At 41.6% G+C, this 144,179-nt stretch overlaps 4 protein-coding genes across 7 annotated transcripts; all 4 read right to left on the reverse strand.

The window, feature by feature from the left end:
* Positions 1–980: 980 nt before the first annotated feature.
* ASB9 (ankyrin repeat and SOCS box containing 9) lies at positions 981–16,403 on the reverse strand. Of its 2 annotated transcripts, XM_056484224.1 has the most exons (8): positions 16,089–16,403; positions 11,450–11,529; positions 10,204–10,311; positions 9,160–9,310; positions 8,457–8,591; positions 6,909–7,100; positions 3,716–3,882; positions 981–2,551 (listed from the first exon to the last, which is right to left on the reverse strand). In XM_056484224.1, exons 1-7 carry the CDS (start codon positions 16,171–16,173, stop codon positions 3,758–3,760), a joined length of 876 nt encoding a protein of 291 aa, XP_056340199.1. In that variant the 5' UTR covers positions 16,174–16,403; the 3' UTR covers positions 981–2,551; positions 3,716–3,757. The 2 variants fall into 2 exon arrangements, with proteins under 2 accessions (XP_056340199.1, XP_056340208.1); XM_056484233.1 differs by lacking the exon at positions 6,909–7,100 and having other exon boundaries at positions 16,089–16,384.
* An 18,165-nt stretch (positions 16,404–34,568) lies between these two features.
* On the reverse strand, positions 34,569–52,221 carry ASB11 (ankyrin repeat and SOCS box containing 11). 3 transcript variants are annotated; one of them, XM_056484210.1, is made up of 8 exons: positions 50,898–51,255; positions 50,689–50,821; positions 48,972–49,051; positions 45,957–46,064; positions 43,745–43,895; positions 43,404–43,538; positions 42,305–42,496; positions 34,569–38,775 (listed from the first exon to the last, which is right to left on the reverse strand). In XM_056484210.1, exons 2-8 carry the CDS (start codon positions 50,756–50,758, stop codon positions 38,651–38,653), a joined length of 861 nt encoding a protein of 286 aa, XP_056340185.1. In that variant the 5' UTR covers positions 50,759–50,821; positions 50,898–51,255; the 3' UTR covers positions 34,569–38,650. The 3 variants fall into 3 exon arrangements, with proteins under 3 accessions (XP_056340185.1, XP_056340176.1, XP_056340167.1); XM_056484201.1 differs by having other exon boundaries at positions 48,972–49,101; XM_056484192.1 differs by lacking the exons at positions 50,689–50,821; positions 50,898–51,255 and adding an exon at positions 52,042–52,221.
* Positions 52,222–57,089: 4,868 nt separating this feature from the next.
* PIGA (phosphatidylinositol glycan anchor biosynthesis class A) lies at positions 57,090–64,926 on the reverse strand. Its single transcript, XM_056484171.1, has 6 exons — positions 64,801–64,926; positions 63,920–64,578; positions 63,236–63,368; positions 62,093–62,225; positions 60,685–60,891; positions 57,090–59,070 (listed from the first exon to the last, which is right to left on the reverse strand). Exons 1-6 carry the CDS (start codon positions 64,839–64,841, stop codon positions 58,768–58,770), a joined length of 1,476 nt encoding a protein of 491 aa, XP_056340146.1. The 5' UTR covers positions 64,842–64,926; the 3' UTR covers positions 57,090–58,767.
* A 10,534-nt stretch (positions 64,927–75,460) lies between these two features.
* VEGFD (vascular endothelial growth factor D) lies at positions 75,461–105,499 on the reverse strand. Its single transcript, XM_056484182.1, has 7 exons — positions 104,862–105,499; positions 88,224–88,434; positions 84,112–84,302; positions 81,571–81,719; positions 80,241–80,338; positions 77,656–77,851; positions 75,461–76,129 (listed from the first exon to the last, which is right to left on the reverse strand). Exons 1-7 carry the CDS (start codon positions 104,949–104,951, stop codon positions 76,003–76,005), a joined length of 1,062 nt encoding a protein of 353 aa, XP_056340157.1. The 5' UTR covers positions 104,952–105,499; the 3' UTR covers positions 75,461–76,002.
* Positions 105,500–144,179: the final 38,680 nt, after the last annotated feature.

The following is a 144,179-nucleotide window of genomic DNA, read 5'->3' on the forward strand; positions in this document are numbered from 1 at the left end:
AGATAAGAGAAAATCTAAAACAACAAGAAATGGACAAGACAGCTGTGGACCTTTTCACACAACTGCAGAAAGAAGAGCTGTGTCCTGGAATGGTGTGATCCCACCTAGCAACTGCAAAGATTTATTGCATCAGATATATTTCAGTAAAATAAAAGATCCTTGTCTTGCTTAAATCCATTGTTTCCCTTTGTTGAGGTGGTTTCAGTTCCACAGTTTCCATAAGCAGCTCTTTATCCATCAGAAAAAACACCTTGTAAAGCAATTTGCTGGCACTGCCCTCGCTCTCTGAGCTGGTCTTTGTGGGCAGGGACTCCCAGAGATGCATCTAATGGAGAGGGAATGACAGCCCTTCCACATCTCCCCAGTGCATCTAATGGAGAGGGAATGACAGCCCTTCCACATCTCCCCAGTGCATTTAATGGAGAGGGAATGACAGCCCTTCCACATCTCCCAAGCCCAACAGTGTACCCAAGGGCACTGACAGACCCTCCTGGACTTCACAGGCACCTCCACACTCTCACTGCCACCAAAGGGCTCCTGCTGTACAAACACACAACAGCACCAGACCATTGCATGTGCCTTTTGCTTGGCTGGCAGGAGAAATGAATTTATGCAAATCAGTAAAAAAAAAAAAAAATTTAAAAAAAATAAAAAGGCAAAACCAATCTGAAGACAGTGACCATCTAAATTGACATCTTTTCCTGCTTTGTGGAATCTCTGTCTCCTTTTCACTAATACTCAAGTGAGCAAAGAAGGAATTTCAGGAGTCCAGTTCTACATTGAAACATCAACAAAAGGGAAGATTCACGCAGTATGTTTATTTTAGTCTCATCTTTGCTACAGTTTTATTTGGAGGAAATCTTCTGTTCACTACCTGCCTGTGGGTAGGATTGCAAGAAATTAGAATTCAAAACTCCAAATCAGTCAATCCACAAAATTAGGGCTACCATTAAAAACTGAATGAAAACAAACTAACAAGCAAAAGAATAAGAACTATTTATTTCTGAAAAAATATTCTACAAAATTGTGGCTTAACTACCATTAAACTGTTAATATAAAAATATGAATGAATTTGATAAAATATATTCCTGACAATCATTTAAGTTCTGCATTACATTTTGAATGGTTTCAAATATAGAAAAAAATTCCAAACCTCACCTATAATGAGCTTATTCAGTTTGCATCTTGTACTTTTACTGTTTATATCTGGATAAGTGTTGATGCATAAAGCTGTAATTCACCAGTGTTGACCACAATTTTTATGAAAATAAATAAGTAAATACACTGAGATGATACGAGCTGAGCATACAGAATTCATCCTAATTACACTTGGACAGAGAAATTCAAGTAAACAGTCATACCATTAAATTTTCATAAGAAAAGCAAACTAGAAGCAACACTCTCACCTGGTTCTCAGAGCAATTTCCTCCTGGTATTATCATTACTTATAAACTCATCAGTTGAAGTTACAAAATAAGATGCCTAAAGGCAAAAGTAAAATTAGCATGTATAAAAATGTTCTTCATCATCTACAATTTAATGAGATGTATCTCCAGTTTGCCACTGTCACCAAAGCAGAGATTCTTCACACTTTAATGTCCAAAAGTTAAGCACTAGGTTCATTGTCCATTCCTTGCCTGCCCAATGCAGATTCAGCTTAACCAAGACACTGATTTTAGAATATATCTTCCCATCCCAGATACCTGCTTTTATTTGAGCTCTGCAAAGACAGATGTCTACTTTTCTTCTTGGGCATGAGGGAAACCATCTAGAAGTCCATCTTAAACCAGCCAGTTAATTTTTACACGGCTCAAATGTGTGTGATGAATTGGATCAGATAAGTGACACATTCCCAAGTGTCTCTATCACCAGAGGAGTAAGAGACCTAGCTGTGTTTGTAATTCTGTAATTCTGTCCCATTACAATGTAGTGTCCCACAGAACTCTGCTGTGTTTGGTCAGCACAAAGCAGACAAACTATCACACTGGATACCTACAGCCAGCAGTCATGTTGTGCAGACAAGGATTTGAGTTGTGATTTATATCAAATACCAGCATCCAGGTAGCATTTGATCTCCCCTCTCTAACCTTCCACTTGCACACAGCAGGCAGGGATGGCTCACACTGGTGAACACCAAAATCAGCTTCCATAGATTTGAAGGCTGCCAGTCTCTCCACTTGTGAGAGGAAGGCTCTGTATCTCTCACTGCTGGTGTCAGTGATGTCAGCAGCTTCTGCACTCCCAGCCCACTCTCATGGAGTCTCCACAGCCAAGTGAGAAATGATCTCCAAAAGCACAGAAGTGCATGGGGTGACAAGACACCTTCAGCTCAGGCGACACAGCAGCCCCTCAGGGAGAGGGGATGCTGCTGCTCCCAGGGATGAGATCACTTTGGTTTAGAGCTCAGAAGGAAACAGGGCAAGTGGAAGAAGAGCTGGAGCCTCAGCATCCTTGCTCCCACATGAACCAGGCAGCTGATCTCCCCTGGGGAGCACCCAAGGGAGCAGAGTGGTCACAAATGCACTTTGGTTTGTGGCAGCAGGACCCATTTCTGAAAGGGAAAGAAAAATGCCCAGTGTTAATGTTTAGCTAGAAATATTTGTTCTTAAGTGGAATAAGAACTATATACAGTTATACACTGGATCAACTGCTCAGCAACTGAGCAGGGGGCAGTAATTGTCCACTGTTTTTAAAATTTGGAATGGACTTTGATTTCATTGTTCATTTTATGACCACACATTAGAGGCATTATTATTACCACTCCCATGGAGAATGCTATGAATGAGTTAGCAACTCTCCCAGGAAAAAATATTATCTCTACTCTTAATATCTTTTTTTGGGTGGAGAAGGGGTGGAGAAGGTGTTGTTTTTCTGATGCATGCTGAAAAACGCTTAGGAAATATCCCTAATTTTCAGGTCAGAAAAGGAGAACACTCAATCCCTGCTATTGGTAGCCTGTGTCCTTGAAAAACAACATGATACAAGGAGAAAATGGGTAGTTCTGACGTGTAACTCTTCTATGCCTCAAAGTACCAAGAGTAATTGCCTTTAATGGATGATTAAAAACTTTTGCCCCACTGTTATTACCCTGTAGGGAGCTGCCATCAGCAGTGACCTATTTGCTGTCATGGCAGAAAGGCTTGTTTCAGATGCTGGCCCAAAGGCAAATGATTGTTGGGTGGTGCTTATCTGTCTGCAGTGTGGTACCCTTAGAAAATAAATAACTTCTGCCAGAGGCCCTTCCTTGCTTGGCAGGTGGGCTCAGTTGGGTTCCCTCCCATCACCCGTGGTGGGGTGGGCACAGCCCCACAAACGACAGGCAGTGAGCACTGCTTTCAGAGAAAGCTCTCTGTATCCTCCTGGTGTGCCTGATGTTCACATGGAATGCTCTTACTGCTGGGCTGGGATGTGTGCTTTCTTTGTAAGGGGCTGTCAACCTCTGAAACTGTGCCAGAGAATCAAGAGATCTATTTTTAAATGTTACACTAATTTTCTGTGCTTTCAAGGGGGTTCTCACATCACATTTCCAAGCTTCACCATGCAACCACACAGGATTGTTTCTTTCCAAAAGGATTTGGTGGGGGTGATGCAGTGAGGGCTGAGCAAGTTTGTCAGTCCTGTGCTTCTCATATCCAGGCTTTACTGGAGTCCAAAAATTGCCATAAATTATCACAGCAAACACTGGCAACACTAGTGATGAAAAATGCCAACAAACCTTGCTGTGTTATTAAAGGCACTGTTTTGAGCATGAAAAGGCTCAGATGTGTAGAAGGAAATGTTTCAGCTCATCTGGGAGGAGAAGTCCAGTTATTTTTTGGTGCTGCTTGTATCCAAAGCACCTCCTGATGCACAGGCGGCACAGCTGCATCAAGGACAGTGGCCCTGGAGAAAGATCCAGGGAACAGGTTACACACATGGCTTTAGAATGCCAAGACTACAAACCTGAAACAGCAGCTGTGCAACCCACCCCTGCAAACCCAGCTCTCACCAGGTTTTCACACTCAGCATGGAAAGTCAAACCTGCATCCCCCAAAGGACAGGTGCCCACCTGCAATCCAGCCCATGCCTAGTCACTCTGTCATTACTCAGCTTAGCAGCATCAGCCTTTCCCTTTCAAGCTTTACAAATGTTTGTACTGCCTGAGAAGAGCTCATTGGTGCTACTTTAAAAGCCCTTCCCTCCTCTCACTCCCCCAGTGAGATGAAAGATTTCAGTCCACTGCTCTCTTGAGGCTATTTCATAACAGTGATGAACACAAAGCAAAAGAAACACTATATAGTTCTTTATTTAAACCTTCCAGGTTAACTGGTCCCATACTGATAGATGGGAGATGTGTTGGAGAATCTTTGTCACTTTATTAAAAATGTAAATATAACAGCATTATACTCTTGTTTGGGTCACTTATCCCTTTCAGGAAGAGGAAGATCCTCTGTGGAGTTTCACCTGCAGCACCTGCCAGTGTTCAGCCCTCCAGGGCATGTTTGCACAGCAGTGATGAGTGTGCAGGGTGGCAGGGGCTGTGGGAGGGCAGCTCAGAAGAGGGGGTTGGATGCAGGGAATGGGGAGACATGAGAAGGGACACTGCAGAAGGTGAGAGGGAGGTGAGTGAGCTGGGAAGGGACAGTTCAAGTGCCCTCCTCCCTGCAGAGCGAGGGAAGGAAGGGAGCCAGCAACAAAAATGCAGTGAGGTGGCAGCTTTGACCAGCTTTTGAGACTCCCCTCAGGCAGGACACCACATTTCCAGCAGCTCTGCAAGGCTGAAAGCTGCTGTGCTATCACAAGGGCCATGCAAAGGGCTGCACCCTCCTGCTAGGAGCCAGCATATGGGCTGCTACCCTGTTCTTGGCTACAAAACAAGGCAAGCTAGTTAAACCATTGCACTATCACACTGCACTTGTGCTTGACTCTGACCCCACAGATAAATGCTCTGCCTGAAAACATCTCACTAAAAAAACAAAAGCTTCCATTAAAAGAAAAAACAACCAAACCCAAAACATGAAGACTTATCAAAACACAAGCAGTGACACTACACTGGAAAATATTTTGCAAACACAAGTACACTCTTCAAAAACACAGCACATTTTTGGAGCATTCTCTAAGTCTCCCACCCACACAGGACTGTCCCTGAGATGCAAGCAGGGTATGGATGCTCCAGCAGCACAGTGAACTGCCAGGAAGGGAACCACCACACACTACAGCTGCTCTGGGCTGGTCCTGGCAGGTGACTGGGTCAGCATGCTCAAAAACTCATCTTGGTGGCCAAACACACTCCCTGCAGCCTGCCTGGCCATGGGCTGCAGGGCTCCAGCAGCTGGGGCTGGGGGACAGCAGCCTTGCATGGCAGCAGCTCTTGCACCACTCTCAGATCACAGGTGCTCAGCCAGCCAAAGAGCCAGACAGCAGCTTCCACAGGCAGAGAAGGGCACATTGGAGAGCACCAGAAAAACCACTATTCCACAGGAAAATTCCCTTCAGGCATTTCTTGTTTCTGATTTTGATTGCTGGATTTCACTTAGAACAGCTCCTCACTGCCCATGCTGTCAGCTCAGCCTGAGCACTGTTTCCAGGGCAGCTCCACAGGGCGTGCCTGAAATGTTTTCCTATCTCAAATAAACAGGACACATGCAGTGCCACAGGAGTCAAGTGCAGCAGGGACTGGAACTCAAAAAGATCATTGCTCTGTGTGCCACAGATTAGGCTGGGAAACCAAATATCTCTTCCAGGTGTTTCCATGCTAGTTTCATGTTTGAAGAAGAGCCTAATTCATCATTTTGTCATTCCAATTTTACCTGAGTATAAATATTTCTATGGCAACAATCTCATTAACTGGCATGGACTCCACCATCACCACCTTGTTTAAAACAATGAAAATTCAGATTATTTAGTAATGTTTATAGCTTGCTGGCTGAATGAGAAAGTCTAAGGAAGAAGACAAGTACAAAAATGAGTAGACACTAGAGACCTTATTCTAATTTCCCTCAATAATAATACAAAAACATTTTTCTCCATATTTATTGAAGATTTCATAATCAACAAAATAAAATAAAATTACCTGGATCTATTAAATTTAAAAGTGCAAAATGGACTTTTCCTAAAATTTAAGCTTATAGATTGGTACTTTGGCACTGTTATTATTCAGTATATAAAGTTGTCTTTAGAGAAATCTAATGTATAAATGAATATAAATATATAATTCCATATATCATTCCTATGCAATTTTCCCTAATATCCAAAAAAAAAAAACCATCACGTAGTCTTTCATTTTAAAGATACTTTTGCATCTATGTAAAGCTTATGTAAAGGCCCAAGAAAAAAAGTAAAGGGCAAGGAATGAGAAAACAAGTTATTCAATGCACTTTTTTTTAGTTGTACATGCATTAAAATTTTCAGGGTTGCATTTATGCATTTGTGCTGAGATGCACAAACCTGGCCATCTACTGTATAACCAGAGATCCCAAACCTCATCCTCACTACCTAGCCTCAATTCCCATCAGAGGTGATTTACTGCCTGTATTTGTCAGCACACTCTACAGAACACTCCTGGGTCTGCTGCTGTTGACACAAGGGAACTGAGAGATTCAACTAAATTCAAGGTTTTAGACACTGAAAAAAAGCTATCATTAATTTCTAAGGAGTCTTTTGCTTGTCTATTCACCCTAACTCTATTTTGTATTTTATGGCAAGCTCCATATGATTGCTTCCTGATGCAGTAAATTCACAATCTGGAGGTTCAGGATGGGTTATTTTTCTTACCATTATCACTGTTAGTTCACCACTCTATTCTGGCACTCGAACAATGTCCCTATGCCAGCAAATGGAGGTAAGCTCAGTTATTCCCAGTTTTCTAGGATAGCACAGCCTTGTGCAAGGCTGTGTGGGCTTTCCCTAAGACAAGCTCTAAGGGGCACCTTCTCTCTGCAGGAACAGCTGGCCCACAGGGCAGCCAGGTGGGACCAGCTCCACTGGCCTCTTGTTCTCAGCATTCTTCACCCAAACATCTGCTCCAAAGTCCATCAGCAGCTTCACCAGCTCCACACTGCAGCTCCTGGCAGCTGTGTGCAGAGGGGAGTCCGAGCCCTTGCCACTGTTCACACTCGCTCCTGAACAACAAGAGGGGCAAAAGCAATGAAAGGAAAATGACTGTACAGTAGCCTGATTTCATTCACTCTACTAGCTGCTATTTCTCTGAATAACACACAGATGCTGTAGCCTGCACTCAGAGCTGGACTCCTTTGCACTGGGGCTTGGTGCCACAATTTGCACAAGCACAGCTCTTGCTGGCTGAGGAGTGGGGCTGTGACTCTGAAAATTATCTCAGAGGAATGGTGCATGAGTAATTCCTTCCCTCACAGCCCAGCCCATGGATATCTTGAAGCAGGACAAAGGTGTAGTTCCACCTATGGCCCACCTCTGCTTCCCATCTCTGAACTAAACACAGGATTTCAGCATGCTTTGTACTGGGGGCTTAAACTGGTGGCACTTCCAATACCAAAGTATCAGTTAGGGAAAAAAAGCAAGGATGGGAAAGTTCTAGATGTCCTTGGTAGAAGAGGGCATAGGCATCCCTGATGAGAGCTCCTCCATTCATTACCCTGCATTAATGGCTCCTAAAACACCCTAAGAAAGGTGAGCTCCAAAACTAATTCAAAACTATAATGTTTTTATAGTACACATTCCCATATACAGGAGGCAGTAGAAAAAAATTAGCAGAAAAAAGAAAATAGTTGCCAAATATTTAATATTTAGATTAATTTTTATTTGACTTTTTCCCAAAAGAAGTCATTGTGCTAAACAGTAACCTACCAAAAGGTGATATATATGATTTTTGCTTGTTTTTCTAAAGTAGCTTTGTTGGTCCATCATTTTTGTACCAGCTATGTGGCTACTTTAGGTAATATGGCCCCTTTGGCTAGAAGACCTGTACTACTGTAGATAACAGGAAATGGTTTTGTGTAATTATCCAAGCATTTAGACTTACTAGATTAGCTTACTTAGCTAGATTTGTGTGATGCAAAGGATTTAGTGCTGAACCTTCTTTTGTGTTGGAAATGTCTCAAACTTTTAATTTCATTGGAAATTAAAAAACATGTTTGCAGAAATACTATGAAAAAGTGACGAGTCATTTGTTTTGGGTAAAGAGGAGGTTAAAAAAAAAATAAAATGAAATTTCTTCCTGTCCACTTCAAATAACTGCAGCATCACATGCACTGGAAAGGATAGCTTGCTCCAGGCACAATCAGCCATCCAGAATCACCCATCATTTTGTTGGGAGCTATCAGGCTGAATTCTTGGGTCAAGAAGACCCTGATCACCCTGCTACCACATTTAGCCAGGGCTGCCATCAGGAGTGAAACATCTCCTGCTCCCAAAGCTCCTCTAAATCTTTCACTCAAAGATAATCCAAAGATAGATATTGCAGGAAACAAAAGCACACCATTCTTTATTTTGGTTTTTACCTGACTCAAGCAGCTTCTTGGCACAGTTCAGCTGCTGGTTCTCACATGCCACATAAAGAGGAGTCCCCAGGTGCTTGATGTTGTGATCTATATTTGCCCCACGGGATGCAAGGAGCTCGACACATTGCACATGACCTTAAAAGGGATGAAGGAACAGTCAACTCACAAAGATCAGGTCTTTTTTTCAGCAAATTCTCTGTTGCAGCAGTGTAGTTTGGCAAAGAGTCAATGTTTTATCAAGAGGTGGTAGTGTAATACTTTCATCCACTCCCATGGATCCAGCCAGCAAAACAGGAGCTGAAAAGCCACGTTCAGCAAAACAGGCTAAAGCCTTTCAGGCTAAAGCCCTCACAATTTATCTGACTCATTTCAGATGTCTACTGAAGAAGAGATGAATCACTCCATGTTTCTCTCCACTCCTTTAGAAAACAGCCAGATGTTTGCCTCAAATGTTCACATTGTAGGCAGCTGACTTGGGCAATGCATTCCCTTCCAGGTGTCAGGACATGAGCTAGAGGATCTGACAGCTGAGCTGACCTGCCCTTGATGAGCAACAGGGGTGGGAAGAACTGCATCCCTCAGGATGAGACCAAGTAGCAAGGCATTTTCCATGACCCAAACCGTGAAAATCATCTCCTTTATCTCTCTCCCCCACTCAACAGGCTGCTAGGGACAGGGAAAGGAGGCTGATGCCTGGGGTTACCTCTCTTAGCAGCTTCGTGGATGGGGGAGGCCAGGTCACAGGCTGGGTGTAGGCTGGCTCCATGCTCCAGCAGCAAATTCAGGCAAGCCACACTGCCACTGACACAGGTGTTGAACAGTGGTGTGTGCCAGTCAACAGTCACTCCATTCACCTGGGGGAAAATAACACAATCCAGCAAGCTTTTTGTCTTCTTGGTAATTCAGAATTGATGACAACTAACCAGTTTCTCAGCAGAAAACAGGGTTTTAGGTATTTCTTATTGAATAATTCCATGCCAAAACACCCCAGTGCTTCTAAAGACTACAACTTTTCATTAAAATTATCATTAAAAAAGTCTTTTTAAAATTGTCCTAAGTCTCTCCTACTGGGAAAAAAAAAAATATCAGGTTTACTTCAGGGTCTCTCAGAAGTTAACAAGTTAAATGTATGATTATTTCTCAGTTGTCTTAGCTGAAATACACCTACCCATAACCCTCTCCTGAAACAGTCCATTTTTGTCTGAAAGTGTGCAGCCTTTCCTTATTTTTTATTCTATTTTATTTTAAACTGAAAGTTAATATCTGATAAGGTAATGTATGCAGAAATTAATTTTCTTATTCATTTTTATTTTGACATTAGCTTGAAAAGTAGAGGCTGTGAGACACCATTTCACCATTTTACTTGCATCTTGTTTCCTTTTTCTTCCCATTTTATTGTCAGTTGATCCAAACGTTCCTATGCCTGTACTTAAGACTCTGCATATTGATACAATAAGATTAATGTGTGCATAAAATAAAACACCCTTAACTGCTGCAGCATTATAAACACTTTGCAAGATGAACTGCCCCTTGTTCTTGTGAAAGATGAGAACATTTCATCCCTATCTAAAGAACAATAATAACTGCTTATATCTGTGCTTTTGGGATTGCTTTATTAGGAAGTGCATTTCATAAGGACCTTAAGCAGAGCTAAGTGGAGTGTAAATCACAGAGATACTGTGCCATAACATCACATAGCATTAAAATATGTTAATACAACATATTGGTCTGTCCACCATGTACCCACCTGAGCACCATGTTTTAGCAGGACACTGGCACAGGCAGTGTGACCCCCCAGGCAGGCTTCATGGAGAGGAGACACCTGGTCTGCTGTTACAAGATTGACATCATTCCCCTGATAGGATAATGGAAAATACCATTACAACCAACTACTAAAACCTCCATACAAAAACCAACAATAAAAAAAATAACAACCTTCTTTAAAAGCTTTATGTAACTAGACCTTCCTCAACTGCCTGGAGCTATCTATTCATCTCAAAAAGTGAGCAGATGAAGGGGATGAAGAGGCTGTGATGTTTTGGCTGGAGTGGACACTGGCACAGTGCACCCCAGGTCATGCCTTGCACACAATGAAAACCAGCACAGCAAGCTTAGTGGACTGTGCAGTGGGACAATACATCCTGTCAGGAACTCAGTGTGATTTGGTTTCTACTACACTGTGAATAGTAAAACCTGAAATAAAAGAAAATTATGAAAGTTGCTACTAGAGTTTTTTGGCATGTTTACAGCTGCTGCCTATTTCTGTCACTGCTCAAGCCTTCTGACCTTCTGCCCACTCAATCTGTGACTGTTTGACTGGGTCCAGCCCTGAAATGCTCTTGAAATATTTTCTGCTGAAGGAAAGAAATGTATTAGAAATATTGGTTGGGTTCTACAAGATCTTTTGGTTTTAGATCTTGGTGCTCTAGAAGACTAAGCTGGAAGAGTCTCCATTGCTCCTTCCCTTTCCATCAACTCCTTCACAGGTTAAACCCAGGGATTTTGAAGAAATAGAGTGGTGAGGTTCAGAAATCACTTCTACCTATTCCTGACCTTCTGTAGCAGGACCAGAGCCCTGGGATATGCTCAGGCACTTCAGACACAAATGTCTGGGTGACTGAATTGAAGCTTCAACCAGACCCATGTCTGGGTCCAGAGCTGGCTCTCAGCTGGCACCAAAAGCTGCTCACAGGCACACACAGGAGCTGCAGAGGAGCTGCCCCTGGCCATCCAGAGATCCCAGTGGTCAGGGTCCCATTACCTCTGCCACAGTTTACATCACCCAGGAGTGATGTACATCATCAAATTAGTGCACAAAGCTTGTGCTGGGCAAGGAATTGATTGTATGAAAAAAGAAAGCCTGTTGCATGCAGACTTCACTGTGGCCTGGTTAACACAACTTTCTCACCCTGGAAGTTTCACAGTAAAGCACAGACTGCATCCACCCACTGAACAAAGCCTGCAGGGAGCACATGGAGCCAGTGGAGAGGTACCTGCTCAATGAGCTTCTTCAGAGAAAGCAGGCGCCCGTGGATGGAGGCTTCATGTAGAGGAGACCAGTCTGACACAAAGTCTGTATGAAACAAAGACAGGGAAAAGGCTAAAAATCCTATTTCACTAGCATACTTTACTTCAACTGTGTGACCTCCCTTCTGCTTTATTTGAGCTGCCAAGATTTCTTTGGCACAGATGTGAGGGAGACAGACAAGAAGATGGTTTCTCTCTGGGTGCACTTTTAACTCACCCCATGTTTGCACTGCACAGCTGTGCTCCCCTTCAGAGGGCAGGAGAGGGATTTGCAGAGCATCACCTGGCTCTGGCTGAGCTTGTCCCTCTCTCTCTCAGTTATTTCCAGGGCCTTTTTTCCCCTCACAAACCTATTACATTTTACCAATTACCTCAAAAGGAATATGTTTTGAAGAGGATTTGGCTGATCAGTCATTTACCCCTGCTCAGAGCTGGAATAGAGTCAACAACACTTGGCAAGAGAAGGGACCAAAGTACAAGGAGGCAAATTGTGCTACCTGTTGACCCAGTCTCAGTTTGCAGTTTGGTGGAGGGGTGCATTTCAAGTTATAGCTGTGTTCTTTGCTGAAACCACAAAGTGAGGTACAGCACGTATATACTGTGCAAGTATTAATAGAGGGAGATCTTCAGTGTTACAGATTTTATGGCTCAGAGCCAACTGACAGCAATAATCCCTCTGGGAGATATTTACATCCCAGCATTCAAAACCCAGTGTCTGCTCTATGTCAATGTCCCAGGTTCCCCTGGGAAGGAAGGGAAGCCTTTACAGAGGGCACTTCACACAACTTCCCATGGAAAGACATTTTACTGCTCTCTGGAGATTTCCCTCTCTCTTCCACTGACTAAGAGAATACTCCAGTGACCAAGTTCTGCCTGAGCTGCTGAGGTTCTCAGGAGTTATAACACACCACATGCATGGAATGGAATCCTTAACAGCAGGAAGTCTGCCTTCAGAAAAAAACCCTAATAAGCCACTATCATTCTTTAAAAGAATGTTTACACACAAGCAGATGATTGTAAAGGTTTTAAATGAAAAGAAGGTATAAAAATGAGGTGGTGAAATAATGGAACAGGTGTCCTAGAGAGGTGGTAAATGTCCCACTCCTGCAAAGATTTAAGGTCAAGTTGGATGGGGCTTTGAGCAACCTGGTCCAGTGGAAGGTGTTCCTGCTCATTGCAAGGGTGTTGGACTGGAAAACATTTAAAGGTCCCTTGCAATGTAAACCTGGCTATGAGTCTATGAGTTAGCTTTTAAAGAAATTTGTATTCTTTGTTATCAGCAGTATTTGAGCTCAGCCTGCCTCCTTCTATGTTCCATGGGCTGCATCCCACAACAGTTACAGTCTCATTACATTCCCAAATATCCTTCAGCTTTAGCAAATGGACAGGACAGCCAATTCTGGAAGCTCTGGTTCTGGCTCATGAGGATAGCAAAAATAGGCTAAACTATTAAAGCACAGAATTATTAACTGACTAAAACAGCTTTGCTCTAAGTGATGTGTGTCAAATTGATGCTTATCTGACTGTGCTGTTGTTCCTGCTGATCCTGCTTGTCTTACAGTCAGTTGTGTTTCCAGGGTATGTAAAAAGTTTTTCCCCATTTAGAAACCAATGCCATTGCTTAAATTGCAAGAGCTGTAAGGGAAGTATGTTTATAGAAATTCTATATCTAGATTGAAGTACAAGTTTTTCAAGTTGCAACTTGAACTTTTTTTGGCCACACAGCTATTAGCAGGCATTTGTGCCTGTACCAACCTGTGCATTGCACCAACTTGTTAAATCATCATGTCAGAATTCTGGTTACTAGGAGGGACATATCCATGTGTGGATTTTATCCATTCAGTCCTCCCTTGAGAAAAGACAGGTTTCTACTGAAACTCTAAAAAGAGCCAGACCAGCCATCAGTGAACTGGCCATTAGCTTGTAATTTTCCAGTGTTAACAATTAATGAAAAGATTGACCATATCAGCATCAAAAATAAATGTCAGTGAAAAATAAAAGAGATATGTGTTAACACATAATCTATCTGGGAGTTCTGTAACTGTGAGAAACTGAGGGTTTTATCCTAGGTGGAAATGAGTTCTTTGGGGCCCTATGGAGTCTATCACACCAGCCTTGGATACCTTGGGAAGAGCAGTACTAAAGGCCTGACTGATGACTAATTGCAATGGCATAATTCCAGTTCTGCTGCCATGAACTGCACAGCCCCAGGCTGATGTCTCTCCTGCCCTTTCTCCATCTGCAGCAAACACCTCTAACCTGAAAAAATGCCAGGGAGGCAAGACCTCTGGAAGGGATGGCAGATTTCCCCAGTTTCTTCACCTAGAGCATCACCTTCTGGCAAATAATATTTCTATTTTCTGCCTGCTCTAGGCTGGAACTTGTGTTTCTTGCCTGGAAGAGGAGAAAGGCAGCAGTGGATTTCCATGTCTCACTGCCCTCTTTTACACTTCACAGGAGGCACAATGTCAGAACATGAAATATCTATATTGCATTTGACTAAGGCCTAAGCAAATGTCAGTTCCAGCTGACCATGGGCTTTCAAAATCCTGAACTTTTGTGGATGTGCTCAAAACACTGTGCCCACCAGAGCTACACATGAAATAGCAAGGCTGGTGTATGTGGGGGACACAGCTGTGTTCATTGTGTGTACCACCACTGCAACAAGGATTCCTGATTGTCAAAAATATGTACTACTGCTCTTTCACAAACAAACAAGATAATTTGTCCAAATTTGAAATCTACCACAGGGAGGCTGCGTCAGACCCCAGCAGTTCAGCACCTGGACATCCAAATCCCACTGGCTTTGGGTCACCCAGCTCCCCTTCCACTGCAGAAAACTCCAGCCAGCTCAGAGGTTACAAATTAAACCTCTGGTCATATTTGACTGCACGGCCATCACTCAGGCACATGACACTTCAGGGTGCTGTGTACAGAGGGAGCCTCACAGCCATAACCATGCACACATGCAAATTCTGACTGCTCCCTGTGCACAACACAGCTCTCTCAGGACCTTTCTAGAGCACTGGTTTTTGTGGTGATGGCTGAAGCAACTTTTTCCAACCTCTGGCCATGTGAGAGCATTGCACCCTCCATGCCTGTCCCCAGGCTGGTTTCCTTCCATGCCTCTCATGCACAGAGCAGCTTGAAAGGGGCTCTGAAGTTCTTCCAGTGAAGGTATGCTCTTGCATTCATATTTGCAGATACAAAATCCTAAGGCATTATATAGAACAGTATTACAAATGGTATTTTTCATACTCAAAGGCTGTCCCTTAAAGTTTGTGATATATTCCCACTGGAAATTGCCAGCAGAGCTTATTGACTCTGCTAAGGAACAGAGAGACACAAAAGGAACAGGTTAAATTTTGATTTTCAAAGGACCAATTGGTCTTTGTCCAGCATTGTGCCCTGTGGGATTCTCTCCTTCCACCTCCATTTTTCTGGAGCTCATCTCCAGTGTGGATGGTTCTATTCACACTGTTAATGATATCACTGTGCCTTCCCTCTCACCCCAGCCCCAGGCTGTGCATACGTGACACACACAAGGACAGGCAGACTACACTGCAGATAGACTGGTCAGCCTTGCTTTATGGTCTTAATTTTCAATTTGGTATTAAAGGAAACATCCTGAACAGCTCAGGAAAGGAGTAAGAACAGCATAAAGTCACATTTTTTGAATTGACCTCATTCCCTCTGCACTCACCATTAGATGAAGGAGTAACTTCACAGGAACATGGAACACATCCAGCTAAGGATATGAAGTTAAATTACTTGTCTTTTTAAACTATGTCGTATTTTTAATGGCTCTGGGCCAGACACAGAGCAGACTAAGGCCATTTGTCTGAGTCACTGCTCACTATTATGTATCCACAACTGCACTGGTCACAACAATGCCATTGCAGAAGAACCCAGTAGGCTCAGCCCAAATAACACTTAGTTCTGTTCATCTTAAAGACAAGGGAAAAGGATAAAAGAGAAAGGAAAAAAGTAAAAAGAAGAAGAAAGGGAAGACAAAAATGAAAAGCAAAAATTAAAATAATCAAAAGAAAGGAGAAAAGAAAGAAGGAAAGTAAGGAGACAGGGAGTGAAAAGGAAGAAAAATAAGAAAAAAAAGAAAAGGAAGAAGGAAGAAGGAAGAAGGAAGAAGGAGAAAGAAGGAGAAAAAGAAGAAGAAGAAGAAAAAAAGAAAGAAAAAGAAAAAGAAAAAGAAAAAGAAAAAGAAAAAGAAAAAGAAAAAGAAAAAGAAAAAGAAAAAGAGCAATAAAAAAGAAAAAGAAAAATTTAAAAAAAAAAAAAAAAAAAAAAAAAAGAAAAAGAGGAATTGAGCCAGTGCTGAGCTTCCTGCTGGCACTAATTTAAATCAAACATGCCACATTTAAACTTATTTTTCAGTGTGCTGCGGTCCGAGTGCTGCATTTGTTTGTGCCTTCACAAAGTGCAGTACAAAATCAACCACTCTTTTCTACGGCACCAAAGAAAAACAACCCAAATTCCAGTATCAAACAGAAACAGCTTTTCTAAGTGCCCTGGGAAGTGGAAAGGCACGGGGATGTTTTGGGACCGGCTGAGGTTGTGCTGCAGCCGGTCCCGGGGGGCGGCACTTACCCCTCACCAGCGGGGTCCGCGGCGGCGCCTGGCCTCCCGCTCCCTGCCATTTGCTGGCATTTTCATCCGTTCTCTCATCGCCCATCTCAGCCTGTGTGCCCAGCCGCTGGCTTTCACTCTGTGGCTGGTTGCCAGAGTTCAAACTCCACGGTCCCCGCAGAGCCCGCAGCGCTCTCCGGCGCCGGCATCGCCCCGCGGAGCCTGCACCGGGCGGCAGCTCCGGGCACGAACCCAGCCCTGGCTGGGCTTTGACCAAACGCTCCCGGGCTGCCCTGCCCGGCGAGCAGCGATCCGGCCAAGCGAGAGATGTGCCTGATGTCACATCCTCCCCAGCGCGACGCCCAATCGGGGCGCCCGCCGCTCTTTTTTATCAGGAAGGAAATTCTCAGTTTGCCAAAAAAACGGGACAGAAACAGCCAGTTCAACTAGTTGGGCAAACTCTGCCTGCAGGGGATGGGCAGAGAGAGCCGCAGAGCCACGAGCAGGGACAGCTGTGCTCCGCTCCCCGAGCAGGGGGATGGGATGGGATGGGATGGGATGGGATGGGATGGGATGGGATGGGATGGGATGGGATGGGATGGGATGGGATGGGATGATGGGATGGGATGGGATGGGATGGGATGGGATGGGAGGCAGGAAAGGAAAGTGGGATGGGATGGGATGATGGGATGGGATGGGATGGGATGGGATGGGATGGGATGGGATGGGATACAGGGATGGGATGGGATGGGATGGGATGGGAGTATGGGATGGGATGGGATGGGATGGGATGATGGGATGGGATGGGATGGGATGGGATGGGATGGGATGGGATGGGATGGGATGGGATGGGATGGGATGGGATGGGATGGGATGGGATGGGATGGGATGGGATGGGATGGGATGGGATGGGATGGGATGGGGCACGGCGAGGCAGAGGTGCTGCTCCTGCCGGCTCTCAGCATTGCTGCTGCTCCTGCCCAGCTCTGGGCGCTGCCCGTCCCGCACATTCCGCATCTCTGCGGAGCCTGGAGAGGAAACGGCAGCGGGACCCTGCTCAGCTGAGTTCAATGAGTCACTATCACACCAGCAGTTTTCTACCAAAACAGTGTGCTTATATTTTAAAACCATTTCTCAGGTTAAATGAACAATCACAAACCAAACAGTACGGGGAAGAAGAAAAAAAAAAAAAAAGAGGGGGGAAAAGCATCATTACTTTTTCAAAGGTGGACCTCTACCTCATTTCTCCGGGTCTGTTTTGCAAAAGTTCTATTCTCACAGATCACTTCTATTTCCACTACTTTCCTTCCCAATTTAGCATAATTTACAAGCACAAAATCCTTTCTCTGTTGCTGAATATTTGCCCATCTGTGTACAAAAGCAAGTAGGCAGAACTTCCATGAAAATTCTAAATCATGTAATGTTTTTGTTTTATGGTTTTTTTTTTCTTCTGTACGGCTATTAGAGCAAAATTTGTACTTGTGTATTTGGGGATTCAAAGTTGTTAATACTAGTCTAATTCTGATCCTAACTCAGCTGATCCTAAGAAACTTGATTTTAATTTTGTTTCTTTCCGAAATGGATGAAAGAGCTCTGGAATTATATTTAGTGTTTCTTTGTCCATATCTTTAAAAATAATAATTTATAGTGAAAGATGCAAACAGCAGTTGAACATCATCCACAAACCTTGCCAGCAGGGAATCTGTGACAGCAGCCTGGGCACAGGTGAGGGCAGGGCCAGTCCTTTCCATGGCTCTCCCTGCTGAATGCAGCCTGGCCTCCCATGCTGGATTCAAGCTGACACTTTGATCTGCTTGGAAATTACATTTGTGTCTTAGCCATTTCCACAATAAAACTGTTGTGGGAAAAATGTGTAAACAGAGAAAGTGGTGTATGTAGGTATGGCTTCTGAGGATTAACATGTAAAAAGAATGAAAAAACAATTTTCCCCCTGTAGTGTTTCTTGAGTTTAGAGGTTAGGTTGCCACTTTTCATGTATGATCATATCTCCAGCAGATCTAGTATTAATAACCATGTAGGAGAATGTTTTGTAAGGATAGTGCAGGAGGCAATCTCTCCCAATGAATTACAGCTGTACTGATTACCAAGGAGTGGAAACAGCCTTGCCTGCCCAATGGGGCTGGGTGTTATAAAAGAGTGGGGCAGCTGGCCATAAATTACAGATGGAGTTGGAGATCCAGAGTGTGCTGCAGTTTGGGATGGAGGCTGCTGGCTGTACTGCGAGCAGGTAAGGGACATGTGGTTGTGCAAGGGACAGACAGGGTTGGGTGGCTGGATAAGGGACAGGTTGGGGTTTAGCCAGTCATGTAGAAGGAAGAAAGAAACTTGCAGAGAGGGGAGAAGGAGTCAGTGCTGTGTGGAGCTGCCTATAAGGAAAGGAGTCAGAGTTTTCTGAGAGAAATTCATTGACAGAAGGCATGAAAAGTTTTAAATAAAAGACTGGTGATAGTGCCAGTTGTGTCCATCTTGACATAATTACATACAATTGTGTCAACAGTTCCATCACCAAAAGGAATCAGCGTATGCATCCAAATGTGCAAGCTCAGAGCTATGTTTTCATCTTCTCTAATGACCAAGAAGATAAATACATTAATGACTGTTGGGATGGACAGATATTTGACAAGAAAGTCTCACAGATATGTATCAGAAAGATCTTTGAATGTAGAAGCTGAAGAAGGAATAGAAATAAAAGCAAGTTTTGATATAGAAGAAAAGAATTGCTGAGCCAGTTTACTGGATAACTAGAAAGCAAAAGCTTTGTTAGTGCGTGAGTTGGAAGGGGTTTTTATAGCTCAGAGCAAAGGATAAATCCACCTCAAACAGAAGATGTTTCTACCAAGCAAAAAGTTTTGCACAGGCAAACAAGGAAGCCAATGTTGCAAGTAGAAAAAAGGTCTCGGAATTTTCCACTGCAAGAAAACTGAGAAACGACTTCTAGCTTAAACTGTAACATGCTAACTTTTTGTGATTGGAAAGTAGTAACATGAATATGGTAATGTTATTAGTTATGATAGGCTATAGGTAATAGTAAAGGTATTGATTGGTTGTCATGTATTAGAATGTTCAGCAAAGTAAAGTATATAATGTATTGTAACCAGAACTAGATACTAGTGAGGCTGACCAGCTGTGGGCTTGGCTCTTGTCATCCATGACCCGTGAACTGCTGTTTCATCTGGATACAATACACAGCATTTTAAAGTGCCAGTCTGGAGTCCTGCATCACATCCTTGATTTCAGCTCTTACAAATGACCAGCAAGACTGAGTGCCTCAGGAAGTTTGCAGATGACACGAATCTGAATGGTGCAGTTGGCACTCCCTAAGGACAGGATGCAATCCTGGGGACCTGGACAAGCTCGAGGAGTGAGCCTGCAGGAACCTCATGAGATTCAATGAGTGCAAGGTGCTGCACCTGGGTCAGGGCAATCCCAGACATGAGCACAGACTGGGAGAAGTCACAGAGAGCAGCCCTGCAGAGAAGGGCTTGGGGGTTCCGTGGGTGAAATCTGGACATGAAGCCAGCAGTGTGTGCTTACAGCCCATGATACCCTGGGCTGCATCAAAAGCAGTGTAGCCAGCAAGTCGAGGGAGGGGATTCTCCCTCTCTACTTTGCCCTCATGAGACACCACCAGGAGTGCTGCATCCAGCTCTGGGGTCCTCAGCACCAGAAAACCATGGACTTGGTAGAGCAGGTCCAAAAGAGGACCAGAAAGATGGTCAGTGTTATAAATGAGCGCAATGGGCCATAAAAGATCAAATAACAATTTAAAAGATTTATTGGTTACAGAAAGCAAAAGCAAATTCAGCGCGCTGGACAGCAGGGGAATCTCCACTCCACCACCTGCTGCGCCCACCTCCCCTTAGTCTGTTCCTTTTAAGCTGTTAGGTTTTTGGGTGACGTGCTCCTCCTTTAGTAATTCTGCGCATGCTCCTCCAGTTGCTAGGGGGTCTTTTTCTGCCTTCTGGTGGTCGGGGGATGAGGGCGAGTAGTCTTCCTCAGCCACTGACTCCTTTTTTGGCACTTAAAACAATATGTAATTATGCAAGCAAAGCAAAACACATTCTGGCTTTTTACTTTAAGGCCTATCAAGCAGAGCAAAGCAATTAACAAGTTCTAGCGATATCTTTTTCAAGGTCTGTCTGTCAGAGGATCAAAGCAGAACAACCCCCATTCTGACCTCACAAATCTTGGTGATATTCCTCCAAGGTCTAAAGTCTGTCAGGCGAACAAAAGGCCTCTTATTTATTACAAGTCCCCCCTTTTTCTATATTATTACTTTTGTTCGCTAAATCTTTGTAATTCCCTCTTAAAATTCTAAAATCCCCCCTTGTTCAAGCATGGGTGCGTTTGGGTTAAGTCACAAAGGTAGCAGTTAAACGAGGGGGTTCCTGAAGTCACCACTGTACTAAGTACTTTCTGGTCCTCCCACCTTATTAATGACCATTTAAAAGGTTCATGGCTTGCAAACGCAAATTTCAAAAGCATTATATATAGGATTCCTAATTGGAGGTGGTAGCTTCCCCATTTTCCACAACTGCTCTTTTTATTTTCCTCCCAATTTACCTCAGACTTTTCCCTTTCCCTGGACTCTCGACACCTCTGGGTACCTGTTCCTCGTTTTCCCCTTTTGCTCGGGCTCCCCCCTCCACTGCTCTCGTCTCCTCTGCCTTGCCCATCAACTCGGTTGCCACGAGCTATGGGGAGTTTCATCTTCTCGGCAGCAGGAGTATTCTTCAGGAGGGGTGTTTGACCCATGCTTTTTAATACATTTTATGTATTTATACCACTTGCAGTTCTTAATTGGAGGGGTGTAACAACTGAGTTCAGGTACCCACCGTCTGCACAGGGTGGCTACTATCCTAGCCACAAATGGGGCAGGTTCATTAGAGTGATAACAATAGAACTGGGGGTTTATCCCCTTTGTAAAAATTTTCCACCACTCTTCAGACCCTCTTAAAAGTTCTCTGGCAGCCACTTTGGTAGCCAGGACCTGAGAGGTGAGTAGCCTTTGGTCCGAATAACAATTTTTACACACTCCCCTTGGAGGGTAACTGTTGCTGCAATGGGTCCACCACTCCTCCTTACAAACTAAACAAATAAAGCATACAAAAGGGTTACAATTTCCCCAGCAATTTTCAGCATTACATCTTATTTTCACTGCTGCATTCAGCAGATCTTCCCCCCCCTCACTGGTGCTCCTGTTGCTCGGAGCTCTGCCAGGAAGGAATAGTATGTTGGATCCCACAGTCTATCTCTCATGTGGAAAAAGTCTCATACCTGTGGTGGGGTGGGAATAATGTAGCCTGTCTGTTTAATTAGAGCTTACTCGCTTCTTAAGTGTCAGTTTCAGGCTCCCAGGTGTGCCCTTCACTTCCCACCCGGGGTCGTTGGTGAATTTAGACAGATCTACTGGTCCCTTGATTCGGCTTGCGTGAGCCCACCCTTTTTCCACAGTGTGTACTGCTGTGTCTGTTGTAAGCAACACCTGGTAAGGTCCTTCCCACTTGGGTGTTATCGGATTTTCCTTCCAACTTCGGACCAGTACCCAGTCCCCAGGCTGAACCTGATGTAATACAAGATCTAATGGTGGTCTCTGAACCAACATTCCTTTTTCCCATAGCTGTTTTTTGAATTTCATCAAAGCTATTAAATACTCGTTAATGTATTGTTCACTAACATTTGGGTTTGTCTGTGCCTTTTCTAAACTATAGGGCATGCCATATAACATCTCGAATGGGGAAATTCCCAAATCCACCCGGGGTTGAGTCCGAATGTTCAGCAAGGCTAGGGGAATGCATTTAACCCATGATAATTTTGTTTCTAGTACCAATTTAGTAAGTTTTTTTTTATTTATTTTTTTATTTCTCCATTCATCCTTTCTACCCGGCCTGAACTTTGAGGGGGCCAAGGAGTATGTTGTTCCCATTTTATTCCTAATGCTGCTGCCAGCTCCTGAGTTACCTTTGATGTAAAGTGCGGCCCCTTGTCAGAGTCAATTGTTTCTGGTACACCATACCTGGGGACTATCTCCTCCAGCAGGGTTTCTACTACTGTTCGTGCGGTTTCCCTTGATGTCGGGAAGGCTTCCACATAGTGAGTAAGATGATCTACTACTACTAAAAGATATTTAATCCTCCCCACCTTTGGCAATTCGGTAAAATCCACTTGAATATTTGCAAAGGGTTGTTTTGCTAGAGGCCTTCCCCCATAGGGTAATTTTCTGAGGTTACTTCGATTTACCCGCAAACAGGTAGGACATCCCTTTGTGATATGTTTAGCTATATCGTGGAGCCCGATGCTCATGTACCTAGTGGCAAAGTGATCCACCAGCCCCTGGGCTCCCCAATGAGTTTTCTGATGTAACTTATACAATACCCTTTGAGCTATTGCCTTTGGTAGCACTTCCCGGCCGTCTGCTAATATCCACTTTCCTGCTTCCTCTGTAACACCCATTCTTCTAAGTCTCTCTTTCTCCTCATTCGTAAAAATTGTGTCAGTGTTTTCACCGTCCTTGACTCCATCTTTTCCCCTTTGCCCCGCTTTTTCTTTTAGGACCATTTCCTTTAGGGCTGCCCGTTTTGCCTCCTGATCTACAGCATTATTCCCCCTGCTTTTTAAATCTATTCCTTGTTGGTGTCCCTTTAAATGAACCACTGCTAACCTTGTCGGCCCTCTCAGAGCTTTTAGTATCTCAACTATAAGTTTCTGGTGTATCAAATCCTTCCCCTGTGAGTTAATAAGGCCCCTTTCTTTCCATAGCTTTCCAAATGTATGGACTACTCCAAATCCATATCTAGAATCAGTATATATTGTCCCCTCCTTCCCCTCAAGAAGTTTCAAGGCCCTTAATATTGCATATAATTCACATGCCTGGGCAGACCATGATCTATCTAATGCACCCGACTCTACCACCTGTAAGTTCGGACCCTGCACTATTGCATACCCTGATTTTCTTTTCCCTTCTATTACCCTGGAGGATCCATCCACGAAAAGTCTTTCACCACTTTCTAATTCCTCTTCTTTTAAATCTGGTCTAATCTTCGTCTGCTCCTCTATTGTAGCTATACAGTCATGGGTCAAAGACTCATGCTCCAGTCCCCCGTATAAAAATGCGGCCGGGTTCTGTAGTGCAGTGGTTTCTAACGTCAAATTGGGTGCCTCTACCAAAATTCCTTCATACTTTAAAAGCCTAGCATCCGAAATCCATTTTTCTGCTTTTTGCTGTAATACACTCCGGATGTTGTGAGGGGACATTACTTTGAGATTACCATTAAAAGTAATTTTTCTAGCTTCTTCCACCAATAGGGCACATCCGGCCACTATTTGTAAACAGGTTGGCCAGCCCCTACTCACAGGATCTAAAATTTTTGATAAATATGCAACAGGCTTCTTTTTCCCTGCCCAATCCTGGGTAAGTACCCCAAATGCAATACCCTCTTCTATGTTTACAAATAATAAAAAAAAAAAATGGTGTCCTCACATCCGGGAGGCTTAAGACTGGGACATAGACCAAATTTTCCTTTAATTACTGAAGTTTCTCTGTGTCTTCTTGACTCCATTTCATTAGCCCTTCCTGTGTTAATTTATGGTAAAAAAATCTAGCTTTACTGCTATAATTTTCAATCCACTGCCTGCAGTACCCGGTAAGTCCTAAAATTTGACGAACTTGTCTCTTGTTTTTTTTGGAATAGGTAGTGACATAATTGCTTGGATCCTTTCAGGGTCTATTCTTTTCTCTCCCTTCTTTAAATAGTGCCCCAAATATTTTACCTCCTTCTCTACAAACGGAAGTTTAGTCTTAGAAACTTTTAACCCCTTAAGTCCCAGAAAATTCAACAGCCTTATACTTTCTTTCCTTACATCCTCCTCATGTTCCCCTGCCAGAAGCAGATCATCTACATATTGTATCAGGGTTACTCCCGGTCCTGTTTGGTAATCTTGCAAAATTTGTTCCAATGCCTGTCTAAACAAATTTGGAGATTCTGTGAACCCCTGGGGTAACACTGTCCACCTCAGCTGTTGCCTCCTCCCTGTATCGGGGTCCTCCCATTCAAATGCAAAGTAATCCCGGCTTGCCCCCTCGAGAGGGCAAGCCCAAAAGGCATCCTTTAAATCTATGACACTATACCATAAGTTATTAGGCCCCAATTTACTTAAGAGTGTATATGGATTTGCCACCACGGGGAACCGAGCCACTGTGAGTTTATTAATTTCCCTTAAGTCGTGCACTAACCGATAAATGCCATCTGATTTGCGCACAGGGAGTATCGGTGACATGCATGGTTCTAGCAGCCCCTTGCTCAACAATCTATCTACCTCAGGTTTTAATCCCCATCGACCCTCAGGGGATATGGGATATTGCTTTATTTTTACCGGGACTTCCGGATTTCTAATAATCACCGAAAATGGGGCTATTTTTAGCTGCCCCACGTTTCCTGGATTATACCATACTTCAGGGTTTATCTTTTCTTCGTCCTCCACTCTGAGAGGACAAAGTTTAATTTGCAGTTCCTTCTCTACTACTTCTATCCTAATTCCTAGTTCTACAATCATGTCTCTCCCCAATAAGTTATATTCAGATTCTGATACTAACAAAAAGTCTCCCAACCCGATTCTTGATTCTGATTCAACTGTCACCCTTTTAATAACCCCCACCTCAAAGGGTTCTCCCTTTGCTCCTACTACCGTGGCAGTCTCTTTAGATAGACTACATCCTTTTGGCAAAAACTGAATAGTTGATCTTTCAGCTCCTGTGTCAACCAGAAAAACTATTTCCTGGCCATGAGGACCCACCTTCAGTTTTATCAAGGGCTCCTTATGATGTTTCCATGTCCCCAAGAGATAGAGCCCCTGACCCCTCTAATCTGTCTTGAACTCCTTTTCATCCCGAATCCTGACCCTACACTCTTTCTTGAAATGTCCTTTTTCCCACAATAAAAACACACCTTAATGTCCTGTCTCTCCCTTGAATTCCTAGACTCCTTAAGCTCTCTTACTGGCCGCCTCTGTATCTCTCTCTGACCCTGTTTCTTACTTTCTCGTACCATCATTCTAACTTGCCGTTTCTGACTTTCCTCTTCCCTTTTTCTTATTTTTGTTATTCCCTTTTTCGGTCAGTTTAAAGATATAAACCTCAGGACGGGCTATCCAGATTTTTGCATACTCACTTTCCTCCAAACAAACAGGTTTTTTATTTTTTTTTTTATTTTTTTTTTTATATTTACCCAAATATTTAATCTCTGTTTTATCCAATCCTCTGTTGACCCAAATATTGGCCAGAACACGTCTCTTGAAATCTCCTTCCCACCCCAAACTTCTACACAGTAATATATCATTTTTGCCTTATCCTTCCCTTCCATTCCAGGGAAATGGTCCCAATTTTCTAGTAAAAATACTAAGGGACTATCTCTAGGTATGGGTTTAACACTTGCAGGAGGTTTACTCTTCCCCTGCCCCATTTCCTCTGGAGTACCTTCACTCACACCAAAAATCACTTTCGCTTCCCCTGTTTCATGGCCCACGCCCTCGCGGGTCAATGGGAACCGCACTACTAAGGGTCCGCACTCGCTTGGGGAATCTGGCTGCCAGTCCCCCTCTCACACACACACCACACGTTGTACTCCGGGATCCCGACCCCGCCCGAACGGATCCCTTATACTTACGCGTCCTGCGTCTTCGTCCGGACTTTGTGCACAAAATTTAAGGGGTCAATTGGGCCCTCCTACCTTTGCTTTTGCTTTCTTAATTTTAGGTTCGTCGGTCGAGGTTGGGATAGGACTCCCGTCCCCGGGGCCACCAAAATGGTGGGGCGCGCCTCCCCGCAGGCAGAGAGCCCCTCCAAAATCTCGATCCGAGTACGGCACCAAATTTGTTATAAATGAGCGCAATGGGCCATAAAAGATCAAATAACAATTTAAAAGATTTATTGGTTACAGAAAGCAAAAGCAAATTCAGCGCGCTGGACAGCAGGGGAGTCTCCACTCCACCACCTGCTGCGCCCACCTCCCCTTAGTCTGTTCCTTTTAAGCTGTTAGGTTTTTGGGTGACGTGCTCCTCCTTTAGTAATTCTGCGCATGCTCCTCCAGTTGCTAGGGGGTCTTTTTCTGCCTTCTGGTGGTCGGGGGATGAGGGCGAGTAGTCTTCCTCAGCCACTGACTCCTTTTTTGGCACTTAAAACAATATGTAATTATACAAGCAAAGCAAAACACATTCTGGCTTTTTACTTTAAGGCCTATCAAGCAGAGCAAAGCAATTAACAAGTTCTAGCGATATCTTTTTCAAGGTCTGTCTGTCAGAGGATCAAAGCAGAACAACCCCCATTCTGACCTCACAAATCTTGGTGATATTCCTCCAAGGTCTAAAGTCTGTCAGGCGAACAAAAGGCCTCTTATTTATTACAAGAGGGCTGGAGCACCTCTCCCATGAAGGCAGGCTGAGAGAGCTGGAGTTGATCAGCCTGGAGAAGAGGAGGCTCTGGGAGGGCTTCCAGTATCTTAAAGTCCTTATAAAAAGGAGGGAGAGGGACATGTTATATGGGCAGATAGTGCCAGATGAAATGTCAATGGGTTTAGATTGCAAGAGGGCAGGTTTATATTAGATGTTAGGAAGAAATTCTTTGCTCAGAGATAGGTGAGGTGCTGGAAATGTTGCTCTGGGAGGCTGTGAATGCCCCATCCCTGGAAGTGTTCAAGGCCAGAGCAAAACAACTCGGAACCCTAAGGTTCCCCAAACAAACTTAAAAAATTACAATCTACAAAAGCTCTTAGCACCAAACCCAGATGCTAAACAGAATACCCTTTTATTTGGTCACTCATGTGTCTTTGTTCCCAGGATTCTTGGCTCTGGACCTCTGCTGGACCTTTCCAGAACTGCTGGCAGGGCTTCAGTCCAGGGGTTTTCCAGATGTCTGGCTTGTCAGAAACTGACACCTCGAGGAGCTGGAACAGAGGCTAGACAGAGTTCAGAGCAATAAAGTGGGTATTTATTGAAGAGCCTTCAAAAGCCACACCCTGGCAGCACCAGTGCCAGTCGTGGCCTTGCCCAGATGGCTCCAAGATGGAAGCAAAAGAGGGCTTGGTCATGAGATCTCACACTTTTATAGGTTTTACTCTATTTGCATACAGAAGTCAACTGTCCAATTAACAGCCTCAAATCATGAAGTTTTATCCTTCTTGCTTGCTGCTTGCCCACCCTCCTCTTTTCATGTTGTTTATGCTTAAGGCCTGAAGTTTGAAAAGATTGTCCTTGAGTCCACAGCTGGAATAGGACTGTCTTGTCTTCATCACCTTGTGAAAAGATCCTAGAAACTCTTCATGTAAAACTAGAAGCTGCACACTAGAGCAAAACAGAAAAACTTGAAACTTAAGGCATCAATTTCCCCCTTTTAGAGGCTTGACAAAGCCTTTACCTTGTTGAGTCTACAGTAAATATTCACTGGCAATAGGTATTTAATGACAGATAAGTGTCTAACAATAATAAATATCTAACATTAGATAAATACCTAATAGTAAATGCATACTTAATGATAAACATAAACCTAATAACAATAAACACCTAACAAGAATATCTTACACAATCAAGTATCATATGAAAAAGAATAGTAATTGGACACAGAAGAGGAATAATTTAAAATATATTATCATTTGCATCAGTCTTTGTTGTTACAATTGTTCAGAAGCAGAAGCTTTCTTAATTCTGGAGTAGTGAATCCAGGGTACCTCTGCCAGCATCTTTGACCACAGTGAGGGTTGTCAGCAGGGCTTTAAATGGTCCTTTCCTTGGCTTGCAGAGGATCACTGCCCCACCACTTCACATGGACCCAGTCTCCAGGCTGGAATGGATGTGCAGGTGTGTCCATCCTATGGGTCTGGAAAGCACCATGTAACTCTGGAGCTTCTGCAAAGTGGAACTTAAAGCTGTTAAATAACTCTGCAAATCATGTTTCCCCTTTGTGTGAATTTCACCTGGAATATGTGGGATTTGATATGGCTGCCATACAATATTTCATGGGGACTGATGTTATCCCTCTCTCTGGGTTGTATGCCACTTCTCAGTAAAGCTACAGGTAAGGCCTGAACCTGTGTTGTGGATGTTTCCTGACAAATTTTACTAATTTGTGTTTTGAGAGTCCCATTCATACTTTCAACTCTACCACTCTCCTGGGGTCTTTAGGGTGTGTGCAGATCCCAGGTAATTCCCAAAATCACTGTAGCAACAAAGAGTGGTCCCCTATCTGATGGTATCCCCAGGGGAACCCCAAACCTCAGAATAATGTGATTAAATTTCACCCCTCCCTTGGCAGTGTGGTGGAACAGGGATAAGTCTCTGGCCATCCACTGCAGGTGTCAGCAATACCAGTATGTACCAGCATCCCTCTCTGTGTGGTAACTCCACAAAATCTATTTAGCAGTAATTCCAGGAAGATCCCCTGCTTTTGTTACTCCTAACACAACTCTCTTTCTTATGTCAGGGTTGTTTTTACAGCAGATTTCACATTTAGTCACTACTGATTGTATAATATCAGTCATTCCCTTTCAGTCCTATTCCAGCTGGGGACTCAAGGATAATCTCTTCAAACTTCAGGCCCTAAGCTCAACAATGTGAAAAGAGGAGGGTGGGCAAGCAAGCAAGGAGGATGAAACAATAAATAACCACTTTATTGCTCTGAACTCAGTCTAGCCTCTGTTCCAGCTCCTCTAGGAGCCTCAGCTTTGGGGTGTCTGTATCTGAGAGAGCAGGTTTTTGACAGACAGTTCAGATAGATTTATCTGCACTGATCTAAGCTGTTGCTCCCTGCCTGGCTCCTGACCCTCAGCAGAGATTACCCAACACAAGGGATGACAGCACTGGCCACAAGCTGATGCCACAAGTGTCTCACTCAGTATGTGGTCCATTGTGTCAGCTCAAAAACCTGTAAAAGCAGTTTTCTTACCAGCCCTGAGACCCTAGCACACGCCCCATCCTCCTCTAAGGCAGTAATTTCCAGTCAGTAAGCAAGGCAAAAACATCTGGGACATCTGTGTTTTAGATCACAGCAGTAAAATCTGCCAGAGCTTGCAGGAGTACTAAAGCACTGGCATCATTTCCAGAGGTACCTGGGTTTTCTTTGGAAACTTGCTGTGAAATCCTAGAGCTGACACAAAGTGGAGAAGTTCTTCCTTGCAGAAATTAATAATACTCTCTGGTTCTTGTATCCTTAATTTCCTGTCCTCAAATCAAGCCTCTCCTCCAGAGGCTTTCCATCTTCTACAGTTTTTCTGGCATGAAATGTTTTCATTTTCCTTCCTCTCATCCTCAAGGAAACTTCCCTTTGCAAACATCCCATCAGTCTGGCTGGGGACCAGACAAACTTCTGCAAGTAACTGTTCCCTTCTGCAGGATGGCCAATTTACTTAGCAAGAGAGACTCTAAATCAAAACAAACAAAAAAACCCTGAAGAAAGCATCAAACACATCTTGGTTACATCAGCAGCACCTGGATCTGTGCTTTAATTCATTGCAGATGTGCAGAGGCACAAAGATTTTCCAAGGAGCAGGACAAACTTTGCATGAGAGCTTGCAAACAAGGTTATTGTATTTTTATTGTGGTCAAAAAGAGGATGAGGGGCATTCTCCTCACAGAGAGAAAAGCAACAAAAATCCATTTTTCACCACCTGGTGCCAGTTGTCTCTCAGTGAACATCTGTGTAAGCATCTTCATATGTTACAAAATGTATCTTGACATTGCTTTCTGAACTGGATTTAAAATATATGTTTGTACTCCTGATCAGGAAAAAAGAATCCAAACCCTGAAAGATGGTGGGTTTAAATTAGATTTGGGTTTTGGTGGGTTTTTGTGGTTTTTTTTCTTTCCCAAATCATTGTCATTTCTGTCATTCCTGAGATGGTTTTTGTCCTCTCTCATGGGCTGCAATCATGGTTTGCCCACAGTGCCAGGTGAATGGTGTGGTGAAACACCTCATGTGACAAGTACACATCAGCAAGCAGACAGTAGGTGTAACAACAGCTGAAATGATAACCCAGTCCTTGAGAGCTGTGAGGGTTTTCCAGCAGAGTCTGCCAGCATCTGGCAAACTGTAAAGCAGTCTTTCTTGTCCAATACCAACTTTTAAGTGAAACCCAAATCCAGGCATAGAGCAATTTCTTTCTTCCCCTTTTTTAACTGTTCATTATTAGTTTTGAAAAACAGTGGGAATTCTTTGGTTTGCTGGCAAATCTCTTTGGTTCCCAAACTTTCCAGTGTAAAACAGCCATTTCTGAAGAGAGACAAATTGCTTCCTCAAAGATACTAATTTTGTCAGAAACTTCACATTAAAAAAAAAAAAGTTAGAGTTTTCTACTAATTCAGTGTGGAGAAAACCCAAATGCAGCACAAACAAGCTCAGAGCCACAGAGCCCAGCTGGGTTGGCCCTGCTAAGCAGCACTCACAGGGCAGGTCCCACACAGAGCATGTTCCCTGCAGGGTGGGTCTTCCCAAACAAAACAACTTTCCATGCCTTTCCCTAGTCTCTGTCTCTTCCCACTGCTTATCAGAACCAGGAGGCAGCAGCAGTGACAGCTAGGGAGGACTGGAAGGGCAGATGGAATGGTGAAAAGAGGGTCATGGGATGGAGGTGCCTAAAGGAGAGAGAGCCTCCCCTGCCTGGTGCTTCTCTTCCCCAGTTCACTGGGGTTAGGTGTGCACATTACATTTCAATAAGCTCTTCCACCCACACTCACAGGCTGCTTCCCAGACCTTGGAGCTCACCTCTAGGAATTTCCCCCATCTGGCACATCTTTTCACACCTCTGTGTGTGATGGGAATAGCCAGCATGTTCCAGCTGTTCTCACAGCGTGACCGAGCAGGAGCTCTCCTTGGGGAAAGCTGCCAGCACATCATCACTTCTACAAAATGCAGTGTGTGGACTTACACAAAAGTTACTCCATGATCTCCTAAACCCTTGTCCATTATCTCCTTGTCCCTTGGCTTCTAAAAATAGGCTTCAGAAAGCAACATTGCCAGCTCACCTGCTTGAGCAATAATGGCATCCAAAGAAAATGTCCCCAGACCCTGCATCTGGGTCTGTTCCCTCCAGCATCCCAGGCATTGCAGGTGTTCCCATTCTCTTTTGGTGAGGGTTGTTAGCATTTACCAAGGTGGGTGAAATTACTCATCTTCCCTGAACAACACACTTGTCTCCCTGCCCTGCTCCTGGCAGATGGCATTTGGTGCAGTGGAGAAGAGGGTGTGTGGAATGCTCAAGCCCATAGGATCTGAACTGTTCTCAACATTATCTTTGGTTCTAAGAAATCCTCTTACCTGGTGTTGGACAGATTAGCTGCTTGAACAAGGAGCTATCCATATTTTCTTTGTTGAAAATGCAAAGTTGGGGCTGCAGCAAGCAGCCAGCTACAGCAGTAGTGTGCCTTGGTAGAAGTTTCCTTTGCTTCCCTGAACACAGCCTGGCTTTTGATTTCCATGAGGCTGGAAATCCTCTGAAACAGCCAATGGATGCTGATTTACAATGCTGATGCTGTAAAAATAAGAGTTTCCCTCCCTAAAGGATTATGAGCTGAGCACAGTGACAAGTATACAAGATTTGTCTTAGTACTGCATCCAGCTTGGCCACTCATCTGAATACCTGATGTTGCTGCAGAAGGAAAAGCTCCTCTGGGAACTGATGACCAGGGCTTACCTGAGGCATAAAGATGGGAATGTGTGGCAGGGCTGCCTGAGCCTCCCCTCTCCTTGCTCGAGCTGTGGGACATGCCTGGTGCACTGCAGGAAACCTCCCCTGAGGCTGCACCTGCCCTGCTGTGGGCACTCCCAGCATCACCCATGTCCCCAACAGGAGTGACAGAGCCTCCCCAGGACCCCCACAGCCCTTTGGGGCTGGTGGCAGCCAGCTCTTGCCCTGCAGGGAGGCAGTGAGGGTCAGACCCATGGGCTCCTGCATCCTCAGAGCCCACACATCCCCCTGACTGCTTGGGGCACCAGTTCTCCACACACCTGCTCTCTTCAGAGCAGAGCTGGGAGCTGTCTGCACATGCAGACCACAGAACAAGAGCTCTCTAATTAATTTTTCTACTTGAAAAGGTGGTTATTATTTTCTCATCACCTGTTCTTGTGACAGCATTGGGGCAGGCATATGAAGATCTGGAACAAGCCCCTCACTCATGTTACCATTTCTTCTGATGACTAAATTTGAGATTTGTACCAGCAAAGAGAATTATCTGTTGAAATGTACCAAGGATAAGCGTTTTTAGTCACATGCCTGAGACATATTAAAAAAAAACAAAAAGAAAAAAAAATCCCCTAATGAGTAATTTCATGGTCAGTGGCAAAACTATATTTTTTTTCCCAAGCTGCTGCAAGCATGAAAAGCCCAGGTATTTCTCAGCCATTGACAATGGATAAATAGCTGACAGGGACATTTTCTGCACAGTAAAACAAAGACTTTCATAAATATCAAAAAAGGTGCCATCCTGCCAGACACCCAGCAGAGCAGCTGTGGTGCCCTGAAATAGTGGCTGCTCACAGTGAGTGGGTTTTGGGGGTAAAACTTAAAGGAAAAAAAGCAGTGTCAGCTCAGGGGGAAATGTCTGGCCCTCTCTACACCAACAGCCTGTAGGAACCTGCCTGTGGAAACGAGCTGGAATTACTTTTCCTTGTTGGCATTGATTTAGGGAAAGTTTTCATTGAAGTCTTGGAAATTCCCAACCCAAAAATGTGTTCAATTACAGTCACTGTAATTATTCAGGATGCCATGTTTAATATATATGCCTTGATGTAAATCTGTAGTGAGCCTGAAAGCAAAAGTAGCAAAGAAAAATTATCACATTCATTAGTTAGTAGCTACTCTGGGATATTTGAGGATAAGTGGTCTTCAACAGGTACTCAGTAATGAAAGGCACAAAGCTGCTGGGACAAAGTCAAAGTATTTTTATACACACCAGCTCCAGGCAGCACAGCAGGAACTCCCCCTCTGAAACAGTTAAGAGCATTATCTTCCTGTAGGATAATGAGATAAAAATAATATGCAAAGAATGACCCTCTGGGCCAATGTCCTTAAAAATATTTTAATTTACTTACTTGTGATAGAGACAGAATAAAGTTTCTCGTTTCTACATAGTTTTATGAGTACACTTTTCTTTCTTTTTGATGCAGAACACATAAAAAAAAAAAGAAAGCCTTGTTTTGACTGTTAGTAAACCCTATCACCCCCATGGGGATTGGTAAACCAGCCTTCCAAGAAATTCAGGGTTACTGCCACTGCCCATAACAATTTGTTCATTGTGATCAGAGTAAAATAGGTATTTAGTGAGCATCTAATGCATTACCTTGTCCCTCCCCCACAAAAAAAAAAAAAAAAAATATTAGCATGTTTGTGAAGCTGCTGGAGAATTATATGGGTAACATAAAATGAGTAAGTCTGTGGACTGTGTAATTATTCTCTCTCTAAGACAAAAACTCCCACATTTCACTCACATTCCTAGGACAAAAAAATCAAAGTTAGAACAGTTTTCTCTAGAAATCTCTACATCTCCTTCCCTTCCCATTCTGTCTAATTTCTACTCTGTTAGGGCATGTTAACCTCTATAGTCAGCAGGTAGATCTGGCAAAAAATGAACCATTCACCACAAAAGGGTACTGCTAGCAAGTCCTTGGTAAGAAACAGATAAAAATATGGCAGGATGCTGCAAAATTCACAGAATCATAGAATGGTTTGGGTTGCAAGGGACCTTACATATGATCTAGTTCCAAACTCCCTGCCATGTGCAGGGACATCTTCCATCAGACAGGTTGCTCCATCCAGCCTGGCCTTCAGCAATTCCAGGTGCCCTAAGGAACTCCAGCATCCCATGGTTACTGCAGCCAAGGCTTCCCTTGAGCTTCACCTTCCCCACAGCATCTCCTTGCTGGGAAGATCAAAGTTCAGCACAGCACTCTCCTCATTGGAGAAGGAAGATTTAATAAATGCATTCCAGGAAATTCCTGGTTTGCCTATGCCCCAGTGTCCTGGCCTTCCAGCAAATACTGGGGTAGCAGAAGCTCCCCATGAGGACAGGGTTTGTGCATGCCAGGCTGTCTGAAAGGGCCTCATGCCCTCAGTCTTGCTGGCCAGTGCCTGTAGCAGACCCCACCATAATGTCCCTATCCCCCTTTAGCCCTGACCCCAAAGAACTCATCCATACCTATGATGGGATGAGATCCATGCACCCTGGTCATGGACAGAGGGAGGCAGCTCCTCCACAGCCCTGCCTGCCCTTCCCCAAGATCCTGTATCCTCCATTCCAACATTGCAGTCACAGGAGCCATCCCACATCTCCATGATGACAGTGAGATCATAGCCCTGCAGGCAGGACATGATTCATCTGCCTCCCCCCTCCAGATGTTGCTCTCAACTGAATATGCAGATTATGCTTTATTCTGCAACTCCTGATACCCTTTATTGAAGATTTTCCAATTTTAAACCTGGCACGGTTTTTCATTTGCTGCAATGTACATAGTTTCTACGAATAGTATAAAATTTAAGAATAAAGGAACTTTCAAGAAATAAAAATCAAATTAGGTAGAAATTCTGTGTGGAATAATCTGTATTTGACAATAATATACATCTCACTCAGAACATTAAAAGAAAAAAAAAAGTGAGGAGCAATTGGCATGTGGGAAATGCTAATTTCTGAAAAAATAATTACACAAAGGCATTAAGAACCATCACTCCAGGTCAGAGAGATTTTTCAGCTAAGAGTCAGTGAATATATTTCATTTTCATTTTTATCAGACTTGCCCTAATGCCATGCTGGGACACAGCACTAATATTTTCAAACCAATAAAGGCTGGAGGGTGTTAAATGCTGACAGCAGGATTGTGCTGCAGGAGAAGGTCAGGATTGGGAGAGAAAGGTGCTGGGCAGCCCCTGTGCCCTGTCCTGCAGAGTGTCACCAAGGGGACACTGACCTTGTTTTCAGGGGTTTGCACAGGGAAAACACAACATTTATTTCTAGCATGTGTGGAGAGAAGAAATCTCAGTGCCTTGAGGAGGACTTTGGCCAGGCTCAAGTGCCCTGGGGGAAGACAGAGTCAGGAGGAGAAAATCCTCCTGTCCCACTGCCCAAAGTGGCACAGGCAAGTCCCATCACAAAAAGAGAGAGCACACAGGTGGACAGACAGACAGACAGACAGCCTCCCTCACAGCCTGCATCTGCCTGGGAAGGTGGGTGTTGGCACCTCAAGGCAGACAAGGGGAATTTCAGCTCCTACAGTACAGCAACAAGTTTCAGCAGTCTGGCATGTCCCTACACTTTTAAATTTCACTCTCTGAATGGCAGATTTAACTGGGCATGCTGGACAGACAGAAATTCAGGGACTGGCAGATGTGCTGTGAGAAGTTGAGTCCTGGAGAGGATGGAGGATTGTTTAATGCCAATAGCAGAGTTGCACTGTAGGAACAGAGGTCACCTTGAACACAACAGGCTGGGCAGGAGGTCTAAACAGAGATCTTTTTGGAGCCAAATCAGAATGAAACTTCTTTTCCTAGCTACCTTAAGAAGTATTGTTTATTAAGCCCTCCCAAAATGTGTTGGTCTATTTATACCCAGTGTTGTATGTCCCTGAGGACATGGCCCATTGACCAGAATGCTGCAGAGAAAACTGGGAAAAATTAACCTCAAGCTACAGGGAAACCTGTGGAGCCAGATTTTGGCAAGAGACTGAGAGAGCACTGTATAGCAGTGGAATTGCAGCACATAAAAATGTCTGTATCCCCAGGAAAGCCATACCTTACCCAAATAACTGATTTCAGTCAATGAACATGGAATGACAGAGAAGACACCACTTGTTCTAAAGGAGACCTTGTGAGATTAGTTGCTCTTCCCTCACCTTCAGAAAAGCAGCTGACAGATGTTTTCCAAACTCATTTTGAAAAATCACTCAGAGTCAATAACCTCATAGAAAACTGCCCCAGTCTTTCCTTATCCTCACATGAGATGGCATTTTTGAAAAAAAAATGAAATACTTCCTCCAGCTATTTCCTCAGTATTTCCATGCATTGTTATGACACAAAGCACAGTCCATGAGAATTAAATGGAAGACTTCACATTTTGAAGTAAGAGCAAGGAAGTCTAGGTAAAGTTTCTAATTAAATTTCTTAATCTCAGGACTTCTGAACTTCTCCTCTGATTTATTAAGGCTGTCAGACACTCTGATTTACAGAATTTCAGAGAGAATGATGTCTCCAGGAAGAAAAGGTAAGGTGATTTTTTTTCATAGCAAGCTAATATCAGGAATAAATATAGGGCACTTTCTCCTGCTTCTTGAGATAAAACTTTCTGAGAGGCTGAAAAGACTGCATTTTCTTAATGGAGATATATTTTTTCAATTTAAAATCCTATGCAAGTGAAATACTGCTTTCATTGATGATTGCAGAAGGAAATCAATTCAGCATTACACATTCTGAAATAGATCCCATAAATTGCCTTAGTCCCTTGATTGCAGTGCAAGTCTGGCAGCTCACACATCTGAGGCTGTCTCTCCATTCAGAGAGCAGGGGGTATTCTCACTGCCACCCTCTTAGCAGAGCAGGTGAGTTTGCAGTAAAGATAGAACTGAGAGAGATCTGCTGACATCAGATTAATACAGACATTTCTTTCTTGATAGTATTTGATTTTCAAAGGCTCTTGAGAATTTAGTGTTCAAATCTCTGAGACTCATGAAGTTTTATACCATACAAGGTCATTGATGTCACTGACAACTTTATGGGTAATATCTCTTGCCATCAGATAACATTCAATGTGTGCAAACAGAGGCTGAAAACTGCATCCATTTTTGGCTGTAATGTTGAAGGTCCAGTCTCATGAGCTGCTGAGAGCTCAATTTATCTTACTAGTGCTGGATTAATCATAAAGAAGTATGGGAAACATTGGACCTTTGTCTCAGAGAACTGTCATGGTGACATTAAGGGATTAGCACTGAACCAGAGACTGCTGCTGCTGGAGCAGGGGCAGGAGCTTCACTGCTGCTGGAAGCCAGTCCTGTGTCCAGGCTCCAGCAGCCCAATTCCCTCTGAATTAAGATGTATGGGCAGTGAAAATTGGTGCCAGTATGCCTAACTCATAAAGAAACCACTACATTTCACAGCCTGAAAATGTGTCAGCAGCCTCTAGAACCTGTGAAGTTGAGCAAAATGGAGACAGACTGCTTTTAATTCTGCTTCTCAGTCTACTACAGCTAATGAAACACTACTGCCTGTCTCACGGCAGAAGTTTACCAAAACCTGGCTCTGAAGAAATGTTTTGTCCCCTGGAAGAATCTCCCCAGGAAAAACAAAATAAACTTTTATGAATTCAAACAGGAACAGCAACTATCACTGGATCCCACATTTCTTAAGTCAAAAAGGTGTCTGCTTTCAGCCCTGCTGTTTCCAAGCTACTAATCCCCACATTATTTAAACTAATAGACAATGGACAAGTTTATAACACTCTAAAAAAATCCTTTGTCCTAGGGAGGTAATTAAAACCTCTAGAATAGGGAGTGAGGGAGCAGACAAGCCTGCAAACCACTCCTGGTGAGGAAAATCCAACATTTACCCATTAACAATCCAATCCCAAAAGGACAACATTCGGGTGATGCACAATTGTCTTTAGTGGCCTTGCTTCTCTCCAGCTCCACAATCCAAGGACTTACCTTGAGAAATGTCAAGCATGCAAAGCCAAAAGAAGGAGAACTCCTCTGCTTTTCTTTAAACTTTGCAAAGGATGGACATTGAAATATCACCTACTATGCCTAGAAAAATCTTTGCAGTTCTGTCATGAAATTAAGCTAAGAGAAAATGTTCATGTAATGAATGCAGCCAGATCTCAGGTGATAAAACTTTGGAGGGATTTTTTTTCTAGAAGAGACAAAAGGGTTTTTTAAGACTTTGACACATTTTTGTGGGTTTACTTGAAAACCCTGCACTTGCTTTCATAACACCACTTGTACCTCCAAGGACAAGATGTGTTACCACTGGGAACAGCTGTGCTCAGGGATGTACAGTGGCTGGGCAGCCAGAGACTGCTGGAAATTGATAGACAATAGGAAGGAGATGAAAGGATGCAAAATCAAAGCTGATAGAAGACATGCAGTACATTGTGTATGTCTGATGTTCCTCACTGAAAGCTTTCATTTTCACATACTAATGGAAGAAAAACACCCACTGCCTTGAATTTGGCATTGAGATTGGATAGACAAAGGGAAGAAAGATGCTGCACAGATAGTGCACAAATAAACATTGCCCTAAATGCAGAGGAAATCTCTGTGTGTGTGTGGGTGAGTGGACATGTGCATATGCATCTACAGACGTGTCAAGTGAGCTGTTTATGGGACTTCCCAGGCTGGTGTCAGTCGATGTGGCAATAGATTGTGAGGGCACTGTATCCAGAGTACCATCCACTGCCTGTGAAGAGGAGTTTTCAATTTTCACAGTCACACAGCAGCCAATGACAGTTAATGACGCCTTTGAATGTTTTTCTTTGCTACAATGATCTTGGAGTAAGCAGCCATTTGTTGCAGTTTCCTTTGCAGTCTGAGGGCAGCCAGAGCCCTACCTGTAGAGGAGGAAGTCCTGCAGCGGCTCGGGCAGGCGCAGCCTGTGCACTGCGGAGAGGCAGGAGCGACCCAGGCGCCGCCTGATGCACAAGCGGCACAGCTGGGCCAGGCTGGCCGGACCTGGGGAGAGACACAGCAGTGGGCACCTCAAACCCACCACAGGCAGGAGTGAGCACCTGAAACCCACCACAGGCAGGAGTGAGCACCTCAAACCTCCACAGGCAGCAGTGGGCACCTCAAACCTCCACAGGCAGCAGTGGGCACCTCAAACCCGCCACAGGCAGGAGTGAGCACCTCAAACCCACCACAGGCAGGAGTGAGCACCTCAAACCTCCACAGGCAGCAGTGGGCACCTCAAACCCACCACAGCAGCAGTGGGCACCTCAAACCCACCACAGGCAGGAGTGAGCACCTCAAACCCACCACAGGCAGGAGAGAGCACCTCAAACCCACCACAGGCAGCAGTGAGCACCTCAAACCCACCCACAGCAGCAGTGGGCACCTCAAACCCACCACAGGCAGGAGTGAGCACCTCAAACCTCCACAGGCAGGAGAGAGCACCTCAAACCCACCACAGGCAGCAGAAAAACCACCACAGGCAGGAGAGAGCACCTCAAACCCACCACAGGCAGGAGTGAGCACCTCAAACCTCCACAGGCAGCAGTGAGCACCTCAAACCCACCACAGGCAGCAGTGAGCACCTCAAACCCACCACAGGCAGCAGTGAGCACCTCAAACCTCCACAGGCAGGAGAGAGCACCTCAAACCCACCACAGGCAGCAGTGGGCACCTCAAACCCACCCACAGCAGCAGTGGGCACCTCAAACCCACCACAGGCAGGAGTGGGCACCTCAAACCCACCACAGCAGCAGTGGGCACCTCAAACCCACCACAGCAGCAGTGGGCACCTCAAACCCACCACAGGCAGGAGTGGGCACCTCAAACCCACCAGCAGAGCCAGCCAAAGCAGCCAGCAAGATCTGCCACCCACACCAAGCACTGCACAGCACTTGCTGCAGTCAGGGAGAGTTAGAGACGTTATTGTTTGTATTCAAGGTTGTTAGAGTTGGTCCAGCTATTTGAAAACTGTACACACTGAACTGCTTTTTCTGTATGCACAGCTAGGCTGTTTGGTATCTTTTCTTGAGCAAACACCTAAAATACCATAAAGTGTCTGCACTGGAGAGAGAGCTCTGGAATGCATAGCCCTTGCTCAGGATATAGGACAAGGAAAAAGGATAAGTACAGTTAATAGTTCATACACACAGAACACACTTTTTCCAACTGGCATCTCAGCAGATACCTGCACAAGTAGTCACTGCAACTTAGCCTTTTTACATGACCAGAATATTTCTATTTCTATTTCTATTTCTATTTCTATTTCTATTTCTATTTCTATTTCTATTTCTATTTCTATTTCTATTTCTATTTCTATTTCATTTATATTTATATTTATATTTATATTTATATTTATATTTATATTTATATTTATATTTATATTTATATTTATATTTATATTTATATTTATATTTATATTTATATTTATATTTATATTTATGTCTCAGAATATATCTATTTGTCAGTCAGCCCACCAGCGCTCCTCAAAACATTTCTGACTGTGTCATCTAATTTTAGCTAAGTCTGACTGAAGGGAAAACTTTTGAGGAAAGGTCTCAAAGATAGAAAGTCTTTAAATTTTTTTTCAAAAAGAGATTGAGGATGAAAAATAATAAAAATAAAAGAAAATATAAGAAAGAAAAGAAGCAACAACAAAAAAGCAAGACGAGAAGATGAAAAGCCTTTTTGCCCTTCCCTTGTTGCCTGTGAGAACTCCTGTTAAACATCAGAGGTCGAGTGGCTGGAAAGCTGCCAGAGGACTCCTCCTGGGCAGTGGCTGGCACAGTGCTGCCCACAGGGCTGCTGCCCTGGTGTTTTCCCCTAAAGGCCTGTACTTGTACCTTACAGGTAAGCTACATAATCTGTGCTTTTACTATGGGAAAATTTAGGAGCTCAAACAGGGTGATAATATCCCCTCTGAGAAGAAATTAATAGAAAAATATGGGATCTATAAAAAAGAACATTTGTAGTACTGTCACTGGAAGTGAAGTAAGGAACTACCATCTCCTAAAGCACTTGGGAAAACAGACACATTTTATATTTCACATCACTTAATAGCTAGGGAGAGGAGCAATTAAAGGGACCCATCTAAGTAACCTCAGCAGAGAAGTTAGGGTTAGAGAAACTCTTTAGCCTAGGGTTCTTATTTCATACAGAAGGACCTCAGAAAACACAGAAGTAGGGGAAAAGAGTAGTTGCATGTTAAGCATAGCAAAATATCTGAAAGTGGAACCAAATGTGAGGAAACTGAGAAAACTTCATGCCTAAAAAACAGAGTCAGCAAGATCTGAAATGCCTTTAGAACCTTTCTGACTTTATGGGAGAAGAGGGTGACAAGCTGAGAGTGGAAATCAGAAGGAAAGTTTGAGAAGAGAAAATTATTTATATTAAGGATATTTCTTTATTGCCTGGTTCATGCAGGGCAATGGTAGCAGGACAGCCTCATGACACTGAGACCTGGGCAACTCAGGTATGGGGACAGAAGTCACACAAGGTGAGAAGCATTAAAACAAAATTCCTCCCAGAAGGTTTTAGATATGACAAATTAAAGCTCTGCATGAAAAGTCATGGAGAAAGGGAACAGGACAGAAGGGTATCAAGCCAATGTTTCATTTCCACCATAAAGCCCACCTGTGTTCAGAGGGCTGGCACACAGCCTATGTGCACCACTGGCATTTATTAATTTACCATGCAAGAGCTGTTTGTAAGTGTTTTTTTGTGCACAGCACACTTTGGTCCTTGGTGGTTGTGAGCAGGCTCAGGAAGGTGAGAGGCTGCCTTGCATGGGGGGAGCAAAATTCACTCTCTGAGTCAGAGGAGCCTCAGGGGGACACAGACCAGCTAACAGAGTACCAGTGAGCTGGGAATCACAGAGATTAGAGGAGAGGGGAACTAATTCAGCAAGCCCATAGCACAGGGATATTGCTCTTGGATGCATCAAGTTCTAGCCAGCAGGTGAAAATGGCACAAGGGGATCCTGATTAATTTCTGCTCAGAGGTTTCTTCCAGTAAACTGGAAAGATAATTAATTGCAGGAAGGCTGGAGATAACAGCAAAGTTCTGATCTGTGCTGGGATTGCAGCCCCAGGAGCCACATGGAAGAGCTGTGAAGCTGAAGAGTTGTCTGGCAAAGAGCTCTGCTTTCTCCTGGCAGCAGGGGACACACTCGCTCATTGAGCTGTGGTGCAAGGCTGAGCACTGGATGGTGGTACTAAAATATTGTCTATTAATAAACTTTCATGGTGTTTTTTAACCCTAGGAGTCCCACTAGGTAAATACATATGATTTTCCTTCAGTAGACAGGAAAAGAAAGCACAGAATAACTGACTGATTTACCTGCTAAAACCATAGCACCAGGTGGCTGCTCTAGCAACAAAACAGATTTCTGTGTCATGTGTTGGAAGTTTGAAGGCAGCAGAGAAAGTAAAAATTTATATAAAGCACTACCTATAAAAGCAGTTACGCAAACCTACTTAGGTAAAGGATAGAAATACTGCCTTACTTAAAAAAGGAGAAGAAAGGAACCCATTACCTTCCCGCTGCAGAAGCGCCTGCTCCACTTTGCTGTGGGGTGTGGCAAGATCCAGGGCACATTTGAGGTCAGCATTTCTTAATTTTGGGTTAGCACCATAGTCTGCCAGCAGGACAACTATCTCCACACTGGATTTCCTGGCTGCTGCATGCAGGGGGGTGTCCAGTCTCTTCCCCACGTTCACACTGGCTCCTTGGGGAACAAGAGCTCATGGTTAGATCTGGTGGGCAGCAGGGGCTGTCTGAGCCTGCACCACGCTGGTTTCCACCAGGAGCCTCAGCAAATGAAGGGGTGGGTGGCACACAGGACTTCCCCATCTCCCAGCTGTGCAGAGCTCACCAGGTCAGACACTGCTCTGTAAGAGTGCTCTGGGCCACCAAACCCTGTCTGCAGTGCTCAGCATTGAGCAGCTTGACCTTCAACCCATTACATGTTCAAAGCCTACCATGCGCTCTTTCAAATTGCTAATGGCATAAAATCTAACATTTCAATTTCCAGGGGGGAAAAAACCCAACAAAATCTTTCAGTATTTCATTGTAATAACTCTGGAAGCACAGCAAGCAAAATGTTTGCCCCAGGCTGGCTGGGCACAGCAGGGCCACACTTTGAGCAGGTTTAAGTCAACTAATGCACTCTAACAGCAAAAATTCATGCTAGTTCATAGCCTGTGCCTGGACCTGCAGTGATTATTCTTCCAAGCAGCTTTACTGCTGCCCTCATCATCCATTGAGGAGGAGGTGAAGCTAATGGTTCTGATAAACTACTATGTTAAGCAAGAGTTTATTTTGGTCAGTAATATTAGCCAGTATTTTCTGTGCTTCCTGTTACTATGTTGGAAAACTAAAAGAATTCTGTTTTCACATTCAGATAGCCTCAGGAAGGTGTCTGTAATTAAAAAGGCTTTTCACTTAGGAAATCATCATTTCTTTATCAAAACAGGGGAAGTTTTTAATGGCCTCAAATGAGTCTGAGAGGGTCAGGCTCCCAAACAACTCTTGTGGAAATAACCCATGGTGTTTTAAGTAGAGGCAGCTCAGAGAGACCAGCAGCACTGGCTCACACCACCTTAGCTCTCCCCCAGCCCCTTTTCCAGGTGCACCTAGCTCCAAAAGCTTCTTGACACATTCTGTTCTCTGGTAGGTGCAGGCCATGTAGAGAGGGGTGCCGTGCTGAGGGTCTTCTTGGTCAATGTCAACCTCATGGGCCAGGAGGGTCTCCATGCACTCCCTGTGACCTGTGGAGGGAAGAGCTCTCACTGAATTGCTGCAGAGCAGAACACACCCAGGTACAGCTCTGAGCCACAGGAGCTGTGAAAAAGCTGAACCTGTTTATCTGCACTGATATGGAAATAATATTTTAAATGCTTTGACAAGACAAAAGACAGGTTTGTCACGAGTTATTGCTGGCTTGGCTCTCAGCCCTCCCCCCCCAGAGCATTACCTCTCTTGACTGCTTCGTGGATGGGCGAAGGCAGGTGGCTCCCCAGCTGTGCCCTGGCCCCGAACTCCAGCAGCACGCTGACACAGGCTGCGCTGCCACTGCAGCAGGCGTTGAGCAGAGGGGTCACCCCGTCCACGCTGGCTGCGTTCACCTGCCAGGCAACACACTCAGCATGATCCTGCTCCAGGGAACGCCCTTGCAGCACGCCTGTGTGCACCTGGAGTGCACCACAGTCAGACTCTTGTCTTGGGTAACTTCAGGAATCATTTATTTACAGCTTTCTGGGTTGTATGTTGTGATATAACATATACAGCATTGTCCTTTGATATCTGCCCTCTTTCCCAGATAGTGAGTGCCATAAGGCAGAAACCCTGCCTGCTATGAATGCTCCTGCTGAACCTGCTAAAAATTGCAATTCTTTTTCTTTCTTATTTTTAATGTGAAGAAGTTGAGTATCTTCAAGATTGTTTAGTTTGCACCAGCCTCAAGGTGGAACACCCTCAAAAGACTTGATATGCATGTGTGTCTATGCAAGACAGAAATTTTCTTCCCCAACTTCTGATGCAAAGACCTGGCAAGAACTTCTGTTGCCATAATCCATTGGGACAGCAGAGCTGTAGATCCCAGAATCACAGAGTTACAGAATCACAGGATCACAGAATCACAGAATCTGCTGAGCTGGAAGGGACCCATGGGGATTACAGAGTCCAACTCCTGCCTTGCACAGGACACCCAAGAATTATACCACATCCCTGTCTAAGCTATGTTTAAATATATAGCAAGCCCTCAGGGCCAATTTTTGAAGCAAATTTGCATGTCTTTAACTCTGTGGCACACTGGAGAAGAGCAATGGATTATGCAAGCACGTGCCAAGTTGTAAAATTTCCACTGCCCTCACCTCCCCCAGTGCCATCAGGCAGATGTAGCTGGAGCTGCTGGAGGCACTGGAGGTCTCCTGACTCTTTTGGTACTGCTTGGTTTCTTGCCATATAAATTTTACTTGAAAACCCAGCTGACATTAAAATATTCTTATATATTTCATCCATTCCTTAATCTCTTTTGTGAACATGTATTCTGCCCTAGGTGCAACTGTGGGAATTGTTATTTTATTAGCAGTTAAAATGTTCCATTGCTTCAAGCACATTCATTTTTACTTAAAAGAGATTCCCCAACCTTCCCATAGAAAACCAGATGTAATTCCAGTGATCATTGCTGAGGGGGTGTTGGAGTGAGCGAGTCAGGGGTCTCTTCATTCTTCAGAGAGAGATCAGAGTGCAGGAATTGAATGAAAGCCTTTGGATGGGTTGAAGTACATTAAGCTACTCACACATAAAGCAGATGTTTAAGTAGAAGTAAGTTAGTAAGTTTTAGGGTGAGCTCGAATGCTTTTAGTAAGTGAAAGGTTTCAAATGCCAAAGTTGCAGTGCCAGTTCTAGTGAAGGCTGCAAACACACTGTTGTTTTCAGTAGGGGCTCCAGGACCATGGCTGTAGACAGTTCTGAGACACAGTAGAGCTATAGTAAGAATATTGCTTACATTTTTCAGATAGAACAAGACAGGTCATATGGGAATGTTAAGAAACCAGAATTCTAATAGGTTAAGGAGTGGTGGTCTGAGTTTGTGTCTTAGCTTGTTGGGAAAATCATATATAAAGTATGCATTGTGGAGATTTGGTGTTTTTAGCCATCTGCTTTTTAGCCATTTGCTTCTTGCCATTTGCTTTTGAGCTTTTGCTTTTGCTACTGCTTTTGCCATTGCTTTTCTTCATGCCTTTGAAACTGATGTGCTTTGAAATAAGATGTGCTTTGTAATAAATAATCTTTGTAATAAATAACCTTTACAGCAACTCTTAGCTGCTTTGCTTATTTAAGGTAACCTGACGAAGTTGGTGCTGAGAGCACTGGAGGTCACTAACCTCACAACGGGGGAGGGTAAAATGTGGGTTACTTTCACTCAGCATCTTTCATTTGTTTTTCATCAATGGTGAGTGTGTTTCACACACAAAGGGAAAACAAAAGAAAATAAAGGGGTGATCCAAGGAGAGACAAATCTATCGCCCAGGAAAACAGAACACCGTGATGTTTTTCCACATTTCTGTCAGAGATGCCCACCTGCATCTTGGCCCTGCCACATGGAGAGCAGGTCCAACATCCCCTTTGATGTGGGCTATCCATTCCCAGTGCCTGTGTCCCAGTGGCATCCCCAGTCTTACCTGGGCCCCGTTTTCCAGCAGCACCTTGGCACAGGCCACGTGCCCACCCAGGCAGGCTTCGTGCAGAGCTGACACCCGGTCTGTGGTCAGCAGGTTCACGTTGAAACCCTGCAAGGCAGGACAGTGTGAGGGGACAGCCCTGCCTCCAGCACAGCTCCTGCAGGCTGCCCGGGGCAGGGAGAGCCATGGGGTGTGCCAGGGAAAGGGCTCAGCTCAGCTGCTCAGTGATTCAGTTCTTGTCCCCACAACCCACACCTGGTGATGGGGTTAAACTGGGAGCTATTACAAGCTCTGCCTTCTATTTCCCTCTCTTCAGGATGTGCTGTCACTTGCAGGAAAGACATCACATTTCTTTAACTTATATGGGTGGCATTCCCTTTCCTGATAAGTCCTGCACCAGGAGCTACAGCTGGAGGGATTCACCTCCCTGAATGAGGATGCTTCTGGCACAGGAATCTGCAGCTCAGCTGGAGCTGGCAGCTCCCTCCCTGGGGAAAAACAGGACTCCATAGGATATGATTCGTCCTGTGCTAAAGCAGCTGTCTCCAGTGAGGCAGACGAATTGTATCCTAAAAGTCTTTTATTCACTACATGGGGTACCCAAGTGTGTTTCACTCAGAGGTAATAAGCACCTGGTAAACCTATAAGAGAAATGAGTCAAATCCCACCCACAAATCAGTTCCTCTTATCTGACCATCCAGGAAATGTTTTACACTGGAAGAAAGAACAGTGATTTACAAATGCCTTATTTCAGGTATTTCCCTAATTGACTGTTGCTATATCCCTGCACAAAGACAAACCAGACATATTCACAAAGGGGATAACAGTTGTCATGTGTGTTTTCCTCTGAATGCAACTAGATCTCCTGGTAGTTAGAATCTTGCAAGCATGTGTGAGAACAGGCCTGGAAGCAGTTCCACTTTGCACTTGCTGTCATATTTTGAAGCACAGTTGTGCCTGCCTGATGTGCTATAGACAGGGCAGCTCACGAGATGGCAGCAATGCACTTTTTGGTACACAGTACCCAATGCAATGGGCAGAGAGGAATACCTGAGAGCAACCTCTCATGGCAAAAAAGTCAGCAGTCCTGATGCTGTAAGTATTAAAAGCACTGTAAACACTTCAGGCTAAGTATTATAGAAAAACAATGTTTTCCAGTCATGTGAAAATATTATTAATGTAACAGTTGTTGGTAAAATTTCTCATGCATTACAATGGTGCTAGGGGAATAGATAAAACCTTGAAAAAATAGAGATTATTCAATTTGCCAATTGTATGGTGGTTTCATACTTCATGATCAGCATATTCCTTCCAGTTGAATTTCTTCTAGAGACTCCTAATAAGGAGACTATTCTCAATCATTATTCATATATACATGTATATATATATATTTAACAAATAAAATTCAGTCATAGCAAGTGAAAGAATAAGCACTGATATCTTGGGAAAAACAGCAATTCCTGCCAATACAAAACAGAGAATAAGTCGTACATCTTACAATGGCTGTTTGCCAAACATCACTCATGAGAAAACTTATTTGCAATGTACATGAAAAATCAAGCTCTTCTTTCAGGCATTGAAAGAGGTATTAGTGAGTTCTTGAGCCATATTTAATCTGCAGCAGTACATCACCTCCCTGTGTCCAGACATTCCCTGTGCAGCCACAGCCTCAGCAGCTTTCTTGGAAGCCACAGTGCTGCAGTAGAGACTTCTGAGTGTCCCACAGACACTCAGGTAAGTCCCACAGTTCATTTCAGGTTAGCAGTGTAACTATTTTGGAAGCAGTGAGCAGTGATTTTGCTGTTCCATTAACAACTTCATCCCTACATTTATCAGTATGTGGTGACTCAGCTCCAGCTCAGGCTTTACAGACATTGCTGCCTTGATCTCTTTTCATCAGCAAGGACCTTCATCTTTTACTCCCAAAATTAAATGTCTTAGGGAAAGGAGAAAGAGTGGATTAACTAAATGATATAACCACACCATTGGGTGCTTCCTCAGTGTACAACCATGACCAGTGCATAACCAGGGCATCTGCTGAATAACCACAACGTGGCCTAAGGTCAGCACAAATGGAGATAGAGGTCTTAGAAAACCATCCAATCCCTAAATGAATAAAACCTCTTTTTTTTTATCTCTAACCTCCATCACTTCCTTTTCCATAAAAATCACTTTATGTCAGCAAGTGAAGGAAAGAGGGATCAGAAAATGGGAGGGTGAATAGTGTCTGTAAGCAGCATCTTTTTTTAGCTGCAGCTATGCCTCAAGAGATGTCTGGAGAAGAGATTTTCACACTGGCAGCTCCACTCCTTGAGGATGTTGTCCATTAGAGCTGTGGCCTCTGGGGTAAAAATTATTTACCTTGGCTATAAAAAGTCTGACAGCCAAGTCAAAAGCTTTACATTCAGGGAATTAATTTCCCTGCAGTTGCCTGGGGGGCAAGAGGGAGAGGGGGACAGTTACCTATTTGTGTTAGATGAGGATACTGAGTTTAGGTAAAAGAGGTAAGGAAGATGATTGGCAGAGCACAAAGAACCATAACCTATCTCTTTTAACATCCAACTTCTTTTCCTTCTCATGTATTCTCTCCTCCTCTCTTCCTTTTGCCAGAGCTCTTGGTTCCTTGTGGAGCAGAGGGTTGTAGGCTGACTTTACAAAAAGCAAGATGCACTTTTACAGCTTTTTACTGTTAGGGTTTTTTTTTAAAATAGCCTACATACATATATTTATTGTCCCTATTCTCAAGCCTATTTACATGGTTCATCATTGAGAAGGAGCAGAAGGATCATTGCTTATTATAGAGCAAGCTGCAAGCTGTGATAGTCTTTGTCCCAGGCTTGTCCCCAGCTTCTAAGCTGAGCAAACTAATGCATGCCCAGAGGTGCTGATGTATTTATTCATAAAGCCATATTTCTTATGCCCTGCTGCAGTCTATTACCAGCTCATCAGCCCACAAATGCAATTCATGTGAAACCACCTTGCTTCCCAGCCTTTTCTTTACCTGTGGGCTTTTACCTGTGCAATCAAGGTTTTCAGAGAGAGCAGGCGTCCCTGGAAGGCAGCATCATGGAGAGGGGACCGGTCTGCCCAGCTGCCTGAAACAGCAAAGGCATGGAACTCATTCAGGGATGCAGCAAAAGCAGATCTGGGGAGGACAGGGGATGCACACCATGTGTGAAAGCAGATCAGGACTGAAATCAATGTGGGCTCAGCGGTGAAACTGTTTGATGAATTAATTTCAGCAGAGCAGTGAGGGGTCAGCAATCCTGAGAAAGCTGGCTGCTCACTAAGGGACCTGAACAAAAGCTTTTTGGCAGAACTTTTAAATTAACAGCTAAAAACATGTTTCAGCAAAGATCAGCAAAATTTAATGCTACTGGGTGTCACAGAGAGACTTCAGAACCCTGCAATTCTCCTACTCAAAACCATAACAGCCTCCACCTTTCCTCGGGAGCTCTTGTCACAAATTGCATCCCAGCTTCTCTGACACTTTGTTAAGAGCCTCACAACAGGGCTGACTTGTCCATCAAATGAATTCTGGCATGTCCTTGGCAGTTTTATTTCCTGAACTGACAATTTCATAAATAACATCCTCCCTCTCAGACTACCATGTAACAGGTTTAATCATTCTCTTCACTGAAAAATGTTAGAAAGTACATGGAAAAACAAATTCTGCCTGAAGGCTTTACTTTTCTTCTTTAATAATTTTGAGATGCTGAACTGTTCAGACTCCTTCACGTAGGCTTGCTTGCCTTTTTTCTTACCCTAATCTATTTATGTGCCAAGAAAAATAATTCTTTAGCCTAGCTAATACCTACAGGCATAGACATTCAGCTCAGGTTAAACCCCTGCCACTCAAGTAGAGAGCAAATTTACTGTCCTATACTGAAATTTATAACCATACTGTGACACAGTGTGTCATAAGTATTTCTCCAAAGGCCAGCTGCCTCTCCAGTGCCACAGGACAGAAGCAAAACCAGTGTTTGCATTCATGCTCTGTTGTACAGCAAACCCCTGGGCACTGTATTTGAAACCCTTGTCCTGTTTAATTTTTTCAGCTATGCTGCACACCAGAGAGAAAGGAAAGGGTGATTTATCTCCATTTCAAATGCTACCCAAGGCAGGGAGGAACCAGAGAGAGGCACAGACACATCCATGGGGACTTGAGGCCAAGGACACAGCAGAGGTTTTACCCTTGGCCAAAGGATTCTCCCTTTGTTACCCAAGGACCAGGATGAACTTCAGCTATTGGAGTTACAGTTTTAACTACAGTTATTACTTTTGTTTCCATTTATTTATTAGCACTTCCTGGGCTTCTAAGGCAGGAAACTGGCATGGAAAGACCAGCTGGCACAATATATCTGGCAAGGCTCTGAATGACAGATCAGTCAAAATGATGGAAACAAGAACCGAGTAGGGACCAAGGAACATATTCCTGAAAATATCCCAAATACCCCACCCATCATGCTGGTGACTCAAATAGGCAAGCTGGGTTCAGAAAGTCAGAAGATATTGCAAGTGACAAAGCCCAGAGCTGTTATACACCAGGAAGATTCAGGAGTTATTCAGACAGAGCTACAGAACCTTATTTAACCTTTTATGCAGAGTATAACACGTGTGAGTGGGTGTTCTCACATGCATTTGCAGGGCATTTCCAACGCATGTGGATGCACACACAGCCTCAGGACAACACACACTGCTGCACACCTCCACACCAGCCACCACAACCTACCTCCCTGAAACGTGTGGCAAATATAGTTCCCATATGGGGCACATCTCCCCCTCTCAGCTGGGAGTGACATGACTGAAAATGCTCTTTTTTAATGCCTACAGAGGAGCTACACAGCCCTGCTGCTGCTGCTTCACTGCAAAGAGAAAAGGTTGTGGAGCTCTGACTGTAATATGATATAGTGCCCCAACAACAACATCACGTGATCTTACATTTTGTAAGATTATCCTTAATGGCTTTCTGCAAATGGAAACTTGCAGATAAAAATATGTTACAGCCTGTTGAATTTCCAGGCACCTCAATAAGAACCTGCTTGATGCAAAAACTGCTGTTCACCACGTGTCAGATTATGATTGCAAAAAGGTGCTTGGAAAAAAATTACAGTAATAAATTATTAGAATTATATTCTAGAGAATAAAAAATAGATTAATAACCAAGACCTGCCCACATATATACAGGCTTCATAAAGGCTTTGTCAAAAATGCTTGGCTGCAGTATTTCCCTTGGCCAGATCTTAATCTCCCTGCTTTGGGTGGCCACCCCACACCATGTGTTGTGATACCTTCCTGTGGCTGCTCCTGATGGCACAATCAGGAAGTTAAGGGCCCAGGGAATGAGTCACATAGAAATGTGTGATGTCACAATGCTGATAAGAATCTTCAGCTAGGAAAATAAGCCCTCCTTAGCAGTAAATTGAAAATAGTGTGTCATTTTAATTAGTGTGTCATTTTAATTAGTGGAATTAACAGGAATGCAAACACATGCCTACTCATTATTACAGCAGTGATGTGAATGACTAAACTCACTAGGAAAAAACTAAACCATGATCTACCAAGTATCCAAGGAAATACAATGTATTCTTGTGCTGTGTATTTTTCAGAACTATTATAGCTGCATTCATTTTCATCATCTGATTTAACAGAACAAGGATTCTTGGCTTGGATTCATAAAGTCATTAGTTATATCCTCCTAGCATCTCCTTTCAGAAAATCAATGTGCTAAAACTTTTCCCTAACAATAAAACTGGATGTTTAGTAAAACCATCTGAAACCACTAATAAAGAACACCTTGCATCTGAGAAAAATATTTTTATTTACCATGGTGCCTTGAGCAAATGTTGTCCTCATTCTAGCTGGGTACTTGTTGGAGTCTCATATTTTGCACACCTAAATCATGCCAACACATACTAACACTTCAAAGACCCCAGAAATGGGAAGCACTTCAGGTTAAACATTTATCCATGCATTCAGCAAAAAATCCCTCATTTCATGGCAACTCACTGATTTAAATCCTCAAGTTACAAAAATGTGGCAAATAAAACTTTTAAATGTTAGAAAGTCCATGTTTTTACTTTACCTGGGACTATTCCATAGATCTCTTCTGCTATCCTGGCAGCTTCTTTTCTGTTGCCTTTAACAATATAGAAATGGGTCAGCAAAGCCAAGGAAATCTTAATTAGAAGCTTGAAGCAAAACAAAGCAAAAATGGCAAAATAAATGTTAGTGAAAGAATGGAGTATAGAAGTGCCCTCCATTTTGGTTTGCTCTTTGAATAGTTTCTCAGGTTGGCCAAGTTGCACTGGGCTATTCTTGGTATCATATGTCATCTATTTTAAACCCTTCAGGACCTGCTGTTCTCCAGTTACCAAAAATACATCCTGGTTCTATTTGGTATGAGGTATTTGATACTAAATAACAATATCAAAGATAAGATATTTTTAACATCTCTGCATGCAGAAAACAAATGAGAAAATTGTTTCCAAACCTACCAAATGAGAATAAATTTTCAGGCAGATGCTCTCCATACCATCTGGAAGCTTATACATCCACATTAGATTTAATCTTTGAGGTAGAAGTTCCATTTACAAAGACTGCACAGGTAAAGTTGCAGAAATTGCTCAGAGGTGCTGCAAAAAGAACACTTTTCTGTCTTTTCCATCTTGAGAACAGGCCTTGCTGGTACACAGACACAGAACAAAGGCAAATGTCAAAGAAAAGCATTATCATGAAAGAATTCGAAATAAACACACATGGCCAAAGCCAGGGCTAAGAAGTCAAAGTTATTCTAGGAGGAGAAAAATACATAGAAATTGCACAAAAATAAACACATGATAACATGCCAGTTTTTTCCATTCCTCAGGGATAGAATGGTGTCCACTGATATCTTAAAAAGAACATGATGTACCCTTTCTTTAACTGTCCTTTTTACTTTCTAAAGGCAAATGGCTTCCATAGAGAACAAAGTTGTTTTTTTCTGCATGTATTTATTTGAATCTATGTAGAACATGCCATCTCTTTTTATTTTAAACTTTTATTTATTCCTGTTTTCATATATGTACCACAGGAGGAGGTTTTATTTCTTATTTGATTCCCCTCTTTGCCCAGGTTCTCTTAGCCTTCAATTCCAACATCTGTCAAGGAAAAGAGCAGGATGATTCCTCTCTTAGAGATCCCAAAGTGATGGTGGATATGCACACAGAAATTATACAGCAAATTATTTCTCTGGGCATTTTAGATGTAATTTCTTTTGGTTTATCAAAATACAGTTGGTTTAGTACCTTGCTGTCTCCAATGCTCAGCTCTCCCAGGAGCACTAAAATGCTAATAAAATATGTGCAAAGATAAAACACCCCAAGCAATTTTTTCAAGTGAACCAATTTTTCTAAAATTCTGAATTATTACAACCTTACATAACTTAACTTCTTATAAAAGCATTACATCTACCTTTCCTTATACAGTAATATCATATACCTGTTGAAATTATAATACTTATGAATCCAAAAGAGGAAAATTTCTTCTTTTTAATCACTTTAATACAGTTTGTCACAGGACAAGACAGCTGAACATGCAGATTACAGGGCAAGACAAGTTCAGTTAAGGAATCACAGAAAAACATATTGGTTTATTGGCTGCTCAGCTGAGGAACAAAGAGAAGTTAGCAAACAAAGATGGACCAAAAAACTGAATGGTCAGCCCAGAAAAATCTGATAATATAAACACTCCTCCTGAAGCCAGTAAAAGCTGTAAAGAACAAAATATAGGATGCAAAGAAAAAGAACACATAAAAAATATTAAGACCATTACAAAGTAAACTCAGCCTAAAGGAAGAAGAAATTTTTCTCATGTAGGATTTACAAAACTGGCTCTCAACAGGACATAAGAAGGAAGAGCACTTTTTAAGAGAAAAAACAGAAAACTGGCTTTTGGTTCAAAAGAGATTGATTGATTTCTTTCATAATCAGCCTGCTAGATGGTATGTAGAATTCTAAATGCCCATAAAACTCAGAAAAATAAAAGAAACTGAAAATCTGGTGATTTCCACTGAAATTCTCTTATCTCTAGTGGAATAATACCAAAGAGCTCTCCAAGTGCTGTAGAAAACCTTGAGAAAGTTTGACTGCTTGGAAGGAGTCATGGGAACACGACTCTCCCAGAAGGACTAACTCTATTTGAGTTAACAGCAACAAAATCACCCTCCTGGCTTCAGAATAAGACAAATAAAGATTTTCAGTTAAATTATTGAGTGAGTCATTTGAGAAAAACTTGTGTAACCTCTTAATCTGCTCTTAGCGTACCAGAGCACTGAGAAAATTACTGCAGTGGATGTAAAAGAAAATCATCATGAGGCAGAGAGCTGAACAGCGTGGTGGAAAGAATGAATACTGGTGAAGGTGGTAGCCAGGCAAACCACCAGTAGATTGGGTGTGATCCCTCAGAAATCTCTGGTATTTTTGAAACTAGAGAGATGAGCAACCCTGTAGGCGTGAGAACAGGAGCAGTGACAGTGCAGACAGGATTGCCATCGTTCCTCCCTTACTCTTTTGAGCGTCGCTGCTGTGAGCTGAGCGAGGTGGGTTATGCAACTCCAGTGACAGACATGAGTTAACAAGTCAGCCCCTTGCAGAAAAAACACCTCACTGAGAACTTCTGCTAGATGCCCAAACTACTCCATGAACCACTCTTAACTCTAGGATAATTACTAAATGGTTAAAATATCCCAAAAATATATTAATCCTTCAAAAAATTGCCAGGAGATTATAAATAGAAGTAGTTTAGCTAGAATCTCCAAAATAATGGAAAGGCAGTGTTTATATATGCTCAGTTTACAAACATGCAAGGAATAAGCAGGAAAAAAGCGGCAATCCAGCTTAGAAAACAATTCATTTTCAATAAGGTTCACCTTAACTTTATCCAGCTTTTAGGGGAGAAATATCAGATGTGACCTGAAGAATCTGGCAAAGAAATAAATCTTGAGGGATCCTCATCTCAAGGAACTTCAAGGAGATATTGGTCTATTCTTATTCTTGCAGTAATTTGAATTACAGCAGTGCATTTCTAATGTATGCAGTTGGGATTAGAATATCAAATGTATTCAATCAAAGTAAGACAACTGGGGTAAAAAAGGAGTCAGGGACGCTCAAACAGAAGAGATGAGAACAAAGACAGAGCCTGGCTACTTCTTTTCTATCAGTTTGATCTAATAAATGGCACTATTTCCCATACAAGCCTTGCCTTATTTGCATCCTGAGGTCAGCACTTACAACACTTCTGCTTTTAGAGAGATGTGGAGAGTGACTCACTGGTTTCCCTCAAGCCAATGTGGGATTCATCTCACCTATCTGCCACCCATCACAATGGGTAGGGCCTGGTTATTGAAACTCCTGCTGCTGCCTGGGCAGGAGGACAGCAAATTCCAGCAGCAGCCAGTGCCTGTGCTCCCAGGGAATGCAGTCCCTGCTCTTAAACAAGCAGCTTGAAGAACCAGCATGTACAAGACAACCAGCCATGCACAGCTTGATGAATTCTGCACAAGTAGCATCTCTAGAATTATGTCAGTGTGGAAGCACGTCAGGATCTGAAAGCAACCTAATCTACCTGCTAGGTTTACAAGAAAAATGTAGAATTTTGGTAAAATTATAAATTCAGATGCATGACCACATCCTGCTCAGTTTTGTTCCCTTAAAAAATATCCACCTGTTATCTATGTCAGTGCTCAAGTCATTAGGGAAAACTGTGGAAGTCAACATACAACCAAGTGTCATGATGAACAGCAAATATAATGAGAGTAGTTTAATGATAGCAATTAAACACTAAAATATTGAAATACTTTTAACTTTAAAAAAATCAAAATATTAAACCATTTAGGGATTATTCTTTTCTCTATTTACAAAAAGTCTGTATTTTAGTGAAGCAGAAAGCACAAGAATGATTTTTACAATTAATTTTTAAAAGTCTAAGCATATATGGAAAAAAGGGACTAGTGAAGAGAAATAAATACCAAAAAGGGAAAAAGATAAACAGATTGACCACATAAAGAGTAAATTATAGTATTTACCTTCTTACAGATCTAGCCACACCCAGTGAAACACAGTGTGAAAGATAATCTTACATCCATATTTTACTTGATGCTTGTATGGTGTATTGCATGGTTTGACCTACAATTTTCAATTATCAGCACCTTAATTCAGTGTCTGTACATAATGTATTGGAAACAACATTGCTCCTTGTGCCTGAGGATGAAATTTCATTGCAGTTTGGGGGGTACTTTCTATACAGGTCTTCCTGCTCCTCCTACACACTGGAGACTCTGCTCTGTGCAAGACATTGCTTAGTTAGTGTTACTCCCTCTTTGCTCCTCAGTATTTCACAACAATCAAATGTTACCTACAAGCACAATAGAAGCATTTAAATATTTTAACAAGTTGTTTTATTAATTTCTAACCACACTCATTATCTCAGTAATTTTTTATTAGTAGTCTGCTTATTTTATTTAACCTTTTTCATTTTACCCAACTATGTTTTGTAAAACTGGAAATGTTTCTATGGCATCACCCTTTATTCCACTGCACAAGGCCAGTAAGCAAATCATTCTCAGAGTTCTGCATAATAAAAGTGGTGTTATTGGAGAAACCAGCTATGGGTTAAGTTTGTAGGGCAACATGTACAGAAAGGTGATTATTAAAAAACCATTCTCATAATTCTAACAACCAGTGGTGGAAAGCAGCATTATGCTTTGTAGTTCTGTATTTTCTAATTATATGTTCCCACATATTAATGAAATGTATCCATTCTTTATGAAAATGTAAATAAACCTCTAGGTAAATTTTACATTGGTCTTGTAAACAAGACCATAACAAGGTTTTATTATGTTATTCGTAAGTACACAGTGTTCCACAAAAGAAAAAAGTATTTTGAACAGATACACACAACCCTTAGTGTTTGTAGATATTGCAGGAAACCAAATAGAAATAAAAGAGAACAAACAAAATATTTCTAAAAACACATACATATATGTATATGTATATGTATATATGTATAACATTTCCCTGGAGTGACAAATCAGTATTTTCAAAAGGTTAGAAATATGAATGCTTGAATTTAAAAAAAAAAAAAAAAAAAAAAAAAAAAAAAAAAAAAAAAAAAAGAAGAATAACTTAGAAAAGTAAATATTAGCCTAATTCTACCCATTTACTCTTAAAACTTGTGGCACCATTTTGGATGACTTTATATTTAATGTAGAGTTTGAAAAACTCAAATTGTAGTATTAGATGTATGTTACATATCAAAGGCTAAAAATTCTAGTAAAAGAAAATAGACTTTATATATGGCAATTATTTACATTATCTTTGTATTTCATGAAAATATGTTCAATGAAATTATAAAATGCTTGTGTAATTACATCTCTACCCAAACAACATGAATTTGGCAGAATTAACGTGTTAAATAGTACCCTTCAAGGGTTTGGAAACAGTATTTTCATATTGCACAGTTTTAATATTAATACAGTGTCCAACAGCACGCAATACTCCAGTCATAAAATAATAAGTTTGTCATCATTAGTGATGCTTGAAAAGGAAATGAACCCAGTGCATCAGACAAGGGGCAATTTTAGAGGTGGCTGAATGAAATAAATGGCTCTTCTCACACACATTGGCACAATGCTGTGCTGCCTCTTGCCCCACGTACACATCACTCAGGACTCCTCTCAGATGCTCCTTCTCTTCCTGTCTCTCCATGAAAAGCACAGCCATTGGATATTTCCACTTAAGGGATACCTTCCCAAGATTTCACATGCAGAATCTGCCAGCCAGTGTCTCTGATGTGGATGAGGTGAAATCATTCACCCTGAATGCTGTCCCTCCCAGAGATGGAAATGCCACTTTGGTCATAAGTAAGGGCAAGGAGAAGTGGGGGGAAAAATGGATGTGTGGGTGGGAGGTGGGAGAGAACAAGTAAGCACAAGTGTGCTTGTTAAGCCCTTCACAGTTTTTGCTCTCTCACATATTATTTGACACTTTGGCACAGTCTGCTGGAAGTTTTTCAGGCCTGAGATGTTTCTGAAGGCTGTATTATCTCTAAAGAATACTATTTCTTTGCCTATGTACTGAAAAACAAAAACAAAACCCAAAACCACTATAAGCTCTATATCACTTTCACACATGTAAGAGAACAGGACAAATTTAGCACCTCTGAAAATATGAGAAAATCATTATGGAATTGTGTTTTAGCAACAGGATGAGCACCTCTGACTCGGGAAAAGCTTCAAAATAATAACGCTAAGCAAGCAAAACGCTGTCACTGGGACACAACTGCTAGAACTAGTCTCTGAAATTTACATGGTAATGGACTTCAAGACTAATTTCAAGTGCTATTTTCATCTTAGGAGAAAAAAGGTATATTTTGTTGAGTTTTTAATTATTTTGAAAGAGGTCTTAAAATAAAAATCACTGTAAATTTCATGGATTAGCAGGAACTAAAGTAAGCTAATAATTTATGTGTTTTGCTCTCCCAAACACCTTAAGTGGTGTTAAAGGGACAATTAAGTCCCTTTCTGCAATGTTCAAGTTATCAAGAAAAATCTTGTATTTTTGTTTCCAAGGCTTCTGACATATATAAAAACCCATGCTCTCCTCCCAGCTTTGAGTGCAAAAGAGATGCTTATAAATTTGCATGAATCCAAAACTGAACTAAGAACATCATCCTAAATTGAGGTAGCACATTGAACTAAGTTTCTTTCCAAGAACTTCAGAAAGAAACTAAAGAGTTTAAAGAGTAGTGTCTCTGTCAGCAACCATTAAAACCGTTAGTGCCCGACACATTCTTCCCTCTCCACTTGAGCAGTGTAAGAGTTTGGAAGTCCTTCTTTAACTCTTCTTTTTTTCCCAAAAAAATACTGTTTAGTCCATGCACCCTTAGGTCCTGTAGCATCTATTGCAACATCAATCATGGAATCTGGAGTCATCCACCTCAGAAACGCCAAGAGAAGGAAGTTCAGAACAGCAAAAAAAGCAAAAATACACCCAGTCACTGGGCCACAGTGAGTCATCAGTCTGTCAAGTCGCTCCTTCATTGGTAAAACCACCTCATCTGCAACTCTGTCATACACCTAAACAGAGAGGAGACAGAAAGTAACATCTTAACAACGTGTTGCTTCTACCTCAAAAATCAGGCAGTGCTTTGCCGTCACTGCACAAAATAAATGATCTGTTCTCAGCTACCAGATGGGTCAAATATTACCCCAAAAAGCTTTGCAGAGCCTAAGTGCTGATTTATGAGTCTTGTTCTGAATAGTTCATTCATTTATTTAAGGAGAAATACAAAACATTCTCTTCTTTTACACACTTCAGAAGTATTTCATTAACTAGGAAGGCTGCATGATTTGTCTCTCATGTAATATTATACAGAAAGGGTCGGGGTTTTAATTAATTGAATGGTTTCTAATCTCATATTCACATTAGCCCTAGAAAGAGCCTGAACGTGCAATTACTAGATTTTAAACACAAAGATGGATGGACTCATAGGTGAGTTTGGCACTATTCCAAACTCTGTATTTAAACAATGAAACAAATCATAATAGGCTCCTGCTTTGTGTTTAAAGAAACACTAGTTCAATTACTGCACAAAGCAAATACATGCTACTAGTAACTTATTGTAGCCAATGACAAACCACTCCAAAAAGGTTTGAAGGACACAGTTTTTTCCTTAAGAATGTTTCAGACTCCATTCCACAGGCAACTTAATAATTTGCTAACAACTGTCTTCTGTACAATTTAAGATCTATGCATACATCTACCAATTCTATAAGCATTTTCCTTCCTGAAGTACTGGTGGATTTTTTAAGAGAAGACTATATAAAGCAAACTCAAATCTAGGCTAACATCTGTAAAAACTTTGCAATTCAACTGCTGCTTGCAGTTACAAAGTCATAAAATGAATGACACTGATGGCACTTGAAAATAATAAAATAAACTGGTTGTACATGGCACTTTGAGGAGGCTTGTGAGAGATATATAGTTGAGTGCAGTATAATCTAAGTAAGAGGCATGGGGTTCAGCTGCTCTCTCCTCCCTAAAACACAGAAAGTGAAGTCAGAAGAGACATCTCCACAAGTGTTTGTAATATTACTTGTATAACACAACATGTAAAACTGCAACCAATATTATTCATGGAAAGGCAGAGTTTTAATACTGAAGTCCAGTTCTAGTTCTGAAATATGATTACAAATCTATGAAACTAAATTTTCATTTCAACCACAGCTTATGTAAACCCAGCTGTGTTCAGCCTTCCAGCACTGAACTACCCCTCAAAATTTTAAACTACTTGTTAGCACATGGCAAACTCTGTCATGAACTGTCCTTACCTTGTCATACACCTTATGCAGCACATTTTCCAGTTATGCCAGAAAACTTGCTTCATGTGAAGACTTGAATAAATAAATAATAGGAATCTAACTAAAGATCTGGCTTTTCTTTACAAACTTTACCAGCAATTTTGGCATGTTAGGAAATACAAATAGGAAAAAAAATCACCTATCCAGAAATTTATTTGGGGGAAAAAAAAAGCATTTTCTGAACCTTTTAAAACCATGTATGTTTGACAGGAAATATGCTGAAAAATTACATTGTAATATTTCACGGTGAATGTGCAAAGTAATATTTCAAAGCAAGAATTGTTCCAGAAATGCACTTTCAGAGAATTTGAAAGAAGTGATTATACATACTTTCTCAGTTCTCTCTGCTACATTCCTCCACGTATAAAACGTCTTTACTTCATTATGAACAGTTTCTGGAGATGGCAGAGTTCCTGATCTGAGCTGGGCAATAGCTTTTTCTAGTCCATCACACAGAGATTTCACAGAGGGCTCACACAAAATGATGAGATTTTCTGGAAGTACCTCTGGAATCCCACCAACTCTTGTACTCACCACCTTTGAAGCAAACAAAAGAAACAGCACATATGCAACATAAAAAATGAAGCTGTGCAATGACAATGCTATTACATTGTTTAGATGCAGCTATTTAAAAGAATAGGAAAATATCATGGTTTGAGAACTTGACCTGTGTGTGAACTAAAGGTGTAAACCCCAGAGAAGACAAAGCTCAGCAGATTACCTGCAGCATTGTGCAGAATGATGCTTTGGTGCCGTGATAAAATAGAAGACATGGTCTAATGAGTTGTTAGGAGACACTTCTCCTGAAGGTGCTTGCCACAGTACACAACTAAACCTGTGTAACCAGATGCTGGACATTTCCCCCCATAGTATATCTCAAAAAACTGTTATCTTTATTTGAGAATAATTTTACCACATACTTAAAATTGCAGTTTCCTAGGTTACTGAATACTTGCAAAAACTTATTTATATTAATCTGAATTATTATTTTAAAGGGAAATCAGAAGTTACTAAGACTCACATTGTGCAATCATCTCTAAACATTGGGCAATAAGAAACTGCAGAACTTCCTCACCTCTAGAGAAGAAAAGAGATGGCAAGAGAATAACTGCAACTAGGTAGTTTGCTGCCAAAGGATACTGAAGTAAAGATAAAACTGAAGTCACTCACATTTTCTATACTTACTGTAAATTAGGTACTCTTATCAGTCTGTCTTTTTAATAAGATTTCTTTACATTTTAATGTGAAACTCTAATTCTTTATGGCTATTGACTTAACTTCTTTTTGAGCTGTCAATCTGAGTTGTAAATTAGTTAAAAAGGGCTTTTACTGTTTTCTCTCTTCCCAGCTTATCTTGAATTCCTACATAATAAGGCAATTTTTCTGCAGCTCCTTTCAAAGTACTGTCAAAGTAAATCTTTGTGAACATCAACTACCCCAAAACTCTGTAAAGAAGTAAATACAAAACAGTATTTTGGAGAGGCAGTCTGGCTAGTTCAGAGAACTGAGAGTAGATCTACATGTTATTCCCAATTCTGTACAAAATTCTTCTCAGAGCTTAAGCAGTTTCAGTTAACCCTTCTGTCCCAGCTGATCTGTAAATGGGGATAATGTTTGCTTACCTCTGTCAACACAGACCCTCAGATGGAATCAAATGTTATAAGTACATATTATTTGACTGTGAAATTTGTTTAAAATGGATACATGCTTTCTAGATATTGAGATATATTTTTTTTACCTGTAAACCACAGCTTGCTGCCTCCACAATAGCCATACAAAAGGCCTCAGTGAGGGAAGTGTTGAGAAAAATGTGCCCCTGGACCAGGACATTTCTAACATCCTGGTGTTCCAAGCCTCCTAGAAGACGCACCCTGCATACAAGAGGAAAAAAATAAAAAAATCCCCAGAGATAAACACTGGATTTGGACCATAATAATGCTGTACAGTGTTACACATATTCTGAAAAAGGTGGGCACCACTGTTTAGATTTCTCTGATCTTTTCCAGCAATGGAGAAATAAAAGGTTCTGGTTTTTTATTGCCACCCTGAAAGAAACTTCTGAAAATAAAGTTGGTGGGAGAAGTTGCTGCTCTAATGACATTTGCCTCCAGAACATTGCTACTGAGCAATTCTGCAAGAAAAAATTGCTTAATTCAGTTAATAATTAAGATTTATCAACTGCATTATCTGAATTCTCAGTGTGAGGTCTGACCAATCTGAGTTTGACAAGGGAAAAAGTTTTTAAGATGCAATGGTCAGGACCTATCATCTTGAAGAGATATTGGAAAACAATAAAGATTAAAATGAGAATGATACTGACAATTTTAATTGGGGGAATCACTGACTAAAGTACAAAACAGGCAATAATAAACCTAGAAAAGAAAATGAACAATTGAGAACACAAACTGTTCTTGATCAAGAAAACCCCAGAGAAATACATAAATTGCATATGTATCATGTCAACATTCTGGTAACATGGTAGCACCAGGGAACATGCTACAAGAACACCTGAGACAATCTTTATGCTTAAGAGTTTCATACTGAAATAATAAATTACAGTCATCATCCCATGCAATGGCACAAATGAGCTGTTAACACCTGATGCCATATGAGATCCAAGCACCATGGTTGCAGAGAGGGGTATGATAAATTTATATCTAAGTCAGCTTTCTGTGGCTTGAGTGAAGACTCATTCAGGGCCTATTCAGAGAAACATGAATTAACTTCCTGGATAATAGTCCAGCTCTCAAAGTCTTCAGTGTCTGGTTTATCTGCCTTGCCTTTAGGTCTCCAGCCTCAAATTTTGGGGTTTATCAGAGGGTGGGAAACAGGCAGTTCCCTTAAAGTACCTTGAGGGGTCACAGACATCCACAGAACAAACCTGTCATGTAGCTGGTATCTCTCCCGGACTTCTTCCAGTATGATTCGTTTTGGTCCCTCTCCTCCAACTAGGAAATGTAACTCTGGATATTTCTGACAGAGCTCAGGAATGATACCACTAAGCAAATCAATACCTAAGAACAGAAAATGCAGGGCAAGCCATTACTGCATTCAATTTCAGAACTTCTCACAATGCAGCCCACATCTACAACTATATTGAAGAGCAGAAGAAGTGGAAAAAGAAGTCTCTTAAAGACAGTTAAACTGCTGTACACAAAAATATGAAAAAAAAAACAACTTGTGACCTCTTAGGAGACAAATATGGAAAAAAAATTACTTAAGTTGCTGTCACTTATTAAACGAAAAACAATTAAAATTTTTCTAACAGAATATATAGATTAGGCCCTAAATATGTCCAACGTGACCCAAACCTTCTCTTTTATAAACTGCAGTTTTCAGTATTTTCAGTATTACAATGGAAACACACCTCTGAACTCGACATGTACAAAAACAAATGGACATTTCTTCTTCTTGAGCTGACAAATACAAAAGCTTGGAATAGCCACCTCACCACTCCCAGTGAAAATTCCATCCATACCACAGATACGGCCTAAGTGATACTTGGCCAAGACCTTTCCAAAGGAAGAAAACGACCAAAACAAGCTTATATTTGATCCCCCATTACCTTTTCTGTAAACAAGTCTGCTGACAACAACAATTGTTATCGTACTGTCATCCCTCCTCGAGGGGTCTGGAGTGAAGTCTGTGGGATCGACAGCGTTGGGGATGACAGAGACGATGCGAGGGTCCAAGGCTGCCCGCAGCACCGTGTTCTCCTTGCTGGTGTAGGAGACGCAGATGATGTGGTTGGTGTCGCACAGGGACACCGTCAGCAGCTTGTTGGTCAGCACCGAGCTGACATCGGCGAAGCCGAAGAGCGAGTGGTCGGTGAAGACGGTGCGCAGCCCCATGCTCTTGGCGTGGAACAGGGCGTCGTGCGCCATGGCCGAGAAGGAGCTGTGGGCGTGCACGATGGTCACCCGCTCCCGCACGAAGATGTACCTGAGCAGGGGCAGGCTGTGGAACAGCGTCGTGGCCGTGGACTGGTTGTACATCACCTTCAGCGGCAGGTAGTAGACCTTCAGGCCGCTGGTGAGGTAGCGGACGCCCGTGCGGTGCCCGTAGGCGTGGGTGACCACCAGCACCTTGTGGCCGCGCTCGATGAGGCACTGTGACAGCTGGTACACGTGGCTCTCCACGCCCCCCATGTTGGGGTAGAAGAAGTCCGACACCATGCACACGCTGTGCGCCGCCGCGCCTCCGCCCTCCGCGCCGGGCCCGCTCCTGCCGGGGGAAGGACCGAAACAAGGCACCATCACTCGCCGGCCACGGCCCGCGACGAGCCGCGGACCCCTCAGCGCCGGCGGCGCCGCCGGGCCCACCACGCGTCCCGCGCAGGCCGCACGCGGGAGGGGCGGCGCCGCGGCCCCGTGAAGAGCCCAGTCGCCGCGGCGGCCGCCCGGGGGAGCGCGGGCGGCGCTGAGGGCGGGGGGACCGCGCATGTACCTGCCGGCGGCCGGCGCTCCCTGCGCGCTGCCCGGCGCCATGGCCCCATTTCCCGGTCACCGCGCCGCCGCAGCCAATCACCGCGCGCCGCTGCGTCACGCGGGAAAACAGCGCCAATCGCTGCGCCGGACGGGATTGGCTGCGGCACCGCCCCTGCCCCGCCCAGGGGATGCGCCTCAGCTCCCGGGATCCGCCCCGGCCCCCGGGATCCGCCCCGGCTCCTTATCCAGAGATCAGCCTCAGCTCCCGGGATCCGCCCCAGCTCCAGGGATCCGCCCCGGCTCCTTATCCAGGGATCAGCCTCAGCTCCCGGGATCCGCCCCAGCTCCAGGGATCCGCCCCGGCTCCTTATCCAGGGATCAGCCCCAGCTCCCAGGATCCGCCCCGGCTCCTTATCCAGGGATCAGCCCCAGCTCCAGGGATCCGCCCCGGCTCCTTATCCAGGGATCCGCCCCAGCCCCAGGGATCCGCCCCGGCCCCCGGGATCCGCCCCGGCTCCTTATCCAGGGATCAGCCCCAGCTCCAGGGATCCGCCCCGGCTTCTTATCCAGGGGTCAGCCTCAGCTCCCGGGATCCGCCCCGGTCCCCGGGATCCGCCCCAGGTCTCTATCCCGGGATCTGCCCCAGCTCTCTATCCTGAGATCCGCCCCAGCTCCCGAGATCCGCCCCAGCCCCCGGGATCCCGCCCGTCTCCCAGCTCCCTGTCTGGGGATCTCGCCCCGCTCCCGCCCCTGCTCCCGCCCCTGCTCCCGCCCCTCTTCCAGCTCGCTATCCCGGGATCCCACCCCAGCTCTCTATCCCGGGATCCCGCCCCTCTCCCAGGTCCCTATCCCGGGGTCCCGCCCCAATCCCAGCTCCCTATCCCGGGATCCCGCTCCCGGCTCCGAGGGCCCCGCGCTATCGCAGCAGCGGTGTCCGTGCTGTGGTGGGAATCCCGTCCCGGATGGTTGTTGTCAAATAAGTGTAGTACGGAGCTACTGAGAAAAAGTGACCTAAACGTCGTATAGGGATGGGATTGCCTCAAAATTCCAAAGGTTTTGCTGTGCCCCCGCTGGAGAAGCTCTTCTGGTGTGTTTGGCATAGTTACAGATGGAGCTCCCGAAATGTTCTAGTCTCTTCTGCCCAAATGCTGAAAGTTTGCTCTCTCTAAATGGAAATAAATGTTTTTCTAAATGCAAATAATGTTTTTAAAACCACGGGTTTTTATAGACGGTCCAGGAGCTTGAACACTGGGAAAGGAGCTGGGTTGGCATCATTTGGCTCTATATTCCTGGTCTTCTCAAGGAGCCTCACCATCAGCCTTTTCTGCAGCTCCAACACTATCCTGGCTGCTGCTGGCTGCCAAGAAGGGTGTTCATGCCTTTCCTGTATGTTCCCAAAATTATGTTGGCAGCTCCTTTTTCCTGCCAAGATTTCTGATGTGAATTTTGTCAGATTTTAGACTGTCATGATTCCTATGCAAATGTTCTTCCTGTGAGTGACAGTACAAGCTGACCTAGGCTGGAGTGCTAGCTGGATTCCTGTTAGACTGAAGCTTGGACAGATGTGGTTTGGAGGCACTGATCCCAGGAGGGACTAAGGAGGAAATATGGAACTTAATTCTGGGGACTAAAAGATGTGAAAAACTCTTACTCTGTGTTGAATAAGAAAAACATATCATTGATTGAATTTTTCTGTGATTGAATGTGTTCAGAAAGGTGGGACCAGCATTGGCAAATCAGATTTCATCATCAGGTGCTTCTGTGGCATGTTAAGAACCTGAATTTCAGGATGAGAAGCCGAGTGTGAGGCCAGAAGAGGGGAAGCTTCTCACCAGCAACAGCAGGGTGTGAAAGAAGAGTTTGAGAAGCAGGAGTTTGTAGGGATCTTAGAAGTTCTCAGAAGAAACTGTAGCCCGAGTGTAAACCTGTGGCCTTGAATTTGCATCGAGGAAAAAGCCACCAAAGTAGTGCCAGGGGAAGGGGGAATGCACTTTGGGATTCTCCACTGCAAGCACCCCTTGTGAGCTCTGGTAAGTGGTGGTGGTGACTCCCTTGCTGTCACACTGCCCTGAAAAATCAAGCTGTCACATCACTCCAATTTTAGCTGTCAGGAAAACAATGCTTATGGTTTTAGCTATTTGGAAAATTAATTTTTTTAGGTTAGTTCTTCATATGTGTTCTCTAGAGAAGCTGCAATTCTTGGTATGCAAACTAAAAATCTGAAGAGAAATCACAACTGGTATAAAACAACAGCTCCTTTACCTTCTCAGCAGTTGTTCATAGGCTCTGGATGTCTTTCTGAAGGAGATCAGGGATGGTGGCCAACCTTCATGCCTTTGGCCTGGCATGTTGGCTTTGGTGCTCTGACATCTGTGTTTTTCATTAATTGTGTCTAGTTAGGCTTAATGTCCTTCCTGTCAGTGGTCCAGTAAATCCCCCTGTATCAACAGCCTTATCCTGTTGTCATGTTCAAGGGAACTTGAAAAATTTGTTGACCAAGAAGCCTAGGAAAATCCTGAATGGAAAGGAAAGGAATCTTTGCCACTGCCAAGTTGAAAAAGGTGTTGCTAAATTTTGTCTCCACAGCTGGTTCACGAGGATGGGATAACATTCACTCTTCACTGGCTGTGCTGTTGTGTTGTGTATTCATAAAAGTGTCACAGTCCCTGGTCATATCCAGAGTCTATCCTGCCCTGATCTGAGGTGAAGCTGATATTGAAGGGACCAACAGCTGAAGAAAGAATCAAATTTTCTTACTTTCTAAATCCTGCACTCAGTATATTCACTCCCTCAGAGTACATACAAGGTCAGAGTGAGACTGTGGAATAGACAGAGTAGAGAGTAAAAATGTAGAACCTGTGACAGCAGAGTAATTGCCACATCCAAACCTGGTCCTTGAATGCTCTCTAAAACATCTCATAAATTGAGTTAATGGAGAAAGGCGATGGAGGACACTCAAAGAGACTCCTGTGTCTTTGTTCAGGTAGCAGATGCCATTGTGCCTCAAGGAGACCTCTTCAGTGTTTTTGAAAATATAGGAAAACTTTCTGCCAAATACTCTGTGCTTTCAGCTCCCACTCAGCCTCCTCTCAGGCTGAATTTGCCACTCTATCCCCCAGCCTTGGATGACATTGCTCTTATTCCATGGAGCAAAGATTATCACTATTTGGTGAAGTGGCTTTGCTGTGTGTTATAAGCTGGTGTATTAAATTAATGCATTTATTTACACTCAATAAGCATGCACATTTATTATTAAAAACAGTAGTAATTGACAAAAACAAGCTATCAGTTGTTCACAGAGTACTTCACACAAGAGCTGTGAAGCAATGCTGCTCTAGAGCTTGATGCTATGACAAGGGAGCCATAGTGCTCCTGGAAAAGAAATCTTGAGATGTGGAATAGTGGTGTGTGGCTGCTTAACTGGGTTGAAGAACATTTTCTTTCCAAGATTCAGGAAAGCAGAAACTGTTGGAAGCCACAAATTAAGTACATCACTAAAAAACAGTACTGCTGAATGGAGAATTGTGGCCTATAGATGTATCACAGACTTAGTGAAACCAAGCAGGACAGTCAGACAGCCCAACACCTTGTTTGAAAAATGACAGTTCTTGCAGTTTTTGATCCTGCTGGAATTAAAGAGGCTCCAAAACAAAGAGAAAAGCAGTATTTGGAATTGTTCCTCCAAAGAAAGAGGACTATTTGTCCTTCCATTTAGTTTACTTTTACAGGGTTAGGCTGGAGAGCCTTCAAGGATTCCTGCATACAAGGAGTGACTGTCCAACTGTCTACCTCAGCAGCTGTTTTTTGCTGCTAGGAAATAGCAACAGGATCTAATAGATTTCTGTAATACCTTAGAAAGTTTGGTTTTGCCTGGTTTCTGCTGCATATGGCCAATCTCATTACCTGGCTGAATACCTCCCATAAAGCAGCCAGAAAAAAAATATCATGGTTTTCCCATTCAAGCACCTGGGTCTTCCATTTCATGGAATCCCACAGAAGCTGGCTGAAGTTGCATGTTAATGTACTTCTAAAGTACAGGTTCCAAATTGAAGGCTTAACAAACCGCAGTGCTGTCTGTGAAAGAAATTACCATTAAACGCAAACTGGAGAAAGGGCTGCTTTTCTTGAAGCCAAATTTCTCTCTTAGATGCCAGAAAATACAGACACTTCTCCCTTCCAAGCAGTTTGGAATCCGTCTGTGGGACATGAATTTTCTAACAGGAGGGTGGAGTTTATTGGCAGGGGTGAAGGCTGTGCATGTTAGCTCTCACATGTGTGTGATCTGTGCCTCTCGTGCATGCCCTGAGGTCTCAGTCACTTGGTCATCCTCTGAGCAATACAATGTTCTTCCACCCCAGAGCCCAGAGCATTCCCTTCCCTGTCAAATCAGGTGAGTGAAGGTGAAGCAGAGCATGAGGGCTTGGGAGCAGTCAGAGGATATATACCAGGAGTAACTTCCAGTCCTCTGGGCTAACAAACAGGTTACATCTTGTGGGGAAGAGAAAAGGTACAAGATTTTTAGAAAGCTGTGGGTAAGCAAATTTTAGAGTAAAGAAGGGTAAGAAAGTTGGGGATACAAGGTTAGGAAATAACAGAGTGATGTGTTGTGTAGAGATAGGTTGCTGATACAGCATGTCAGCTGCTCCAGCAAACCCATCCTATTTTTTGTATTTATGTATGTATACATATGTATGTATAAATGTATGTATATGTATATACATGTTTGTATATGTATGTAAATATAAAATAAAAGAAAAAATATCCCCAAACCAACAAATCTCTTAGCAGGCCACAAGACAGAACAGCTGCTTGCAGTGCACTGGCTGTTGCTGAGAAGAATCCTCTTTTACACCACCTGTGAGTCACTCACACTGCCATGCAGGACCCATTCCTGTACCTGAGCACTTGGTCCCTGGTCCTTGCTGGTCCCTGGCAGGAGCAGTAAGGGCAAACAAAGCCTGGATGGCCTCTGTCTTCTGCCTTCCCAGCAAGGCAGTGATCCAGCTTAGGTACTTGTCAAATTGTGCAGGAAAAGATTCCTGAGCACACAATGCAAAGTGGTGTCTGTGCTCATCCTGGCATTTTAAGTCTGTCAGAAGTACTGTTTGCTTTTGTGGTGGCAGACCCAGGGGATCTGTCCTGCAGCCAGCATACCACTACTATCCACTCTCTAACAAGCCTTCTGACTAATTTGACAGAAATACAGTTCAGCCTGTGTCCGATTTGGCTCAAATTATTTACAGTAATACACAGGTCTGGTGTCAGTTATGAAGCCACAGCATGTTGACCACACTAGCCTTGGTTCTACTTTTTTTTTTTTTTTTTTTTTTTTTCCCAGCTTTACTAGATTTTTCTGTCTATTTAGTTGCAGATTCGTTTCTGCCTTTGCAGTCTTGAGGCCACATTTGATTGCTTTAACACTGATGTGTCAGCTGTGCTAGAAGAGACTGCCTGTCCTAGAGCTCTTCTGTTTGTATCTTTAAAATTGTACTTGACAAACTCTTAAAAACTGGCAATTTATGTAGTAGAGTTCTACATTGTATTATTCTGTGAGCTGGCACAAACTGGAGTGGCAGAAGTGTCGAGTGAGTTTCAGCTTTTAAAATGCTAACAAAATGTGTTTAACTGAAAGCTGAGTGTGTGTGAGGACTTATTGGTGGAGGAGAAAAAAAGGTGCAGTGACAACAGTAGATGGAGCTATTGGAAACTTAAAACGTGTTCATCCTTGTGGTGCTGCAAAATATCTCTGTCCCTACTACACAAATGCTCCAGAACATTTTTAGCCCTGTTCTCTGTAGTCATTATACCAAATAAAGTAGTACCTGCCTGCGTTCTGCAGTTTGAATTTAAAGAAAGCTGAGTTTCTTATTAAAAAAAACGTGAAATACCTATAGTTCTATATATTGATACTATAATTAACTATATATTGATATATATTGATATATATATTGATAATTTGAATACAGATTTAAACTGTAAATCAAGAATAATAATAATGCCTTGCCAGTGAGTCACTTAACAGAAACTGATGGGTTAGTCTTCCATTACCTTTTCAGCTGGACCTGTGACCCTAAGCCACACATCAGAGACAGTCTTCACCAGTTAAAAATACCACTTAGCATAAGGAAGTGGGGCAAAAGGCAAAGTGAAATGCTTCCTGCTTTGTTATCTTTTTTTTGGCACTTGATTTGTAATCACACTCCATAACTAGATATTTTTTGTATAGCTACAGTTGTATTCTTAAATATATAGAATAAACCAATGCAGACTAGAATTAAATAATTGATTATTCGACCATTTTAAAGGTACCTTTAGATATTTAAGAAAGGAAACAGTTCATGATAAATTATGGATTCCCCACTGCTCTCAGCCTGGAATGACCTTTCACATTGAGTAGTATTGTAAAGTATGATAAAAGTGGAAACAAAGAAGTGTGTTAATGGCATTGATGTCAAAATGCAGACCAAGCCCTGACACATCATTTTCTGTACTCATTTTGTTTTATTGGCCAAAGGAGCACTTTCCTTTTATCTTAATTTAAAACAGATTTTTTACCCCTGAGTTAAAAGTTTCTAATGAGGTTTTTAAATAACTGCTGATGTAGGATCTTGATAAATAAAATGAATGGCAGTACATCACTTGTAACCCCTGCTTGTTTGTTTTTTTAATGTAGACTTTAATAAGCGAGAAAATAGATTTACTTGGCTTGGTATCTACCTTGTAGTTCCAGAAAGAATAATTTATTCCACAAGTCCAGAATTAGAAGATGAAAATCTCTTTGATAGTTTAAAGTTGAAATGCATTTACCAGTTATTTAGAAAATACAAAGGATCTGAGCAAAAACTCAGATTTAGTTTTGGGTTCTCAAGATTTTCCTTTCCATTTTTTTATACTACTGTAAAGCAAAATAACTTTATTTGCATAAATCCTGACTTGCAGTGGTACAAGAAAACAGAAAATAAACCTAAGCAGGTTCACACTTGTTTTCACTGCAATACAGGAAGGGACCTTATGAGTCAGCTGGAGTTGATGCCCAAAGGACATATTCAGATTTATATGTTTGCAGGTACATGAGTATGACAGGATTTATATGTGCTCTGCCAGCCCTCCCATGAATAATTCTTGCTGTAAGCAATGTCACAGCATATGACCTGTGGTAGCTTTTGAAGTAAAGGAGAGCAGTACTTTGAAGACATGCTTCCATTTCTTCCATGTCACCAGCATTTGGTAAGAGCACATGAACCTCTGTCCTTCTGGAAGTCGAGTACAGTTTTTGCAAGATGAATATTTCCTGACTCTTTCAATGCAGTGTGCATATTTAGCTGTTATTCTGATTCATATTCTTCCTTGTCCCCTTCCTGCAAGAAAGCACATATAAGTAGAAGCTTGCTACTCTTAAAAACTGATGGTTTGAGAAACTTTGTGTATGTTTATTTAGAATTAGCAATTATTATTTAACTACTGTCATTCCTATGACATACATAACACAAATATCACATTAAAGACATCCCTCAATATATAAAAATTAAGACACACTGCACAGGAATTTTTAGCACTATTATTCTGCCTATGAAATCTGTAAATCATGTCCATATGCCTAAAAAGCAAGTCATGCTGAACACAGTAATAAAAGGCCTTTCAGACTTCAAAGAGAACATTCCACTGCTCAATAACCCTCTCTCTCTGAGGTCATTTAGTCATAGGTTGAGTTAATGACATCAGTCAAAAACCAGATCTGCTATGAATTTACATACCTAATTTAATTCTTCTGAATTGTTATATTAAATATCCTAATTAAAAGTCAATCTGATGTATTGATATGAAAAATAACAAAAAGCATTTCTATTTTAAAGTTTGTTGAATTTTTAAAAATGAAAAATCCAGAATTTCACTTACAAAATAGCATTGAACTTTTATAGATTCTCACCAAAATCTAATTATCTCCATGTGTTTACATCTTCATTCAGACCCTCCTTTTAGTCCTGGTCTTCCACACAGAGGATTTATGGCTATGCCACAGGGTTAGTGACATCCAGATACTCTTGGGGCTGTGGCAGTGAAGACCATCACACTGCACTGTCATTCACAGCACTGTGCTTAAATTCATGAGCTTTTCCACACAGTGTTTCAGTGAATGTTACAGATTTGCACTACCTGCTCTAGCTTTGGTAATTTTCTAATAATTGGGTGAGCAGGGCAACAAAGAGCAGCACCCTACAATAGGGCACAGGGCCTTAGGAGCAGGTGATCTGCTGGGATGGGAATTCATTGTAAAAGAAATGGGCTGTAGGATGCCTGTGGGCTGCACCAGGCTGACAGCCCTGCTTGAAGCACACAGAAGTACATTTGTAAGGCTTCTGGAAACTAGGGCTGGGAATCTTTGGGGAGAATGGAGGTTATAAACTGGATAAAAACCTGTTGGCTGCTTAGGTTGTGCTTGCTAGTGAATGCCACCACAAGCAGTTTCCTTTTCCATGTTCACAGCAAGCCTAAGAACCATTCTTAATCCACATGCTTTCAGGCACATTGCTCCTGCAAAACTGAAATCCCTCACAGGTAGAAGAACCTGTAGGGGGTTAAATTCAGTGAAAAAAACACTGAATTTTACATTGACCTCCAGGTGTGTTTTTGATGGTCACATAGTCTCTATTGCATGTCTGTACCTGTCCTGGTTTGGGCTGGGATAGAGTTAACTTGCTTCTGAGTCGCTGGGACAGTGCTGTGTCTTGCTTTTAGTATGAGAATAATACTGATAACACACTGATGTTTTGGCTATTGCTAAGTAGGGCTTACTCTAAATCAAGGGCTTTTCAATCTCCCATGCTCTGACAGAGAGCAGATGCACAAGAAGCTGTGAGGAAGCACAGCCATGACCTCAGTGGGCCAAAGTGATATCCCATTCCATAGAGCAGGATGCCCAGTGTATAAACTGGGGGAGTGAGGGGAGTCCATCACCACTGGGATGGACTGGGTGGGTGCTGGACAATTGTGTTGGACTTCATTTGTGCTTATGGGGTTTTATTCCTCTCTCCCCTTTCTATTACAGCTACTACTCCTAGCAGCATTAGTATTCGTATTGTTGTTGTAGTTGTTATATTTAATTTTGTTTTGCTTATCAAATTGCTCTTAATTCAACCCATGAGGTTTACTTTTCCTTTCCAAATCTCCCCACTAGGATGGTGGTAGGACAAGTGAGTTGTGGGGTACTTAGTTACCAGCTGGGGTTAAACCACAGCACTATCAAAAATATTTGCCTAAACGTTTAACAAAGTGATCCACAAGATTTAAGAGCAAAATTTTGAGGTTAAAGGTTAAATTCAGCCAGAGGCTTAAACTGAAAGAAGCCTATCTCATCTCACTGATCCCACTGAGACCTTCAGTCCTGCACTGGGCATCAGGCACAGGTCTCTTTTTGGCATGGGGAAATGTGCAAAGCTCAGAGCAGGGTTTACAGTGGTGATCAGTGCTGGTGCCTCTCCAGGCTGGGTATTCTAATGGCCATTGTCAGCTCCTGCAGGTTAGGTGGCTCATGTTCAAATCCCTCTCTGTCTCTGTGAGGAAAGCTTTGGGGTTTTCAGCCCCTCTGCTTTATCTAGGAGCCTTCCAGGGTTGAAGCAGACTTACTTGTCTTTCTGGCAAGAGCATTCAGTTTTGAAAAATGAAGTTCCATATTCACTGGTCAGGACAGAAAACCAAGGAAGCCTCTACAGATCAACACTGACAGACAGATGTCATTAATACAGCATTCCAGTTGCTAAACTCCAAGATAAGGTAGGAAATATAAAAGTTTGATTTCTTTCCACAGAATTTAGCTTTACAGATACTTCTGTATGGTTTGCATAAAGGTGTATTTTTACTCCATATACCTCTGGTGCTAGTTTAAGTGTCAGGTTTGCCTTACTGAGTCTAAATGCAAGTTAAATTGTTTGGTGCTTTTGTTTGGTGCTTTGTCCAGCCATTTAATCAATCTTACAGTATTTGTCTCTAATTTTATTATACAGTAATCTATTTTCCCTATATGAATAAAAGTTGCACATCAGAAATCCATTTCCTGTTCCCTGTGTTGTGTCAAATGTTCCATCTGTAACATTTGTTTCATATACTCTATTCCCTTTTTTCACAGTGCAGTGTAGAATTGGAGAATTCAGCAACTGGGAAAAAATCATTCAGATGTCAAGAATATCACTTCCAGTTCAGAATTATTGTTTATAATATTTTCTCTGGACTAGCTCACACCAGACTTCAGTGGCTCAGTGCCCTCTTACCTGATCTTGTTAAAGCACTGTTACTCAGGCCTCACACTGGGGAGAGGAATTTCAATGCAAAGGAGATATTTTCATTGTGTGGTAGGCTAAAAGGAAAACCATCTTCTAGTGAAAAGAGCTTTTCTAAAAAATCACTGAAGAGTTAGTACTAGTGTGGTGTTATCCCCTTAGGAAGATTAACACACTCTATCAGCAACAAATAAATAAATCACACATGCTGTCAGGCAGAAATAGGAAAAAATGCTTCTTTTTTACTGAAACTGTTGGGTCAAGTGACCTTGTTTTGACTTGGGTTTGAGCAGAAGCCAGTCCCTGTGGAACAAATGTAGGAAAACTGTACTTGAAATGGCTTTGGGGTTTTTCCTTATTTTCTTTTTGTTGGGCAGAGTCTTAAAGTAACAGATAAAAATCAAATCCACTCGAATAACTGATGTATTTATTTTCTTATATACACTTAAATATGGCACATCTGACAGTAGTTGTACAATAAACACAAAATGATAATCGAAGCTGGACAGTAGATCAAATAACTCAGTGCTGAACCTATTAGAAGCCAAATCCTGTACACTGAATTTCTGAAGAAAGTTTTACCCAGGAGCTGCAGTAGCTAAGGATTCAGAGGCTAAGATTATCAAGTCTCAATTTCTGAATGACTGGCTGGAGACTGTGACTCTATTTCCAATGCACAGTTTCATCTTCCATAACGTGACATTGAACTGGTACTTTCCAATCTTTCTTCCATGCAGCCAGAAATTCATCAGCTGTTGTTACCTCTTAGAGAACATTACCAATGTCCCAAAGGATTCACTTGCAGTTGGTGATTACTCATAAATAAATGCAGACTGGATTAATTCTTCTGCTATTAATGTGGAAAATGTTCATATTTACTATTGTTTGAAAGTCAGTGACAGCTACTTTGCAAAGCAGTGGATTTTTGAAGAACAGGGGAAGCTCAGTCAAGGAGTTTCTCTGCTTTGGGACCCATGAGAACCTCTCTTCTCCTTAGGACAACGACAGTGCCTGGAACACACTGGCTTGGCAGTTGGGCATGTTCTGGGTTGGGATGGACACCTGTCTTCACAACTGTTTGATAAAGGAGAAAGAAAGCAAAAGAGAAAAAGCATTTTAATGTGAAAATTCTTCACTGTCATATTCCTCAACTTTTTTATCCCTGAACACTGCAATGCTCCCTACACACTGTTTGGGAAAGTGTTGACATCCTACAACACAGGGAGACAAGAATTTGCTGCCTCACAATTTTTGTCTACAGCAACATATCTTGCCATGGTCCATTTGTCCAGATTCACAACTTAAGTGATGCTTTCCTTTCTTGAGACCAGTGAAGTCCTGAGGGTCAGCACTGGACAGTGCTGCCCTTGTACTCTGCAAAGTAGCTGATCTCACTTTACCATTCAGCTTTGCTCCTCCAGAAATACTGTACATGGAAGTCTGGCATTAAGGTCTTGTGTCCAGATTACAGGAATTTCTGGAAGCCAAATTCATGTAAACAAATGATGACATTGCCCCCCTCCTACCTGTCTGAAACATATAAATAAACAATTCTCTCAATGCTCATTTTTAGCTCTGCTGATTATTTTAGCTATTTTTATACTTGCCCATTATTTTGTGTTTGTCCTTGTTTTCAAAGCTGAACCTGAAGATGCAAACATTAATTCTTCCACAGCATCTTCCCTGTGAAAGAACCTATGAAGCCACTGAGAGTGGACTCTGGGTCACCACTCAGTGAGCTACAGCTCTGCCAAGGGACCCGGGGAAACTGGATGCTGACTATCCTTATATAAACTTTGAGACTAAACTACTGCATGCTCCTGGGTCTCTACAGGGGACCAAACTTTGTAAAAAATTTAAAACATTAACTAATCCATGAGAACAGGTGTTATAAGAGGGCATTTTCTCTCTGTGAATTGGCACAGAAACCTCAAAACTAATAATACAAACAGATTACGGAAATTCATGGAGTATAGTAGCCCCAGAACAATTTTCCTGCTTCTCAGTGGAGTCAGAGCTGGTTGAGTAGATTTATATGTGTACAAAATTGCATTAGGTTTAGAAAATTATTTGCTCTGAGGACCAACTGGATAAGGAATGTGCTGTGTGCTCTGTGTGCAAATTTAGAGAGCCTTTGTCCCTAACCATCCATGAGATTGCCTTCAGCTGGCACAGAGAACAGCTGGCACAGGATGGGTTCTGCCTACCTGCAAGACTCAGTATCTCACTGCAAAACCTAATATCAATTGTAGTACAGTTTTAATCATCATTCCCTAAAGATTAGCAAAAAAAAAATGTAGTAAGTATTGCCAGTTTAGTGGCCATGTCCAAATTTCTTAAAAATACAAATAAAACATTGATTCATTTTATACAGTAAGTGTTGTAAATATAACCTCTACTACTACTACTACTACTATTATTATTATTATTATTATTATTATTATTATTATTATTATTATTATTAATTGTTATTGATATTATTATTATCTCCATAACTTCAGCAAGGTATTTTATCCCAAGTGGACCTCCCAGCCAATTAAGCACTTGCACCTCTAATTCAGCTCTTGCTGTGTAGACACTGAATGGCAAGGATCACTTACCTGCAGGTTTCAGCATGAAATATCTTGTGTTTTAGAGCACAGCTCTCCTGGCTCTCCCTACACAAATAGCAGCTGCAGTTCTCTTTACTTTGAAAGAAATCTGTGGGACACTTATGTCTACAGATGCATTCACAATTTTCTTCATCAAATTCCATATGTTGTCCACACATAGCCAGCTCAGCAAGAGGAGGGAGTCCTGCAATAGCACATATATCTTTTAGCAGCAAGCTTTACATGACTAAATCCTGCTTTTGAGGAGACTCTTTATATTCTCTGTTCATTAGGACTCACACATGTACTTTCTGATAGATTCTAGACTTCACAATTTCTGTTGCAACTTCCCATGCAGAGAAGGACTCAAGAGGACTGAGCTGATTATTTATTTTTATTCTCATACTGCTATTTCTTGTGGGTTGAACTTAGGACAAAAAAGTTTTGTGGGATGTATACTGCAAGAGCCTAGTGTTATGTTTTGGAATGCACAAATGTTTACTGGACAGCAAGTTTTAAAAGGATAATCTCAAAAAGGATTTAGTCTATAAAAAGGCACATCCATGCAAACTACCACACCCACCACATGTACTTCATCACAGAGTCACTGCAGGAAATTTTAAGGAGTAATGCTATGTCTACTAGGGGCAAGCTGGCCCAGCACTTCAACAAGGAGCACATTCATATTTGTCAAAGATGAAAGAAAATACTTCATTTCAGAAAAAAAGCCAAAACAGCCAAGGGAACTCACTGTCTAATATCTTCCTTGAAAGTGCACATCTGGAGTACAATATGGAGCTAATCCCAGCAAAAAGGGAACACATTTTGTGAAGGCTTTATTAAAATACAAGCAGCACATCCCTGGTTAAAGGTCATGGCATATAAGGTGTCATTGGGAAGGTAATTTCCTGTAGCTTTACAATTAGCTCTTGGATATAACCTATGGAATGTGAAATGGAACCTGCACCTCTGCCATCTGATCCCTGATCTCAGTGGCCAGAGAAGAGTTGCACATTACTTGAAAGAAATTTTCATTATTATTTACTCAGTGCTGAAAAACCAGTATCTTGACAGAATAAAACCTAAGGCCTATTGAAAGGGAGGAGGGAGTCTGCCCAAAATTCTTGGAAGACAAACCCTTTCCTTGGGGTGATAAAGCTTGGCATGTGTGAGGTGGTGCAGAGTGTTTCGATCTCACTCTGTTTCAACCTCAAAGACAGATTTTAAGTTATTTTGTCCCAGCCACTTGCCAAACACAATGTACTTCAGAGAATGATATTTTTTCTGAGGAAGTCTTGAGTCTATGTAAATAAAGGCCATAATTCAACAAGCCACAGATTTTAGTGCTCCAAGCTGACTTTACAAAGACTCTGAGTTAAGGGGGCTCTGGCTATTCTCAGTCCTTTGGACTCAGCCTGAAATACAGAGTACTAATCCTTTCTGGACTGAAAAGTCTAACTTGTGTTTGACTGCCTAACCTGCTGGTCAGAGGATCTAATCCAGAGTGAGAAAAGATCCAGCAGAAGCCACTATACAAATTATTTCTTGCTTATTAACATGGGGAGATTGTAATCAGTATACCAATTTATGAGGTTATTTAGCTTTATTTCAGTTTGCTAGTCTAGGAATTACTCTCCAGATTGATTGATTTATGAATGGTTTATTCTTTCTCTTGCTGAATGTAGCTTGAAGCACAAAGGCAAGGTTTCCTTCTCTGTCTGTTTCCTTTAGTGCTATGATCATGTTGTTTTGACCAATACAATTTCTTGAGAAAAACAATTTTTTAAAACTTTACACAGGACTTGAAAAAAAAATTAGTTTCTCTTAATATTTATTGCTAGTAAATATGTTTAAACTTACACAACTACCACTCAGAATATTTTCTGTAATTTTAACAAATTAAGATTTTACAGGAGAAGCAGAGGAAGAAAGGCAGTTACTATTCTTCTACAAATTTTATCCTCTTCCATTTCCTTCCACAGACCTGAAGATGTATACATACATACTCCTAAGTATGTAGGGTGTATCAGTTTGAAAGATTCCTAAATAACTTAAGATTATCATTAAAAGTACTCAAATATTTTGAAAGGTTGCACTGAGTACAGCTAACATGCAGGACTGGTTTTGTCTGTCTTATTCCTTATTAATTCTTAAGAACTAAAAATAAAATTTAAAAAAGATAAAATCAGTACCTGCCCCATGCAATGTATTCTAGGGCATCTCTTTTCTACAGTTAAGAATTTTCCCTGATGTCCATCATATAATTTAAGGCACACATGAAATAAAAAATTTGTACAGAGTGCCTACTTCAGAGAATCTTATAAATACTTTCCTATGTCCTACTCAGGTTGCTAATATAGAGAGAGTAAAACATCCAAGCAAAAAAACATGAGATGGTGGAAGCACATATGTGTATTTATTTTCCGGTGAGTTTCCATACATTAATCCAAGTCTGTCTAGGGATGTGGAATAAAAACTTTAACTCTCTCAATGGAAAAAAAAAAAAAAAAGGAAAATTGTGAAGAAGACCAGAATGAGAGGCAAAGAGCTTGGAGATAATATTCAAAAGTGTCTCTTTGTTATTCCATCTTTACCTTCTCGTCTGCTGGAGTGCTGTGTGTCTATCACACATTCACATTTGTCACTATCCCAGATCCATCCATTATGGCAAAATTTGTTGGTAAAGGGGCATCTAGAAGAAAAAGAGATTGAGATAGGAATTAAAAAAAAATAATAATTAGGGCACCAGAGTATCCATTTGGCAGAACGAGGTGCTGGTGTGCTGGGTGTGCCAGCTGTACAGTGAAGGTCTGGCACCTGTGTCCTTTCCTGCTGCCAGCAGAGGTTGGGGTCTGGGTGGTTCTGCTGACAGGGCAGAGCTCCTGGCTCCCAGTGACACAACACAGCTTCAGCACCTATTTCAGATTACAGCCTCAGGAAAAAGCTACATCTTTGCAGCTCCACTTTTCCACAAAACAGCTTTTCCCCAGGCAGGGTGTCTTTGTCCTGCAGGATTAATGTTGTGTAACTTTACTCAATTTTGCCTTGCTGTCAGTAGGTTCATTCCAGTTTAATTTGCCTGTGCTCATGGATGCACAGGGGGCTATTGACTTTGCTCTGGGAGGGGAAGTCACAAACTGAAAAAAGACGGAGGTTCTTCTGTATTTGTCAAGAGAGAGGATTCAGAGGCCAGCAGGCTGAGGGAGGGCTGGAGTGGTTTGCTGAAGTGACACCTCTACCCACCCCATGTCCAACTGAAGGGCAGTGATGGGGAAAGCCAAATGCAGGGCTTGACAGAGAATTTCGAGCTGACTTCCAGCGAGTCACTCAATTTATTTGAGTTTCTAGAGTCTTTGTTTAATTTATGTAGCCTTTTCTCACAGGAGTACTGGTATTTTATGCCACATTATGCCACAGGAGTGAGATGTGAGGTCACTTTTCTCCCATCCATGAGCCCAACAAATGCAAACCAAGCCTGGATCAGAAAGTGGAAAGCCAAGATTCACATTGATTCTGACCCAAGATGCTCTGTCAAGTATGACAGAGGGCTTTAGCTTGAGCACAGGACTCAGAGTGCCCTGGCTGAATAATGCACGAGCAGAGTTGCTGTGTCAGGCTGAAACATCTGTGCCACATTCTCAAAGAGCTGCAGTGGAGTACAGCGCCAGTATGAGCACCTTGAGTCCCTGCTCAAGAGCCTGAATATCATAGTGACTCCAGATGCTGCTGAACTGGCCTGCAGTGGGATTCTGATGACCCTTACTTAAAATTCACATGGTTTGGGTGTCCTTCCTAACCCTGAGTGATAACCAAGTTATTTGGAAAAACTATTGGGATTAAAGAAAAAGAATGGACCATTATAACATGCAAATCAGGACAAAACAATTTCAACATGTGTAGAAGTTAGCCCATGAGGGAACTCACCCATCTTCTTCTGGGTACTGGACAGATCTTCGTATGATGGTGTACTGCTGGCGCTGGGTGTTTGATGTGCACTTACAGGCTGTGTGATTGGCAATTTTGATGGGCACAGGCTCAGGAACACTTGTCAAGGGAACTGAGATCTCAAAGAGCTAGATGGGACAAATAACATTTCTTTTTCAGTTTTCATCCTTCAGTTAATAATTTATTATTAATAGTTACTAATTAAATAGTAATTAATAATTAAATTTTTAAATAAAAATATTGTATTCTTTTCCACCATTTTTCCCACCTTTGCTTTTATCTAGAGATGGTTGCCATAAATATGAATGAACAGAAGTGCACTGAGGGTTTTGAAGAGTAAGCAATGCCCACCAAGGTAGGAACTTGCCAAAATAGGCATCCTAGTGCTGTATTAAAGCTATTAAATACCCAAGACTACTCAAAATTATTTGCAAGCAAACACAAAAACCTCTTTTGGATGCTAGGGCCAAATGGGAAAGAGATAGGTGTTGAGAACTTTGTTCTTGGTTGTACCATCAGTTAAGTCTCTACCACTTACAGACAGCTACTTAACTGTCCTTGGGTATAATCAGAGTATGCATCTTTAGGGACCTAACTCAAACCCCAGAGCCTCCTCAGAGAGGGAAGAAACAGGAGCAAATAGAGGAAAGTTCACTCTGCTTCAGCTGGGTTTCTGCAGGGAATCATGCTGGAAATGTCTCTCTGTTGATAGCAGGAGCTTTAGGAACAAAGCAGGCTGCTCTCAGTGCATCCAAACTGCTAAGAGTGATCTCTGGGGAGGCCTGTGGAGGCTCTGGCTCCTTGGGCAGCTGCCTGTAGGAGCTGTTGAAGTGATCCACACTCCCTCTGCCCCTCAAACCAGCTTCCTTCCCTTGGAAACCAAAGCACTGGACAGGTCTTGGGGTGCCAGCTTGTCTTGGCTTACAGCTGCATCCACCTGAGTATTCCTAAGCAGACTGCTCAGGCATTGAAACTTACAGTGCCTAACTTCAGGTGGCATCAATATCCTCCAGTCAATATTTTGTATCAAGGGAAAAAATCCTCCCACTTATATGGGAATATGGGAATAATTCCACTAGATGAATAAATCTGAACTGATATCCAGAAATGGAACTTGTCTGGGGACTTTTGAAGGAATGCTTATTTTGAAGGATGCTAAAGGAATGTTGCACTCTGCAAAACTGCGGTTTTTCAACAAACTTATGAACTGTTGCTCAAAAAACACATAAATAAATAAATACTTCTTATCCTGACCTAGCTCCCTGAGCCGATCAGATGTCTTTTGTGTGTGGCCAACAGCTCATAACAGCTTTCTCCTTCTGGTGTGGAATGAAAGCAATTAATGAGCATTGACGCAAGAAGGACAGGCCCTGATTTATTTTACTCCAGCTATATTCCAGCACAACCAGACACAGTGGAATTACATTCCAACAAACACAAAATAAATACAGAAGTCAGTTGGAGCTGTTCCCCATAAGGGCTTCAGTTTTCTTTTTGAAACAACTGCCCTTGATCTTTATTATGATTTAAAGAAAAGCCTTTTCCAGAAGTAGAATTTCATTTATTAGGCCAAGGGAAATAGGAGTGCACAAGGTGAAGGTTCATCAAAGAGGATCAGTCTCCTGTGCTTCATCTGTGGGTATGAATCATAGAATCATGGAAAGGCTTGGTTGGAAGGGACCTTAAAGATCAGTTCCAACCCCTCACCCCTTTCTGTGTGCAGGGCTGCCACCCACTAGACCAGAGTGCTGATGGACAATGGATGGTTTCATCCACAGAGTTGATTTGGAGTACTAAACTTGGAGCTCTGCTCAGTCACCCACTGGAGCAAGAGATCTCTGTACAAAGCCTCTAGTGGGAGTCTAGAGAAAGAATCTGTCTAGCTACTCTATGCTTAGTTTTTGGGACTGGCCATTAAAACTTGGGTATGCACCTGTTTAGTAATTGACTACTGGTTTATGCCTTTCTTTCCCTAAGAGGTGTGTGGTTTGGGACATTCAGATCCTAAGCCATGCTAATTAAGAGCATCTGGCCTCACCTGATTAATATGTCTCCTTTTTTTGGCTTGCAAAATTGCATGTCCGAAATTATTAACCAGCTTTCTTGGCACAGACAATAATGTTGAAACGCAGTGGCCCAACACAACAAAATTTCCTGGGGTTAAACCTTGGATACAGAGGATTCCTAGGAGACAATGGTCTCAAGGGTTCCTAGTCCAAGTAACAATATATTAAAGAAGGATCTAACTTCTGATGATCATGAGCCTGCAGTCACTTTCTCAGGACCTGATTTTCCATTTCTAGACATATATAAACATTTTTTTAAATCATGCAACATGAATGTATAATTCTATTGCACACTCCTGCATTCGCTCCACATGGACCAAAAATTAATTCCTCTGTTTGTTATGATAGTGCAGACAGATCTTTCATAACAGGATCTCAGAAACCAAACATCCTCCTTCCCCTCCCTTTTTGGTGAGCCAGGGCAGAAAGAAAACAGATGAGCAGCCTCATTTACCGTTTTTGACACGTAAGTTGTGCTTGTATTCATGCAGCTGAGACTCTCCTCGTTGCAGCAGCCCCCACATCTGAACACATTCACACAGGGAGGCTTGAAAAATTTGTTGGTTGTTGTACCCAGCTCTTTGGCAACTTCCACACAGGTTTCCCTTGGCACACACTGAGTCTTTTGCCATTCTTCATCTATGACTGGAGAAAGCACAATTTTTATGAGCAAGCATGGCAAAGTTAAACCTCTTGATTAGTGAAGCAGAAGCATTGTATAAATAAAAATGAAGCACTGGCAGGCCATTTACTGGGATCAATTTGCACTTATTTGTATCAATCTAATGACCAGAGGGAGTCTGAGTGCAAAATTATCCCAGTAGCTTACACCAGCTGCACTGGCAGAGAATTGTTGCATTTATCTGCCTTTGGCTTTCAATGCAAATGACCAGAATCTGTTAATTCCAGCAGATGAGGTAGAGCTGCATTGATTTCCCTTAGCTGAGAGTCCCCAGCTCCACAGTGTCTATCTGACAAAGCTGCCCCACACCTTGTTGCCTTTTGGTCCAGGGTAGCCTTCCTTATTGTCATTTTATCCTCCCTGAGTGTTCCCCACCACAGACTCAGCAGAGCCTGGCCTTGGTGCAAAAGCACATTAATGATTCCCAGATTCTGGTCAGAGGGTGTGAGTACTTCTGGTGGATGTCAGCCAGAGAGCACTGTTTCCAAAATGCCCAGTGACATCCAAGACAAACAGTCTCACACCTCAGTGCCACCAGGGGTTCAAGGCTGAATAACAGGAGTATGAACTCAAGCATGAGTCGTCTATTCAAATTCTGAATTGCTGTAGACTTGTAGACTAGGCTTGACTGATTTGTTAAATTCTGACTTTGAGGAGGAATAACACATTAACTGCTTGAATCAGGCAGAGAAAATAGTGTCATTTACATAATATACATAATAGAGTCTAGAGTGTTGTCAGCAGGTGGCTCTCCTTTTTTTGCCTCTTGCTGACTTGATTCAAGTTATGGAGTTGCTCATGCATTATCAATGCTTATGCTTTAAGTTCTTCTTAAAATGATGAAAACCATTTTTCTTCTTTACCCCTTACATCAAGCTTGTGAAAGATGAAAAGCAACTTTTACACTATTTAAAAATTCTCTCTCTTCCAGTGCAGTAGTCCTCCCTCCTATTGCAAAAGCAGTGCCTACATTTACAGTGAAGTTCTGAGAAAGAAGAAATTCTGGAATACTTTTAACCTACATGCTATACCTTGCCTTCAGATGAAGATCTATTTTTCTCATTCCTGACTTTCCTTTTGTTAATTTTAACTCTTTCTTCAACTGTCTTTGTATATTTAAATAATTTTATTTATTTCTGCAAGGTCCTTTGACAGGGTTGATTTGCTCCATTTTCCAGTCATGCAATGAGTACATGAAGTAAGATTTTGATATCTGAATTTTGAAGAAGAGGCATAAATTAAGAGAATAATAATCATTAAAATCAATAGAATTTTCTAGAGTAATGTTAGTTCAAAACACCAATCTAATCCTATCATTAAAACAGAAAATAAAGTGCCAAATTCATTAAGGTATGTGCATGTATATGACATCACTTCAGGTGTCACTTCAATGAGTATAAGCAGCAATGACCTTTCCAGCTACACACATCCTCACTTAAATAACCACTTCTTTAGCAGAAGGGCTGTTGCAGGAACTGGCTGCCAAGCAAGTGGGTGTCACACCTTGTTCCAAATCCCCAGGGTCCCCCTGGTCATTTCTGTCACCAAGCACAGAGCAGCTTCTGAGAAATTTGTCTGTGATACAGTCTCAGCTTGAAATTGCTTAGTGACTGAGCAGCTCAGGGAGGCTGTGGTTAGATGAAGTGACACAAACTTTCAGGTAATTCTGTTAAAGCTTTAGAAAGGAGGAACAAAGTCCTGGATTTTCCCCAGTGGAGTTTGGAGTGCTGTGGAAGATACTCCAGTGAAACAATGGTAAGTCTTAACCCAGCCTTCTCATCAAAACATTTTATTAAAACAAAACAGATTCCCTTGGCAGAAAGGTCACTGTTTAATTACTGGAAAGGGTGTGGGAAAGAAATACATGTTTCTGGGCTTGTGTTTTTTAACAGGAGCTTTAGTACCTTGAACATATGAATATATTGGAACAAAAGTAGTACTTTCTGTCCTGGGATAATTCCAGTTTGAATGGAAGAAGGGAGAAGATGTCCCAATGGGCTTTTTTTAACTCTTTTAACTTTTTTGAATTTCAGCAACCTGACTTTTCATGAGAAAGCTGACATCTCTGTGTCTAAAGTTAGACTTTCAAAGGGAAAATAGGCAGCAACCTAATAGCTGTTCCCAGCAGAAAACTGTATCTATATGACCACAGTGAAATAGAACCACAGAGCAGTTCAGTTTGGGAGGGACCTTAAAGATCACCTCATTCCAACCCCTGCTGTGGGCAGGAGCACCTTCCTCTAGACCTGGGTGCTCACTGTTCATTCCAGCCAGGCCTGGAGCACTTCCAGGGATGGGTCATCCACAGCTGCTCTGGGAAACCTGCTCCAGTGTCTTCCCAATTCCTAATCTAAACTTATCCTCCTTTAGCTTCACTACATGTCCTTGGGAAAAGTCCTTCTCCATCTCTCTTGCAGCTCCCTCTTAGGTACTGGAAGGCTGCAGTTTGATCTCCATGGAGCCTTCTCTTTTCCAGGCTGAACAGCCCCAACTCCCTTGGCCTGACTTCACAAGAGAGGTGCTCCAGCCCTGTCACCATCTCAAATTAGTTACAGTGCACCAAATGACCTAGTGACCTTATTATCTGAGCATTATTTACATTATAAATATTGAGTTACATTACTCTGCCATTGAAAAATGCCCATTTCAATGTTCCCTGCCTCAGTAACATTTAATAAAGTCCCCTGTTTTCATGCTGTTATGACAAAAGGGGTTTTTAGTTTTGCAGAAATGTTGGTGTTCACTAAACGAGCAACAGTATTGCATTACAGCACTTGACTCTGGGTACTCCTAATAACTCTGTGGATTTTTAGTGTTTCTGAGTAGAATTATAAGGTTATGTAAGCAAAAATGTTTATCACTATTAAAAGCTGTCTTAATTGTTCTTCGTGTGTTTATTTGTTTTTTTCTGTACAAAATTTCTGTGAAAAGTGTAAAACCATGCCTGTTATATGAAAACCCTCTTCAAACAGGCACTTGTATACACATTTCTGTGTTGTGGCTCAGAGAAGCAATTTGAGGCCCTGGCTCAGACATAATTTAGCTGAGTAATGGTGTGTGAATGTGGTTGGGGCTGTTGTAAAAGTGGTATTGGAACAGGATCAGCAATATCTGATTTCCCAAAAGGAAAGTGATATGATAATATCACATCAGGATAAAGACAACAAAGAGATTATCTCAGCCTTCATTAGGCTACAGTTTAGCTTTGCTGTATGTTGTCTATTTGCTGGACCAAAATAGAGTAACTGATCCTTTGTTTTACATCCATGAATATGGAATGCTTCCTGAGCATCACAGCTCCAAGGAACAATATTCATACTTCTTCCAGATGGAGGGAGTGGGTTGTGATTCTCCACTTTTAGTTGCTGGTGTGTTGCCTCAGGTCTGCTTTTGTCTGGAGAAACTTCCTTATATAGATGGAGGTTAGGACAGCACCTTCTTTCTCTCACTTCCCACACAGACACTGCTGCTGGTGCAGTGCCTTGTATCAGAGCACACCTAATAAAAAAGGGATTTCTATGCCTGCAGTAAAGTTTGTTCATTTCTGCCTGCAAGCAGGTTCTGAGTTGTACCACAATGCTGCTGTCCAGCCCCTCAGCCAGAGGGACATTGTACATGGCTTCTCTTTCTTTTGTGCACTGGGGGAACCCTGAACAGTGCATCTTCCCTTTGGAGAGTATGCAGAGAAAATAAACCTGATTTTGGCCACGAAACAGGGAGGCGTGCTCAGGCTGTTGTCTGACACTTTTCATACAAAGTCATTTTCCAGTAATGCCCTGTTGTTTCCAGTATGGGTATATGCTAGAAAACCCTTACTTAATTCACAGTGTACTGCACAAGGATGAGGGAGCTGGGAGCAGACTTGGCCACAGAGCTGCACCCACCTTTCAGTGTGTCAATGTCATAGAAAGCAGCAGCGAATCTGGTGGAGCGGTGCGAAGCAGAGCGCGAGTCCAGGCTGGCCAGGCTCTTGAGTTTTAGCCTGCACTTCCACAGCTTCCAGTCCTCAGAGTGAGTGATGTGAAGCAGCTCTTCCAGGCTGGATGCTCTCCTGATCTGCTGCTCTGACCGCTCCAGTGCTGACAGGGATGTCCTCTGGAAGGAAAGGGGGAGGTCAGAAAGCCAGGGCTTCACACTCAGAGCAGCTCATGGAGCTGGGACCAAAGGGCAGCACATCACTGGGGACACCTGAGAGTACCTGGGAAAACAGACATCTCCCAGCTTTGAGAGTGCCCAGCACCAGAATTGTCTGCAGGATTTGTGCCCACAGAGATTAGGAAGGGGAGGTTCCCCCTTCTTCACCCTCTTCATCCCAGCCCTCAGAACTGTTTGACAAATGCAGACTTTACTGTGTCCCTGTTATTCACTGGTCACATCACTGCTGTGCCTGAGCTGGCCAGAGTGAACCCCAGCCCACCCTAAGATAACCTGACTCAGTTCAGCTGCTGAGCCCAGCCCATGTGCCTCTGCAACAAGCCAAAATCTGGTTCCAGCACTGCAGGGTCAGGAGTTACAGCTGGAAGCTGCACTGGGCACAAGGGCCCATCCATGAGGCAGGCAAGCACTTCATTCAGCATGCTGCAGAGGGCAGGGTGCATCTGCCATCTCCCACTGTGGCTGCTCTTGGGTCATGCCCATGTCCAGCCTCAGAGCTGTGCCTGTGCAGCAGCAGCAGTCACTGCATTTCCACCTGTGTGATGTTCATGACCACTCTGCTTCCACTGGAGAAAGCTCTCTACAAAGATCTGTACCATCAGTTTGAAGTTAATATTAACTTTAAAAATAGCTGTTTAATACTTAATATTGCACAGCATCCCATAACAATACTGCTTTCTTTGGCTGCTGCTTTCTGACATCTGTGTTTGTGCCTTTATCAAAGCACTGAATATTTATTTCCACTGACTCACCAGATCTGCTGAAAACATTGTCTCCAGCACAAGTAAGAGGTTATCTTTGTAAATGTCTGTGTTGGGCTGGTGCTCTCTCAGCTGTTCTCTCTGGTCATACAGTGAACTGTAGTTTTTGACTTGCAAACAAAGGGCTGCAGTGCCAGCTGTCACAAATAAAATCCCAGCTCTTTAAAGCAAAGCTGTGGTACAAGAGGCTTGACGAGGTGTGTAGCAGACAGCAGTCTGAACCAGTAGCAGGCAAGTGCTCTGTATAGGGCTGGGGAAGGGTGAGGAAAAGGGCCACCTATAACAGGAAGATTTTAGATGAGATCTGAAATCCAAGCACTGAGTGCATCTGTTACTTGTTATAAAGACATCTGTGGCATTTATTTTGCAACAATACAGATGTTAGCCTGTGCACGTGGGCCAAGTTAATTTTTGGGTAATTACCTTCCACTGACCTAAAATTCTTTAAGTAGTTAACTCAGAAAAAAAAGTTGTTTGCTTTCCTTTTATGCCCATATAGAACATTATAAAGATATCAAAACTGAGCTCTGTTAAGCATTGACTTTTCCCCACTCTCTTTGTGGTACAAAATATGTTCTAGCTGAATCAGCATCCAAGACTTTTAAACTAAATTTACAGAGAACCTGTAAAATGAGAAGATAACATTCTGGGACTTAGCAGATATATCTCTGCACTTCTTGCAAGAGTCAGCAGTTTGGATGAGTAGCTTCTCAGTTTCTCTTGCTCCTATGTCAAGAGATTTTATTAGTCATAGAATTGTTAAGGTTGGAAAAGGCCTCTAAGATCATCAAGTCCAACCATCAACCCAACACCACCACCACTGTGCTCACCACTAAACCAAGCCCTGATTATTATATAAGCAAAATAAGGTTTAAACCTAAGATGAAAGAGCAGAGAAAAAGTAGCAATGCCTCATCATGATAAGTAAAGATCACTGATTTTATCTAAAGCAAGAATTTTTACTGTTTTAAGGACTTAATTTTTAAAGGTATACAAATTCCATAATGTGGACACAATACACTGAAATTAACAAACTTTATGCCATCACAAGTATTTTTGTGTAGAAGGGTCATTAGTAGAGGCCATTTCTATACTAAAAATGCATCCCCAACAGGATTTGAATTCTGGCAATTAAAAAAACACACCTCTGATGATGATGCATAATAGTGCTACTAACAAAACCTGCCTATGTATTCAGGTAGTTTCTTCTCTTACTGCTTTTCATATTTTGGAAATTGGAGGATATGTCAAAGGAAATGGAAGGAGCAATGCTCATTGTAGAATTGTCATCAGAAATGCATCCTAATTAACCTAACCATGATCATCCAAATCTCACACAGAGTTAGCACTTCTCTGTCAGATCCAACTCTGCTCAACATTGCCTAAGCTATTCAACCCCAAAGGGAATCTGTTGCCCCTTCTCTCATCATGTTTCCTAACACCTGTCCAAGCTCTGCAGCTTGGTGGGATTGCCTGTTGCCTACCATAATAACACAAAAATAATTGTATTCCTGCTTCTTATATTTGACTTCTTCCTAGAGGAAATAGATTTCACAGCTGACTTTTTAACTTCTTCACAGGATTCCCTATTCAGTACAGAAATTCCTGGTGCCCTTTCCCACAACAACAGCACTGAGATGAAGTGTGGTCTTTGCCTCTGAGCATTTCTGACACCAGGCAAGATGGTGAGCTGGAGGCACTGATGGCATTTAAGGGAGGTCTGAATCTCAAGTAGTTATAGGATTTTATAGTGGGGGCATTTATTTTGTTTGTGGGCTAGTTGCCCTGAGCTCTTTCTGTAGCAAAGAGAGAGAAGTGCAGTCTCTTTTAGAGCATGATTCATTTGAAATCACTCTGAAAGTATTTTTGCTGGGTGACCAGCAAGGCCAGGCTCACCAGATCACAAGAGGTATTAGAATGGTACATCTTTGGTCAGACATATCTCAACACAGCTATCTGTGTATAAAACATCTGAAGAGAAGCACAAAATTTTGTTCCAATCTTGCTAAGTGTTGAAACAGGAACAGTGAAAAGCCTCTTATGTGTTTCTTTTGATTTGTTTGAGACTACTACAATACTCTTATCTAAAACTAAATGCTTGCTAGAGCACACAGCAGATAGTTAAGCAACCAGAAGGACATCTTCATCATAATACAATTTGACCATAGAGGTGGCTGCCCAAAACTTAAGAGCATTCAAAAGTGAAAGCTTAAAAATGAAAAATGTAGAAGGTGCATCAGCTCCCTCAGCAGGACAAAGCCCTACAGCCTGAACTGCTTCTGCTGGAAAACCTCTTCCTACAGCACAAATAGAGCATTGTCATGAAATCTTTCCAAAGCATTAATTTCTGGTCACAATATTTTGAAAAGGACAGCACCAAATAAAACCACAGAACCTTTTATGGTCTCAGATAACACCATGGATGAAGTGCCATAGGGCACCACACAGGTTTGGATACTTCTTTCATATACTGCTGTTTAAATTCAAGTTTAGATATAGACATACTCTGGATGACTGAAAAGACCTGCTTAGAAGAGTGAAGCTTTGGACAGAAGTGTGAATAAATCTTTCAAAATGTGAAACTGGAGGAGGGTGTTAGATTCAACAGAGTCCCAAACTTTCCACTCATGTGATTTAGGATTTTATGCCTTCTCACCTTGATAGCAAGTGGAAAGCATTTAAAACTAGCATTTCAACAGGAGGGGAGCTCATTCAGCCACAGAGGAGAGGAAAGAGACACAGATATAGACTGACATTTAATAGACATTTCTGGGAGATCCAGCTCCTCACAAAAAGCAAAAGAAGAACAGAACAATCGACTGCAGCCATCTGCACATGCTGTTTCCCTCTTTTCAGATATCCCTACCTCCCTTTTGCAGTCTTTCTCTGCTAACTACATTCCTTCCTTCCAGATTCCCCTCCCATTCTCCACTTTGTTCTCAACATCTTGAAATGCTTGGATCCCACTATGCTTGTATGTTGTTTATTTTCACTTCTTTCTCCATATTTTGCTAGGTGGGAGTCTAGTGAAACCTATCTCAGGCTGAGCTGCTCAGCCTCCTGGTCCAGAGGAACATTTTTTTTTCCTTTCCATGTCCTCATCCCAATTTCCTTTACATTGACACAGCATTCAGTAGTCAGCTGAGGTGAGCTGTCACCATTGTGTTGGTTGTAGTGGTTGCAACCAAGACACAGAGCAGAACTTCACTGCACTTGGCATGGTACACATAGAGAGCAAAATCATGAACTCTGGCCCCAGAAAGCTTAAAATATGCATTAAGACTTGAGAGAAAAACAAATTAGACAAGGAGACATTGGGAAAGGACCATGGCAACGTAATTTCAATACTCCCAAAATTAAAAAATTACCATATCACTGCAAAGCTCCAAATGTCCTAAACTTTCAGTACTCATCAATGTACACCACATAGTCCACCAAAGACATGATGCTATTCTCTGTGAGAAATGTTGAAACAGAATTCATCAATAACAGATATCAAAGTAGCAGGTTTAAGTAGTTCATTCTTATCTCCTCAGCTTGCTACTGCTCTTAGTGTCATTTTTCTAAGGACCTTATCTAAAAATGGATCCCATATCCCAAGATAAAAACCAGATTCATAATGAACTGAAGTCACATGTTTTTTTAAACACTGACCTCTCATATGTTCCAAAATTATTCTTCAGTTCAAAGAGGAATATCTGTTTTCCTCTATTTTGGCTATGAACAATCATCAGGAAATGATAAGGCAAGTCAGCATTGTGATTTTTGGATAATTACAACTCTTCTCCTTCCAAAAGAAACCATAATGGGCTATCTATCTTTTTCCTAGTTATCTTAGATGCCAGAAAAACCCTAAAAGTAGTCAGCATTGGAAAGGAACAAGAGAAAAAGCAGTGATACATTCAGTGGCCTTTCCCACCTTGGACACTGCCTAAAATCAGACACTGAGTTCATTTCCCCACTGATTTATGCTGGTCCAATGTTTGGCTTATGCACCATGTCATGCAGATGCACAGACAGCCTGCACTGATCACAGTGCAAATATTCTTTCTGGAGTTTTGGTATTGGCCATACCCTGCCAGGGGCTGCAGCTCCTGTTTGCACCTTTCCTCCATCCTTGACAAGCTTCTAGATTTCCTGCTTAGGAACAACAAATCAAAGTTATGTCTAAGAAAGCCAGAAGAACTCACCTTTGCAGTACACTTTTTTTTTTTTTTGGCATGTGCTGCTCTTTTCAGCAGCATTAATTCTGTGTTTCAAGACCACCTGGAGGAATTTTGAATAACAGAGGAAAGATGTGAAGTACAACATTAGGAAAAAAAAAGGCCTGGTAAGGTCCTAAGTTTATTTGAAGACCTAGGGCATGAAAATATGTGAGGTTGTATTTAAGAAAACAGATGCATGAATAATCTGCATTGATGCAGATGAATAATATTTTGTGTGAGAAGGCAAAATTAAAAATTGATTGAAATCTGTATTTTGCTCAGTCTGCCTGCATTTCACTCTGTACTCAAGCATGCTCACAGACCCAGGAAATACATCCTGGAAGCTTTACACATATGATTGCTTTCCTTAATCCCCAGCCTCACAGTCTTTCTCTACAGTAGGACATAAACCTCTGCTTAAAGCTAAACACATGTAAGAATTCCTCTGATAAGGAATGTTTTTCTGAGTTAGGGTCACAGACTCTATCATGGCAAGTGCTGCATAAATATCAATGGAAATTTTCAACATTACCACTGTGTCTGGGGCCAGGACAATGATTAAGGAACCTCTTGATAACCTTGCACTGTTTAATCATTCCTCCTCTCAGCAGTTAAGCAGTAGAAGGAAGGTAACAGATTAATCTTGCCAGTGAAAGCAGATTGTAGCTGCATAGCACAGTGATGATTCTCTTAATGCCATTGTATCACAAACTTGGCCAAGCAGGCTTAAGATAAGGTCAGACTAAAGCTTTCAAAATTGACCAGTCTCTGGGGTGGAAGTTTTGTCTCAAAATGAGGGCACTGAGCACAAAGAGTACTGGCAGCACATTGTGAGGACATTTTGAGCCTTTCTGCCAGCACTGTGTGCTCCACACAGCTGTAGCAGCTGCATTCAGTTCAAGAGAAGTTATGTAGAAGACAAAGACTTGGTGCAACCAGAAGGTGAATTCCCCCTGCTCCAGTGCTGCCTGAAGGCTAATCTCAGAACTAGACTCAAACCAGTTTAAATACTAGGTAGATGATTCATCACCACAAGAAAATACCAAGGAATTTTGCTTCTCTGTATGCTACACCTGAAAACAACCTCCCTTTCTCTTCCATGATGCATTCCCCAAGGTGATTTTATCACAGTGTATAAACTGATTATAGTTGCAGGCTTACCTTGTGGAGATAGAGTGCCTACAGCTCCCTGCCACCCCAAAATTATAAAAAATAAAAAATACCCTGATTCTATTATTTTATTTACCTGAATGAATATGAACTATTTATCTTAGAGTCCTCTCATAGATAATGGAGAAAAATAGGGCTACTGTGTGAGCATTCATCCTATTCTAAAGCCTGTTGAATTAACTGTGCCTCCAAAATGCCTCTTCCTCCCCACTGATGCTGAAGGATGAACTGGGAGATCACCAGCTTAGCTGTAGGGGGAGGACCTGAATCCACTCAACTGAGAGTATCAAATGAGATTAAATAATCTCTCTTAATGTAAAGCAGAAGCAATTTATGAGGTACACAAATCTAACAGCAGGGTCAGAAGGACTGGGTCTGGCTGCAGTGGCAGGGGAAATCCCTCCATTCCCTGCCTCAAAGCTGCATTGCCCAGCCATGTGTGGCTCACAGCACACAGACTCTGAAATGGTGTGGCCAGGGAACTGCAGAAGAGTTCCCATGGAAATGTTTGGTTCTCTCTTGGCAGGAAAATGAAGCAGCTCCTGCCATGATGATGCCAACACAAAGAATTACATTTTCCTGGTAAGAATAACAAGCTTGTGTAGAGTTTTGCAGTAAGAAAAACTCTTATGAGGGTTTTCATCATTATTAGTAGTATTTTTAGTATTATTGTGTCTCCTAAGTTTGGAGCCAGGTAAAAACATGAAATGAAGACATGATAGCTAACCTGGTGTCTGTGGCCAAAGCAAAAGATATGAGAAAAGAGAGGAAGACATTCATCCAAAGGGAGTACCAAGGAAACAGAAGATATTGCTCAGAGTGACAGGCCATGGTTTTGAGGTAGCAGGGGTTCAACCATTGCCAAATGTTATCATAACAAATGTTGTCTGTAATGCAGCATCTTGTATCCTTGGGGTGTTGCACAACAGGTCATAAAATAGTGAGAGTCTTTTGCATGAGGCTTGGAGGAGTGACTTACTGCCCTATCAACAAGCAACTGCATCACCCCATAAATATCTAGCATGAGGCATCTAACTGTGCACATGTCTGACACATATTAGCATGCAGTAATTTTATCATCACATTGTATTTCATTTCTGAGGAGAGAAAGAGCATTTACTTTTCAACAGCTCCAGTAAAATCATAATTTTGATTCTCTGTCAGCTATGAACTTCTGGTATATGAAGTTGCATCCCTGACTATATTTGTTCTGGAAGCATCATTATACACTATCAGTGCACAGATAAGCTATTTTTAATTACAGTGAACATGGCCACAGGGAGACAAAACACTTAGGTATTTTGACTTCCTACTAAAATTGTTCTCTGAAACATGATGGGCTTGAAGTGGCTATTACAGTCTTTGTCACTTCAGAAGCATGGATGAAATTTCAGGAGCACACAGTACTTCACTCAGCCTTCAAAATGTTGTAAACAAATACTCAAATCTCTTCTAAAAATGTTTCATCTCTCTCAGTGCACTGCCTTGTCCAGACTGAACATTCATTTGATCATCACAGTTACAGCATTAATAACCTGAAGGGGCATTCTGTTTATAGTGGGGACAAGTTTGAGACAAATTTCCAGCTGTCACTTTTTGAAAAGGGTGTTTTCTCCAGTGAGAGCTGTATTGAAAGCATACAGCAATGTTGTCCAAGTACATAGCAAAAAATATGCAAAGGGACAGAACTTCTTCCCTGAAAAAGCTCAAGGGCTGAAGAGCAGCACAGGAAAATTTTACTTCCCTCACCCACAATCTGTGCAAAACCTCTCTGCAGTCTGCCTGGAGAGCTGGAGAGTGCTGGCCTTGCCATGCATCCTGTCAGGGAAGGTGACTGTGACCCCAGCTCTCCATCCTGTGTGCCACAGCTGCTGGAGGGAAACTGCAGGGAGCCCTGGGCTGTGAGAAGAGCAGTGTGCAGTTGCCAGAGCACAGGAAGGACTGACAGATGTGTTACTTGTGAGTTTGGGAGGAACAAAAAATGGTCAAACTGATAGTCTGGCCAGGGGGCAGAGGGCTGACAGGGAGACACTGGCCTGGCCTGTCCTGTCCTGTGACACTGGGACTGTCACATTTCTCACTGATAATTGGTGATGCCTGAGGGCCTCTTTTGCTGAAACCTTGTCAGTACATCATCTGATTGAGACACAAAACCCGAGGAGGAGGCAGCTCTAGACTGCTCCACCCCATGTTCAATGTGATAAAAAGCTTCCTCCAGACACTCCTTGAGAATCTGTCTTCTTGGTCTCCAGTTTAACTTCCACTGAAGAAGGAGACCTAATTACCTGTTTTCTAAAACTGGTGGCAAAGGTGGTGATAAAACAGCTTCTACTTTAGCTGAAGATGATATGCTTTCACAAGTAAATCATATTAACTTCCCTGGGGCTTCAAGAGAACAGCTGTTTTGTATTTTGAGTGGCCTTTTGAACTAGAATAGATCTTTTGTGGTACTGCAGCAAACAAATCAGACTTCTTGCACTTTAGTAGCATGCTTACATTATTAAAATCCTTGGAGATGAGGCATTTTGGTTGCTGTATTCTCTCTTGAATAAACTAAAATACTGAAAGCAAATAACTGAAAACATCACAGTTGGACATGGTTTTGTGGAAGCATGAATCTCATAACATTTCACATAATTTTTCATGTCCAAAGCAGAGACTGATAATATTTTTTCAAAATACCTCTCAGAACTATATACTTTTAGCCAGTTAGGTCTTTACACCAAAATAAGGCACTTTTTCTCAGCCAGCAAACATTTTGAGTATCAGCTACAGCTCTCATTAAACAGATGCTTCTTCCCACAGCCAGGTCTTTTGGCTCTTATGGGAAACATCCTCCAGTTGAGATTTTGAAGGTAACAACATCCACTGTGCATCGGTTTGCTGGCAGTAATGGAAAAGCTGGAGTGGTAGATGACTGAAAAGGGTTGGTCTGCTAAGGATTTTCTTCCTGTTCAAGCCTAGTCAACTACATTAGAGTTCACCTTTAGGTCCCTCCTACAGTGATCAGACAAAGTACATTAATTTGGTGAGTGAAGAAACGCAGGTGATTTGTCATAAATGTCCAGTGTGGTAACTCACTGATATATCCTAAATTCTACTGATGACTTTGGGAGTCTTACAGTACATTTGCTGAGCTTCTGCTCACATGCTTGTCCCATTGGTCTTGCATTGCTGCAATGCATTGAGGCAGATGTGCTGCTCAGTACAGAGCTCAGCTAGGACATTATCACTTCACTGTACACCAGGTTAGGTGCTGGCCCAACACTATGACAGGGTGCACACATCAAAAATAGAATATTAAATGTGTTTACATGAGTATGCCCAGGCTGTAGTCACTGTCTCTTGACATTTGTCCATTCTTTGGAAGTCACTGGGGTTTGGAGAGTGAGTTTGGAATGGCTCAGTAACAGAGACCTGCATGAAATAAGATGACTATATATTCTTTCAATACTTGAAAATATTTTTTGATGTGATGAAGGGTCCTTCAGTTAGTGCTTTTGTTGGTTTTTGGGTTTTCCCCAAGACACTTTAATAAATGTTTTGGAAGTATGAGTAGCCAGTTGGACAGCTGGGCTTCAAAATGTCACTCACAAAGCAAAGCCATTGCCAACACTGAATGAACTTATGTTACCCCAATCACATGCACACATTTTCCTGGAACTGTAGTTTTTCTTGAGTAATATTTCCCTAGCAATTCAGAAAAGCATCCTAGCGTGGTTTCTGAGTCACGTTGCTAATTAAAGTGAGAAGTTTTGCCTGTCTTTGTGGCACATTCTCTGTGTGCAAAGTGACATACGATACAGTAACATGATGCAACTTTTTGCAATCCAGCGTGACTCAGACAGAATTCCCTCCCCAGCTGCACTCAGCAGTGACCACTGCAGTGGGTGACTGTGAATTGTCAAAGCCAGCACAGCCTGTTTCCATGAAATCATGGCTTAGGCAAATCCATCCTGGCATCCTGGGAGTGAGCCATTCATGTGGTGCCCAGCTCCACGATGCTGCTGCTCAGGATTGACTTTGGGGAAGCAGGAGGACCCTAGATGGCATCCTACCACCAGCTGAATGGTTCCACACCTTAAATCACATCTGGGAAAAAAATATAAAAAATACACGGCTGTCCTTCCCAAAGAAAGGAACCTGAATCTTTCTTAATGCAATGTGCAATTGTTCTGCTGTTCATTGGTACAGAAGCCCATATATCACCAGGATATTAAAAAAGGTATTCTGCTTGGTCTTCCTGAGGCAAAGGGGGTCTGTGCAGCTGTAGTGGGGGCACTCAGCATCTTGTTTCCATTCCTCAAATCCCAGCAAGATGTATGACAATCAGCAAAGCGTGCTGGGGAGGCAGGAGCAGGTGGAGAAGTAGATAAGGGAATTGCACATAGTGAGAGGAATGAGAAATTTCTTAGGAATAAGTGTTTCTGAAGGAAAGTTACCATATCAGATTTGCTTCCCTGCAGCAGCATAGCTCAGGTCATTTTTCCCCCTCAGCACTATGGTCTCAAAGCCAACTCCAAGAAAGGGCAAGTTCAGTTTTGTAACTAGACTTACTTGCCCTTAGAGAAAGGCCTAAAAGAATCACAGATCCCACTGTGTGATAACTATAAAAAGTATTGTACAAGTTTTTTTAGTGGGAATAAGAATAAATGAGTTATCACCTACAACTGTACCTTATTTATTTTTCCCAAATGCCAGTATGGTGTCCACTGGAGATAAGAAACAAGTAAACCTTATCTGGAATAGGGCAGTGTTGATCAAAACAAAAACTGCAGCCATCATGGCAGAGGTCCCACAAGCCAGAGTTTGCACCAGTTTTTTCCTGTTTTCAGGCAGATCTTTTCTCTGCTTGCCTCCTGTGGGAGCCTACATTGATACCACCACACACCACCAATGCCTGTGGGGAGAAAGCACCAGCAGGCTGCAGGAAACAGAAACAAGCAAAACACTTGTTGAGCCTGAGCTGATGGCGTGTTTTGGATGCTTTCAAAGCACTAATTAGCAAAAAGATGGCCCACTGCCCTCTGAACCTGCCTTCCTTCCTCCCCTTGGTTTTACAGACTTTCAGATGTGAGTACAACTGATGGCAAAGTTTAATTTCAAACACCTGATAATTGGGTTTCTCAAACGCTGCATCTGGTTAATCTGCACAGCCTGGTGTATTTTCCCAAGCTCTGCTCTATCCTCAGACATTAAATCCTAGCTGAGATGGACTGGATTGGATCAGCAGCTGGGAGGGACTTTTTTGCTATTTCTCATGAGTGAGAACTGTTCTTGATAAAGCAGCAGGGTGTTAGTAGTTGCCTTTCCAAATTGATAAGAGCCAAGGACGGATGCTGTGTGGCATGATAATAATACAGGATTGTTCTGTTTGCCTCCAGTGCACCTTGTCAAGACAGTAGCAGATAAGTCAGAACAAATTGGCTTTCCTCACAAGTTTCCTGATAGCTTCTCACTTCTGAAGGAAAACACAGTCATTTCTGCAGGAATACTCTATTTTCACACATTTTTGGCTCATTGTGCCTATCAGAGATGGTAATCACAGAGAATCAAAAGCAGCAGACAAAACTGGGAGAATGAAATACTTCTGAAAACCACAATCTCATAATATTTGTTCAGAAGTGTTTCCTAACTTTGAAAGGAAGCTGGATTTGAGGATAAAAAACCTAGTTTAAACAGAGAAATTGTTTCCAATGACATTTCAAGTTGCTTTTTCTAGCAGTTGAGCACTGCTGGAATTTCAGGAGTTGCCTTTGAGGAAGAGAATCTATGACACGGAAGATTTGTTAGAATCTAACTTTTCTAGAAACCAAGCAACATTTGCAAGCAGATTTTAGAAAGCTGTGTGGATTTATCTGAAAACCAGTGTCAGTTCTAATTACAGAGACAAAAGCCTACAGCCAGCTGTGCTGCTCAGGTTTCCCCCCAGAGCTCTGTTTCAGCTGTACAGACAGACAGACTGCAGCTGCCTCTCGGAAAGGAGATGTAAAGAGCTCCCTGATTTCTTCCAGTATTTCCATGCCTTCCCAAGGGCAAGGCATTCTCCACTTAGGTGGTCCAGGGCCTCAGGAGGATGAGGAGGTGCTGCCTCACTCTCACCAGTGGACAAGGACTGTGTACCAGCTGTGTTTGGACAGTGGCTTCCCACACAGTGACAGCAGGAGAATAAGATCTGTTTGAGCAAGAATGACCACTTGAGGCTCTAATGCTTAGTGCAGAGGTAAAAAAGATTTAGCTGTGCAAAAGGAGTGCATGTAACAGGAAGCAGCCACGTTTACCTCCAGCTAAGCACACCTAACCCCTTGGTCTTTTGATCAGAAAGCACATTTATAGTTCAGGGACACACATCAGGCCTGTCCACTGTGGGCTCCTCTCTAACAAAACCAAAGGAGGGCTCAGTGTGGGGAGAACCCCTCTGCAAGAGGAAAAGGCTCTGAGTCTGTCTAACTTGGAAGTGACCAGCTGTTCCCTTCCCTTGCCTGTCCCCCAATGCTTTATTAATACTGTGAAGCAGCAGAATTGAGCAGAAAAGCAATGAGATTTTAACTCTGAGATCAAAACTTGCAGCCTCATTAGAGAGGCAGTTCTAGTGTTGGAGGCAGAACATGGATGATGGATTGTTGGCTTTTCTTGGCAAAAATATTGCCTCAGCTCTGATGAATATAGGACATAGCTCTTCACATCTAATTTTAAAATTCTGGAAAAAGTAGTTTATGTCTGTTTCTGCTCTTGGAGAGGAAAAATTTGAAGGGGAGAGACAGAAAGAGAGAGAACGAAATTTGCGGTTCTCTAGCTGAGAGCTTCCAAAACGTAACAGACTGTCGGGACAAGAACTCCAATAAGGAATTTTAAAAGCATTTCCTGATGAAATAAAACTTTAAAAAATAATTCTCAGTCCACAGAAAACCCACATGGAAATCTAATTCTTCCACGAGGACTTCATGTGTTATGCTGGGATCCTGAACCAAGCCACTGAGGGCAGGGACCAGCCTTGACATCAGCTCAGCTCTGGAGCCGAGCCCTGCTGGACACCTGAGTGGCTGTGCTGCCCTGCCTGGGGCTGCCCACTGCCTCCCACCATGAGCCCGAGCTCCAGTTGTGCTCCTGACTGCCAGACATTCGATGTTCAGGCTGAAACTCCATACCAGATGCTGCCTCAAAATTATTTCAATAATTTTTTTGCTTTTCTCTGTCACAATGGTTTGAGGATGAAGCTCCTCCTTTATCCGTGCAAAAAATTTTTCTGTTTCCCTACTATGAATCACAGATGTGAATTTTTGACACCTGAGGAATCTTTTTTTCTGGCTCAGATGTGTTTACTGGTATCTTTGAAAAAAGTCTACCCAGATGTGAAAGCCTCCAGGAGCAGCAGCATCGTCCTCCCAGGGCTCTGCAGCAGTCAGTCCTGTGCTGGTTCCAGCCCATCTGGGAGCAGAGCAGGACATGGGTGCAGACCACCCATGGGGCTGAGAGCCCAGGACCTGCCCTTCTTCCCCTCAGGACTCAGGGTCTGGCATCCAGGGGCAGGAAGCTGCTGGATTTGGCTGCTGGAGGGGAAGGAGGTGAATACTCATGGAGGAGGGCAAGACCTGGCTAAGGAGGCTGAGATCACCTTTGGAGATCAGAGTGAGAAACGGGTCAGGAAAAGGAAAGTTGGGGCAGTTAAAAGCACAGGGACAAAGAAGGAAACTATAGATGGAGAAGGGAAAGGGGAGCCATAGTCAGATATGGCTGGAAAACAAAAATGTCCATTAGGGCTGTCTCTGAGGAACTTGGACAACACTCCTGAAGGTCTGCAAGAGAAGAAGGGTGTCCCCATCCAGGAGGAAGTGAGTGGGAAGGAGGGTGACCCTTGGATAGCACAAAAAAGAGACCAATCAGAAAATTGAGCCCCTGAGTCCTGGAGGTGAGAGAACACAGGTCAAATACTGGGAATAGAACAAGTCAGGAATGGAGAGAGGAAGGAAGAGCTCTGCCAGGCAAGGAATACATGCACATGGTGGGGAAAAGGGATTCATGTGCTCAGAAGAGGATGGAGTTTTTGAAGGGTTAGGAAAAGCCAACTGCCATGGAGATGCTGGATCACGGCAGCTTGTACATAAACTTTTTAGCATTCATGCCTTTAATCAGGATATCTGAAGGGGAAAAAGAGAGTATTTAAACCCTTAGCCCCCTGAAACTCTATTGCATGATGCCACACTGACACCACCTGATGGTTTAAAGCATAAACAGGATTAAAATTTCAGGTGTCCTGGGCAGAGCTCACCTCACTTGGATCCATTTAACAGGGGGCAGAGCAGCTTGCTGGTGCTTAACCCTGCCTAGGTCTCATTAGCTGTGTATTACCTGCATCCTGACCTTGTGGGTTTTATCCAGGCAATGCTGCTGTCGGTCTTTAGGAACTTTAGAATAATAAGGTAGGGTGGGTGAAGGCAATCCATCATTTCTGTGTACTGCAAATTCAATCTGAGGTGCAAACGGTAAAAATAATCCTGTGTGCCATCCAGCACTGTGAGATGAAGGAAGTTTTGTGGTGTATTTCCATAGATGTACACACACAGAAGCCCACAGGTCATACAGGAGAAAACAGCCCAGAAAGCTAACACTGTATGTAAATTTAAAACATTAAAAGAAAAACAAATAGTTTAGCCAGAAACCTCTGTCTATACCAAAAGAATCAGAACAAGCTGAAAGCCAGTCTTCTCCTTTTGGCAATCAGCAGCCAATGCAAGTGAAATACAGCATTTGAGTGTGACACCTTTTTGAGTGTGACCTATAAGATTCCTTTAGGATACTCTTGGAAACTCTCAGTGAGTTGTTTCAAGAACAGTAGCCTGTGGCTAAGCTGGCTGCCTGATGGTGGTAACCAAATTTCAGTGAAAATAATCCCAGTTGTATCAATGTTGGATGGACAATCCTATCACAGTGAATGAGCTGTAAACCAGTTTAAACCAGCAAGAAGAGCTCTTGCATTTACTCTAGGCAAGTGGATATGGAATCAATGTTGACAATGAAAGGGCTTGCTAGTGGTTTTACTATTGTGCTGAATTAACTTGTGTCCCACATGTGGATAGAATTATCAGCCCTGCCAATTATAAAATGGTTACTATTTTGTATGAGAAAGCATGCTCTGGTTTAAATACAGTGATTTGTCATGCAGTGCACAAAGTTGATGCATTAAACAAGCCTAATGCCTGGTCCTAATGCCTTCAAAGAATTGATTGCTGGGGTTGTAAATTAGAAGCTTGTGAGCAGTCAGCAGGCATCAGTCATCCTGGGGCACACATTGCTCACCACTGACTTATTGGGCTGGCAACAGCAGGCTGCAATTAGGCACACAGCAGCATTTCTTCTCTAAAGCACAGGTCAGCATGCAGCAGGCTCACAGACTAGTGTGTGGTCATTGCTTGCAAGCAGGAGGTTTTCTGAAGTGAAAACAAAAATATTAGCTTGTTTTGCTCTGCTAGTGAAAAACAAATAATTTGTTCTGGACCACACACTGAATTAATCATTTTTGGACAGACTGCATGTGTAGAAACTTGTTCCAGTTTTTGTTCTACTTTTCTAAATGATTGTCCTGGATGTTCTCACACTGTCTCAAAGTCAGATCTGAAAAATCCTATGCTCATGGTGAGGATCCAGCTTAAATTTTGTTTCATGTACTATATTCAGAAGAAAAGTTAATTTCTGGGCAGTGTGCTCTATTATTACTAGTTGCTGCTTATTTTAAAATCCTATATAACTTTTTCTAGTGAAGGAAAAGAAAAATGCTTCTCTGATTTCTGGCAAATAAGTGAACAACTGATGAACACGTGTTTTTACAGGGAAAATTTCAATGCCAGCGTACTAATTTCTGCAATTATAAATACCTGAAATAAAAAAGTGTATTTACCAAATATTCTAAATACTCTGACTCATGCTTCTTTTTCAGACTTTTTCTTTTATTTTGCATGACTGAAACTAAAATTTTAACTCAAGAACAAAGCACACAAGTACTTAATAATTAGTAAAAAAGTAATAAAGTATCAAATAGAGAATATTAATTTAAATTCCTTGTAGATTCTTTTTCCTCTATGGTTGCTAAAAATCTCTGCATCTAAACCATCACCAAAGACAAAAACAACAACCCATTACCAAAACAGCAAGAAACCCACTACCTTGCACATTAAATGTAGCTAATCCTGGAAATTTGTATTATTAAGAATCACAATAAATAAAGTTCACTTACCTTCACAGATCCATTCTCATAGTCAGATCCTTGCAGCAGATGCAGAAAAGAAACTATGAAAATGTTCACAGTTGCCCACGGTTTGTACATTCTGGTGTTTAAAATCCACAGGTTACTATGCAGTTGTACAGCTGGAAGGGTCTGTTTCAAAAGGCATTTCTCTACCACCAACACAGAAAAGCTTCCAGAATTTCTCTCATAAACTCACAAAGGATTCCAACATCTGAGAGTAAATATCTGTCCCTTTGCTGCTCAAAACAATTGTAAGTTCCTCTAGAGAATGTAATTTCTTGGAGCAGATCTTAGATACACTTGAAATAAAATCATGATAAGGTTTTAAATAGATATATATCTGTATGTATACACACACACACACACTCACAAGCAATCAGGTATGGATTCCAGTTAATGAAGTAAATATATCTTCCACCAGGACACAAAGAGACATTCAAAATCCATCTGTGGTCCAGAAAATGTGAGAAATCTGCTGGATTCTGTGCTCTGTGTTACAGCAGGCTTTTAAGATGGGAGAGTAATGGCCAGTGTTTTGAGCTGAGAGCTGTAATCCAACTCGGTATGAAAACTTTTTTCACAACCTTCATGGAAGCTTGCAGAAGCATGTGTCTTAAATCTGATACAGACTTTGGCAGCAACACAGGCAAATTTTGGCTCAAATCCCATTTTCTTCCTACCAATAGCATAGCACTTTTTAAACTAACTGATGCAATCTAGACTCCCATTATTTTAAAGAAGATTACCTGAAACATGAAACTTCAGCACACGTTCTTACACCACACACATATTTTATGGTACTTTTCTGAAAAAAAAAAAAAGAGGGAGGAAAAGAAAAGAGAAAGACTGACTTTCTTTCATGTGCTCTATCTTATGTGTCATAGGGGTTCCTGAATAAATTTTAAAAAGCAAAGTTAAGAAGTATCTCTGACAACAAACAAGATTTTGATTTTTTGAAAGAAAGTTCATGAAGCTACAAATAAAAAAGGACAAAACACAACCAGCATTTCTGGTCCAAAATAAGTATTTTCTCTGTATATTTCTGCCATTTAAAACAGAGATTTAAAAACAGATCAATCATTTAAAATTATAGCTGGGACAAAGACTCCAATAATTATGCATGTTAAATCTATATTGCTGTACTCATATATATTGTGTTCAAGAGAATAGTTCCACTCACACATGTTTTAGTGTTTGCAGAATCAGACTCCACAGTTAATATAAAACAGTCAAGTATATAATGCTTCAGAGTCCTAGTTTCCTACTTTTGATGTCCAAACAAGTGCTGTCTTAAATACAAGTTACAATTTTCTACCTACCATTAGATTGAATAATTTCTTCTTCAGTATTGACCACAAATGGACCTTAGCAAGAAAACTATTTTAATCCACTCTTTCTAGTTGTTGTCTGTTAAATGTCATTATATTTTGAAAAAAAAAAAAAAATGTAGCTCCATTATTTTTTAGCTTTGACTTTTCCCACTTGTTTTGTGAAAGCAATCTATTTCTCTTTTTTTTTTTTTTGCTTCCTCCCCCACCTACCCCACACTGGTTAGTACAAGAAAGCAGGAATTTCAGCTCTTTGAAATGAGAGGGGAAAAGCTGCTTTGTCAGTGTACCTGCTGCTCCCCCTCATACCTCCCCAGCTGCCAGAGATATTCACAGTTTTGTACACTGCAGGGTCATGCTGTGTCTGTACTGTAGTTATAATTAAAATTCTTGAGCTATTTCATTCATCATTTTAAATTATTGTGTTATCTAACACCTATGTACAGTCACCTTGACCTTATTTAATGTCTCTGGTTGCTTCTGATACTAATAATGCTAAAAGAAATGGATATGCCTGAGCCTCGGATGCACAGCTTCCGAGCAAGGGATCCAACCAAAAATAACCTCTGTAGGCTCATGGAAATAACTTTATATCGACCTGGAGGGAGTCTGGCCATACTCACTCATTTCTGGGGTCATTTGGAGCACAGAGCCAGAGCCACAGGGGAATCAGAAGCAGTGTGTGCCTCCACTCCTCAAATCCTACACTGCCTGTGTCCAGCACAGCTCGGGGATGAGCTGCTTGGTCCCTGGTAGGGCAGCTGCCAAATGCCACAAGCTGCCCTTGAGGGGCTCTGAGCAATCCAGCATTAGAAATTAAGGCTGTTTGGTTTGGAAATGTTGGAGGGAAACACCTCAGTGGTATTGTCTGTATGTTGTAGTTCATTGCTGTTACTTACCAAATTCAGCTCTGAATTACAAATACATTTGGAAAGACCAGGCCTGCATCTTTCTCAAAGCAAACCATTCATCAGAAAAGGTCACCCACCTCTGGCTGCAGGGGGCTTTTTGGCAGGAAGACTGAACTGACCCTCAGGCACTGAATCAAACTCGTTTGTACATAAGCAAGTTAGATGCTGCAGGCAGAGCACAACAAGTACCCAGACTCTCCCTCAGGACTCAGACACCAAGACTAGCAAATAAAGAAAAAACCTCTGGTTAACTGCAGAGGACTCCAAAGCAGGATTAAAGCTGTTAGTGAAAACAAAGGCAATGCAAGAGAAACCAGCTGACAGGACAGCAGAGCAGCTCAGATAATGAATTTCTGGGAAGCTGTTTTCACCACCTGTATCACTGTGCTCATCCCATTCCCTGCAGTTCATCTCTTCCCTCAATTCTGGATAAGAATCAGTTCTCCCTTCAGCACCACCTCAGCTCTGCTCCTTGCACAGCTTTCTTGTGATTTTTCCTGCCTAGTGTTTGAGAACAACTTAAATACTTCTGTGTTGGAGCTCAAATCTCAGAAGTGTGGTGAGATTATATTGCAGACTGCCTGAAACAGCAGTGAACAGACTTGCTGTCTGGCCAGACACCTCTGTTTTCATTTAATTTATGAACATAAGTTAACAATACACACACTCTAGTTTCTTCTTTGATCTCAGTTAACTGTTGTAGAACCACCTGCTCAGTTCTGTGCAGGGTTTGGGGTTTGTACTTCTTTTAAAGTCTAACACTGTCTAGAAAGAGGCTTAAATAAAATTTATATGACTATTTAAATTACTTTTGTAACTGAATAACCAGCTCTACACACATCAGCAACACTAAATGCTGCATAATGAACTGAAATTTCAAACATTTATGCCACCTTTGGGTAAGCAGCTAATACATTAATATTGTGGCAATGAGTCAGCTCTTTGCAAGAAGAGCTTAAAATTTTGTTTAGTTAAATCTCTCTCTAATATTGATCAACACTGATGTCTGAAATTGATGAACAGCTCAGATTAAACTTAAATCTATTTATCTACAAGCATTATATATGATTGTTTCAATAACAGTTGAAGTAGGAGCCTTTCTTCCAAAGTAATAGTCTCACATACATTGCACAGAAACCCTGATTCACTGATTCCTATTCTCTGCTTTTGTGATGGAAGAAAACATATCAATTACCCAGAACTTGGTAAATGAATGTATTAATCATACTTTCTTGGTACTTTTATGATAAGATATGCAGACCAAGTGCAGTTTATTTACTAGAACTCCTCTCCATGATGCATTGAGAGTTCTATATTTGTACTTCACAGCACATAAAGAGGAAAACGGCCAGTACAGATGACTAAAACTAAAAAAAACAGCAGCATATTTAAAGCATGGATTTCTTGCATGAGTGCACACCCAAGGAACAGAAGGATTTCCTGACAGTGCTGAACAACTCCTGTTCTTCAAGCTGAAATCCTTTCAGGTGAGACAGTAAATTCCTTCAGTAATCTGATAAGGACCTAGACCTCCAGATAGGCCCATACCAGTGTCACTACTAGCCAGAAAAAACTAAAAGGGAACAACTCAAACAAACAAACAAAAAACCCCCTTCATTTGGAAAAATGTAACAAAACAACAAAGGAAGATATTTCAGGCTTTTAACATGAGAGTAAGCCATAAATCAATAGGACTACTCAGATCAGGGAAGGTTTGTGAGCATATGCCCTTAATAAATTCCAATTAAACTGATCAGTTTGCAAAGTTGAAATTGGAGATAAATAAAGGCAGTTCATAGCCTCTATTTTAAATAAAGTATTGTTTCACCAGCTACTTCAGACTTAAAAACTCCACACCATTAGAAGTTTCAGTATGGCAAAATGTTCAGAATAACATAATTCCCAATAAAGGTCATTAAGTATTTTCAAGATGATTCTATAAGCAGATCTGTACAATCCCTCTGATTAATCCATACATGGAGGAACTTTTCTTGAAAAAGAAAAATTGGCACAGTTTTTAAAATATTACAAACAAGGATCTAAATTAGATTTAATAAAGCACTCATGACATAGCAGTTATATGGCAATCTGTTCACTTAGCACACATTAAACTAATTATCAAGTAATTATTAAATCAAAAACCTTTTTTGAAACACAGCAGCATTTATTAAAATAGCTACTGGCATCAGAAATTTCTGTGAAATAGCAGAATGCTTGGAACATCACACTAATGCTAAGATGGATTGATAGAATTTAGGGGGGAAAAAAAGCCGAAGCAAAATCCCATGCACAGAATCTCAGATTCAGAGAAGGCTCTGGGCTGGAGAAGTGATGGGGACAGCACCACAGAGCCAGAGCCATCCCTCTCCCCAGCCACAGCACTGCTTCATCTCCTCAGGTTACTCTTTAGCTGCCCTTAAATTAGGCCATGTAATTGTGTGCTTGCTGCAGCAGAGCCGGAGCTCAGAGCAGGATGCAAACCGGGCTGGGAAGAGGGGAAATCCCAGGGGTGCCTGTGTGTGCTGCAGGCTGCAGTGGCAGAGCTGCTGCCCACACCTTCATCTACTGGCTGAAAGTTCACCAGGGAATGTCTGCACAGGCTGCAAACACACCCTTGGCTGAAGGGCAGGCATGCTCCCAGCTCCCACAGCATCCCTGGCTCAGCCTCCCTGCTCCTGGAGGAGCCAGAGGAGATACACATCACCCAGGAGCACTGCTCCTGGGGCTGTTGAGAGATGTGAACCCCTGGAGCTGCTCTCTCTGTGAACAGGCTCTGCCTCAGCCTCATGAAGAGCACAGCTGCTTTGTCACCCTTCGCTAGTTCACACTTGTCATGTTTAATGCATGGAAAGACAGAAAATCTCTCTGCTGTGATGAGCAACAGCTGTATATCAAGTATGAAGAAATTCGTGCTTCTTTTGTTTCAGTGCTTGCTTTGTGTCTGTTTGTGTAACTCCAACTTCTAAGTCTAACCTACACAGAGATACCTGCTCCAGAGAGCAAGAGCTCTCTGTGGATTGCTGTTATTCATATTTATCTTCAATAATGGGAGCCCTGTGTCTGCTTGTCTTCATATCCATCTGTGTTTACATAGCTGTTAATGAGGGCACAACTGAAATAATAATCAAACTTTAATTACCAAGGTGTGTGATAGCTTTCATAAGCCTGTATTTCACTTATTATTTTATAAGTTCCCATTTCTTTCTTCAGAGAAGCAGGAGAAGCTGAACATAAAGACAAAGCAGTTAAAGAGAAGGAAAAGGCAAAGGTGGGGAGGCAGGGGATAGGTGAAACAGGAGAGGAGGGACTCTGACCAGATGAAATCCTTCACTCCACCACTGGCTGTAGCCAGCCTTGCCTCCAGACTGGCTGTGAAGCACTGGCTGGTGTGCAGGTACAGGTGAGGATCAGGTCTGAAACAGCTCACAAAGCCAGGGCAGGAAGCAGCTACCAAGGGGATGGATTCAACACCCACACTTCAATGGCTGCATCCAGGCTGAGGCTTCATCCCCAGCTGCTCTGCTGTAGAGAGGGAAGGGTAACTGCAAGGCACACTAAATATCCAGATTACTGAATCCTGAAGGTGTTGCAAGATGAACTCATGGGTTTTCATGAGGAAGAAATTAATAATACATTCTCATTTTCTCCAGCACACGTGGCACTGTTGCTAAATTACCCTGGGAATTAAGGTATGCACAGCTTGCACCAACTTGTGTAACTGAACAGACATTTGTTGCACTGTGCACATCAAGCCAGAATTTCTCAAGAGAAAAATGTGACTGCAGGTGATACCAACATCCTTAACCTTGACGTCTCTGCTAATGTCTTGAGCAAGTCCACATGGCAGAGCAACATTACAGCTTGTACTTCAAACATTTACTTCTCATCCAGTAAAGTCTCCCAGCAATATAATTCAAGTGACTGCAGAGTGGGTGGTGGCAGAAGAGCAGCTACAAGACATCAAGGAAATGTCTTTTACATGAGAAAATACTCCTTTATTCAAGTGACTGTTGCATTCTCAGAGGTCAAGAAGCAACTGTATGTTATGGGACTGGAGAGTTAAAGCAAATTTGTGCAAGAACATTTTTCTGAAGCAGTCATTACCACACAATCACCTTCAAGTGCTTCTGGAGAGCTTCATCCATCCCATCACAACACTTTGAGACAGGAGTGGAAAATGTCAGTTAGTTTCATCTTTGCACTTCAGACACCAAGCCAGAATTTTCCAGAGGCTCCCATAAGCAGCTGGTGGAACTGTAGGTGTAACTTTGTGTATCAGAACAAAACAATATAAATAGTCTCACAGTCACATCTACTTACAATCAGCTTTTGGCCTTTTGCTGGACTTTATAATCATATCCAGTCTGCTTTAAAAAAGTTCTTGGTTAAATGCAATACAGAATGCCTCAAGTTCAAGTGCCTGGCCAAGTTCCAGGGCTCAGCTTTCTCTTGTTTCCTAGTTCTGATGTGCTGTCAGGGAGATGTGGCCTTGAAATAAGAAGAAACAGCCCCCTGGGAACAGTTTCTGTGCCAGAGTCCCAGACTCTTGACCCAGTGGGTAGAGCCAGAGCATTCTGTGAAAACATCCTGCCCCTCAAGGCCAGCAAAGAACTCCAAGGCTAAGTCCCACACAAGACTTAAAGATACCTGCAGTCACCCTCCCTGCCTCTTTATGTATTCACTGAACACAAAGCAGCTTTTTGTAGGACCTTTCAGCATTAAAAAGTCGTAGGAACAACTGCCTTTGCCCAGAATTTCTCCTAAACAGAGACTTCTGCTCCTCAGATAAATATTTTCACAAATAAAGGCTACTAAGTGATCAGATAAATCAGGCAGAGAAGTTAAAACATTCAGAGGCAGAAAAAGTTGTTACAAGTCTGAGGATAACTGAAATGGCATTGTGGGAAGCAGGACAGCAAGGAGGTGATAATAAAGGGATTTATACCTTTATTTTCTACAGGTGATTTCCCTACCTACTTCTGTAGCACCCTGAAGTGACATCCTTGGAGCAATATGTACATACATAGCAGATGGTCAGAGAACCAGTACAGGGTTTGGCATAATTCTCCTTGCAGGGAACACCCCAAAAGTGTGCACACAGCTGTAGCACAGCACTGACAATTAATTTCAGGACTTACACCTATATGAGGACACTTCAGAGTAACAACAGCTCAGTAATATGAGAATAAGACCCTTCTGGTGCCACTTAGAGTTTGAGGATGAAATGGGTATTACTTATGTTTTGTTTTGCTGCTTTGACACTCACAGATACTAGGGCAATGAAAGGACAAATCAGCTCCCTGACATCACAGGGGAAAATAGATGAAATCTCTGTTGAATGTTTAGATAAGCAAATGTATGCTTCAAAGTGTGTATATTGCAAAGTTCATCTCTGGCTCTAATAGGATGATTTTTTGACACTTAAAAGCAGTTCTGTGTTTTTACAAGAAATCCACCATTTCCTACTTTTATTACATCCTATTGCTATCAATAATGTGTAAGCATAAACACAGTTTGTCAGTCTCACCCTATATATTTCCCATTGAAGACAAAATAAAAGATGGCCTGGCTAACTGACTTTCCTACAGAGTTTTAATCCCCACGTTGCTAGTGCTGCTCCAGCTCTGCCTGCATACAAGATCCAATGAACATTTCAGATCCCTCATCTGGCCAGGCACCTGTGTGAAGCAAACTGCTTATCTCTGATGCCCATCCACTGCAGCACCAGGGCTCAGAAGAGCAGGAGCCATCAAGGCTTCTCAAAGGACAGGAAGCAGCTCAGAGTGCCCTGACATTCATTCACCTTGGAGCCTGCTGGTCTCACACCCAATGCAAACTGATTTTTCTGTGGATGACACTGCTGCCCCCACATCTGCTCACAGGTGTAGGAGTCTGCACTTGTGTTCAGCTAACACAGAAAGCTTGATGGGTCCCTGTCTTGGGTTGCAATACAGGATGTGACCAGAAATGTGTATTCTGTCACCATCTGTTGCAGCTGGGTGGGGCAGTGACCCTTATCTCCCTGGCACATACCATCTGCTAATGGGCCATCTTTAAACCAGCTGGGGCAATCATCTTTATCTTCTCCACAACCCATCCTCCCTCCAGGAAGATGCCATCTGCTGCTGCCCATTCAGTCCCAGTGTATGGCTGATAAAATTACATCATCCCACTGGGAGATGCTCCAGCCAGGGGGAGGAGCCAAGCCTTTCCTACCTAGATAAAAAACTGAGATTTTGGACTGCAAGTTATCCATCTTTCCACTGGATTCCAGAGGAACACTGGACCTTTCCACATCATCACTGGACCTTCAGAGGAAAACTGCACCTTCTACAGGAGCACTGCTCCAGCTGAACCACATCTGCCACTGCAGGAGGATGCAGCCACCATTTAATGGGACTGATACCAAGACCCTGACTGACTGACAAGGTGTCAGGTTGTATTCTGACTCTGTCAGGGTTGGGATTGTTCTTTGTAATATTGTATTTCTATTTTAATTTTCCTAGTAAAGAACTGTTATTCCTAATTCCCATCTCTTTGTCTGAGAGCCCCTTAATTTCAAAATTATAATAATTTGGAGGGAGGGGTTTACATTCTCCATTTTCAAAGAGAAGCTCCTGCCTTTATTGACAGACACTTGTTCTCCAAACCAGGACAGTCCCCTACCAGTAGCAGTGGCAAAGAGGAGAAGAGTTCACTTGGCCATATAAACTGTAAGGTTTTAAGCAGAGTGTTTTATAATGTCACAAGAGCTCCTTATCCATCTGGGAATAACCCTCTTGTTGGTATTTGATGAATAACTGTGAACTCAAACCTCCAGCACTGCCTTTTGGCCAAGGTATTCATAACAAAATCCTCCAGGTTCAGGAGGGTAGCCAGGGAACAGAAAGCAAACCTATGCTGCTTAAAAGAAAAGAGGAAAGACAAGAAACAAGTGAAATATTGATACATTTATTCTTAAGTCCATATCAACTGCTGTATTATTCTTTAAACACAGTGGAGAAATTTTATAGGAAAATTTCCAATTAAAAGAAAAGTGAACACTATTTAGACACTGAAACAGGAATTACTTATTTAAAGAAAAATAAATAAGAAAAAAGAAAATAAGAAAAAGAAAAAAGGCAGACATAAGTCCAAAGGAAATTAAACCTTAATTACTCAGAAGCTCTCTGGAAACAGAACGCTGCTGTAACATGTTAAAAAAGAGTAATAGCTAACTTAATATCAAATTTTCAACAAGTCCTAAAACACTGAAAAAAAGCCCCAAGATGTGCTCTCCCTAAATGTACCCAAATCTTCATTTCTAGCTGTTCTGATCCCTTCAGTTTGACAGAAAATCTCCAGTAACAGCCTTCAAGCAGACAAGATTTTAAAGAGCAGAAGATATTGCAAAATCTTTTCAGGCTCCATAAAAGACATAAAAGTAGATTTTAATCCAGTTAGCAGGTTTTAATCAATTTATTCTTTCAGTATTGACTGGGAGCTAAGAATATCTCTAGACTGTTAGATGTAAGAGGGGCAGGGACAGTTTTCCTCTGCCATAAGTCATGGTTACCTTGCTCCATGGTCCTGTTTTGGGCCACTCCAGTTAGCTCACTCCAAGGCAACACCCAAGTATGTTCTGGCAATAGATTATTCCAGAGATCTCTTTCCAAGGCTGCAGCAAGGGGATTCCCTGGTTCCCCTCACACAGAGCTTTACAAGCAGGCTTTGCTTCTTCAAACACGCACAAGTGTCTTCCTGCCATGCCCCAAGGCATGGTACATGCATGATTATGATATAATAATTAAGTCATTAAGGATAATCATGTTTAAAAAGTCTTTAAAAATGGATAATTATTACTTAAAGCCACAGGAATATCACATGGAGCTTAGAGGAGATGTCTGGCCAAATGCTCCATAGCCCAGACTCAGACAAGCTGCCCTCAATCCTGATGGGGTGGCCTCAGGAAGAGAGCCTGTCCTTCTTTTATCCAAAATCCTACAAATAGTCCCAGGACTATTACTCATATTACTACCTGAGGTTTATAAAATATGTGTTATTACATGTGCTCTGTTCTGGGCAGATCTGCAAGGATACTTGATGATGCTTCCCTGATTTTAATTATCTTCTGCCATTGAGGGACAAAAGCAAACACAGTAAACACATTTCAGAGGACAATTATTAAGGACTCTTTCTGCCAAGCTGGACTTCACAGTCAGAATATTTCTCTGACATGCAGGACACCCCCCCACCATTTTTCTGCCTGCAATAAGGAGCACTCAGCATTAAAGGAAGCAGAGCACAGCAGAAGATCAGAGGAGACAGAGGGTGAGAGGACCCCATCATGATGTAGATTCATGAAGAATCATAGTGACTGACTGAGGCTGTCTACTTTGCTTCTCCAAAGAGACAATATTTTCCTGTTACAGTCTCACAGAAGATCCCAAAGTCTGGAAAAGTAGCCCAGACACAAAAAAACCTCATCTGGAGAACAGTTAGCATGCTAAATGTAATTACAGACCTATTATTGTTGTCCTTTTCTCCTATTTTTGGGAAAAGGGACTTTGTTCTGGGATAGTTGGATTTTTATAATGTCAAAAAACATTTACAAGAAATGATCAGTCCAGGTGAAACTAATCCTGATGATGTCAAAGAAAAGGTCCCCTTTACAATTCCAACTTCAAAATTAATGCAGAGGCTGAAGGATTGATGTGTATCATGAAAATTAAGAAACATTTGACCAATTAATAAAAGACACGACCATTATGAAATATTTAGGAGCTTTCTGATCTAAAATACTGAGAATAGGTTTGTAAATTTATACTTCAAAGACTGCAAGGAAGTGCCAGGAAGTTGATGAGCCAACATTTATGACTTATGGCAACAATGTCAGCAACTCTCATCTTAAATCTTATGCAGAAATGTCCTTCAGACTGCAATCATCAGGGCAGAAATACTTTGTCCTCAAACTCAGCTGTCATTGTCAATCAATACACTGGTGAAATTTAAGATTTTTTTTAGCATCATCAGCATCTTTGAATAAAACATTTAAATACGAAAATAAATACAGGAACCAGGCCGTATGCTCTTGCTAAACACTTCTGAATTCATTTTTTTCCCTCAGAAATATTTATGTTACTCTTACAATCCATTTTAAATCCTTGCAAGAAGGTTTTTTTTTCCCTTGAATACATTCAGAGTCATTCTTTCTTAGTATTGACTGGAGGAAGGCTATTTTCTTCTACTTTAAAGACAGATATGTGCAACCAACATTTTCTCAAACACTGGATATAAAGGATGGCCCAAAACCTTTTGTTGTTGTATGGACTATCTATCTTCACTGTCACTCTGTCTCCATTCAAACATTAAATACCATTTTTCAAAATCACATATAGGATTTTTTATGTAGTAAATCTGAAATTTTAATATATCAAGAATGCCCTTTTCAAAAAGGGCATATATACTCCTTAGAGAATTTATTTTCTCCTGTCATTTCTGAGAATTCTAAGGTGTACATCATTAGTACAAGTTTGCCAAAATATTGAACTTCTGACTTTATGTGAGATCATTTTTCCTTTCCTCAGTTTTCAAAGGGATGGTTGGAAACAGCAATGTTGTGATGTGAAAGATCATTTCTAATTACACATAAATATAGTTTCTGTGGCCTGTTGCTGGACTGCCAATTGCTGTCTTCATGGTTAAATGACACAGTTTTGTCTATAGTTCCAGACACTGAAGTCAGTTTATAAAAGTGGGGAAAGCCAGCTATATAAAGATAGATGACATATGTAAAAGATGTTGCTCTTTATACATAAATTGCTTACAAAAGATTTGCAGTGTAGCATCAAAGACAAGTACATAAATGTTCACAGGCCATTTTTTTTGATACATTATGAACACTGTTATTTTTTTGTAAATCAAAAATGTTTCAAAAGACAAAATACATCTTACATGTCTTTCACTTACAAATACAGCCAAATCAGATAAGAAATATTTTCCATTGCTAACCTGGGCCAAGAATGCTAACTAACAGCACAGTTCACAGGGGTCTCTCTGAAAATAGCTGTTCTAAGTATGTGGTTAGATTAGGCTGTCTAAACATTTGTAAGAGCTCAAGGAAAGCTATCTGGAAAGGCTATCTTTCATTTCTAATTGTAATATTTTCATAGGGTATGACTTTCATTGGCTACCACATTTAATCCCCATTGACTCTGCTTCCTTTCTTCTAGAACTGAGGATTAAGCAATAATTCCCACCATCTTGAGGCACACACACCAGACCAATTAAACTGCAGCACACATATTGAAATTCTGATTACTGCTTCATATTTTGGTTGGAAATATTGAGCAGACTTACAGATTGCCCTAAATCTCTCAGCAAGGGAATAAGAACTGCAGACCTGAACATGGAAGAACTGTCCCTGAGCTCGGATCATCCTGTTCATCCATTTAGGAAGAGAGAGCATTTAGGAAGGAGAGCTGAGCAGTCAGATGCTGCAATACAACATCTAGGTCACTCTGCTGGGTCTGGTACTGTCAGGGGCACATTTCCCTCTGCTCTCTGTGGGTGGCCCCTGCCTTCCCCAGCAGTGTGCATGGAGATAAAAAGGGTGGGGAGCACTGGGTCCTAAATCAGTTCCAGCAGGTGGGAAAGCAGATCTGATAGACAGCACTGAGCATGTAAATAATAATCTCATAATACAGACCTCTGCTGTGGGCATTTTTCTCTAAAGCACGGTGGTGTCAACAGGGCTCAGACGCTGAAGAGGAAATGAAAGCAGCAAGCTGTCAAAACAGCAGCACGTTGCTCTGCTCAGCCACAGGCTTTTGTTGTTTTTATTAAGTGCAGCATCTCACATACTTGCAAATCTTGTCATCCTGCCGTTTGCCACAAATCTTGTCGTGTTGGTGTGTGCCAGAGTGCTGCTTTTGGAGAGCTGAACAGAAGCTGCAAGGAGAGCTGAATGCAGATTTACCAACCGTGCACAGTGCCAGGCGTGGTGTGCATAAAGGTTATCAGCACTGGACACAAAACCCAATGAGACACAAACCCAAGTTCAATATACAGTTTTAGGAATCAGATGGGAGGATAACACCCAGCTGAACTGAGGGGTTCCACAGACTTGGCCAGTGAGCTGTTTATGCACAGATGGGTCTGTGGTTGAAGTCTGTCAGCCTTAGGTACTGTGGCCATCTGAGGGACAGACAGCAAGAAGAGATTTAATAAAGTGTCTTTTCTCCTTGTTTCCAACCTCACAGACACAAACAAAGCAGTGTAACAGTCTGGGAGTTTTCTAAATGTTGCCTTAGACTCACTTGCAGTCAGCAAGGTAATTTGGGACAGTGATTGACTTCCATAGGAAAGTTTGGCAGCTCCTTCAAAGTCCAAGTGTGCATTTGTGCAAGTGTGTCAGCCCTACCAGACAACTGCAGCTCCTACCTCTCAGTTTTGTGCATATATAACCTTGCACAAAAGTGCTCTGAGCAAGCACCAGAGCAAATATCAACACAGTCTTTCCAGTTTTAGCTGGGGGGGCTAACAGTCCTAACTTAGCCTCTGAAGCTGCTTGCACTGAGCCAAATCACTCACTATCCAAGGGACTTACTGGTACCCATGATGGATTGATTTCCTCCAGCCCTGGATTTTTACAAACAAGGGGATGGGTTTATCAGACCAAGTACATGCATGTGCTTTGAAATGAGGATGGTGTTCTAGGGAGCCTGTTTGCCCCCACTGACCCTGCAGTGGGTCCAGGGTGCCTGGCTCAGGTGTGGCTGGGTTCAGTCTTCACAGTCACAAGCAACTCCTTCAGCTGTTGTTCAGCCTGGTAATAAAATCACAGTGTTTTCCAGATACATTTTTCTTCTGCCTCTCATATACTGCCTGGGAAATGTCAATTTCCTAGAAACATTTTAAATTATTATGCCACAAGCCAATAACTTACCACTTGCAGAATTCACAACATATCCCATCTGGGGTTGTTGCTTCATGCAAATTGAAATATTTGTGTCTTTCTTTTCTCAAGGTGAAATGAGGTCTTCCAAAATTTTCTGCAGGTCCCTTAGGCTTTCAGACATTCTGTCCATTTCTTAAATAACTTCAGACTAATAACTCTTTATGTCTTAGTTACCATCCTGTAGCATTCACCTCTAGCAAAAGATTTCCCTTTAGATCAGTTTACTCCCTATTTTATTCAATCTGTTTGTTTTATTATAACATTGTTTTCACCTTTGAAAACTTCTCTCCATTATTAGTACCACCTTTTTTCCAAAGTGTGCAGGCTGCAACAGAGATACCTTAAAAGCAAGGAATCAGCTTTTGTTCTGTATTGAACAATGCTGCACCACTGCTCTAAGAAATTACTACATTTAGTAGAAAGTATGCTTTACTATCTGAGATGTAGAGTAGTCTTACTGGAGATGCTGTTCCAAAAATTACATACACATCAGTTAAATTCCAATACTCCACAACCAGAGTTCTTTTTCTAGTATCAGAGCACTTGAAAAGTAGCTTCTTTTCAAATCTTAATCAAATTCTTAAGCTGAGTGTGCTTTGCACATTTTTCCCTGCTTTGCTCTCCAATGCAGGTGAGTTAACATTGCAATCAAATCATAACTTTGCATGGAAAGGATTTTTGATGTGTCAAATTTTCAATTAGTACCACAGTGAGAAACATTAATATGTAAATAATGCACACACATTCACTAACTACTTAACAAGCCAACAAATAACCCAGTTCTATTTTGGAATACATTTGGTATCAGGAATATATCTGCAGTAAATCAGCTGGTGGGAATCCCACTATATTACACTGACCACATTTTCTACATTCCCTTCACTTGCCATGTGCAAGGAATCATTTTTCTTGGTGATCACCTCTGACAGCAGGGAGAGGGGTGTAGTCCTTAAGTCCTGAAATTGTCAAAAATGTTATCTCATACCTTTCACACCCCTGTTTTTTCCCATTCAATCCATTTTTTATGTTTAGAATTCATCATTAATAACAGTGAAGGGTATACCTCATACATACCATATACATACTTTTAAGGCTAGAAATACATAAACTCCTTGACCCTTTAAAATCCACTTATCTCCAACTGCAGTTAACTCCTAAATCAAGGCCTGATTCCTAAATAGCACTGTGGACTCTAAATCCCTCATGAGCATCTGCTGACAGCAGGTCTGATGCACTCCTTCCATGCTCACCTTACAAACTGCCTGGATGCCACACCATCAGCACCTGGAGCCAAACTGCACACTTGGCCAGAGTCACTGGAGAATGTTACAGCAACTCAGCTCTCCAAGGATAATATAACCCTACAGCTGAGTTCTGCATCCTCCCAAATGATTTATTCTTAGAAAGGTACTTCAGGATGAAGATATTTCTTCCAGCTTCTCTATCAGATGAACTGATAGTGAAAACTGAAAGCACTTGACCTATTTGTTTTGCATGGCATTGCTTAATTTTGCTTTTCTCTCACCTTGAGCAATGACAATATATCAACCTTATCTGGTTTGGCTTCTATTTGTGTTCTTAGCTGCAATTCTGAATTATCATAAGTTAACTGCAAATTAGTATATTTTGGCTGCAAAGAGGTAGGAAAATCATCCTACCATAATTTCTAAAATTTATGGGACCATGTTCAGTGCTTTTAAGTGTTTAAAGAAATTATTTTTAAAATCAATAAAATCCTGCAAGTAAATTTTTCATTACTTTGTTCACCAAAGAGTGCTTGGGGCAAATGGAATGCAAAATGCTTCCCTCCAATATATCATGTCCACCATCAAACTAACAAATCAGCCAGAAGAAGTGATAAAACACCTGGAAATTTGACCAAAGGTAACAAAAAAACAGTAACCCTGCTGTGAAGCTGCACTATAAAGAACATTGGGATGCACTTCTTTTAAAGACACTTCAGCTAAAATAACTATAATTTTAACGAGAATACACAAGAGAGTCTCATAAGAAATTGTCAAGCAAATCAAGCCTAACCCTATTTTGGGTTTCATTAAGGTAAGATAAAAAAAATCCTTAAAAAAATCCTTTAAAAAATCCTTACTCAGCATTTTGAAAACAATTATCTCTTGTGGATGTATGCAGAGACAGAAGAAACACAGGGTGACTCTTTTTAAAAAAAGATGAGGTGTATCTACATGTTATTACATTCAAAATCCCCATGATGTTTAACTTACCTCAAAAACAACAGGTCAAAAGTGACTTGTTTTATGGAAACTGGAATACCACTGAGCTACCTCCACTTAGTGCACTCATGCATTCACAGAGGGCTGGGTTAGCAACTCTCTCTATTTACAAATATGCATGGAGTTGTCATCATGCACGAATAGATAAGTGTATTGTGATTAAAGCAACCTGCTAAATCAGAGCCACCATCTCCTAACTCATTCACAGCTTGAGGTCATTCATGGATCACCTTGTTCCCCTAACCCTTTGCTAATGTGAAATATTTGCTCACTAGGTTCCTGTTCCTTCACATGCCATGACCATCTCCAGTCATCCTTCTAGCAATCCAGCACCAAGATCCAGCATGCTGATTACAGCACTGAATACAGTCCTGACCTCTCAACTACAGGCCTGTTCATACACCTGTGTGATCATTTAATGTGTAATTTGGGGTGATTCACTACACACAGCTTCCCATCTTTATTGCTTCTCTAATATGTAAGTAATTTGTAACCCATGACCGTAAAGACAAAAATTTTATTTGGACATGTTACATACTCATAATGATTATCATTATTGCTCATCTGACCTTTTTTATTTGAAAGCAGCTAAAAACTGTATTTTGTACTACAAATGAAATCGATTTCTGGTGCAAACCAAATCCACTGTAGATAGCAAGGAATTCCCTTTTATACAGCTATCAGGAAGAAAGGTGTTACAAATGTGGAAGAATTATGGAATGCTGAAATTCTGCTAATCCTGAGGGCAACCTCAGACTGCTGAGACTGGTGCATGCTGCATGGGGAGCTGCTCCCAAGAGGAAGGCTTATCAGATGGGTGCAGGCTGCAGGATGTGGCCTTGGGCTCTCTCCAAGCCATGCAGAATGTGCTGCTTTCAAACCCCAGCCTGCTCTGATGAAACATCTGTTTTCCATGAGACCAAAAGCACTGACAGACTGTTTAACTCTTAGATGTGCTGGTTTAAAGGAATCACCCAGGCAATTAAAACAAAATTCATCTCTAATGGATGTGTGTCAACATTTATTTATTTTTTCCTTTCACTCTATGTGAATTCTCAGATGTTGATGAAGTGCAGATTACAAGTGAGGTTTTCCTTGTGGTTCTGGGCACCTGCAACACCCTCTCTCATGGGCTGGGTAAGAGTGGAGTCCAACTGCTGCCTTCCTCAGCACAGGGGTCTAAATGGAGCCTCCATCCTTCCCATTTGCAGTAAATTTGCATTATCATGTGAATAACTGTTCATGAGCAATCTCCTTTTGTGACCTGACTGACACCAAAGGTACGTTCACATGGTAAGGTCTTCCCTTGCTACCTGAAAAAAAAGTAAAGGTATTGTCTGCCATACATTGTTTGGATATATTCTTAGTACTCCAAACTGAAGTAAATAGACATTGCAATTCTGCTCTGCTTCCCTTTGAAAGTCTATCTGTAGTAGATTAATACAGGAAAACATCTGATTGCCATTAGCATCTGTGGTTAATCTTCCAGTTGCAGTCTGACAATTAAGAAATCTACAGAAGCCAAAAAATGAAGGAACAATAAAACAACACACTTGAAATACCACATGAAAAGTTACTGTTTGAGCTGCCTGTGTTTAAATCTTTCTCCCAACTCTTCATCTGTTCTCACATTAATACAGCTGGTATGTATAAAGGCATTTGGAATGCCTCCTCACAAGTTTATATAGCTGACAACTACACTTTTGCTTCTTCTTTTTTTTTTTTTTTTTTTTTTAAATTTACACCAAGTGAAACTAATAAACTGATTAATCAGCATGAATTAAACAGTTTTCATTCACTGAAGGCATTACAAGCTCACACTCTCACTTGAGGGTGAACCATCAAGAGCATACTTTTCTATGCAGAAGACAAAGTTTCTTCCCTCATCCAGTCCACCATGAGCTGAGACAAAGAAATTCAGTCTTGCTGGTGAGCTTTGACCTTTTGTTATCCAGAAAGCAATGAAGATCTTACAAAATCAGCTCTGGTGTTAATCCACAATTCCCTTCCAAGGAAACAAGCTCTTTTCAAACAAGCCACCTCTAGTTTATAAAATGAATGTTCCTGTGCTCCAGTCCAGCACCTCAAAGTCACACTTGGCAGGCAGGGATTACATCTTCCAATTCCTGTTGAGTTTCTGTCAGTGGAATTTGAGCTGCTCTGGAGTGCAGCTTTAGATCAATAGAGACATTGCCCTCCCAGGCAGCTCCCATCAAACACCATGCAGCTCTGTCCTGAAAACAGGATTTGGGAACAGGTAACTGCCTTTTTCAGTAATGTTACCAAACACTCAGAATGCAGAACACTGCGAAATTAATATCATTTTTACCCTATAAAAGTGAAATATTTTATCATTGTATTCAGTTCATTGTATTCTTCTTCTCCCACTTTCCTCCTCCCACAAAACCAATAACCTTCTTCCCTGCAAGAAAGTTGTGTGTGCTTGATTTCTTTGTCCAGCCTGAAGCCCAGGTACTTGCATGTGGCCAAGGATAAAGCAAGCAGGGAAGGAAATTGTAGTTTATATACCTAAAAGCTAGTTTGTAATTTGTAAGGTGTCTAGGGCCACTATTCAAAATCACTTTATTTATTCTTTGGAAGTCAGCTGTAATATCTTAGGTAAATGAAACAGGAGTTCAGGAAGGTTTTTTGCAGAATGCCTGTAGTAATAGAAGCTTTAATGGCAGCTGTATAAACATAATGTGGAAACAGAGAAAAAATAATTGTAAAAGGCAAAGCCAAGGTAGCAAACAAGGGAAAAAAAAGGAAATCTGGCTGAGGTTAATATTCAATACACTTCCTCAGGTACACTAAATAGAAGGATATAATGTCCACTATGAAGGAATAGGTCATACACAGCAGTTTTATCTTCTTCCTGCTTGGCAGCTCCTGCATTACCTCATTCTTCTCTGTATTCTTGAAGTATTATATAACTATGAACTCTTCAGAAGAAAATAGGGAATTTGAAACAAGAGTGAAATTAATAGTATGTGTGAAGAAATGACTTGTTGCTATCACCATTGAGACAGTGAAGCAAATTAAGGGAAACTTAGAAAAATTTAAATTCTAACCAATATTACACTTCACTGAAAATGTTATGCTTGTCTTTAGAGATCACTGGCAAACTAGAGGAATCATCACCCTTGGACTGATATTCACTGGCAAAAATGTCCAAGGTGTTACCTCACACAGTTTTATAACAAATATATTTCTTTACAGAAATCAATAGCAATTGTGAAATCTCAGGCAGGCAAGTGATATGACTAGAACATTAATAAATAAATCAATTAAAATATATATTAGGAATAGCAATGCAGTATTTTTTTCCCAGTGTGTGTTTAATTGGCTTACCATAATTTGGAAATATTTCTAGTTAAGAGGCAAAACCAGATGTACATTACAAAAGCCTTTTATTTCCCTCCCTCTGCCAAATAAAAAGACAGTGTAAGCACATTGAAGTTAGACATTGATGTTTTCCAAAATATACATCAGCCCTCCCCAAAAGAAAAGCAGCAAGAACTCTTTGGAAGTTCCTGCAGTGTTGTGTAACAGCCCCAAGACACTCCTGCCTGCTCCCCTGCAGAATGAAAGGAGCTCAGGTAGTTGTTGGGAGGGGCTGTGGCAGAATTAGTCCACTCAGCTGTAATGAGCAGGGTTAGGAGGTCAACAGAAGAGGTTTAAATGCTGACAGACATTTCTCTGTCACCTCTTCCTCAGTGGAATGCTGCTGCATTTGATCACCTTCTCATTCTTGCAGAGCTTTCTTCTTTCCAAAGTTAACAATTTGGGGATTATTCCTGGAAATGCTGCTGAGATCATGTCCTTTTCTGAAGAACAATTGATTCTAATGTGCAAAGCAAAACCAAGAGCAAATTCCTGAGAAAGCTGAATTATCTTAATAGAGAATTAAATTTCTTCTTAAGATTTCTAGAAAAAAGCTGAAAGCTACTCATATCTCCAGGAGATTTTCAGAGAACTCCCAACTCCTCATGCTCTCAAGACTGTATTCTGTGTATCCACAGCCACAATGAAAAGCAGATATTGGACTGTCCAGCAGCCTTATTGTTGTTGGACAGCAATAAAGCAGGAGCCCAGCCTTCCCCTGTGCTCACAGAGATTATTCAAATACATACTGCAGGGTCACAGACAGGACCTTTCCTGCTCTCTGATGACAGATTTCTGCTGCTGATATGTCTGTGTGAAAGTCACCTGCCAACAAACCAACTGGACCTGTGTGGGTGCCAGGCTGCACAGCAGTCACAGAAAATGTGCAAGAAATCCTCTTTCAGCACCTGTGCTCTGCCTAGACAGGACAGGTTGGACACTCTAACCAGATAGTGGCAAATTCCTGAGCTAAGTTATATGCCTGGTCATATCACAGTTGCTTTGAATTGTCTTTTCATCAACTATGTCATCAAAATACTGAATTGATAATTTCAGTGAAATCACAAAACCAAAATGACATAACACTTATTGTAGATAATTTCTTGTAGACCTAGCCTGCAGCATTCTCTATTTATATGCATTGGGCAAAAAATGGAGTAAATTGAGTTCAGAATTCACACTGGCAATGCTCTGTGAAACTGAGACTTAATCTAGTGCTGCAACCATAAAATAAATGTATGCACTGCATTCCAATTCTCATAGGTAGGGTTTGTTATATTTCAAAATATGTAAGCAAATGCTTAATGTCTGTCTACTTTTTCCATTAAAAATAGTGCCCACAAAACCCAGAGATTTCAGAAAGATTCTGGGTGTCAAAGCCTCAGAAGATGAGTTATTACTAAAAAATAACACAGTGCTTGTACATCACTGAAATAACAAAATGGTATATTACACTCACCTGGCTCATTCAGCACATGAAGTTTGGATACTAATGGCAAGGAGAAACCATTGAAACTTTGGGAAAAGACACTGGGAAAAAAAAACCTCAAAGAATCAATGCAAAATGCTCCAATAGCTTGAATTGTCTGAGATAGTCACCTTTGGCTGCCTTTCTGGTGGAGAGAAACAGAGATTTCCAAGTGTTATTCATCTTGTCTTAAACAACAAAAATACTCCTGTGAACATAATCCAAAAAACCTCTCACATACTTCAAGGAGCATCTATGGCAACCAACTCTGCAGTACATGCTCTGCTACAGACTTCTAAAATTTGGGAAGACAAATACCATCCTAGTTTTACTGGATATGTCACATTTGAGCATAGTCTACATGTGTTTAAATGGAAGTTTGACAATGGAATCATCAAAGAAAACAGGGGGAAAAGCTGAAGAGTAATGAGATTGAACATCTGCTTTACAGCACAGAATAGATCAGGGTCTGTGAGGTTGGAGGCACCTTGAAGGTGCCCAAGCAGGGGCAGCTACAGCAGCACTCAAGCAAGCCACATCCAGTCAGATTTACAGTCTCTCCAAGGATCAGATTCCAGCACAGATCTGGCAGCCTGTGCAGTTCATACAAAGGTCAATCCACTGTCCATGTCTCCAACAAGGATGTTGAATAGTGCTGGTCCCAGTACCAACCCCTAAGGAACACAAATCCTCACTGCTTTCCACTTGGACATCAGGACACTGACCACAGCTCTCACTGGATGTGACCATCCAGCAGGTTCCTTATCCACTCAGTGTCCACCTGTCAAATCCATGTCTCCAGTTTTGAGACAAGGATACCACGTGAGACCATCCCAAATACTCCAGGCAGGTCATGTCATTCATTCTTGCCTCTAACCACCTCCTCAGAGAGGGACACCAAATCTGTCAGTCACAACCTGCTGTTAGTGGAGCTGTGTTGGCTCATTTCCCATGTGTCTTAGCATAGCTTCAGGAGAATCTGCTTTATGATCCTGCCAGGCACAAGGTGAGATTGACCTGCCTGCATTTCCCACATTTTATTACACACCCTAAGACTCAATTTCATGTGCAGACCAAGGAAAGATAGACTTACATTTTTTAACAGTGAAAAAACCAGAAGACTAGGCTGTAATCTTACAGATCTTCTTTCAGGCAGAGGTTTGTTTCCTTCTCCTGTGATTCACAGACTTCCCAGAACATTTATTTTGGGGGGTGAGGATGAGAGATGGACTTCCCATTGCTGACAAGTCCCCCAGTCTCCTTGGTCTTGGTCACCACTCAAAACTGGAGAGTCTGCTGAGGAACAGAAGAGGCCACAGAATACCCTGGGTCCAGGCAGATGGTGAGCTCTCCACCTCCCTAATAAAGTGGTAAATAATGTTAAAAATTGAAGCTCTTTGATGTTTTTCCCCTTCCTGCAATTTTTCCAATACAATCTCTGTCACCACCATTGGATTGTTCCCTAAAAAAGGACTGAACCAGTGTAGAAACTGGCCTTTAGCAAGTAGTCTCACATTGTAACCAAATGCCCTGTCTTGGTGCAGAAAACATTCAAATCAGAACTAAAATGAATTTATAAATTCCCTTTCTGAAATGAAGAATTCCCTATATTGTGTGCCCTTCAAAGAGTTTCCATTCAGAAGTCTTTAATTTTATCACTCCTAACATTCTTTCCTTCCTTTCCTGGGTTTTATTTGTAAATGTGTTCTTAATTATAAGAAAAAAAACATTGCCACACATAAGCTATGCAGCCTATTGAAATCACAGCTGCTCCAACAGGGAGGCACTGGAGTTCCTAGTGAATGAGAAAAGTACAAGAGGCAGGAGTATGTGTGTCCACAGCAAATTCCCCTTCTGCAAATTAGAAATCATTTATGAACCTTTTTAATATGTCCATTTTATTGCTGAAGTGAACCAAAATATAAAACATGAAATCAAGGAGAGGCTGAAACACAGTGAGGTCTGCATACCAGAGCAGTCATAAATTTTTCAATACATGGCTTCAAATGTATCCATAACTATTTAACAGTTATATTTTAAAGATTTTTATTTAATATTTTCTTCAAGTTTGATCAATTTTTAACATTTCTGCAGAGTATTATATTCAATTTCCTGCCCCAAGTGTAATTTGCAACAGAGGTATGAAACACCATGTCCTAAAACGTTCTAAAAATTGAATTAGTCTTCCTCCCTGGACTTTTTCTTTTATTCTAGTAATATTTTCCTAACAGAACAAAGAAACCAAATAGTTTGCATACAGAATCTGTATTACAACCATGGTTGGGGTGGAAGAATCAGTTATTCATAGTTCCAGGAACACAGTAAGCTGTGCTTTGCATGGGAATCAGCCAAGATTTTGTCCAGTTTTTGCTTCTTAAAATGCAGTGTACTGGACATACTCACTCTGTGAGCAGCTGTTCTGTGGGACTCACTCAGATCAATGCACCTTCTAGAATAATTGCTGTTTGTTAGTAAACTACATGTCAATAACGATCTGTGTTTTGTTTTTATTCATATATTGCAGAATTAACTTTTATTTACCCAACACCTTGCTTTTTTGCCTTTCCCTTTCTCCTCTTCTCCTTCCTTCAGCATCAATGAATCATGACCCAAAGGTGCCATTCCACAACCACCCTCTATTTTTAACTCCTCTCTGCTCTCTCCCCAAATCCTTTAAGTCTTGAGCCCAGCTTTACTCAAGCAGCTTTGCAGTAGTTTACCATCAGTGTCCCTCAGGCAGCTCACATGCCATGACCTGTACAAACACAAACTAAAAGACTTCAAGTCCTAGAGAACTTAAGGATGATCTTCATGACAGAAATCATCACAGACAAATGGGGGAGAGAGAAGCACTGAGGCAATCTGGTGATGATGGAGAATGGGCTCAGCACAAACTCAAATTATTACCAAGCTTGCCACAGACAGCCTGGGAAAGCTAGTTCTTATGGAGGGATTTAGAAATGGAGATTTCACTAAATGACTACTATACTTAACAAACATAAATTTTTAAATGGTACAACAGGTTGTATCTAAATACATAGCAAATATAAAAAGTAGTGTGGGGTCAAGGCAAAGATGGACAAGGCAGCTCTTAGTTTTAGCCATGTTAATTTTTACTTTTCTTAAGACAGATCTTAGTAACCATTTTGTTGCTATCATTCTCTTGTTGGTTTCTGGTTTCTGCTCTTACACAGATATTCCTTCTGCTCAAATCTGTCTTGGTATGTATCAGTTGCATCTGAAAGATCAAAACCTCTTTTTGAACATACAACTCCCTCCAGCTAAACAGAATTTCACACCAGTTCAAGGTTTTTCCAATGTAGATACAAATGCAAAATAGTAGCTCCACATTATAGACAGTTTCAGGCAGGGAAGATGTGAGATCCTATGAAGCACAGAAAACACTTTGGAAATCTTAAAAACTTCTGCAATCAAGAAAAGAACTGCCACTGAAGATATTAATTAAGGACTGCAAGCAGGATGGTAGGGAGAGAGAGAAGGAAAAAATTATTTCATTTTTAAGAGCAATAGCAACCTCCAAGTCAATAATTTCCTGCCAGTTAATGACCAGATGGATCAAGATCTCCTCCAGATGGGCATTAACTGCCAGGAAATAGTCAACTTGTTGGCCATTAGTGCTTAAAACACCATTAGGGTACTGCCCTTCATTAGTCATATTCACATGATGTTCACTAAGGATATGAATTCAGCAGAAACCCTTAGCTTTAATAGACAACAGACCAAACACAGAGCTGAAATAGATGGATAGTTTCTCTTTAGCTGCTGGGACTGTGAGAATGTGGTCTCCTAGAAATCACTGTCAGCAGCATAAGCTCCACACACTAATCCACTTATGTGCCTTCTCTTATGGCCTGAAGGGACCACCCCAAGGGGTGAAAGGTCAGTCTCCATGCCAAATCAACTAATGGTTTCCCTGCTAAGATGTCCAAAAAGTATGTGACTGTCGAGATTAGGTTACTTTACCAATATTAAGAGGACTAAGAGAAAAATTCCAAGTGTAGAAAGCACAACCATTTTGTTTTATGACACACACAAATGCTTCTTCCAAGTAATCTCCAAACACTGTATTTGCTATAGTTTAAATATAGTTTACTATATAGACTATACTATACTATAGTTTATATATACTATGTTACATGTAATTTACTATGATTTATGTAATTTCCTATAGAACCATAGTTCACAGAATCATGTGCTGTATATACATATAACTACTCTGGCTGTTTACAGAGCTGTGTAGTAAGTTTAGCAGATGAACCCACAAATAACTAGAGCTTTATTTATGATAAAATCTCCAGAGTTAAAGCTAGATTAACCTATCTCTGAAAATACTTTTCATGAGTCTTCATATGTATGTGAACAAATGTATGAACATCTAGGAGCTGAAAAGGAACTATTTGTGAAGTTATTAATTAATTAGGGGAAAATAATTGCTAATGTCCCTAAACCAAGATAACTAAAGGGTAGCAGGATTAAGGGTATCTGTCTTGAAAAACACCCAGTGAACATATCTAGAGGTGTTTTACCAGTTTTAACAACAAACACAAATATTCCTTGGTCATCAGCCAATCCTTTTCCAAAAAAGATAGGAGGAACAGTCTCACCTTATCTTTGCCAAGCTTGGTTAGTATTTTTGCAACACATTTTGCACAAAGGGCATATTAAACCTTAACTTGGAAAGTCTAGTGAAGAACTCATGGGGTTTTCTGCAAAATAAAACACTGCCAATTGCTCATTTGGTGCTGGTGCTACAAGGCTTTCTCCCTACAACCCATAGGGTTGATGCTGCAGCCAAGCTTACCCATTTTGAGAGTTCTGATACATAAAACTGATACCATATGTTATTTTATATCTATAATACTGACATTATATATTATTATATATATTATATCTTATTCTGAAATTATAACACTCAGTTATGCTTTAGAGGAGCTACCACCAAAGTTTTCTTACCTGCACACCATGAATTGCATTTTCCCTGAGGTTACTATCCTGAATATGCTAAAATACATTCCCAACAGATGCACAGACAAGCTAAAAGTTTGGAGAGGCCTTGTCTGACTGGGTCAAAGCTGTCTTCTTGGAAAAGAGATTTTTTTATTAATGTCTTCCTTTTTCCTGTATTATTTTACTATGGCAGATTATATTTGTAACATGTTTGCTGATGTCTTCCTAGGGAAGCAATGGAATTTTTAAAAGAACAAAATAAAACACAACAAAACCACAACCAAAAAATTGAACTAGAGATAGAAAAATTAATATCCCCAAAAATGCCAAAGATTCTTAGGTGCTTTCTGAAGCACAGAAAAACACAAGAAAGAAATTCCCCAAAAAGGAATCATTCTAAAAGTGCCTGAAAACAGATGGTTTATGAGAAAGGAGTAAAGGACTTTGTAACAATGAGAACATGTGTAAATTAATAATTCTGGATACCACTATGGCAAGCTCTTAAACTAATCCATCAATTTATGAGAAATTGAAAGTGTGCACAAAAATCTGGGGCTGGCAAACAGGCTGGGTAGTCACTAAGTGTAATCTCAGCACTTTAATTTAACTTTTGTCAAGATGCCTCTCTGAAATAAACATAGAATGGCCACAGTACACTCTAGCAGCCCAGTGGTGTGTTGACACAGAATTTGGCTGAGCTCACCAGCCCAGAGTGAACAGTGGAATCCAGGTTGCCTCTTCCATAGGGAGAAGAGCACAAGAGAGAAAGTCATGGATAATGTCTTGGAGCAAATAAGTCAGTTGGAAAGACTTTATTTTATTCCAAGCATTCTACAATGGTGTGCTAATATCAAAATAATTTCTAACAAGCTCAGAACAGGCTCCTGAATGTCCCATATAGCAATGACTTATCATGGCCAGATGTACAACACAGGCTTTCATTTAGCTCCTTTTTCTAGTGATTTTTATGCTTTTCTTCTGTTTGTGCCCTGCCAGGCCTGTTCTGGGGAGCAATAATGTTTTCCCACTATTTGATTACCTCACCCCATTTTTATCAAAGAGTGCCTGCCAGTCACTGGGTACAGATGTCTGACAGAGTTCACTGCAGAGAATTAGCAAGTGCTCCTGTATGCACAGGCAGTAGCAAGGACAGAAAGTTAATTTTTATAATGAGGAATCATGACTTAGTTTCCAACTTTTAACAAGTTAGACACAATGCAGCCATGCTGTATGAATGTTACCCACCTGAGAGAGGCAGCACAAACAGAACATTCTCTCCATCTGTTGATGGCAAAATATCTGCTGACATCAGAAAGGCCAGAACTTCACCCAAAAAGTTTTCTGATAATTTGTGTCATTAGAAATCAGATTATGAATAAAAAACCCAAAAAGCCCTAACAACAATACTTCCTCAATTGCTGTTATTGACCAAAATGTAAAATATTGATTTGTATGTAGGGTTGTTGTGTAACTTAGTATCCCTTTAAGAAAGCCTAGGTGAGGTTATTTTACAAAATAGCAAGATGCAATGATAGTGCAGTAAGAGAGTTGTTCTGAAAACTATGGACAGCAAATCAAGACATCAGTTTCCATATCCAGCCTTTCTGCTAATTATCTGGTTGGGTAGACACTGCCTTATCCATTAACAGACCTAATAACTGGGGTAGTGTCCCTCATTTACTCCCTTTTTTGTGATTTTCCAATCATTTCCCCCCATTACTGGCTGAAGACATGAGAAAGACAAACAAATTATATTTAAAAATAAAAAAAAAAGTAAGAAAAAAAAAGCAGAAGGTTTCCTCCCTTTTTTGCTAGGGAGAGAAGAAAACCCAGGAAAAACATCCCAACCCTACCACATGGACCTACTAGGTTTTTGCCAGAGGGCAGTAAATGTCAACACTGTGGTATATTTCCTGTTTTGAAAATGAACCAGTTTACTCCAGAACTATTAAACGTCCCAGCAGAGGTAACCCCTTCCTGCCTGCTGTCCTTCTGCTGGGCAGAGCTGTTAAATCCCTCAAGGCTGGGGGCTGAGTCCTGAACCAGCCCCTCTGCCCCTGCAGCCAGACTGCTGCAATGAGCCTTCCTCCTTCCCCAAGGATGAGCTAACCTCATAAAAATGCCTGTCCTGCCCAAATGTTTGTTTGCTCTCACTTATTCCTTTCTTAATCCTACCAGCCAGAGCACTGAACAAACAAACTGCTGAGGCTGGGTATGGACAGCCACCCTGCAGTGGGGATTGTCAGAGGAGCTCAGGGACATCCCACAGCTCTAACTGCAGCCTGGCCAGCTGCTGCTTTCCTTCTTTGGTCCAAAGACACCCATTGAGAACAAGCATCTGGCCTTGGACAGGGAGCAGGGATGTGAAATCTCAACAGCACAAGCAGACAAAAGTCTGAGGGGTTTTAAAAAATATATCTACAAATTCTTCTCTGCTCTGCCCTAGTGTATATATAATATAATATCATATAATTCTTACTGGGAGTAAAATTATTAATGTAACCACAACTGCCTACCACTACTGGTTTAGCACCAGCTGAATTTAAATCTGACTGCACAGACTCCTGCCCTTATCTGTGCCCCACTCACCAGCACCCAGGGCACTGCAGAGCAAGACAGGGAAGGATCATGCACAACAGAGCTTGGTGAAACATCATAGTCTTATTCTCTATTTTCTAATAAAGTGCAATAGGTGAAGTTGCATGGACCATGACCATTTGAGAGGTAGGCAGCCAAAGTGATTTTCCTCAAAGTCAAAACAAATTATCTAGCAGACAGTACAGGAGACAGCCCCTAAATGTTCAACACACTGTAACTGCACACAGACACTGTCCCCTGATGAAAGACTGAGGTGTAATGCACTTTATCACTACCCTGGGGAAAAAAAAAAATAAAGGACCATAAAAGAAAAGATACAAGGTGAATGTAGTGCAGCCAAGTTAATGCTGTCTTTGCTGCCTTGCCCACTGTTATTTCTTCACTACTTTTACCCCAGAGGATCTCTAGCACAGAACTTGTGCTTTCCCTGGTATTTAGGGGTTTAGATTTTCACTGACTCTATCAACAATTCTGTTTTTTTGAGGGTGTTTTGGGGTGAGTAAATAAAAGCAGGAAAGAAACCAACATCATCCAACTACTGGAAATGTGCTGCCAGCTTGACCACAAAGATCAAGAGGACTGAGCTGTTCCACATCCAGCCCTTCCCATGGTTCCTTTCCCATAGATAAGGACAAACATCAGAGCTGCAGAGCACTGAGAAGTGTGTGCCTAATCATCATACCTAAGAGAACCAATGAAAAAATAAGGCATCTGATTACAATGTTAGTAGTATGTATAGAAATGTTATTGCAATAGGCATTCACCTTTTCTTTTCCCCATAAATGTTAATCTAAATAAAGATAATAGAACCACAGAGCCATATATCTCTGCAATACAAATAATAATGGAGGAGCTACATAAGACTGCCTTACGTCATGCAGCAAGAGTGCCTGAAATGTGCTTATGTCAGAGGTAATGGGGGTGTTCAGTTTTAGGGGGTTATTAACTGGGGCTGGTTAATTGATAAGCATTAATTCTGTCCTTTGACTGAGACAACAGCCTAAATTGCAGTGGCCTTTTCAACTACAAAAAAAGCAAAATGCAATGAGCACTTGAATCAAAGCAACAATTATCTTCTGGCAATGAACAATTCCCATGGCACTAGTGCTGAAAATCTGGCTTTGTTCTGTTGGTAACAAATAGTTGACTCTTATCTTGATTTGCTGAATTCTTTATAAGCTTCAGTCTCTGTGGCCCCCAAAATATTGGCAGAACAGTCAGAAAGCATTTAAAATTGTGTTTTGGATGGACAAAACAGCATCAGAAGTTTGGCATTAAAGGAAAAATCAAGCTGTCTACACTCTCATGGTAAGGCTACACAACCTGGATACTGCCTGCAGAAGGGAAGGAGCTAGAGATGGCAGAGTTTCCTTAAATTAATTTTTAGTGGTGTCCAACGAAGAACATGAGTTCCCAAGCTTCACCTCTTGTTTTATCCACTGTCATGAGAAATATTTTACAGTGTGTTCATAGTGGTGGCAGCTGCAGCTCCAGTTCTGTTTCCAGGACCTGTGAAAGTGCAGGGAAACAGGTTTCCAGCCCTATCTCACACTTCCAGGGGAAGGAGGAGGTGACAGCCAGGACATGAACCATTCCCCAGCACAGGAAGAAGCATTTGGGGAGCACTTTGAAGTGACATCTATAATACTACCAACAGCTGTTTTTAATGTGGAAAGTGACCTGTAGAATGGTATGTATAAAAATGAGAGCATGCCTTTCCTCTCTGTTCTGGCATAGCACAGGATAACACAGCTCCCCCTCCCTAGTAACATCAGGAAACAGTTTCTTTTGATCAAAAAGCAGTCATATAAAATGCAGACATTTGCATTTAAACTACTTCCTGAGGTCAACAGGCCTGATTCAGATTGAGCTAAAAGGGAAATTTAAGTTTAAAAGAAAATCTTTATCTTCTCCAGTGATAGCTGAGACCTTCAAAATCAGGAAAAATAATTCCACTTACTATGTTTGTAAAAAAATCATAGAGCACCAAGGCCAGAGTCCTCCTATTCAACATCCATCTGTGGTCTTTGAAACTTCAGTTACACCCTTTTCTTTCCCTTTCTGTAAACATGTACTTGCTCCATCTGGCAAGGAGAACTATAAATCTCCCTTGACTCTACTGGCTATTCTGGCATTCCTGCAGTAGTTCACACAGATGGGGTGTATTTAGACAAATGGCAGAAGGAAAACACTTCTGTACACATATAAATGGAAGTCTCATCTACAAGCAGTATTTCTTCTGTATTAGTCTGTAAATTCATGATGCTGCACATCTTGAACTCAGCTGCACCTTCTGTCTTTCAGCACTGCTTTTACTGTCTCTTTATGATGGCTTTCAGCCAGAAACACAAGATCAGTGGAGGAAAAGAATGCAGCAAATACCACCATTACACCAATCTGCCTTACAAAGCCTCACTTGCAAAATTCATGTGAGCCAGCTAGCATGAAACAGTCACATGGACTGAAAACATCCATGCATGTAAGCAGAGGGTAATGATGAATATCAAAGTACATAACTCAGGGGAGACAGCTCATGGAAGATTTAGGCACCAATGTAAATCTGGTTTTACTTAAAGTATGCATTTACCATTAGGAAAACCAAGGGTTTTCCACATAAATGTCATTTTTAGTTGTAATTAAAATGGAAGAATACCAACCATCAGTAAGAAGGGAGAGATCCTGCAAAGAGTCTTTCATCAAAAGCAGAGGGTGAGAAGTTTGTGAAACCATGTCTGGGAGAAATATAAATCTTGGGGATAGGAAGGAATCTGAAAAACTGATGCAGACAATGAGAAGAGGGAGGCACAGTGACAGTGGTGCAGAATGGCACAGATTGGTAATGAGAATAACAAAGCAGAGAGCTCTTCCTATTACACTGTGGTACCCAAATTGACACAAGATGCAATTTGGAGTTCCATGTGCAGAGAGGTCTCCACACACTCCCCTCTCCCCTGTGTGCTCACTGGGACACTGCTGGGCACCAGGGGCTGGGAGAAGGAGGCAGGACAAGGAGATGTTGGTTTCTCCAGGTTCCTCTGGAAAATGATCTGTGCATGCTGTGTTGGCTACTCCGTGGACACAGCTGAAGCAAAGGCAGAGACAGGTTGTGAGAGTCCACAGAAGCAGAGACTCTTTCAGTTTCTGGGCTTTGAGACTGTAATTCACAGGATTTTCAAAGCCATAAAAATGCCCAGAACCATCTGAGGAGTCAGCCTGCACCTGAGGCTTCTGTTAGAAATGATCAGTGCTTGAGATAAATTCAATCATTAAAGCCTTTTACACTCCCCATTAAATTGTTCTCATCACTATTTTCATTAGTGAGAAACTGCTTCTTACAGCATTTGGGCATCTATGAAGTAGCTGGATTTGTAAAATCAATAATTTCTCAGGAATTTGTTGGAAGTGGAGACAGAAGAAATGAGGGGCAGAATTCAGGCAGACATCTGTATTTTGCACTGCTCTGATCAAGAAGAGCTCTGCTTTTTGATTTACTGTGCCAGTGGCCTGGCAAAGAGCAGGATGCTAACAGGAACATCACAGGAGCATTACCTACTCATATGTAAATGCTCAGAGAAAAAGAAAAGACTCAAATCTTCTGCCTTGGACCCTTTTCAGGGATCTTTTCAAATAAATGTGTGTGTAGAGCATTAGGAAAGGAAATTATTAAATCAATCAGTCCAGCATCTATCCAATTGCTCAGAATCATTTTTTCAAGTAGCAACAATCATTAGGCACTCCAGAGGAAACATAATAATAAACCTCACATCAGACAGATTAAGTGTTTCTGTTTTCTATCAGAGACTGTCTAAAACTCAGAAGGATGTGGTTTAATAGCATCTGATACTTCATTTTTTTAGAAATAAATAATCATCACAATCCTGAAAGTTTATTAACCCTGTAATTCTGTCAAATGGTTTATGAATCTTAAATCAAATTCTCAAAATCAACAACCTCCTACAGCCTGAGTTCCAAATCTGTAAATAAATAAATTTTTGGTCCAAAAAAGCACATTAGCTTATATCAGTCTCCAATTTGCAAACTTCAGATCTGCACCAAATGGCCCCTTCTTGTCTCTTAGCATCAGAAAACCAAGTGTCCCTGGATCTAGTGAAGTGCCATACTCCTTTTAAAAAACAAATTAGTTCCCACTATTTGCTCATTTCTAGTAGCTCTGTATATAATTTTTTTATATTCTATAGTGTAAAAAAATCCTTGATTACTTTTCATTTTTCTCTATCTCCCTGCTGTTCAAATGGAATGACACATCCAGTGTGGCATGTGGGACTTACCTGTGTTATTAAAAACCAAACAAAAATTCTACTTGCAAATTCCCTTTACAAAAACTTATGTAATATAGACAAAAATAATCTTCAATTAATTTCCATTTTAGATGCAATGGAGTTTTGTGTCCTAAGCAACTGCCCTAAACATAGACCATTCAGGGATATGACCAGCAGTTGGAATTTCTCTTCTTTTCTCTCAGAAAAGGTTTTGCCAAGCAAGCACTCATCTGTCCAGTCTTCTGGATGCAGCAATAGACCCTGATCCTGCAATTTGTCCTTTTATCTGCCATTTGTCTATTCCCACAACGAGGTGATCATTATATACTCACCAGAAGACATTCAGTTGTCTATAATTTTAAGCCTGGTTAGTTGTTTTTTCTCCTTCAAAGAGAGAAGTCAACAAAAAAAAAAAATTTTTAAGACTGAAGCCAGTGAAATTAAAAAAAAAATGTTTGTTTTTGCAGAAGTACAGACATGGATTGGAATATCCTTGAAGGATATTCAGTCTATTCCTGAAATCCTGGTCCTTTCTGCATTTCTCTCTTGGTTGAGTCTTCTGTGGTTAAAGGAATCCTCCCTATTCATCTACCAATAGCACAGATGAAATCAAATAATTTCCTAACCAGCTTGCTTATTTCTACAGGCACCATTAATGCAAGAAATTCAGTCACAGCATTTCACATGAGCTGCAGATCTGCAAGCCTGAGACTCACTGTATGCCCAGCTGAGGTTTTAAAGCCTTGTAACTCCAGCCACCCTACCCAGACAACACAGAATGAGTATTCTTGGTGTTATCAAGGCTGCTCAGCAGTTGGGAGGTGCCTCTTTATCTCACCTGAGAAAGGCTGTGAGGAATAGAAATTGCTAAATAGTGACAGTAAGGAGCTAAAATCAGAATGAATGCAGGCCTGTTCTTTATTTTACTACATGTTTAGAGAACCTCTGAAACTCTATTCCCTTTGAGATAATCTAGCATCTACTCCCAGGTTGCATCTCTTAAAAGCAGTTCTGGCTTATGCTGTGGCATAACCTTACTGCAAATTCATATTTGTTGTACCATCAGATTTGCAGCAGAGATAGATCTACTTTCATTAACTCTAATATAGCATCCTTAATGCTCTTGATGTCAAGTGAGAAAAAACTTGTGCATTTTTTTCTCTGTATACACTCTTATTATCTGTCTTGAAGAGGAAGGAATATCCTGTCCAAGCTACAGTGTGCAGCAAAAAATAATGGATCTCTTCTGATCCACAGTCTACAGTAACTAATTAGTATCAGCCTATCAGAAACAAATTAGAACAGACAAAAAAATCTAAACATTCCTGAAATGACTCTGCTTTTTCTTGTCTTCATTTATCTGCCTGCAATTACAGATGGAACCCATTACCACCCACTTCCTCAGTTAGGAAATGGTCCCTTTGTACAGTTTTACTGCTCCTCAGGTCACTTGGGTACATTTATCCAAACAGTTACCACCGAATTCTGCCCCTGTTGCAAGCAAGTCAAATGTAAGCCAGCTATGGAGCAGATGTCTTGTGGATAAAGCCATGGATACCCAAAAAAATACCTGAGCCTGACCACAGCCCCAAACTGCACAGCACAGCTCCCCTGCTCCAGACCTGAGCCAGCTCACACATCCCGCATCAGTCTGAAAACACTGGGGAGATGTGCCCCTTGATATCATTTTATTTTGTGAGCAGAGACTTGCTAGATAATTTGATGTCCTGTTACTTACATGTTTACAGTTTATTTCTTCCTATACAGTTTATTTTCTTTCAACACTGCATTATTTACCCCCAGCCTAATGTCAGCCTCCAAAATGCTACATCAGGCCTGTAGGGTTTTACATAAAAGGTTTTGCTGCCTTACTTTTTCTAAGGATAGTGGAGAAAGAAAAGCACCTGGACAGATAGTCTATCTGGTTGGAGGAACATCTGAAATAGAGAGAGAAACTTCTTTTCTTATCAATTGCTTAGAGATCTCCAGATGCTCAGCTAATTTCTGTAGAACCCTACCAGCTTTACAGGAAACATACAAAGCCAACAAACTTTCTGACTGGACAAAATTACATCCTGGAGACACCATTTGTCTGAAGAATTCCTCTTATCCATCCTCACTGAACAGCAAGACACAGGCATGATTTGGGGCACTCAAAGCTACACATCTTCATCTGCAAGCAGTGGGAGGGAGGAAAGCAAAAGGATTTATGGGAAGGTGTGATGTGATGAGCACATTTCCTTACACATGTTGTTTATCTTGCACAGATCCTCTTTCAGGTTCTGCAGGCTGTCTCCTCACCTGGGCTGGGCTCCAGGTGTGAACATCACACAGGGACACTTGCACACCCTTGACCTGCTCCAGACTTCGGGATAAAAGGAGGGATGGATGCAGAGGCCGAGGTCAGGGCTGAAGATGGGAGTAGGAGGGTGGAGCAGGAGCATGGGCACTGGCAAGCTGTCCTGAAATATTTGTTTTCCTTCCCAAGTTTTTCTGGTAAAAATATCCTTCTGGCTCACAGCAAGGACAAAAACTCACTTTTCTATGGCAAGACACATTTCTGTAGATCACAAAGGCATTTTTTGGTACCTAAACCTTATAATAAAGAAAGTGACTTTTCTGTCTAGATCTGTGCAATCAATCCCTAATAGGATATTGCATTCTAATCCCAAATTTCTGAGTGAAAATAAGCATCTTGGCTCATTCACATTCAAAACCTCTTACCCAAAAGACAGGAAAGACTGAATTCTTCATTTTAACTGCTCAGAAACAACAAGTAAAACATGAAAAAAAGAACTTTTTGTAGTGCTTCCTTTCTTTTGACAAAAGGCACACATTGCTGCAAGAAAGCTACTAGGATAGGAAATTACATAAACAGGTGAATTAAAAGTTCTTTTCTCTTTGCTATTATTTAAATTTTTCCGTTTCATACTACCCTAGTACACCACTGAAATTTTTCCAAGACAAGTTCCTATTTGACCAGACATTTGGAAAAAAATGTGTGGGTTTTTTTTTTACTTCTAACAAGAAGCATATAAGGTTGCTGTCTTTCTGATGCCCATAACTTTCCTTACTACGAGTTACAATTATGTATTAAGAAAGAAAATTTCTCTTAAGGTGGAAGGGAATTTATAATTCTGAAATATATTTACTGTATACATCTTTAATACACTGAAGATCTTCTAATCTGGGTACTAAGTCTTTACATTGTCTATAATCAGCCTTAATAATTCTTAAGGAAAGAAAAACATGTAAAGAAACATGAAGTGTTTGACACCAGGTGGTTTTGTCACCTTCCAGAGGAGCTTTGACAGGTGAGAGAAATGGGCCAACAGGAACTTTATGAAGTTCAACCAGGGAAAGTGCAAATTCTTCACCCAGAAAGGATCAACCCTGAGGCAAAAGTTTGTGGACATGACACAGCAATGGGTGTTTGCAGCCTGGAAAGCCAAACCCATCCTGGGCTGCAGCAAAGGCAGCACAGACTGCAGGTCAAGGGAGGGATTTCCCCCTCTACACTCTTGTGAGACCTCCCTAGAGCACTGCATCCACCTCTGGGGTCATCAACCAGCCATGAATTTTAGAAGGCAGAAGTGGAGAAATGCCATAAAACATCTTGCAATGTAAGAAGAAACTCATGATAAAATACTAAAAGAAAAAGTATGGTGTGGTGACAGAGGTAGAAAACTCAGTGTTAAAGGCATGATAAACATTCTATGCTCCTTCAACTGTAGAGAGAGTTAAAGGAAGCAGGTGGAGAAGAATAAACACTAGAATTGCATTTGATGTGAGAAACAGAGGTGAGGCTTTCACCTGATTTCAAGGTAAATTAGGTATACAATCACTCCATATCTATTATCTCTTGATTTTTCTGTGTTGGAACGGTGCATGGAAAAATACCAGTGAAATGTTAATGAGGTTTAGCAGATCAAGCAAGCATGACAATGCACTGCTGGTGGACATTTCAGCTGCTCACATAGAAAGATTTTCAGTACAGCAAGTCATGTTGAGAACTCATCTGGAGTGGAAACCTGCTACATTTGTGAGGGCAGAACACAATACTTTGGCTGACTTCAACAGCTGGCTGCCACACACCAGGGACATAGATATGGTAACAAAGACCTGCAATTTTTTAGGCTGCAATGTCTTCATCAATTCACATGAGGAAGATGGAGCCTCTTAAATATCAAGTGCTTCTGTCAGTCAAGATTCCCTTACCTGTAAAAAGCTTAGCTTCAGTTTAGTTACATGTCCACCAAAATTTTCATAAGCCATAAAACCTCTAATGGTTAAGGAACCTTGAAGAACAAGATAAACTCAATGACTGCTACTTACATTCAGAATGATCACAAAATCTAATACTTTACACTAAGAATAGTGTATTTCAATACTATTCAATATTTCAATACTATTTCAATAGAAAAGGCAGGGTATAAAAGAAATAGTCTATTCCTTTGCAGCAAACAGCTGAAGTCAATTTCTGTGGTTTTTTACATTTTTTGGGTTTGCTTTCCTTAGTTCTGTCATTTCCTCATTTCTTTTCTTTTTATTAAGCCTTTCCACCTTTTCTGCTTTCTTATTCTTACATCTGTAAACTTTCCTCTTTTTGTTCTGTTTTTGTTTTGTTTAGAGGACAGGAGAAACATAGCAAGGACCTTAAACCCCACAGTTTTGCAGTTTTTGTTACAATATTAGTGCAATACCCGCACATTTTCCTAAGATTTTCCTCAATGAGGAAAGCAGAAGGAGAAGCACCACGGCACAAGCCATGGTCAGTTTTTCCTGCAGCAGCATATTGAAGAGAGCATGCCAAGACATCTGCAGAGGAGTGTGCAGATCTGGCTGTTCCTACAAGCACATAAAACTCATTTTGAGGTTTTCAAAGAACTGCAAATTAAATCTGAGCGAACCAGCTGCTGAACTTGCTGGTGAGCTGGATTGTAACTGCTGAGGCAAGAAATACCTTCCACTGGCCCAGCATCTCTGGGTCTCACTGCCAGCTGGGCATGGGCTCACACATCTCTCCACCTGCTTTTGCTCACCTCAGATGAGCCTCAACATCCAAAGCTAAAAAAATGGTGCTGTGCTATCTTCTCTCTGGCTCAGCTTCAAAAAAAAAAGTTGTAGTTTGAGCAAAATTTTGGTTGAATGAGTTACAGATCTGGGACAATAAAGCCAAGAATTGAGAAAGTCCATGAGTATAATTAAAAGGGAGAGGAGGGGATCAGAAGTCAAATATAAAGGAGCATATATGGGCACCTAGAAGCACCCAGAATAAAGAGCCAGTTAAACCAAATGCAATCTCCCATGCAGAAACTGCCACAATGGTTATCAAAAAGCCTCTGTCCACTCCAAGTGAAAGCCTCAGTGCAGCCCATCCAAAACACTTATAAACCACAATTCAGGCCTCCAGAAATCATCCTGCTCTAACAAATATATGTGCATTTTCAGACATTGCATACTGTGTCTGGTTATTTTTCCAGGGAGTCCCCAGCCTCAGTGTGTAAGTGAACAGTTCAACAGTCACCACAAAAGGGAAGCAGCAAACAACAGTCCTACCCATCCATTTGAGCACAGCTCCAGCTGTCACACCTAAATTCCCCACACCAGGCAGGTGGGTATTTCAGGCAACTCTCCTGTATCCTCCAATCTCATCTGTTCTATGTCTTGCACCTTCTCATACCCCCTCCTCCATCTCCTCAGTCTGTCTACACACCTGCATTGCCTCATCCCTCTCACACTACATCCCACTTATCACATCTCCAGAATGAGGTTTTCTTTTTCATTTTCTTTGTTTGGTTGTTTTGTTTCAGTTTTTTTAAAATAAGTTGTGAATGCCTTTAAGTGAGTAAAATAAATGACAGCCATCCTGCCATTCTGACTCCACTGAAAGTGATGGAAATATGTACTTATTTTGATTAAAGAAAGAAAAACTGAGATGCAGGTCAGGAATAAGGAAGTTACATGCAAATTAGAGACAAGTTACAGTATCACTGGACTAAATTCAGATACATGTCACAGAGAAGAATAATTATACACTCACTGCTCACTTATGGCATGAGTGAATTTGGTCCAGAATAACTTTTTTTTTTTTATTTATGAAGATGAAGAAAAGTTATTTCAAAATATTAAAAAGAAGTTTTCTGCAAGATGTCTGCTAAACCTCAACGAAAACATCTGTAACA

The sequence above is a fragment of the Oenanthe melanoleuca genome, chromosome 1 (assembly GCF_029582105.1).
Source record: "Oenanthe melanoleuca isolate GR-GAL-2019-014 chromosome 1, OMel1.0, whole genome shotgun sequence".
Classification (NCBI taxonomy): Eukaryota; Metazoa; Chordata; class Aves; order Passeriformes; family Muscicapidae; genus Oenanthe; species Oenanthe melanoleuca.

Excerpts from the sequence above, each read along its gene's own strand:
- VEGFD (XM_056484182.1), bottom strand. The coding sequence starts at position 104,951 with ATGTACAAACCGTGGGCAACTGTGAACATTTTCATAGTTTCTTTTCTG. Across the intron at positions 88,435-104,861 it reads ATGAGAATGGATCTGTGAAG|AGGACATCCCTGTCAGCACT; the intron begins GTAAGTGAACTT and ends CTTTCCTTCCAG. Across the intron at positions 84,303-88,223 it reads TGACATTGACACACTGAAAG|TCATAGATGAAGAATGGCAA; the intron begins GTGGGTGCAGCT and ends TGCTTTCTCCAG.
- PIGA (XM_056484171.1), bottom strand. The coding sequence starts at position 64,841 with ATGGCGCCGGGCAGCGCGCAGGGAGCGCCGGCCGCCGGCAG. Across the intron at positions 64,579-64,800 it reads GGAGCGCCGGCCGCCGGCAG|GAGCGGGCCCGGCGCGGAGG; the intron begins GTACATGCGCGG and ends TTCCCCCGGCAG. Across the intron at positions 60,892-62,092 it reads CAGCAAGCTGTGGTTTACAG|GTGGTGAGTACAAGAGTTGG; the intron begins GTAAAAAAAATA and ends TTTGCTTCAAAG.
- ASB9 (XM_056484224.1), bottom strand. The coding sequence starts at position 16,173 with ATGGGCGATGAGAGAACGGATGAAAATGCCAGCAAATGGCAGGGAGCG. Across the intron at positions 11,530-16,088 it reads GCGGACCCCGCTGGTGAGGG|ACTTTGTGTCAGACTGGTCT; the intron begins GTAAGTGCCGCC and ends TGTTTCATACAG. Across the intron at positions 8,592-9,159 it reads CCACGAAGCTGCTAAGAGAG|GTCATGTGCAATGTGTCGAG; the intron begins GTAACCCCAGGC and ends ATCCCTTTTAAG.
- ASB11 (XM_056484192.1), bottom strand. The coding sequence starts at position 52,219 with ATGGAGGGCACTTCTATACTCCATTCTTTCACTAACATTTATTTTGCC. Across the intron at positions 46,065-48,971 it reads TGAAAACCTTGATTGCACAG|GGTTTCAACGTGAACCTGCT; the intron begins GTAAAAGCCCAC and ends CCTGCCTTGCAG. Across the intron at positions 42,497-43,403 it reads CAAGAAGCTTTTGGAGCTAG|GAGCCAGTGTGAACGTGGGG; the intron begins GTGCACCTGGAA and ends TTGTTCCCCAAG.